At 35.3% G+C, this 142,633-nt stretch overlaps 4 protein-coding genes, 2 long non-coding RNA genes and 2 pseudogenes across 7 annotated transcripts; 5 read left to right on the forward strand and 3 right to left on the reverse strand.

The window, feature by feature from the left end:
- The first annotated feature begins 13,382 nt into the window (after positions 1-13,382).
- Positions 13,383-19,427, forward strand: LOC123561455 (succinate dehydrogenase assembly factor 3, mitochondrial-like). Its single transcript, XM_045353829.2, has 3 exons — positions 13,383-13,452; positions 15,465-15,702; positions 18,952-19,427. The coding sequence occupies exons 2-3, from the start codon at positions 15,523-15,525 to the stop codon at positions 19,129-19,131; spliced, it is 360 nt and encodes a 119-aa protein (XP_045209764.2). The 5' UTR covers positions 13,383-13,452; positions 15,465-15,522; the 3' UTR covers positions 19,132-19,427.
- Positions 19,428-28,212: 8,785 nt separating this feature from the next.
- Positions 28,213-30,496, forward strand: LOC123560700 (glutathione peroxidase-like; annotated as a pseudogene).
- A 3,203-nt stretch (positions 30,497-33,699) lies between these two features.
- Positions 33,700-35,796, forward strand: LOC123561451 (glutathione peroxidase-like; annotated as a pseudogene).
- Positions 35,797-35,932: 136 nt separating this feature from the next.
- On the reverse strand, positions 35,933-65,376 carry LOC123561452 (uncharacterized). Of its 2 annotated transcripts, XR_006688424.2 has the most exons (7): positions 65,242-65,376; positions 46,735-46,873; positions 46,265-46,397; positions 45,850-45,996; positions 43,447-43,532; positions 42,601-43,039; positions 35,933-37,146 (listed from the first exon to the last, which is right to left on the reverse strand). XR_006688424.2 is itself a non-coding variant. In XM_053553172.1 (6 exons), the coding sequence occupies exons 2-6, from the start codon at positions 46,867-46,869 to the stop codon at positions 42,917-42,919; spliced, it is 624 nt and encodes a 207-aa protein (XP_053409147.1). In that variant the 5' UTR covers positions 46,870-46,873; positions 65,242-65,376; the 3' UTR covers positions 41,282-42,916. The 2 variants fall into 2 exon arrangements, 1 of the variants encoding a protein (XP_053409147.1); XM_053553172.1 differs by lacking the exon at positions 35,933-37,146 and having other exon boundaries at positions 41,282-43,039.
- A 2,090-nt stretch (positions 65,377-67,466) lies between these two features.
- LOC123561450 (uncharacterized) lies at positions 67,467-88,121 on the reverse strand. The gene is made up of 7 exons (XM_045353823.2): positions 86,815-88,121; positions 86,085-86,211; positions 85,539-85,671; positions 74,344-74,490; positions 70,994-71,079; positions 70,182-70,608; positions 67,467-68,338 (listed from the first exon to the last, which is right to left on the reverse strand). Exons 2-7 carry the CDS (start codon positions 86,205-86,207, stop codon positions 67,638-67,640), a joined length of 1,617 nt encoding a protein of 538 aa, XP_045209758.2. The 5' UTR covers positions 86,208-86,211; positions 86,815-88,121; the 3' UTR covers positions 67,467-67,637.
- On the forward strand, positions 75,344-76,582 carry LOC128559948 (uncharacterized). Its single transcript, XR_008372805.1, has 2 exons — positions 75,344-75,431; positions 75,971-76,582. It is a non-coding gene; the product is annotated as an uncharacterized LOC128559948 (long non-coding RNA).
- Positions 88,122-92,275: 4,154 nt separating the features above from the next.
- LOC123561449 (uncharacterized) lies at positions 92,276-105,530 on the reverse strand. The gene is made up of 3 exons (XM_053516931.1): positions 105,402-105,530; positions 103,496-103,916; positions 92,276-93,316 (listed from the first exon to the last, which is right to left on the reverse strand). Exons 1-3 carry the CDS (start codon positions 105,528-105,530, stop codon positions 92,625-92,627), a joined length of 1,242 nt encoding a protein of 413 aa, XP_053372906.1. The 3' UTR covers positions 92,276-92,624.
- Positions 105,531-118,491: 12,961 nt separating this feature from the next.
- LOC123561444 (uncharacterized) lies at positions 118,492-121,196 on the forward strand. The gene is made up of 4 exons (XR_008365952.1): positions 118,492-118,881; positions 119,609-119,683; positions 120,180-120,257; positions 120,515-121,196. It is a non-coding gene; the product is annotated as an uncharacterized LOC123561444 (long non-coding RNA).
- Positions 121,197-142,633: the final 21,437 nt, after the last annotated feature.

Consider the following 142,633-nt stretch of genomic DNA (forward strand, 5'->3'; position numbering starts at 1 on the left):
TGTCGTCAAACACAGCACCAATCTCTGATGCTGTTACATCTAGCATATCCAGTACAAAATACAGTGACATGATTGGCTGTTTAATAATGCCCTCAACAGTCTTTGTCCATATGGCTATATGCTCTAAAGGAACGTTTTGGAGTAAATTTTGTGACAAAATAAAGTAGTGAGGTATGAATTTCATTCGAAGTCCTGCAAGGAGTTTTCCAACCATTACAATCAAGCATCTTCCAGGGGGATTTCTCCATCCATCTTCCGGGGTATTTTCACATGCTTTGGGGAAAAAAATTTACGCTCTTCGGAAAGGGCCCTGAAAACCCAGTATTTGGGTTTGTACACGTGAAATCTAACAATGATTTTTTAAAAAGGAGAAAAAACACCCCTTTGATACTATTAAGGCAATTACATAGCTTCATCTCCGCAATTTGAAAAAGGGAGTAGCTCCACAGTTCCTGATTATTTACCATACCCGGCGGGGTTGGATTTTGCTGCCCCATGACTTTGCTTTGATTTTTTATTGGGTGAAAATTTGGGAAAAACATGACACCCCGCAGAAGAAACAAATTTTTTGAAAAAAAATTGCTTTTCCCTTGGCTTCGCTTCTTTTTTTCTTTTGAAATCCATTCCTTTGCTATTTCCCGGGGCCACCCAGACTTAAATGAAAATTTTGTGTTTAGTTAGTTCTTCGTTCGCGTAAAAAATTTGGGTAAGCCCTCCATTGGAGGAAACAATATCGGTTTTAAGGGCCCAAATTTGTCCCACTGCTTGTTTATCATCTTTTGGGCCCTTTTCCCCAAAGGGGGCAGGCTTTTTAACGGAAGTAGGCCGTAAAAAGGGGCCCAAATCTGAAGAAGATCTTTCAGTCGAAAGATTCAGCGGCCTTTGTTCAGTAATTCTGCCCCGTAAAATTAAAATAAAGGGGTTTTTGGGAAAAAACAGAGAGTACACACGACCCTGTTTGGTGTCCTATATTCTGCACTCGGAAAGAATATGCTAATATCAGGAGCTATGCTTTCAATTTGACTGTTGTAATCGGGAGCCATTTTGCACATGATGGGCCCAGTAAAAGTCAGTGTAAATTCCGGTCCTTCTGTGTCAGTAGGAAGAGCTGCGATGCAGGACATGTAGTTTGAAATGTGTTCCAACAGGAATGTGTGTCTCAGGATAAAATCTATATGTGAAACTGGTATATAGAGACTCTGCGAGGGGGTTGTAAAAAGTGCCCACTTTTTCCCTTTCCCGGGCAACGTTTGGGTTTTTTCCTTTTAAATTACCCCAAAAAAATTTTTTAAAAAAAAAGTCAAAAACAAAATATTTTTTGGCCCTTTAGTTGGAAAGGGGACAATGCTGCTCGGGGGGGGGAAATAAATTTTTCCTCCCTACCTAGTGGGGAAAGAAAATTAAACACTAAAAAATCTGGGTAGGTATTAAAAAAAGATCTTACGTGACTGCCTTTTGTAAGAGGGTTTTTTCCAAAAAACGGGGCAGCGTGGGAAAGGGAAAAAAAGGGGAAAGCATTTACGAGGTTTTTATCCCCTTGCCCGAGGGTTTGGAAAAAATCCTGCTTTATTTCAGGCATTTTAGCCCCGAATTTTTTTCCCTATCGTTGATATTACTGCAATATTTTCAAAGATAGTTTAAACTAAAAATCGCTCATACACTATGGCGTCATAATACGACGTAAAAATTAAATGAGGTAAAAATTAAGCAAGTTAGCTTATTTTTTCCCCTAAGAATGAAGGCGTAAAATCGGCGAGGGGGCCAATCCAGTACCTCAAAATCTAGACCAAAAATGCACCAGAGGCCACCATTTCTTACCTGTATTTCAAAATTTGCCAGTGGGAGAGCCTCCTGAGCCCCCTAAAATGAGTATGGTACACTCTTCTATACCTCAAAGTTTAGAACAAAAAATACACCAGAGCCCATCATTTCATACCTGTATATCAAGATATCAAAAACTTCCAGGGGTAGACCCTACTCTTCCCCCAACGCGAATAGAGGCCCCTTCCCCGTACCTCTCCTCTCTCGGAACTATGCAATTTGCCGGTGATGCCTCTGTTTTTTAACTGGGCCCCCTACCCCCCCCCCCAATTTCAATTATTCTGGTTCGGGGCCGGGGGGGGTGAAGGGGGGGCCCCCGGGGCCCCTCAGCGGGCCCCTGGCCCGGGGTATGAGGAAACTCCCGAAAAAACCTTTGGAGTAAAAGGGATTCTGGTTCCTAAATGGATGTATTAACGGGTTAGAAAACTATTTGGGCAAGAAAATTTTGACCTAATATTTTTGGGCCTGTTTTTTTCCTACCAGCTGTGAGCCTGGGGTTGGGGAAAAATTCGGGTTTAATAGCCTTTTTCTAGGGGGAAAAGGGGGAAAAAAAAAGCTACACGAGTGATTATTCGTATGTCATATTTTGCCCCGTGAATAACCCCTTTTCATGGATTTTGGGATTCTTTTTTTGAAAACTTTGCAATAATGTTAAGGGTTGGCAAAAAAAATTAAATCAAATATGTTCCCCCGGGGGAAGGGCAAAGCACTCGGTTTTCCATTCCATGTTTCCCCCTTTGGGATTTTGGGAAATTTAAAACCTGCATAGAAAGGGTTTTCAAGATAGGGGAAAAGCGGTTTTTATACAACAATTTTAAAAGAAGGGAAAATTGTCAAAAAAAACCTGCTAAAAGAAAGGGCAGGTGCCCCAAAACCTCAAACACCCGGGGTTTAAATGAAAAACCCCCTACAGCGCTCGTTTTTCCCCTTCCAATCTGCCCCATTATAAAAAAAGGGCATTCATTTAGACCTAGATTAAGACCCTTTTTAAACCCTTTAAAAAATATTTCGGGTTGCAACTTACGTCATGTCATTAGTTCATAGTGTATGGTGTTTTTAAAAATTATTTTTTATTAACCGGGGAGTTTTTAAGGGTTAAAGTTACCCAACAGGGTGCGCGTAATACTTAAAATTTGGGGCTTTTTTCGCGTCAAAATACCTGGATTCTGTGAGAAATCTTTTTTTTTTAATTGAGACACATGCAGTTACTTAAGACCATATGTCAGTTTGAACCTATCTGTTTTCGAAAAGTTTACTCAAAGGGGGGCCATGTGGCCTTATATCGTCCCCGGGTTTTGCTCCCCTACTGACCTTTTTTTGGCCCATATGACCAGTTTCAAACCGGCCCAGGGATAATCAAGAAAAACTTTTCGGGAAAAGTTTCATAAAAGATGGGGGCCATAATTAGGGCCCCTTCTAGAACGTTAAAAACAAATTTTCCCTTTGATTTAAGCGGGGTTACCTGTTTTGACCCCACATGCCCCAGTTTCCACCCGGGCATAGGAATCTCAAGATAAACATTTGACCAATTTTTCATGAAGATAGGGTCACCCAATGTGGCCTTTTGATTTTGTTAACAAGTTTTTCCCTTTAAATTTGACCCGGTGCTTGTTTTTGACCACCAGCCCGTTCAAGCTTTACCTAAAGGCCCTCAAGCCCAAAAGCTAAAAAAGTCTCAAAAAAGATACTTAAAAAAAGTGCCTTCTAGGTGTTAACAAGCCTTTTTTGATTTGATTGAAAGTGTTTTGACCCCCATTGCCCAATATTCAAACCTAAACCTTTAGAGGCATAAAGGGCCCAAAACATTTGACCAATTTTTCTTTAAATTTTCAAACTTAAAACTTTTGGATCTCAATGTTAACAAGATTTTTCTTTGATCGGGCCCCTATTTGCCCTATTTTTTTGACCCCCCCATGATCCAGTTTAAAATTTTAAATAAAAGTTTATCAGCAAACATTCGACCAATTTTTAAATGAAGATAGTGTCAAAAATTTGGGGCCCTTATAGTGTTAAAAAGGGTTTTCCCTTTGTTTTGGGCCCGGGTGCCCTAGTTTTTCCCCCACATGCCCAAAATTCAAATTTGGACCTAGAGGTCACCCCAGAAAAACCCATCTGACCAATTTAAAGATTTTCCCAAAATTTTTAAAAATGTGGACTCTAGGGTTTTAAACAAGTTTTTCCCTTTGATCGGCCCCTGTACTAGCCCCACATAACCCATTTTCCCCCCCCCAAATTTATGAAGTTAGGGTCAAAAATTGGGGCCCCTCAAAGGTTTGTTAAAAAATTTTTCCTTTTTGTTTTGGGACTGGGGACCTAGTTTTTGAACCCAAAAACCCCAGTTTGAACTTGACCAAAGGATTCAAGAAAAACATTCTGATTTAATTCTCATGATTTTCAAACAAAAACTGTGGCCTCTAGGGGGAAAAAAATTTTTCCCTTTTTTTGATTCCCCTGGGTCTGTTTTTACCCCACATCCCCCAATTCCAAAATTTGGGACCTAGGGATCCCCAAGAAAAACCTTCTGCCCCAAGTTTCATAAAAAATTGGGTCACAAATGTGGGCCTCTAGAGAATAAAAAAGAAAATGTTGCGGACGACGCACCCCCGCACGACCCCGGACAATGGGACGGTCACAAAAACCCCCCTTGAGCATTTCCCTGCCTGGTGAGCTAAAACCCCCGTACGGGAAATGTTAAGACAGCTGTTGAGCCCGTACACAAACCCCAGTTAACGATAGGTAAAAAAAAACTTTCCAAACCAAGTCTATGTCACGTTTTGGTAATCTCCAGAATCATAACTTGTCAAACCCCATGTGGGGAAAAAAGCCCCCTTTTGGGGGCTTCCATTATAAAGGGAAAAAAGCATAAAATCATTTACACGGGTAAAAAAATATTTTTGTTTTTTTTCTTAATATTATCCCAAAAAAAAATCAGTAAATTTCTATTCGATGCAGGATTGAACAACGATTACAGACATAAAGATTTACTGCAGCGACCAAAAATATGTGCTTCCTGTTAAATTTAGAAATTTTTTACAGTGATGGCATTTCAGCGTTCTGTGCCCCCCCTCCCTCACGTTTTCCTAGTGTTTTTTTCCTGGCGGGAAAAATCGGCGTCAACGATTTAAAAATTTCACGCCCTCTCAATTTTCCCCCAAAAAAGTTATGGAAGCGTGGTTTTAAAGACGGGGGAAAGCTGCAGTGTATTTGGTGTTTTTTGATTTTTGGGTTTGGGGATGTTTTTGATTTTTCTGAGGGGGTTATGATTCTTTGGGACAAAAAAATTTTTCCTAGGAAGTTAAAACTATTTTTTCGGGAAAAAAGAAAATCTAGACAAAACGGGGTATTCAAATTCCCCCTTATACCATGTCTAAAAACATTTCACAGCGTTTCGCACACAAAATTTGATTCGTTTTTTGTAGATCTCATTGATGTTCCCGTCACAGTGTACTGAATCGGATTTCCTCGTATGTATTATTTCAAAATTTTGTGGGGTTTTGGGGCACGTATGTTTTACCTATTTGGGGGCAAAGCAAAAAGTTTTATGGACCATTACTAAAAGGTACTGTACATCTTTTTAAGCTGAAATTTTTGATCTGCAAAGCCCTGGCTTTATTTTTATTTTTTTTTTGAATTCCTTAAGCAAAATGTAGTTACGAAAAATCATAACCCACTCCAAAAAATCAGAACTTTACCAACTCCCCCCCCCCCCCCCCAAAATGAATAAACTTCAGCATTTCTGTTGTAAAAAATATGCTCAAAAACATTTTGTAGGTTTGTGTATAATTAATCGATTGGCTTCGACTATTCGTCAAGAAATGTATCTGTTATCGCAAACACTAGCAGAACGCGATGAGGGTGACACATAACCGCTAAAATATAATCATGTGTAAAACTTTTAAAGTTGACAGGAAGCAAATAGGGTTTGGGCGCTTGTGTATATCTTGTTTTGCTTTTAATCGCCCGTTTAATCCTGCATAGAATGCGTTTGTTGGGGTTTTTTAATTTTTTTAGTATTATTAGAAAAACGTAAGAATTTTCTTACCCGGTCAATATTTTTATACTAGATCCCTCATAAAAAGGGAAAACCCCAACGAAGCATTTTTTATACATAAACCCATCGGCTTTGATTCTGGAGATTACCGGGCGTGCCTAAGTGAAACTAGTGTTTCCCCTCTCGTGGGGGCCCGCGTGACAAAAGATCGTTAATACTCGGTTTTCTTTTTTTATTTCCCTTTTGGGGAAAACCTCGACTTCAGGGCGTCATGTTTATCCCTTTTAAAAAAAGCAGTTGAAGTATGTGCCATGATTTTAAACCCTGGCGGACTGTATTTTATAATTTTTTTTTAATTAAAATTTGGATAAATACCAAAAAAAACTTGTACAAAAAAAAAATTTTAAGTTTCATAAAAAAAAGTGGGAAAAAATTTCGCATATATGATAAATGTGCCTGATTTATTTGATTTTTAAAAAGCCCTTCTAAAAAAAAAATGTCTAAAATTTAAAAAGGGCGATTTCCCTATTGTTATTTGTAAAAATTTTTAAAGAGATGAAAATTTTTGCAAAAAAAAACGGAAAAAAATTATGAAACTTACAAATACATTGATGCCCTTTCTTTAAAAAAACACATTGGGTGAAAAAGTAGAAATTACTCTGAATTACTTTTCGTTCTTGTATCTTCTGCCACCCGTTCTCAGGCCGGAAAACTTACATAATTTTGGGTTTTCCAAAATGACCCATATATAGAGACCCACCCCTAGTGCTTTTTTGAATCTTTTTTTTTCTTCTTGTGACGGTTTTTTCGCCTTAAAAAAAGTGGAAAAAAAATTTGGTTTTAAAACCCCCGATGGTCGCCAAAAATAAGTTACGAAAAAAAAAAAAGTTAAAAAGTATTTTTCATGCAAATAATTTTTTCTAATTGTATAAAACAACTGGTTAGCAAATGTCCTTGCTTTCTATTACATAAAAAACTGAAACTGTTATACATGTATCTTTTATGCACATACTGTCAACATTCAGTGTAAGATGAGCTTTTTCCTACTGCCTAAAATTTCAAAGCAAAATTTTGCATATTTCATTTACAATACACAATTACTGGCAACTTTTTGGCTGTCAATACCTTTCAAAAACAAGGCCTAAAAATACCCAAACGGACACAAAAATGTTATGATCCCCCAAAACCCAAAATCAAAAGCGGGCCCCTCCCCAAGGGGCCCTTGTTTCTTTTCAAGTTTTTTTTGGGCATAGGTCAACACGTTTAAGTTTTGAGCCGAACCCCAAAAATTTAACGACAGGGATTTTTTTACCCGTGCCACCAAATTATACTTTCCCCAGTGTGTTTTAGTATTTCCCCAGATTTTAGGTGTGAGGAAGGGGCTCTGTTTCCCCCCTCCTTCCCCCCATAGATCAAAAATTCGAGTTGCAAAACATTGGGTTTTAGGGCGCTGAAAAAAAACAGCGAAAATTAGTAAAATCAAGTAAAGGGGAAACCCTTCAGAAAAAACACCACCCAAAGTAATTGTAATACAAAAACAAGAGCTGGGCCCGGGGAAAAAATGCTCGGGCCCATTTAAAAAGCCTTGTCAATTGAATGAAAATTAAAGTCGAAAAAAAGGGGATAAATTTTTTTAAAATTTAAAAAAAAGGGTTTTTTGAACCCGAAAAAGCATTTTGCATAACAGTCATGGGCAATAGGGGCAATTTTGGGAAGTTTCAAAACCCTTCCCATTAGTGGTTTTCTGAGGGTCCCCGCTTACTTCAAAAAAAAAGGGCGCCAACGAAAGGGGAGTCCAAAAGCTTTACCTTTCTTTGAATAGAATTTATGGGTTTAGCTAAAAAATCAATAGTTAAAAGGTATGATTAAATTACAATAACGTCTTCAAATTATCAAAGGACCCAAAGGGTCTTTTTTTTACTTTCCCAAACACTGGTTTTGGGTTTTAGCTATTTCTGAAAATTTTAAAAACATACTTTTCCCAAAAGCTAAAATTTTTTTTTCGCCCTTTTTTTTAGTAAGTTAGGGGCATATGTTTTGAAAAATTTGCAAGAATATTTAAACTGCAGCTAAAAAGCTCTGTCAATTTTTGTTTTTGGAAAAATTTTCTCAAAAAAAGTTTTCAAACTGAAAATTATTTCCCTTTTTAAGCCCAGTTTATTTTCGGGCATGATTAATAAAGGGGCCTGGAAGTGTAAATTTCCCGTACTGGTCGGTGGGTAATCACCCAAAAATGACAAAAAATTAAACTTTAAATTTTGTTTTTTCTTTAGAACCATGTGGTCTCCCCACTGGCCTCTTCCTCATGCGACAAAAATAGTCTTCCATGTTCTCTTCGTTTTGGGGAACCCTTTTTTGGTGTTCCATCCCCCTTAAAAAAAAAGAAAGGACACCCAAAAAATTTGAAAAGGGTTTATCACTTTGGGAAAAATTCCAAACCTTTCAAAACACGTTGTTTTATTTCCCTTTCATTTTTTTTTTCCGTTGTCTTATTCCCGAGCTAGTAAAATTGCCCCAAATCCTATCCAAATGGGGGCCCGTTTTTTAAAAATTTTGGTAAAAGGGAAAAACAGTTTTAAAACTCCCTTTTAATTAAAATAATTATTTTTTTTCGAACTATACACTTAGTCCAAAAAAACCCTTTAAAGGGGGTTTCCCAAATCTTTGAAACACTGTGTATAGCCCCCCCCCCCCCCCCCTTTCTGCACCTAAAAGGGTTTCGGCTCGGAGACTTGGGTTTAAACCCCTTTAGAAAAGGGAGTATTAGGTTATGCTGCACTCATATATGAGGGTCCCAGTGCCTTTTAAAAGTGAGTTTTTTTGTAAATTTAAATTTTTAAAAATGAATCAAAAGAATTTAAGAAAACAATGAGGGGAAAAAACACAAAAAAATTTTTAAAAACGGGCACTGTCGTAATTTATTTGCATAAAATGACTTAAATCTTATTCTAAAAAACTTACAAACCCTTTTGGGGGTTTTTTCGTAGATAATCAACAACTGTGCCCTCAAGGGATTTCCGGTGGGAAACCCGGGAAATTTACCACGCACGCGGAAAAAAAGGTTATCACTGTTTCCCAAAAATGCAGTTTCCCCTCGGGAAAACCCTCGCGGATGGGCAAAATTGGGTTTTTGCAAAACCCTTTTTCCCCATTTGGCTATATTTTGCCCCCAGGGTGCCAAAAATTAAAACTGCCTCCCCAAACCTGAAAAGAGAATTTAAAATTCATGTCCCCTTAAACTAGCTGTTTACATAAAAAAAATTTTGGGGTTGCAAATTTTGTTGACTACCAGTAACAGTTACCGGACACCCCTTTCCAACCGTTTAAGCAGGGAAGGTCCGAGCGGAAACAATAAGGGACGCTTACTGCAGGTTTTTGGGTTTTAAAAAAAGTTTAAATTAAAAATTTAAAAAAAATTTTTGGGAAAATGTTTTTATTGATTGGTGAAAGAAATTGGCGGTTTTTAAAACAGGTGATCGCTTTGGCAGGGTTTAATTGTTTCTAATTTGGTTTCTGCTAAAAAAAAAAAAAAAATTTTTAAAATTTTCTTTTGTCCTTTTTTAAGGGTTTGCTATTGGTTTTTTTTCTCAAAAGCCATTTAAAAAATTAATAATCTAGCATGAAAAATTTAAAAGTACTTAAAGTGCGTTTTTTGATGAGGACTTCAAAAATGACTGAAATTTTCCTTTTTGTAGGTAGAGAATGTTTCTGTAAGTGTGAAACATTCTTCCCCTTTTGTCGGGGCGGGTTGCAAATTTACCGGGAAATTGCTGGTCAGAAAAAGACATTTCAGTTTAGGAACCTTTTTATAAAAAGCAGGGGATTTTAGAGACAATAATAATTTTTAATTTCCTTGCAAACACCTAAACCCAAAATCTCCATTTAAAAAACCCAATTATCTTTCCCCAAATAACAGTTTTTAAAAGGGCACTTTCTATGGCACGCTTTTCCGATGAGGGGTCCCGTCGCCCAAAAAATTTTCTCCAACTTTTTCCCTAGACCCTTTACGCCTCAAAGCACGCATAAATTTGGTTTGAGCAAGGGGGAAGGCCAAGCTGATCAGCGTTCGTAAAGAGTTGTCCGTTTTATTCCATGTTTTTACCCTTTTAAAAATTTCTGTGAGAGGAAAGTTCATTTATAGGGGCCAGTTCAGAGAAGCGTTGCTCTCGTAACTTATCTTTTTCTCCATCTTAAAAGGGGGAAAAGGGATTTTGGGCGTCATATAGCAAAAAAAGGGGCTATCAAATTTTTTTTATCTTTCTGGTTTAAAAAAAATTAGGGTTTACAAAATTTTTTATTTTCTTCCTAAAAATAGATCTTCATACTTTTTTTTATACTTAGATTTTTATTTTTAAAATGAAAATGATATTCATAAATGACACTACGTTGACGAACTTCACAAGATTTTTTTCTAAAAGCTTTTCAATTTTAAGGGACTCTTTAATCTAATTTGTTTCCCCTTTTAAAGAAAAAGGTACCCTGAGGCCCTATTTAAAAAAAAGGGAAAGGGACTTGGAAACCCTTTTTTCATTAAAGGGGGGGATATTAAGAATAAAATTTTTTGTGTTTGAAGTATTTGGGAAAATTCCCCAAAAATTTAAATAAGTAGGTATTTTTAACCCCCAAAAAAAATTAAAAAAGGGAATTTTTTCAGTAAAAATTAAATTACATTTCTTAACTCGTCTGTGGGAAAAATGGAGGGACCCCGGCCGTTCCCTTTCATGGGGTTTTGCCAGTCTGTCAGCCCCATGTCCAAGTCAGTCACGCCCGTTTGTTTTTTGCCCCTAAATGCCTCTTTCCGGGGGGTAATCCGGTTAAAAATTTTTGGAAAACACAAGGTAATCATCTTTTTGTCCAGGTTTTTGTTCCCAAAAATGATTTAAATTCTACCAAACCCCTCCTGAAATGGGGATTTAGACTGGGACTTTGAACTATGTTTTAAACAGGAGTGGTATATGAACCGTCTCTTTTTTTTCAATGGGGATTCCCCTTTTTTCATGAAAAAATTCTTCTGTCGTTGCTTACGAGCCGGGGAAAAGCTTGTGTTGGTGTTTCTGCGGCATGTTAAAGCCCGTTTCCCACGAATAAGATTTACCTATTAAAGGATCCTGCTTATCGTTTTTCTGTTTCAAGCGTTGGGCATGATTTGGAAAAATGAACTGTTTGGGCCGCTTACAGAAACAGAACCCGACGCTGAAAAGTAGCGGATGAGGAAAAGTAGCCTTTAATAGAATTTGGGAAAAGTGGTTTTTTGGGTAATGAATGTGTTCTTCTGGAGGAAAGGTGGTTGACTTTGCATCCCTGCCCCTTTGACTGTTTTTTTTTTTGTTCTGCGTTTCCCCGAAGCTTTAAAAAAATCTTTTTGGGGTATTATATTTAAGTTTATTCATTAGCGAATTGTCGACTTTTCGGGGGGGGTTTTGTTCGTCGAAAATCTTTGAAAAGTTTTTGTGAGCAGTGTCTTTAAAAACCCTTTTTAAAAAGTGGCCCCATTTTCCCCTGTTTTACTTTTTAAATTTAGGGGCGAAGTTTTTCCCCACGGGAATAAAAATTTTTTTTTTTTATGTTTGCAGGGCGTTTGGGGAAAAAATATTTCCCCCGTCCATCGTCAAACAGAAAAAATTTCGTAAATTTATCCTCACTACAAGTGCAAGATGAATCAGTACAGCATGAACACGATGACGAAATACTATTGTCGGCATCCTCGCGGTCGTCTGCACCCTGCTGTTTTTAAAACCCCGAATTTTTTTCCTAAAGTTTTGTGTTGGGAAAATTTGAAGAAATTCTTTTTTCTTTTTGGCTTGCCCTTGTCGTTTGACCTTTTTCCCGGGCCCGGGGGATGTTTTGGGTTTTGGGGGTGTTCGTTTCTTCTAACGGGCATAATTACCCGTTCTTGATCAATATCGTCATCTTGTGTCCGAAAAATGGTCCCGGAAAAAAATTTGGCCGAAATCGGAAAATCGAAATTTCCCTTTTCCGTAGAAAATGTTTTTTTTTCGACATAGTTTCTTCAGTGCTCTCCATTTTTAAAACATCAGCCCCCAGACATGAATTAAGGGTAAGTAGTCGTATTTTGTAAAGGGAATGAAACAAGTTTTTGGATTTTATTAAAAAATTTTTTCCTTTTCCCTGATCCTCAAAGTTCCCAATGTGTTTAAACTGCAAACCAGCATTTTCTCATCCCGAGGTTTAACCCTGGGTTTTCTGGTTTGTCCGTTTTTGAAGAATGAGAATGCAAAAAAGGTGGAAAAAAAATGGAAAAATTGTTAAATTATTTAGATTAAAAATTTTAAGCAGCTGAATTTACGTACGATGTGATCTTACCCCTTTTTTTTTTACATCCGAATTGTACCAGTATTTTAGTATGAAAATTTCACTTTAACTTACTTACAGTGTGACCCCCCATGTTTTAAAGAATTTGCCTTATTCATGATTTAATCTCATTTTACTTATTGTCTTCTTTTTAGAATTATATATAATCCCAAAGAGCTATAAAAATAAAATGTATTTTTTACGTCTTTGATAATACCATAAACCTAGATGATCTATTTTATGTGTACTTATCAAATTACTCAATACAGAACGTATTTCTTTAACATGCTTATTAGTATTTGAGTAACAAAGTAACTTTAACCTTCAAGCTCTGAAAAAAATCTAACTTTCATAGAAACTGCAAAAAGGAAAAAAATCTTGTCTCCAGTAAACGCCCCGCCTCCTCCCCACCCTAGTCCAAATAATAGGATGTTTGTTTCGGGACAGCGTGATAACTTTTGACTGTCGCTGTCTCCGTCACTATAGAGGGATGACAGCTATAAAAATAAAATATCAGATCACAAAATAAGTCATCCCGATCATGAGCCAAATCATTTGGCAAATGAGTAAGGCTACCCCTATCCACCCATAGGCACGGGTATCGGACCTGGGACAAAAAATATGACCAGATTGATAAAAACCCTTGTTTTCATCCTATACGAGTCCAAAATGAAAAAATATGCAGTGAAATATGATCCCCCTTCAAAAGATACATATGTCTACTATAAAGTTGGGCATTGTGCTCACTGCTACAAGTAGACACCGTCGTTTATATGACTGAAAAATTGTTGAAAAAGACGTTAAACCCGAACACACACACACACACACACACACACACACACACACACACACAGTAGACATGAAAAAACAAGGGTTTTTATCAGTCTGGTCATATTTTGTCCCAATGTACCCACCCACTCAGAAGTTCAAATGGTCGGTCCCCTATCAATCAATTAAATTAATTTCAGATGTTTTTCAGTGTGAACATATTTAAGCAGTGCATTAGACTTATTCTAATCTAAAACTTTTCCAATGACTTTAAGGAAGAAAAAAAGATACGATGTTAAGAGAATGCGAAACCGAAACTAGATTACCTTGTGAATAAGACAGGTAGACCTAGGTAGACAGATAAGGTAGTTATCAATAAACTTATCAATAAATTCCGGAAAAGCAACATGTGAGAAATGAATTACATACACTTTGTTTTAAAAATGTGCAGGAATAACCTACCTATCTTCTAGTTTAATGAAACCGAAAACTGGTATATAAATTTATAATTTTCACACTACTGTTTTCTCACGGTTAACACCGGACAAAATGTCAACAAAGTAAGTACGATGCTTTTCTCAATTACATAAAACATTTTGCCACTTTCTGATTGATATGACTTTATCAAAGGAGTTTTAATATCCAGCTTTAATTAAAGAACACCGTCCGAAGAAGTTTATATGAGTAATCTGTCTATTTGATTCGGAAAAGCTGAGATAATGGTTTATTCTCGATATTTGTACACAAATTAATTCGTACACAGTAACTTACAGATATAAGAAGCTTTATTTTACGTTGGATTGACAATATATGACAAGTTAACATTAGCTCATGAGCTATTTTCCGCCACACAAATATAAAACAGAGTTTAACAATGATAAAGCAGCTTAAAAGGAAGAAATACAGTAATTAGTCAAAATAACTTAAGTCGATGTTCAGAATCAGATTGTTTTGTATTTGTGAAGGGGCAGTCTAAATGTCAGAACTTTGTAGGACCAAATTATTGGAGGGTAAATCACAGTACACAGTCATGTAAAGTTATTGGTTTTATCAATTGAGCATAAATACATAGGTTTAAATCACCAGAAAATTCGTAATTTTGGATAGGCAGTGGCTAGTGAACCGTCACCGGTGCAGCAGACCCAAGGTCTAGTGCACCATCATTTTTGTTATATATAAAATATAGCCTTTATGTAAAGTTGAATCAAAAGATATTTTCACCAGTAAAATGCAAGAACATAACTAAAAGAATGATGTAAGATAAACCTCGACTTACCTGTTAATTTACCGTTTTACCTTAAAGCGCTGATCTCCGTTCTTCGGCAACAGTGGTATCCATCATTTACTAAGCTATTTCCGAATGACATAATGAATTTCATTGATCCTTTTTTATCTTTTTTTTTTTTTTTTTTTTGATTTTCATGAATACCGTATATCGTTATTTTTGTCAATTAATTGTATTCAAGTTGAATTTATAAGATTAATTATTGTCTGCATTTGGATATATATGTATGTATATCAAAACTGAAATTCGATCTAAATTTCAGATTTATTATTCAGTGACAATTGACAATTAACTTCATGAAACCTGAAATTCGGAAATGTTGACATCTGGCAAGCAAATATTTTATAATGTACATTTACGGCGAAAACTGTTATGATTTCAATATTTGTTATATTATTTATTAAAAAAAAAAGCTACATCTTACGAAATCTATGATAAAAACTGTGAAAAACAATAAAGATTAAATTAAAACAATATATGGAGGTCTACAAATGTAGGCTTTGTTGGTAGCTTGTTAAAGTTATTTAATAATTAGCTTGGGCGTGTTTGTCTTTTGAATTGATCATGAGATAGTGAATCTAAAATTAAGTTCGGATTTCAATTTTGATGTATCCAGATACAGACAATAACTAATCTTAAATGGACATAAATATGCTAGTATGCTATTTATGAAAATTAAAAATTAATTATTTCTTTCAATGAAACTCATTCTGTCATAACTGAACGTTCTTCTTAAGAATCATTTCGCCATAGTAAACTTTCTGTTAATAGACCATATCTGATAGCGGCACAATGTTTTTAATCGGTGTATCGGTAAATTAAAAGGTAAGTCAAGGTTTATTTAAATTAGAATCATCTTACTTCATTCTTCTAATAATGATCATACATATAACTGGTGACAATAAGTTATAATTATAATTCAAAGAAAAGCTATATTTTATATATAACAAAAATGACGGTGCACTAGACCTCAGGTCTGCTGCACCGGTGACGGTGCACTAGACCTCGGGTCTGCTGCACTGGTGACGGTTCACTAGCCACTGCTATTGATTTGATAATTTTCACATAAATCAATGAGGAATTGAATCCGCTTTTGATAAAGAGACATAGATTTAACAGTTTAACTACTAGTATGTATGTCAAGGTTTAGATATACATAAGAAAGTTTAGAAAATCATGAAATATAAAAATTATAGTAAGTATTAATACTTGACTGAATTAAATAATTGGAATAGCACCTTGTACTAATTATATAAAACAGAAACACTCATGACTGACCTATTACAGGTGGAAGGTGGTTGAACTTCAAACAGAAACAGTCAAGGATCATTGAGTCAGAAGTGAAATGGCCAAAGTGTTGAACCATACCAGCCACGTACGGGCTTTATACAAAGCTTTGTTGAAATTACATAGGGGTTTGCCTTTTAATATGCAAGCAATGGGCGACCAGTATGTGAAAGATGAATTTCGGAGGCACAAGAAATGTACAGCAAAAGAGGCAGAAACATTTATGGATGAATGGACAGTATGTTGTTTATGAATTTTCATTCAATTGTTGATACAACAAATGAATAATAGAATTATTAAGAAATTATCTTGGTGTTTGCAATGACTAGTTAACATTAAAAATTAATTTATTTAGGATCATTGTTCCTGTAACTGTCACAGGGCTTTTTGGTGAATTTTGCAAAGTCTAGGTATAAATTATAATCGTTTTAAAGGTCTTTGAAGGTGGTAGTAGCCCAGTTTGATATTTTTGAATGTTCAATATAAAAAATATCAGCTGACTCAGTTTTATGGTTAAAGTATTTTTAGGGATGTAACGATACGCTAGTCTCATGATACAATACATATCGTGATACAGATGCAATGATATGGTACGTATCGCGATACACAGTGAGCATTCCTGTGACAAATTGAAAAAGAAAAAACAAAGTTCCTACATTGTACACTTGGAAAGTAGTTGAAAGTTTGTTTTAAAATTAAAGAAACTATTATAAATGATACATTTGTTTAGTTACCATCTTTAACACTGATTCTATGAAAGTTTTCATTCAATGCTTTTACTTTTTACTGTATCGTTTCTGTATCATGAAACAGGCTTATGATACGATATGCATATCGCCAGACTAAGGTATCGCGATACAGTAATTTGCAATATATTGTTACACCCTTAAGTATTTTCCTGTTGTGCCAATAGGACAAAAACAGCCTTGATTTTTTTTAACGAAATTTTTCAAAATATTATGCTAGCTAAGATAACATGAAAAGTTTATAACATTCCATTATTTAAGGATTGATTCTTTAACCTTTGGTGGCAAAATAGCTGAAATTACAGTTACTTTATCAAACTTGTGCTAAAGCACAATTTTCCCTTAAAGATGTACTAGTATTTTTCAGGATAGCCGCCATTCAGAAAAAATTTCCATTAATTTGTGCAAAAATTACATGCTATATCATCAAGATATGGCTAATACTGTACCATAAACATTACTACTTATTGCGAAAAAGAAAATCTGTGACGCTTTCTTCTTGTCTGCATCTTCCTTAATCTGATGTAAAATGCACAATGTTGGCAGGGGTCGATAATTTCAAATACATTGCATCTGTTTAAATAGATCATGTCTGGTTCTGATATTTTTCTGACATATAATAGGGTTATTATAACAGTAGCTTGATCTGGGATGCAGTAAGCGCCAAGTGTGATCCGACCTTGCAAAATCTACGAGAGCCGAAAACAAAGTCCAAGATCTAGCTACTGTTATAATGACCCTTTTATTATATACCTTTACCATTTTGATTCTTGTTTTGTTCTTGAACGAAATCTTTAATTTTTATCGATATTAAATGGAACTAAGTGAAGTTTTTATGTGCGCTATTTATAGAAATGCGTCGGGTCATGCATATTAATGAAAATAGTCCGGCAGCATACAATACGGAAGGTACAATACGGAATTTAAAAGGTACAATACGGATTTTTTGTCTGTTTGTTCATATTTAATTGTGAAATACAAGCCGATTGTTTCACGGAATTTATATAGGTATATAATAAATATGATTATCATGATTATGAGAAAAAGGTTTTTATCATAGCACTTTACAATTATCTAGTAAGTATAAATGGAAGCAAAAAGAGCTAAAATATCAAAATTCTCCAGTTTTTGTTTATATTCATTTACTATTATGTACTGTAAATTTACCACTATAACTACCACTATACCAGACTCCAGTGTTTGTGATATTTGCTGGGAAAAAGGTATTGTTAGTTGTCATAAAATTGCCATTATCATAGTGACATGGTGAGCTTTTGTGATCACCCGTCGTCAGTCCGTGCGTGCGTCAATTTCTTGTCTGCACGTTAGTGGTTTCATTTATGATTTTATTTTAACCAAACTTGCACACAACTTGTATCACCATAAGATCTCGGTTCCTTTCTTGAACTGGCCAGATCCATTTATGGCTTCAAGAGTAATGGCCCCTGAAAGGGTCAAAATCAGCTGTTTTGACCTTGTCTGCACAATAGCAGCTTTATTTATAATTTGATTTTTACCAAACTGGCACACAACTTGTATCACCATAAGATCTTGGTTCCTGCTTTGAACAGGCCAGATTCCAGTATGGGTTCCAGAGTTATGGCCCCTGAATGGGCCAGAATTAGCTATTTTGACCTTGTCTGCACAATAGCAGCTTCATTTATGATTTTATTTTAACCAAACTTGCACACAACTTGTATCACCATAAGATCTTGGTTCCTTTCTTCAACTGGCGAAATTCCATTATGGGTTCCAGAGTTATGGCCCCTGAAAGGGCCAGAAATAGCTATTTTGACCTTGTCTGCACAATAGCAGCTTCATTTATGATTTGAATTTAATCAAACTTGCACAAAACTTGTGTCACCATAAGATCTCGGTTCCTTTTTTAAATCGGCCAGATCCCTTAATGGGTTCCAGAGTTATGGCCCCTGAAAGGGCCAAAATTAGCTATTTTGACCTTGTCTGCACAATAGCAGCTTTATTTATGATTTGATTTTAACCAAACTTGCACACAACTTGTATCACTACAAGATCTTTGTTCATTTCTTGAACTGGCCAGATTCATTCATGGGTTCCAGAGTTATGGCCCCTTAAAGGTCCAAAATTGGATATTTTGGTTTTTGGAGCCATATAGATACTTCATTTATGGTTTTATTTGATACAAACTACCAAAATATCTTCAACAACAATAAAATCTTGGATTCCATGACAAACCTGTCAGATCCAGTCGTAGGTTCCAGAGTTATTTTATATCTGATTACCTCCCCTGATTATTATCAAAATGGATTTATATCAGTAAGTACTTATAGGACTTATTTGAAGTTTCATTATTGTCATTAGTTGGACTGAGATAATCAGGGTAGATAACTATGGACTGATTTTATGTCAAATTACCTCCCTTTATTTCAAATTAAAACGGGTATATCTCCGTAACTAATGAAGATACTGATCTGAAATTTCATTTATGTCAACAGATGGACTTGGACAATCAGTGAAGATACATATTGACTGAATTTATGACAAATTACCTCCTTTATTATTTATCTAAATGGATACACCTAAGCAGCTTCTAATGAGATTCGTTTGAAACGATCATATCATTTTGAGCAATGGTACTCAGGTGAGCGATACAGGGCCATCATGGCCCTCTTGTTTTTCTCTTGGCGCAGCTCAAATATGTTTTACATGTAAGGATATTGATTGTTTTCTTATTAAATGATAATGTTTATTTGTATTTTCAGAAGTATTACCTGACACTGGCGAAGCAGCTTGCAGCCAGGAAAAAGACACAGGTGATCGGAAGTAACCTATCTCCAGAATTTTTAGACAATTTTAATGATGAACAAGTTGCACAGTTAGTTGAACTACATAAAACAGCAACTGATAGAGAAGGAATTACCTCTGAAACCGAATCTTCATGACCAGTGTTTATTGTAGGATAATAGTTTGTAGATCTAGTTTTTAATGTAAGATAGTTTTTTATTGTTATATGTTTGTGATAACTGATATGTTTTCACCAGCTAAATCAGTGTCAAGGTTTTATTCTAGGAAAAGGAAACAAAAAGTTTCAGGTCTTACAAGACTTACATATGAAACATGTTTTATTATGTGCTTTAAAGAACTGAATGTTAGGGTAATGTCATTGTGTATTTTCCATACATACATGTATTATACATGTTTGGGTCATGCTTTATAAAAATAAAATGTTCACAGTATAGCTAGCTATGTTTTTAGTAAAAAATGGTCACATCTAATCTCACACTTTTGAATGATGAAGTATTCAAAGACACATGGCTAACAGATATGTCTGTGGGCATTTTGGTCCCATAGTATCCCATGTCAAATTAAAAAAGAGAGAGCAGTAAAACATGAAATCAGCACTACAATATAAAATAGGTCGAGGACAATTTGTAAACTTTACCAAGATAGCTCAAACTAAACTTTACCAAGATAGTACAACATATAGTATGAAAATATTTAATATTTACAGGGTCAAATTAAGCCAGTGTACCTCATCATGTTTTGTTAGCTCACCTGAGCACGAAGTGCCGGCGTGAGCTATTGTGATCACTCAATGTCTGGCATCCAACTGTCCGCCCACACTTTCCTTTAAGCAACATCTCTAAAACAATTTGATGGAAGTTGATGAAACTTGGCCTGGGTGTTTCTTGGGTGGTCCTCTTCCAAAGTTGTTGAAATGGTTATGCTTGGTTGTACATAGGGGCCACCAGGGCTAAAAATAGAAAAAACATTTATAACGACATTGCCTCCTAAATGGCTGATCCGATTGTGAAATGATTTCATAGAAATGGTCCATATTTAACCCTCTACCAAGATTGTTCAAATTATTTCGATTTGTCAAAAACCATGGCTGTCGGGGACGTGGTCATTTTTACCTAATATAAATGTATATTGGAAACTTTAAAAATCTTCTTATTTACGTATGAAGCAGCTTGCCAGATTTTTAGATAATTTCACAGAAATGGTCCTTGTGTGACTCTCTTCCAAGATTATTCAAATAATTTTGATTTGTCAAAAAAAGAAAACATGGCCACCAGAGGGTGTGGTCACTTTTCCCGATATATGTATTTAGTGGAAACTTTGAAAATCTTGTATGAAACTGCTGACACAGTTTTAAATTAACTTCACACAAATGGTTGTGTGACCCTCTACCAAGATTGTTCATTTTTTTTCTGATTTGTCAAAAAACATAGCCGCCAAGGTCAGTGGGCACTTTTCCCTATATGTATATAGTGGAATATTAAAAATCTTCTTGTATGAAACTGCTAGCCTGGTTTAAAAATAAGTTCACTTAAATCATCATCATTGAACAGTCTTGGTAGAAGGTCACACAAGAACCATTTTAAATAGTTCTTGTGTGACCCTCTACCAAGATTGTTCAAACCATTCCGATATGTCAAAAAACATGCCATGGTTGCCTTAGAGGGTGTGGTCACATCTTCCCTGTATGTGCATATTGCAAACTGTAAAAATGTAAATTTCAGAAACAGCAGGCCGAAATTTAAAATCACTGCTGGCCCTTTACAAAGATTACAAAGTGCAAATATACTGAATATTTTCCTTGCTCAATTTATATTTTCCAAAACTGTTGCAGAAAGCAGTGTATCTCAAGTGAGCAACCTAGGGCCATCATGACCCTCTTGTTTATATTGTATTGGAATGTTTTTATATCCTGTTGCCTAAGACCCGGGAAACTTATGTAGCGTTTTAACTGTCCTTACATCTGTTTGTCTGTCACATGTTAATTTTTTCTCAACTCCACATAGTCAGTTTACATCCTGTTAAAATGGAACTTGGTATACATCATTATCTTTTAGTTATGCAAATTATTTGGATTTTGCGATAGTGCAACTACATCTATACCATGTGTACTCAACTCCTTCAGTTTCTGTCCAACTCAAGCGGCAACCCAGTATCCATGAAGAATACATGCATTTATTGTTGGACTTTATTAAATGTCCGATTTTAAGCTCGACTTTTCGAAGAGAAAGTAGAACTATTGTACTCACCCTAGTGTCGGCATTGGTTCAAGTTTTTTAGCTCAACTATTCAAAGAATAGGGGAGCTATCCTACTCGCCCCGGCATCGGCGTGAGCGTTAGCGTGAGCGTCACACAAATGTTAAAGTTTGCATACCACCCCAAATATTTTCAAAGTCCATTGAGATATTGCTTTGATATTTTGCGTACTTGTTTACCATCATGACCCCAGTCTGTAAAAAGGAGGAGGCAACTCTATCAAGCAATTTGACTGAATTATGGCCCCTTTTCGACTTAGAATAAATGTTAAAGTTTGCGTACCACCCCAGATACAATGTAGTTTCAAAGTCCATTGAGATATTGCTTTGATATTTTGCATACTTGTTTACCATCATGACCCCAGTTTGTAGAAAGGAGGAGGCAACTATATCAAGCATTTTGACTGAATTATGGCCCCTTTTCGACTTAGAATATGCTTATTGTAATGTTATAGTTTTACTCATAGCTTATATTATACTATCAAGCACTGAGAATAGTCGAGCGCGCTGTCCACTGACAGCTCTTGTTAAGCTCACCTGAGCACGAAGTGCTCAAGGTGAGCTTTTGTGATCGCCCGTCAGCGTCCGGCGTCCGGCATCGTCAATAATTTGACTGTTAACACTCTAGAGGTCACAATTTAGGCGCAATCTTAAGGAGGTAGGTTACCTTGTTACAAGGGTAAATTCAGATTAGTTGAACCGCAGCATCTTTTTGTATTTCGTGTAATATGAAGTTTTAACTGCTAAAATCTCAGTTTCGTTTGTCTCTGTCCCTTCAAGTTTAATTTTTATCTAGGTTTGAAGAGCATGACCCTCCAAAGGTATTTCATATTGAAAGAAGAAGGAAAATACGGATATTTAACACTTTTCAGTGTATTTTAGTTTCATTGATATCCGTACACGTCAGCATAATCTATAATTTTACTAGCATGCACGTTAGCTTTCTAATATAAGCTTAAAATGTATATGTCGCGGGGCTCGTGTTTCCATGGTAACGCATTTTCTCTCATTTTTGAACAATTATGTATAAAAATAGGGGTTTTCGACGGCTTAAGTGCCATTCTGTTAATGACCAACATGGAATATTTGGGTAATATTATTAGCAAAATACCAAGCACTATACATGGTACCCTATTTTTCTTAAAGTTTAAAGTAACCATGGCAACATAGATGTTTAAAATGGCTTATATCTTGCTTTTTTTCGTAATTTCTTATAAAATAATATTGAATAAGATTATCTTTCTAGTTGAGGTAGCTTTAAAACATATTATTTCTAACGTAAGTTATATTTTCGTGTTATCTGCATTTATTCAAACAAATTTCAAAGCTTAGAATACTTACAGCAGTACCCCTCGTCTGGCATTTTTCATGGAAAATCGTTCAGCATGCTACTATTATTCTCATGGATATTGTTGAAATGAAAATAAAAAGCCGAAGCTGTGTTTCTTAAATAGACTAGTGTCAACGCTTTTGAATTTTACATTTAGATACATAGGTCACGGGCTTCGTTTCCATGGTAACATCAATTCAATTCAAGAAACCACAATTTTCTACTGAAATTTGAACACTTTTAGATCTTAATTTTAGTATATAAGTAACAAATTATCAACGGAACCTGAAAAATAGGTATCACAAATCAAACAGCTAGATTTTTTATTTGAAAATGGCCGTAACAAGTAACCTCTCACCCAACTATATTCCAAATAACATTGGTTACCATCATCCATTTTCTTACATTCCGCATAACATTTCAATATAACTACATAAAAGAAGCAAAATATTGATTATTTTTCAGAGCAAAAGACTCATAAAAAATATTTCAGCAAATAATGGTTATTTGAAAATAGTTGAATAAAGAAAATGCACAGAATTACGTACTTTCAAGATAAAAGCTATTAATTTTGCGCGGTAACTGACACGTAACGTCATGACGTCAATGACGTCATTTTAAGGCAACATTGTTTTGAAGCGTTTCTGCGGCAATTTATTCATTATTTCTGCATTATTAAACCATAAAGCGTCAGATCGAAGACAGGTCTATGATTTGTTTTCAGAAGAATGAATAAACAAACACATTTAGTTTGTCGTAAACGTCGTCGTAAATCGTCACGTTAGCTTCCGGTTGGACATGCGCACATACAAATATAAAGGTAACCTACCTCCTTAATGAAACTTGGTCAGAATGTTACCCTCAATAAAATCTGGGATGAGTTTGACATTGGGTCATTTGGGGTCAAAAACTAGGTCACCAGGTCAAATCAAAGGAAAAGCTTGTTAACACTCTAGAGGTCACAAATTTGGCCCAATCTTAATGAAACTTGGTCAGAATGTTACCCTTAATAAAATCTTGGACAAGTACGATATTGGGTCATCTGGGATCAAAAACTAGGTCACCAGGTCAAATCAAAGGAAAAGCTTGTTAACACTCTAGAGGTCACATTTTTGGCCCAGTCTTAATGAAACTTGGTCAGAATGTTACCCGCAATAAAATCTTGAACGAATTTGATATTGGGTCATCTGGGGTCAAAAACTACGTCACCAGGTCAAATCAAAGGAAAAGCTTGTTAACACTAGAGGTCACAATTTTGGCCCAATCTTAATGAAACTTGGTCAGAATGTTACCCTTAATAAAATCTTGGACAAGTTCGATATTGGGTCATCTGTGGTCAAAAACTAGGTCACCAGGTCAAGTCAAAGGAAAAGCTTGTTAACACTCTAGAGGTCACATTTTTGGCCCAATCTTAATGAAACCTGGTCAGAATGTTACACGCAATAAAATGTTGAACGAGTTTGATATTGGGTCATCTGGGGTCAAAAACTAGGTCACCACATCAAATCAAAGGAAAAGCTTGTTAACACTCTAGAGGTCAGAAATTTAGCCCAATCTTATTGAAACTTGGTCAGAATGTTACCCTTAATAAAATCTTGGACAAGTTCGATATTGGGTTCCATTGGGGTCAAAAACTAGGTCACCAGGTTAAATCAAAGGAAAAGCTTGTTAATACCGTAGAGGCCACATTTATGATTGTATCTTCATGAAAAATGGTCAGAATGTTAATCTTGGTGATTTTAAGGTCCAGTTTGAATCTAGATAATGTAGGATCAAAAACTAGGTCACCAGGTGAAATCAAAGGAAAAGCTAGTTTACACTGTAGAGGCCACATTTATGACCGTATCTTAATGAAACTTGGTCAGAATGTTAATCTTAATGAACTATAGGTCAAGGTCAAATTTGGGTCAGGTGGGGTCAAAAACTAGGTCAAATCAAAGGAAAAGCTTGTTGACACTCTAGAGGCCACATTTATGACTGTTTCTTCATGAAACTTAGTCAGAATGTTAATCTTGGTGATCTTTAAGTCAATAGGTCAGGCGAGCGATACAGGGCCTTCATGGCCCTCTTGTTTTAAGTCAGATATCTCTGTTATTATCAAAGCTATTGGCTTGAAACTTTAAATAGTTATCTACTATCAAAGTCTACACCAGGAGAAACAATCCCCATAACTCTTGATTTGAATTTTGATGGAATTATGCCCCTTTTTGACTTAGAATTTTTTTGTTTAAGTTTCTGATAAAGTCAAATATCTGTTACTATCAAAGCTATTGACTTGAAACTTAAAATAGTTATTAACTATCAAAGTGTACACTTAGAGAAACAAACCCCATAACTTTGGTTCGAATGTTGTCTGAGTTATGCCCCTTTTTAACTTAGACTGTTTGAAGTTTTATAAAGTTTTTACTGGCAAAGCTCTAATTTTGAGTCAAGCACTGAGAAAGGTAGAGTGCGCTGTCTTACGGACAGCTGTTGTTGTTTTGAGTTCGCCCCATTTTGACTTTATTTTATTCTGACATGAGTTTTCAGGGGCATGTGTAATGCAGTCTTTACATCTTTATTTATTTACCGTGACAATAGATATTTTGGGACAACACCAACACGACTGGCACGCCTGATCTCCTTCTCCCAGTGTCTGTACCAGTCTTAATTTTGACCTTTCGTGACTTACTGTTTCAAAAAGAATGTCTGTAAAAATAAAACATTGAACATACAATTGCATCAGTGCGAAACCATTGATTTATTTCTCTTTATTTGTATTTATGCTGAGATGACGATATCTAGCGATATTTTGCAATGGGCTAATTGATGTAAGAGAAAAATTACTATCCACGTTTTATTTCAAGGTGAAAATGACAGTAAGTGCGAACACTTTGGTCTGTAGATGATGACCTAAAACTGTGTAGATTAACATTCTGTTGGTTTGATAAGAAATTAAGTTTTACTTCATTCCCCGGTGTTGTTTCAGTTCTGTTCTGGCGACACGTTAATCAGTTGCCATGGATTCTATTCCGTCTACCTGCTTGTCATGGCATGCAATATCTGCTAATTGGCCTTTTGCTCAAAGCTTGTAACACACGCTCATAAAACGCTGGGAAATGTTAACAAAATTCATGATATTCCAATCTAAGCCCGTTTCTTTAAAAAAGTTAGATATCTGATACTTATTGCAGGACACTCTTCGTTTTTTAACTAAAAAAGGGCTTTATTTCATTTCTAAACAACAACAACAAAAAACAACAAAAATGATTAATACATATGTCCACAATCACTTTCAGTGCGTCATGTCTCTACTTCTTGTGGCTGTTCGTGATCTTTAAGACACAAGTTTTCCAATTTTAAATGTAAATAGGTCAGATAACGGAACTTTAGAATTGGGTTACAGTTTAAGCAGTTTCATGTTCTTACATCATTTCATTTCATATTTGATTTGGCTGTATGTATTTCGATATCAACCTAATTTCTAAATGACACCATATTTATGGGATTGTCAGTTAATGGCCAAATGCAAATTAATTCCACGGGATCGTCTGGGTTACCGACTGATCTAGATGGAAGGCATTAATTCCCTAACATTGAACGTACATACGTATTGGATATATACTATAAACCTAGGTTAAACGCACTTGTATATTATACACATAATGCGCGCATACATCATATAGATGCGAGTCTGCTTTCTTGAAAATGAGCCTATTTCAACCACAGGTGTTTGAAGCTCTATCAATGAAATATATACATGTGCAGGGTAGATCTCTTGAAGAGTATTAGACTCTTCCACGCGTTTATATTATATATTAATCTGTATTCGCTAAGACAGATCAGTGTAACAGACTAGAAGAGTATATCAGGTGATGGGATATGGTAATGCATATGAAGAGTATTAGACTCTTCCACGCGTTTATATTATATATTAATCTGTATTCGCTAAGACAGATCAGTGTAACAGACTAGAAGAGTATATCAGGTGATGGGATATGGTAATGCACATGTATATTTATTGATAGAGCTTCAAGCGCCTGTGTTTCAACGACGTTTACGACGTCGTGACTTCATTGCTTTCTTCAAAGTTTGCAGTGTTTTATATCTGTAAATTCCTTTTGCTAGTTTTGATAACAAGTTTTAGTCGTGATTTTAACGTTTTTTGTTTGTTTCTCCCTCGACCTTTGCAGACCTTTAGCAATTCTGGGCTTTCTGCGGATCGTTTATATCACGACACAGATGACCGAACATTGTTCCAACGTCTGTTTCATCAGTTGATGTTTTCTAACATCTCCAAATAACTTATCAACAGTGTGATTATCTATGCGAACCAATGACGAAATCAAAGGAGCCGTGCCACGAGAAAACCATCATAGTGGCTTTGCGACCAGCATGGATCCAGACGAGCCTGCGCATCCGCGCAGTCTGGTCAGGACCCATGCTGTTCACTTTCAAAGCCTATTGCAATTAGAGAAACGATTAGCGAACAGCGTGGATCCTGACCAGACTGCGCGGATGCGCAGGCTGGTCTGGATCCATGCTGGTCGCAAAGCCACTATGATGGTTTCTCATGGCGCGGCTCATTTACTTCCACCTCCAACATCCGAATGACGCCATACTTTCGATGCATGTTGCACTGACGTGTATCTGCACTTTGACATATTTTCAGGTAAATAGGTGGACTGTCTGTGTGAAGAAATCCAATGCAAATCAGGACTGATAAAAAGCGACTGCGCCGGTTTAAATGCGTAGCTATGGTAATTGAATTAATTTAATAAAACGTTCTACGCGCTTCACCTTCAGCCATAATGTTACAAAAATGTATGACCAAATTACACAAAGATTGCAACATACAAAAATACTTTTCTTATTGCACTTCATACAGCACGCGGATTTTTACAGCAAAAGTTTACGTTAATATTTACCAGCCTCCGTAACCACTAGTGGGAATCAATTGAACCTACTGACGATCTGTCAAGAACTGCACAAAAAGTTATGCTATTTCGACGTGGCAATTTTGGTTAAACTGGATCTCTATATTCGCTTACTGAAATGAACTGAAACTTAACACACTTGTTCATTTTGATGATCTAATTAGCAATGTATATGTCTCGTACTTCTAGTTTTAAATATTTACAAAGTTGTGCTCCTTCTCCGCCTTAGCAGGTTTTATAAATTTTGTTTGTTAAGATCGCAAGGAGGGAAACTTAACACACTTGTTCATTCCATGTTAGCCAGACATGTACTCTACCGTTCAGGTTTCATAACTCTGTTTTGCTCTTTCAAAATGTTAGGCCTGTTTTTCAACTTTATGGTTTTCAATGACAAAGCTGCATTTCAGTATAATTATAGTTTAACATATCGTTACCATACAAAGTAAAACTGAGGTGGATTCCCAAAAGACTGAAATTAATACGCATCGACTATCAATAAAATTTCAAAATGTAAATGTCATTCAAGACAGCCGTTCAAGGTGAACCTTCGTAGAACAATCACGCTGAACTTAATGAACATTTTGACTTATCGGTCGCCTACATTGACAAACATGTCATAAGACTATTATTGCACTCCAAATATGCCTAGGTCAATGTACATGGCATCAAATTATTTCAAAATGTAAGATAAGCGTATAAATACGTAGATGTTTCGGTTTTCCGTCCATTTGAACGAGGAATCATAATCATGAAGGGAGGGGGCGCAATCGGCGCTCTTCTCTCGCTTACAGCGGCGCTTTTTGGCGCCAGCGAGGTGGATGGAGACACCCTACCAAGGAGCACGTGCGATCCATCTCTTAGCAACAACACTATTTTTGACTTTTCTATAAATAATGCCTATGGGAATGATTCGATCGACTTAACGGCGCTTCGTGGGAAAGTAACGTTGATTGTCAACGTGGCTACCTACTGAGGTTTCGTTTTTCAGTACCATGGACTGAATGCACTACAGTCTAACCATGGTGCTGAAGGGTTCCAGGTTCTAGGTGTACCCTGTAACCAGTTCAATATGGTAAGTCACTCTAATATACATGTATAATTGATAAAACGCATATAGATTTAAAGGGACATCCTTCGTTAAGCGTTTAAGGTCGCCGACTTTACAACACATTGCCCAGCTCCGCTGTGGGTTCGAATCTTTGCTTGGAATGTAGAATTCTTCCACATGAAGACGCTATCCAAACGACTTTCACGTTTTCCCCAGGTGACCGCACGTACCAGAAATAATGCCCTGAAGGACACCTGGTGTCTGCCTCTACTTAAAAGCGCGAAAATCGCGATATACTGCAATATATTATAAAAATGTTATCCTCTTGGATGTCACTGCCGAACAAATTTTACATGAAACATCTGTCCGCTATGTTGTTTTTCGTCTGCAACAGTGTCTAAAAGTATTCATGACATTTGAAGTCAAAGCGTGCGATGACGTTTGCATCAAGTGCAAAACTTTCGCATAGTTTTGTTTTTTTTTTTAAAATTATCAAGGCATTCGCGCGTTTGATCGTCTGATTTACTACGGTTACGTCCGAGTGGTTAAATATGTAAGCCTCTGAACCATGGCAAATTCTACGATAAACCACGCGAAGGCCTTTGTTTAATAACATGTTCATTGAAATATGTTGAAATTGAGTTGAACTTCATTTATCCATGTTGTTATCAACTGATCATCATGCGACAACTTGATGTCATAACAGACTTCTTAAGAAAAATGTTCTAATCTGTCCACGCGATCTATGTTATCAGATCATGATAAAATATTGAATGAAGGTAATTAACTATTGCACTGTACAATATATATCGTAAAGTAAATTAACAACTGAACACTATATACCACGATTTTCCTCAAAGTGCAATTGGATTTAAACCTGATTTTTCAAAGCATTAGATATACGAAAACTTTGATATGCAATACAAGTTTGTAATAAGTAGTTCTATATTACATGTATATACTAGTATTTTTATCTATTATAAATTGTCTGAGCTAAGTATTGAAACATTTCAAGCTTGTTTGTTATCTGTCTACAGCAAGAACCATCATGGAATGGAGTGGAGCTGATGAACGGATTGAAATACGTCCGTCCCGGAAACGGATTCGTTCCAAACTTTCCACTTACAGAGAAAGTTGACGTTAATGGTTACAAGGAACACAAGATGTTTACATATCTTAAAGTAAGAATATGCATACATTTTCCTTTCAAATAATTATATAAATGCCGTAAAAAAAAGAGAGAGAAAATTGACCGAACTTTCATGTGAATTTAGTCAGATAAACTCCTTATCAGACGGCAAATACCGAAAACTCCTCATTCTAAATGTCTTACAAATTTCAAAACATACACCTGATGGTAAACTGCGCTTTATGCATACATCTATGCATACATAAACACACACGTACATTTATACGTACGTAAATAACAGATTTTTTTTGTAAATCCATGAGCCATAAATATTTTTTGCAGTCTCTTTGTCCAACGGTGTACCGTAAGATCTATACGCCAATCTTGTACAGCCCAGTCTACACTGAAGATGTCCGATGGAACTACGAAAAGTTTCTGATTGGTCCAGATGGAAGACCTATTCATAGATATGCGTCGCCAGTCGATCCGGCCTCAGATACGCAACTCCTAGCAGACATTAAACTCGAACTAGCGAAACTGAAGTCTTCTGGACCACCGAGCGGTTCAGCTGCTAGCCCAAGTGTGGTGGGATAAGTGTTCCGCGAGAAGACAGTCGAAAACAACACATATTTATCATTTGAATTTATCTTTTTGCAATGTTATAAGTCTTTGTGTTTATTTTGTATTTGTTGATTTTAGTTTCAATGATTTGTCTTTCATAAACAGGGCTAACCTGTAGATGGACAATGATCTGTTCGACAGATACAGGTACTTGTGCATTCAACTTGTATCTTAATAGCAGAACTAAAATAAACAATGAAAACTTTATACTGTTTTACCTGACTCCCAGAATTATGATCATGTTTTGCCTCAAAATTATAACAACTAAACATATATCCAACGTTTACCCAAATCTACAGAAGAACAGTTATAGTGGCAGAGCAAGATGGCGTAAGCATTTGCAGTGGTCATTCGGTGATAATCATTTTACCGATGAATAATTGCTTTCGCATACAAAATGGCGCGTGGAGAAAGCGCCACTTCCGGTAAACGAGATCTCGTTTTTTTGTCACGGGAGGTTGGCGAGATTTGCTCTATATGCCTTTCAAGTTGCCAATCTATTTATTTTTATAGCTCTTTGTCTTATTCTACTTTTTGAAATAATTTCAGAACTACTGAAATGACTTAAAAGATACTTTTCTAAGATTTCAGGATAAGTATTATTACCCTTTAAAGGTGTTGTTAATGTAGACAATTTGAATTACTTCCCTTTCATCTCAATGTTTTCCTTTTATTAAAATTCTACAACTTGATTCAAATCAAAATTTTAAATCACACGACTTCAAATGCCAATAAGAGTATCAACTGACTTCAAGAAACTTCAAATGCCAGGAAGAATATCCAATGACTTCAAGAAACTTAAGACACAAAACTGCAATGAATGCCTATGAGGCCTACTTCCGGCAGACCGTTTCAATGCCTGTCATCTAACCTTTAATACTATTGTTCTGGCAGACACATTTTCAAAGAGCAAATGCTTCAATGAAACATCTGATAGCCTGAAAGACAAGATCCTTTTTTTCTAGTAGTGACTGTAGGTACAAGACAGAATAAATAATAAACTTGACACAAAATCACAATGAATTTCACAAAGACTTACATGCTTATACAGCGTCTTCAACACTCTGATAAATCTGTAAAACACGCACATTTTCAAACAGAAAGAACAACATCTGAAAGCCTGACATCCAAGGTACTTTTTGCATGTTTTGCTACGACTTCAAATTCCAGCACCAATACATTTCACTGAGAACTTTAAATATATATAGCGTACGACAGACCGCCCTGCTGCCTTCCAATTAATGTTGAATACAGACTCTTTGAAAAAACAAATTGTTGAATGAAACCTCTGAAAACCTGATTGAAAAACTTGATATTATATTACTGAAAATGACTTAAAATGCCAGAGAGAATATACAATAAAATTCACGCAAAATCTCATAGAATTCCTCAAAGACTTACATACATACGTATGTGTATGTGCATATTTATTTACATATAGTTCATGAATCCCATATAGATATCCGCCATCTTGTAAATTACAAGCATTATAATAAATTTCAAAGTTTTGCTACAATCAGCTATTGTACATAAGTCATGCTAACTTCCAGTTTGATAGAATGGCTATAGTGTCGGAATTATGTCCCTCTAAGATAGGTCGCCCGTACATGAAAAAAAACGTGTGAAATGCATAGAATTTGCCAGCTTTTCATTTTACAATATCGCACGGCCTAACTTTTCTTAATTCCATTATTCTTTAGCAAAGAAATCAGCTATCAATTTCTGTCATTCCTGTATAAAATGAGGTCCCTGATGTGTAAACAAGCTGTGGGGAATTACCTTAAAAATCTGCACCTTAAAAAAATCAGGATTTAGCTTTTCCCGGAAAAAAATCTTAATTTTGCCCCAAATATGCAAATGATATACCAAGTTTGTCTTAAAATAGTGTTTATTATTCAATTCTGATTAAAATAAAATATTAATTTTGAAAATGGCTTTTACTAGGCTGGAAAATGGCACTAGATACTAGCTGATATAGGCATATTCGGCGAACTGCTACCTTCATATCTTTAAGGAAGGCCATGTGGAATAATGAGATTATCACCGGACCATTTCCAAGGAACAACTTGTTGCACATGCATGACACTTTCCTGGAATGTTACATGTTACACTAATTACATCCTTATTGAACTAAAATTTAGCCTTCTACAAGGCCACAAATTCACTAGCAATTTTGCTAAATATGGAATTACAGCATTGTGGAAATAAGGCGAAGAAATGTATTTTCTTATCAAATAATGGTAAATCTCCTTAATTAAATCGGTTCAAAAGCTCACATTAGCTAATGTTGGACTTGTTTGCCTTCTTTCTATTATATTTGACTTCATTAAAGGAGACTCGCCCTTGAAAACGTAGACTTACAAAGTCTGTTGAGATCAAATAATATGTAATAATATTAATTTCTTTCTTCATACTGACATATTTTCTCAGAAATCCATTTTTTTTCTCTCTAGGCTCAGAGGCAAGAAATATTGTAATTTTTTTCAAAAAGTGCTATCAGAGAGGATTGATTTTATGGCCAGGTGCTTTACATATAATGCCTCTAACGACTGATGCCAGTCTATTGAGAACGATACATAGAGGATATTTGATTGTTTCAGTGAAATATCAATTTTATTTCACAAGTGAGCATCAAAAACTGATATTTTCACGAGTGGCGTAGCTACGAGTGAAAATGACTTTTTTTGGTGCTCACGAGTGAAATAAAATTGATATTTCACTGAAACAAACAAATTTTCTTTTTATTTCATGTGTAAAACTCTTCTTTTTTTTTCGTAATTTATAAAAATGTCGAAAATCGCGGGAAAGATCAACAGAAAGCATAACACAAATGACGTCATTTTATCGACGTCATCGTCATTATGGTCCCCGGTATTCATAACGCCAGGTATACAATTTGACTTCAGTTGCGACGGAGGACCGGAACAAGTTCGGCAAAAACAGTGAAAATAAAAATGATAATCTGCTGTTTCAAAACTGTGGATTATCACTTTTATTTCACTGAGAAAACTCTATAATTCACTGGAGAACATAAAATAAATAGGACTTTTTGCAAAACAATAAACTTGTCTGCAGTGCAGGAAATGTCAAGGTTACAGAAGCATGGAATCAACAAGGAGAGCGGTGGTCTAGTGGTTAAGGTGTCGGCTGCTTATCCCTGGGTTCGTGGGTTCGAGCCCCATTGGGGTCACGACCGCGCCTTCTCATATAATACCAGTACTGGTTTTTCCAGGAAGCGGATTCGAGAGTGGTTCAAATAAGCTTGAAGCTTTCATCACAATCGAGCTAAAATAAATTAGTATAAACTAACTAACACAATTTTGAAATATCGAACATTTATGTCATTATGATATGAAAATTGATAAGATAAGCTCGGAAGGACGTGTGTATATAACTCGCTATTGTCCGAGTTCTTCGTCATTTGTTAGTCGATTTCGAGTCATGAAGGGAGGGAGCGCTATAGGCGCTCTTCTCTCGCTTACAGCGGCGCTTGTTGGCGCCAGCGAGGTGGATGGAGACACTCCGCCAAGAAGCACGTGCGATCCATCTATTAGCAACAGCACTATATTTGATTTTTCTATAAAAAACGTTTATGGGAATGATTCGATCGACTTAGCGGCGCTTCGTGGGAAAGTAACGTTGATTGTCAACGTGGCTACCTACTGAGGCTACGTTGTTCAGTACCATGGACTGAATGCACTACAGTCTAACCATGGTGCTGAAGGGTTCCAGGCCCTGGGAGTGCCCTGTAATCAGTTTTACCTGGTAAGTCATTTTAATATATGATTTATAAATAGGTGAATCGCCATGTTAATAAATACACGTAGTTAAGTTTCCAAGACACAGACATATATCACTCTTTTAAATTCTTAGACTATTATTTTTTTTTGTTTAAAAACGTATACATTTTGTCTGGCTTAAATTAAGCGGATAACCAAGATCACGTACCACAACGTAGGACATCTGAGCTCGTGAAAAAGTAACATTTAACCCTTACCCTGCTAAATTTCTATAATGAACTCGTCCATCTTTCAATTTGGACAGTACCATTTTAACGATATAAAGGCCCCCCCCCCCCCCCACCCCCCAAAAAATTACTGACTGAATGGCCAACTGTGCAGATCATGATCAGACTGCACGGATGTACAGGCTGATCATGATCTACACTGGTCGTAAAGGCAGAATCAGTCGTGTCTAGCATGGTAAGGGTTAATTAATACAGGAACAGCTTGCCATTATTGCCTTCAATAATCAAATTCAACTTTATCTTACGATTGTAACACCTTCCTGGACTGAGAACAAGAAATTATTCGGCGTATGTTGTTTTCTATCTACAGCAAGAACCATCATGGAATGGCGTTGAGCTGATGAACGGACTGAAATACGTCCGCCCTGGGAACGGGTTCGTTCCAAACTTTCCACTTACAGAGAAAGTTGATGTTAATGGGTACAAGGAACACAAGATGTTTACATATCTTAAGGTAAGAGTGTTTATATATAGTTATCTTTTTGTGAATTTAATTGATTGGCGTTTTCTATTCCACGTGTTCTAAGTTTTAGTGGAAGTTTTATCTATAAATGTAATGAAAAAGAATAGAGAGAAAAAGGAATAACAGACAAATAATATATAACTAATAGTCAATAATCATTTACTTAATGAATGACAAAAAAGTCGCCAAAAATTAACCAATGTTTTAAGTGCATAAAAATGTTCTTACAGTCAGAATATGTATGTGTAAAATGCAAAGGAATGCGGCAATCTATACACAATGACAGCATGTTTCGCCGGAACATGAATTTCTACTATATACAGTACAATCTTTTGAAACTTCATACCGAAAGTTCAGACTGTACAAACGTTTATCACTTGCATTTTGTATACCATTTTTTTTATTCTTTTAGTTTTTTTTTAAATTTCATATTATATCATACTAAGCAAGAGAGTGAGGGTAAAGAGCTTCCTTGTATAAACCGATTAAATATTTTATTGATATTGGTTTTGCAGTCTCTTTGTCCAACGGTGTACCGTAAGATCTACACGCCAATCTTGTACAGTCCGGTCTACACCGAAGACATCCGATGGAACTACGAAAAGTTTCTGATTGGTCCAGATGGAAGACCTATTTATAGATATGCGCAGACAGTCGATCCGTCCTCAGACACGCAACTTCTAGCAGACATTAAACTCGAACTAGCGAAACTGAAGTCTTCTGGCTCATCGGGCAGTTCAGCTGCTAGACCAAGTATTGTTGGATAAGTGTTCCATGAGAAATTTAAAACAATCGAAAAACAACAAATATGTCTGATATATTCCATATATTTTTTACAATGTATAAGTCTTCTTTGTTTATTTTGTAATTGTTTGATTTTAGTTTCAATGAATTGTCTATCCTAATCAGGGCTAACCTGTAGATGGACAATGAAGTGTTTGACAGATACAGGTCTTGTGCATTCAACTTGTATCTCGATAACATAACTAAAATAAACAACATACACTAAATACTATTTCGTCTTTATTTGTCACAGTATTATAAATATTTGTCTCCAAAATATGACACGAAACAAAATTACAAACAGTATTTTATTCTAAGTCTATTTGTATTGTAACAACTATCCCCGGTCTCCCCTAAATGAAGTAGATAAAGTTTACCCACAAAGACGACTCCTGCGAAGAAACATTTATTAAAGACTAATGCATGAAACAGTAGACGCTTAAGTCCCTGAATATTTCCTGTTGGTTTCAGTTTTGATGCCCCAGATAAAGCCCCCAAAACTCGGGAATCTTATCCCGAGGACCGTTCTTAATTTTTACTGGAGAACCAAAGATTCTTGACATGATGTATAATGTTACTACATTTGTATATATACAACAAACAAAAGAGTTGACGTTGTCATCGTAACAGTATAAGATGGTAGAATTGACATAGAATTTGATGAAAAATAAAAACAATGAACGTTCTGACTTCATCAACTCTTCTTTGCAAGTCTTTGTGCTCTTGTAAAATAGAGGCTCGGGTTACGGTGCTACTACAGCTAGTATAACTTTTATTGTCTACGTTCACTTAAAATGGATGCAACCTTTCTGCCTTTACTTCCCGGCAAATGAACCATTAAAAAGTGCAGCACCAATGCCAATTATTACAAAGTTACAAGGTCTATACAATTTTATGAGGCCTGCAGGGGCCAGTGTAATATTTTCCAGCTTGTATGTACTTTCTAAATATTTCTGCATATTCAGGGAAAGTGAACACGTCTTCGCATAATGTCTGCTTTAGTCTGAGCCTTTTAAAAGACAGTTCTGCTTGTTCCAACGAACCCTTCGCCTTGCCAGTAAATAAGTCATACCTCAGACTATTGCAGCTCATTTCATATGTAGGGAACATGTATACTACAAATTCGTTAGCATGGAAAAAGTGAGGAAGTCGTTTTTCTTCCAAAACAACTTCAAGAAAGTCTAGAAAATATGCAAGCGCCTGACGGACGCCCAGTAAGCCGACCTTATTTATTATTGAAGATACAATATGCAGTAAAATGCAATGTGTTTTAGATAGTATGAACGTAGAACTGTAACAAGTTGAGGTGGCTCCCAAACATCCTGTAAGCTCTGAAATTCCGATTTCATGATGCGCAAAGCAGTTACGATATAACTTTGTTCTTCCGAACCGCGTGTGACATCTACCACGTGTTTTTCGTAACCGGTAGTACATATTCGCCAACGGATTTCCGGTGGGCATTCATAATGAGCGGCAGCTTGCTGGTTTTGCTCGGCCCACCTGAAAACAGCATACCTTGGGCATTCCATTTTCCCGTCCCAATCTGTCGGGTCCGGTACCTGTTCCGTTCGTAACTGAATCCCTGCAAGGAAAATTAAGATTGTTAAAGCGCAGACAGAAGAATGGACAGTTAAGGGGAAGCAGACTTTAAAATTAGAAAAAAGGTGGGTGGGGTATGATAAAATTTACCTGTAAAAGTACAAAGTTTTGGCACATGAAATGGATACTGTTTCAACTATTATAAGTACACAAATGATTGCTCACTAAAATAGAAATGGAAAAAAATCTCAAACAAGAAAGTTATTGTTGAATTACATACGACTTGTTGTGTACATTCAAAGTCAACAATTAATTTTTTTATGCGAAAATAATAGCGCTTTACCTTGTCCAAACATTTATCAATATCCTACAGATTCTAATTTAAAGAAAAAAGTGAAATACGTTCTCTGTCTTTATTTTCATTTTGCATATGTAAGCTAAAACACAGTATTTAGTTTGTTTACAAAGTAGTGCATATGAAAACTTTTATTGTTACAGAAGTCGAGTGGCTTGCAATAATGGCCAAGAAATGGTTCCATTATTAATTTTCAACTATAGTGCATTTAAATATCAAAACACATTCAATGTATTGTCTTAAAAATCCCTAAAATAATGTATGAAATTGGGTTGTGAGGTCCAGTCAATGTGTATATGTGCAAAGTAACTTCTAAAAGTTACTTTGCACATATACACATTGACTGGACCTCACAACCCAATTTCATACATTATTTTAGGGATTTTTAAGACAATACATTGAATGTGTTTTGATATTTAAATGCACTATAGTTGAAAATTAATAATGGAACCATTTCTTGGCCATTATTGCAAGCCACTCGACTTCTGTAACAATAAAAGTTTTCATATGCCATTCACAAAACTTAGTAGTACACAGCAGGAATGTCAATGATCAAAACTGGACGAATATACAATTATCCTCACTTTAATGCTATTTATAATGTGTCCTTGAATTCTCTACCATACTTTTCATAAATCTGTTTGCACGAGTTGCACGAGACTGCTGTCATTCACGTAAAAATCTGGGTCAGACCAGTTGTAAATGCAATATAATCTAAACGTAATTAGACCACGATAATCCGTAAATAGTCAATCGCAAAGCAGACTTGTATCCGTCTTTATTATATACCTATATAAATTCTGTAAAAAATCGGCTTGTATTTCACAATTAAATATGAAGAGACAGACAAAAATTCCGCATTGTACCTTTTAAATTCCGTATTGTACCTTCCGTATTGCATGCTGCCGGACTATTTTCATTAATATGCATGATCCGACACATTACTATAAATAGCGCACATAAAAACTTCACTAAGCTCCATTTTATATCGATAAACATTGAAGATTTCGTTCAAGAACAAAACAAGAATCAAAATGGTAAAGGTATATAATAAAAGGGTCATTATAACAGTAGCCAGATCTGGGACTTTGTATTCGGCTCTCGTGGATTTTGCAAGGTCGGATCACACTCGGCGCTTGCGCGCCTCGTGAGATCCGATCTGGCAAAATCCACTCGAGCCGAATACTGCATCCCAGATCAAGCTACTGTTATAATAACCCTATTATATTCCATATACAACAGTAGCGTTGTATATATATCGGGGGGAAACTTGGGCAAAAAACGCGTGAATTTCGTGTCAATTTACCATCTAAAAATACAGGCTAACGCCGGAGTTAAATGACCTTGCAATATTCTCAACAGTTAACAATGGGATAGGAAATAAGACTGACTTGGAGGTAAAATCAGTTGACAACGTCTAAATATCAATATCGTAAAAATGACCACATGTTATTGGATTTCAATAAAAGGATTCACATGACTGAAATACAAGACTTGAATAACTATAAATATAAAACTCAAATTGAATTACAAGAAACTACATATTTGTAGCGTAGAACCAACTTGGTAAATACGTAATTTACACATTCACTGAAACTTTTCCAACAGTTGTAACTTTTATGTTAACTTGTTATAAAATAGACATGTCAGCACGATCCTTACATTTGCAAACAACGGGATCCAGTTGTTCGAAACTTTAACAGGCGATTGAGCTAACGGTCGATTAACTTTATCAGTATATTTCGACAGTTTAGAAAACTTACAAAAACAAATGTACCTGTTAAGGATTATACACACTAAATCATCTTTACAGTAAAATTAAAACATCATATTAGTTTTTTTCACCCACCAAGACTAGTATCTTGAATAGAAATTTAGCAGGCGGTTAGTTTAACAGCTTAATGCAGGGGTCGTGGGTTCGAGCATCATTGGGGTCACGACCATGACTTCTCATATGACCCCAGAACTGGTTTTCCTAGGAAACGGACTCGAGAGTGGTTACAGTAAGCTTAAAATACTTTCGTCATAAATTTAAACAAGTATAAACTGAACTAAACTAACACCCCGTTAAAGTTTCGAACAACTGGGCCCTGTTAGAAAGTAGAACGACTGCATCATTCTTACAATGAAGGCACGATATAGTAAAAAGTGTTCGTAGTCGTACGAGCATCTACGCACTAACTATATCCTGACAAAATAAATAAATAAATAAATAAACACCGGCACTGGTTCCTGTTTAAATAAGAACAAAAAATGAATATAACCATAATTATTTTGTCACTTTATACCGATTGTTGAAAAGTGATTTCTAATAGAGTCTGATAATTTGTATGTGATTATGTATATACCAGTAAGCTCTAGTCCATACTTAAAATACCAGATTACTTCAAACAACAGTAATTTTTTTATCCAACATGTTTACCTCCGATTTGCTGTCAGCCTTTTTTGTAGTTTCGGAACATGGCTATCTTCTTGAATCAACGTATCTGTCATCGTGTTTCGCCAACATACTAACTCCTCACAAAAGCTAATTGTTCAGCAGTTCAATTTTGAGTTATTTTTGAGAAATCCATATTTAACTGTTCAGCATTTGCGATTGCAAATGACTCAAAGTGTTAATGAACGTCAAATTTTAGTAAATCCGGTATTTGAGTAAAACTTAATTTATACAAAATAACCTGCATTCTTTCATATGCCCTACTGTCAAGCGCTAACGGCAATCTGACTAAAGTACTTGATCTTCTAAACGAAGATCTGAGAACGACCTATTCACATTCGTCTTCTGTATATTTTGGATTTCCATTATTGCTATTTTTATGTTATCCAATCAGACGACTTGTTCGATTGTCAAAGGATAAGAAAAATATGCGGTTATTCCAGGACTCGAACCCGGGACCCCTCTCTTACAAAGCAAGTGGCCTACCGACTGAGCTAACCGGCTATCTAATACATTACGACATAAGAATTGTAAATATCAAAAGTCAATGCTACATGTAGATTTGCAAGATGTTGTAAGCTAGGCTCTGATTGGCTAGCGAAAGAGCCGTCAGAACGAGGCAATGAATAGGTCGTTTTCAGATCCTATGCGTAGCGTAAAATAGGAGATGTACTTTAGTCAGATTGGCGCTAACGGTACAAAGATAATATCACTCTTATAAAAACACGTTAATCCTAATTTCTATAGAACGCGTGGGACAGTTTTTATGTCACGTGGTCTAAGTCGGATAGACAACTCGTGCCGTTGTCTACGGGATATATACAACTCGCTTTGCTCGTTGTATATATCCCGTAGACAACGGCACTCGTTGTCTATCCTATACATAATTGATAATGCAGTTCAAAGAAAAACTTTATCTCATAACGTAATTAACAAATATGATGTTGTAATTACAACTACACTGAGCTGAGTAGCAGCCGGTTTATATGTGACTTTATTAATTCATTTTGTATTTTGTTATTGTTGTCAAAAAGTATAATGGAATTGCCTCACAACTAAAATGGGAAATGAGTTCGATTCGCGAAATAGTCCACTGTAAGTCATAATTTTTGATAAATGTCCATAGAAATTAATAATTTTCTGATATTAAAGACGAATTTCTGAATGGGTTTCGTTATTTGATAAGAAATTATAAGCATCGACAGGTTTTATAAATAATACACGTGCTGACACCTAAGTTGTCTCCCGCTGATTATTAGAGTTACCGTTCGTCCGGCGCAGTAATATACATTTTGCAGTGAATCGCCGAGAAGTCGTGGGAAAATTAAAAACCATGTAAATAAACTAAAATCAACTACTTTTTCAAGATCAATTTCAAGTGATCAACATTATGCGTTTAACCCACTAGACCTGTGTAGCATCTTAGATGTCTGTTCTAAGGTATCCATTGTGTAGAATGTCATGTTACGCCCTTGCAATGCCAATCCCACTCTGCTTTTTTGTTTACATTTTTAATCGATAAGAAAAATGGCGTCCATCCCGAGTTGAAATGATGTGGTGTTAAATGTTTACATGTTTAAGCAAACCTGGTGCGTTAGAAAGAAAATCTCATCTCTAGATCTACAACATTATTTGTTACACTGGTATTGTAAAAAACCTGTTTTTCCTTATACAAAAAAGTTAATATTTTGTGTTGAATGTACTTTCACAAAGACCTCTGTTTTCCTATTACATTCGTAGTACCACATCCTTATTCACAAAGTACTGAATATTACAGGTGTCCATCAGTATTAATTCAGGAATATGTTTTTCATCTTCCCACCATCAATAATTACTTGAATATGCACCCCTTCCTCATTTCTATATGAACTGTGAATGTAGCAATATGCGTCCCCTTAACGATATTGTGACTGTTGTGGAAAAATCAGTATTAAGAAAGAGTTTTAATATTTACAGCTCAGCTTTCGTCAATTAATCTGAATATAACGCATTTAACTCTTGAAAATGTTACAGAAACATATTTTCAATAAAACTGTTTCGCCCTGGGTCAAGCACCAACAGCAACAATGGGGAAGAACTTCTAAAAGGTACAAATACCTTCAAACCTGTGCTTAAGACAACCTTTGAACTGAGACCAGCTTACTTTTTAAAACTAGTTTTATTTATCATGTTTATGACCTAACGACCTGATGTGTATTATAACATTAGCCGAAAGTATACTTTTCACGAAAAAAAAACTTAAGTAATTACTTAGTTAAGTCTGTTATTTCAAAACTGTGCTATTGCTAATTATGTGATTCGTGTTCTGTAACCATGTTTTATAGCTAAATTATACTATGGTAGTAGTATTTGTCTGTAGTACTTATTTTAGTCAGGCAAATATGATATTTCTATTTAAGCACCATATAACGAAATTAAGTATTTGCTTTAAACGTATATTTCTTCTTTCTATACTTCGTTTTCTGTAAACTTCAGAATTCTTGTGTTTTGATCTATAAAATAGTCATACTAGTATACGGTTTTGATAAAGATGAAAAAGTCAACTTTGGAGATACTTACAGGAAAGAAAACAAGCATTTGAAATAACAGACTTAGCTAAGCAATTTCTTAAGGTTTTTTTCGTGAAATTAGGAACAGTGTCTGGCTCTTCCAGCCATGGTCTTTATATACAGGCTTTACTTTACTTGGTAGGAAGTGAAACCAACCTGGTACTATATCAACGTTGATTAACGTCTCTATAGGTATCCGTGCTGACTGTAGTTCAGAAAAGACTTGTATTGGTTCACCATAGTGTTTGAACTTAATACAAGTCAGGTGTTTATCGTAAAGAAAACATTCATCCTCATGCACAAGCTTGATTTGAATATTCACAGGTGGATTTTTTCGAAATTTTTCAATGGTAAGACAAAACTCGTCATCTTTGCTTTCTTTAGCCACTGTTTGCTGCACTTCACGTGCGGCCCTTTGAATGATGGAAATAAACAATTTCTCGTGAAGGTTTCTTGAATTCAAACAATATCTTCATAAAACTTCATCTTTAACGATGTAACCATTATAAAGCCATGGGTTTCTAATGTCGTCTGCAACCACAAGTCGGCCAAACTCTGGTAAGATGAAGTCGTTTGCATCAGTGAGGTGATTTATCTACAATAAAGCGTAATAAACTCGATAATCTTATGTGTTAATGACTTGTAATTATTTTGCAACTTTGCTTCTTTTTTTAAAAAAAATTACAGCAATATAAGAATTTTCAGTTTCAGGTATAGGGCTATAAGTCGAAAAAGATTCCAGGTACACGGATTGGCACCTGGTAGAACAAACAACCAGCAGGATAAGGTCTTTATATGAAAGATTGTTTTGATTGTTTTATAAATGTTTTTGATTTCAAAGTTATTTACAAACCTTGGTAAATTTACTCCTTACTTGCAATAAACGGGGTTATCATATTTAGGCTTCAAAAATCGCCTCAGAGGAGTTCACAAGACGCTAAGGTATCCAGCTTTGCATGATAAAATATGCATGTATGCATAGTTATAGTCAACCGAACTTACCTCTAAATGCATTCCCATTATGTGAAACAACAACAAAACGTCAAACTCATCTGCCTTGTTTACTTTTAGGCCTTCTCGACTGCTACCTAATTTGAAAGTAAAAACAAGCACAATCAGTGAATTTATATCCCCCCGACGAAAAGTTTTTTTCTGGTTTTGAACGATAATTAATTTCCAGATATACACAAGTTATGTAAAAGATAGGATTTTTTTTTATAATTCTTCTTTTTTACCAAATTAAGGGAGAAAACTGCACTATAGTGATCTAAATTAATGTGATATATATTAATGGAATACTTTGTTTTGTGAATTTTAAAGCAATTAAAGGGCATAACTCTGCAGTAACTGAAGAGATCCTGATGAAAGATGTGTATAAACCACCGCCTCAAACTGATCTATAATTATGTTAAATTTCTTCAAGATCCATCAATGGATTACTTTGTTGTGTGGAAATCTATGGATTGTAAAACAATCTAAAGGGCAATAACTATGGTCACAGAAGTGATCCTGACGGAAGTTGACCGTGCACCACCGCCACATTTGTGTAAAGTCTCATGAAGATCCATAAATAGGTTACTGAGATACAGTAAAACATCTCGTATATATTTCAAAATCAAGAGGAGAAACTCTGCTTTTACTGGATGAAGGGGAATAATGTCTATTGAGAGTAAATGCTAGTTATAATTATTATGCGAGGTCTAGTGATCCTAGCTAAAATACTTTTTGTGTTATAAGCATTCATTAAAAGATTGTTTTTTTACAACATCAAGTGGAGAAACTCTGCTTTAACTGGGTCAAGGGCGATAATATGTGAATAAAGTTCATGTGTTAATTAATAATTGTGTAATATTTGGTGATTCTTGCTAAATACGTTTTGAACTGTAAGCATTTTCAGTCTCGGACGAACGGACGGACGCCTGAGCAGCCGGGCGGACAAAACCAAAACAAAATACATTTCCCTTTCACCTGAGGATGATAAAGTAATTAAAACATGTATTTGGGAAAAAATCTCCTAATTCTCCGTCGTATTTGCATAGGTATACATCTCATTTTTAACCCTTATTTTTTATATTTTTTTACAACTCCACGCAAATCCAAAATTCACACCGGCAATTTATTAACTTAAGGTTTAGCCTGCTGGTTGGCAGCAAGTGATTCTGCCTTTGCGACCAGTGCAGACCAAGATCATCCTGCACATCCGTGAAAGCTGATCATGGTCTGCACTGTTCGCTATTCAGTCAGCAAATTTTCAGTGAACACCCCTTTGAATGATAAGTGGCACTGCAAAAATTGAATGGTGGATCAGTCCACTTGAGAAATTTAGCAGGGAAAAGGTTAATATTAAAATTTCAGAGGGACCTTTGAGCCCGAGTGGTCAAGGTGGCTGATTTCAAATCACTTACCCCTGCCGATGTGGGTTTGAGCCTCACTTGGGGCGTTGAATTCTTCATGTGAGGAAGCCATCCAGCTAGCTTACGGAAGGTCGCTGGTTCTACCCAGGCGCCCGCTGGTAATGAAATAATGCAAGGAGGGGCACCTGGGGTCTTCCTCCTCCACCAAAGCTATGAGCTATAATTATGTCAGTGCGACGTTAAACACAACAAATGCAAATACAAATAATAAAATTTCAGATGACAATTTGTTCATGTTTTTTTCATGGCCACAATACGCCCATTCACAAACAGCATGGGCTTGGGCAGTACCAATGGGCATCAGCAGTTAGAGAGGGGATGACTGATGAACAGGATACTTAGAAACAAGTAACTGAACGAAAAACAGAATAAAATATTAAAGGGACGGAGAGGTGTATGTGAGCGGGCGTGCGAGGCGTTGGAAAGGTACAATAAAATACATTACCAAGAAACAATTTAGGGATTGGTCGCGTATACCTGTGACCTTGATCTGAGAGCCACTGACCCTAAAGTCAATAGGAATATTCCTGAAGTGGAACTTAGTCATTGTGTAAAGTTTGAAAGTTATAGCTGTAATACTTTCTACCTTATGACCCGTAGCAGTTATAATTTATGACTAAGAGTTCGGAAACAATTTTAAATCTTTGAGCCACTGTGACCTTAACCTTAAACCAACTGACACTAAAAACAACACGGATTCTGAAAGCGGAAAATGTTGACGGACGAGCGGACAACGGCACTCCTTTAATATGCTCGTTCGTTCAAAAAGAAGGTAAAAAAGTATCTTTTTCTTTATATTTACAATGCGTTACGTATTTTAATCATTTATCAGTTATCATGCTGTTATGGTTCTGTGAAGTAACTGAATTTGGAGAACGCAATCCTGTTATTGGTCACTTTCAAATTTTTGTCAGATATTGAAGTTCTAGGACTGATCTTCACACTCAGTTTTTTTAACCTTGGCCAATATAAGGGTTCGAAGTTAAGATACCTTGTCTTACATATTTTTCAATGACCAAATCTTTGTACTCTTTGCGCGCTATTTCCTGCATCTCGCACAGCAACATATCCAGCACAGCATCCACAGTTGTTGTTGCACGGTCCCAATCGTTTGGTCTTATATCAATGGATCTAAATTCTGCGAAAGAAAACAATTTCACTATACATGTTCATGTCTCGTTCTCCAGGGTAAAGACAAAAATTATTTGCAACTTTTGGCAAAAAAAAGATACAACTGGGGGTCACCATTTATGCGCAAGTTAAGTAAAAAAAGTCACTTGCATTTTATAATTAAATACTAATATAGCTGTTAACCTTTCTGGTGAAAATATAAGTGGATACACAGGTTTTGATTTGGGATTCTGTGTGTGTTCTAATTTTAAGATAAATGATCAGTGGTCGCTGACCGTGACGTAGTTTCAGATCTCCATTATCTTGACCCCAAGTGCTTTCTGGTCGTCTCCGTTCGTTGAAGTTCACTCCTATCTCAGAAAATTGTAGGTTTTTCGACATTTCCCATCCGGATTTTATGGACGTGACCTTGAATACCAAAAAAGGAACTGTTTTTATTTAAGACAAGTTAGTGTGCAATGCTGGCTGTGGAAACCTATATGCGATTCTTTTTATTAACTTTTATTTGTATATAATAGATACATCCCAACATATAACCTCCTCTTGTAATTCATTTATGATGTAAGCTTCCGCCTGATAGATGTTCAAAATAAGGAAACAGACGCCACCCGTTCACGCCAATTTGCCACAAAAAACAACCTTAAGAAAATACTCAATCCGACATAGGTATACATTCTTCCAATACCATGATTTCTAAGGATCGTTTTGGAATCTATATAATTCACAAGACAATAGATCTACTCACACTATTTGGAGCAGAATTCCTTCTCAGCTTCCTGTGCAGAAACCATAGGCCTATTGATGTTGCAATGATGATGATGACCGCATAAGGAATTCCCAAATTACAAAACTGAAACTGTAACTGATTCGTCTCATCCATGTCTCTGAAAATAGAAAAACACAAGTTCGAGAATCAAAAATGTAAAATATCTTTCAATATAAAAACAAGAGCTCGTAGAACACGAAATGCTTCCCGCACCCGCCCCCCCCCCCCTCCCAAGCCCCCACCCCCACACACACCCGCCTTCTGTTTTTGCACAAGAAACAGAACTTATGTGACTGTACACAAAATTTCTACTGTTCTTGGTCAAAGTGACCTTGACCTTTGACCTATTGACCTCAAAATCGATATGGGTCATCTGCTGGTCATGATAAATCTCCCTATAAAGTTTTGTTATCATAGACCCAAGTATTTTCAAGTTGTCGTCTGGACACATTTTAACTGTTCCATGTCACTGTGACCTTGACCTCAAAATCAATAGGGGCCATCTGAAACCGTAAAACGAAACTGAATAATTTGATAAAACGCCTATTTTTACACAATGATACATTCAATTGCGTTTTACATAATAATAATTATTGTTATCATAACAATATTAACAATGACAATAATAATAATAACAGCCTTATTGTAAAAAACAGTTATAACCGCATTCCTTCCCATGAGGTCATTTTACCCCTATTGCGAATACCATTGCTTACAGTATTACATGGTGCGCTCAGACGAGCTGCATATAGAGGTTCAAACCTCCTAGTTAATGGTGCCATCATATATTATTAAAGAAAAAAATACTACACTCTACCCTACCCATAGAGCCTTACCAACAATAATTAAAGAAACCTTGGAAATATAAATGTTGAAATGTAAAACCTTACACAAAAATTTAAGAACTATCAACTGCTGTTTTCGCATAATAAACAGTGATAAAAAAAAGAGCTGTCGTGGGACAGCAACGCTCGACAAATCAACAGCCTTGTCAACTGAATGAAAACAAAGGTCGAAGAAGGGGCATAATTTTGTAAAAATGGGAATCAGGCTTATGGAACCTACACAGTGCTTATCAGCTCATGACAGTGGACAAGTGTGAGAATTTTCAATCCATTCCCATTAGTGGGTACTAAGATACCAGCTTACATATAAGAATTTAACAAAAAATCTGCGAAGTTGTTAAAGGGGAATAATTTTGAAAAAAATGCAAAGTAGAGTTACTGAACATTTTCACTACATGTCATATCATGACAGTGAACAAGTGTGTGACGTTTCAATCCTTTCCCATTAGTAAATACTGAGATACCCGCTTACATACAAAAACTTAACCAAAAACTGCCAAGTCGAAAAAGGGGCATACTTCTGGAAAAAGCAAAGTAGCGTTACGGGACCTGCATCAAGCATGGGATATCATGACAGTGAACAAGTGTGTGAAGTTTCAATCCATTCCCAATAGTGGATACTGAGATACCAGCTTACATACAAAAACTGAACCAAAAATTTCTAAGTCAAAAAAGGGGCATAATTTTGAAAAAATGCTAGGTAGAGTTATGGGACCTGCACAGTGCATGTCAGATCATGACTGTGAACGAGTGTGTAAAGTTTCAATCCATTCCCATCAGTGGGTACTGAGATACCAGCTTACATACAAAAACTTAACCAAATCGGGACGCGGACGCGGATGCACGGATGAGTCCAATAGCTCTGCTATTCTTTGAATAGTCGAGCTAAAAAGTTAAAACAATACCGCAAAATCTCTGAAATACAGTGTCTTAAGATTTTTTAATGTGTCACGTGATTTACTTTTGCATAGTTCTAACGACAGTTTACTCCAAAGTTTTGGACCAATAGTACAGAAACTTCAATCATTGAATGTTTTGCACTTGTTGTATGGAACAACATAACGACATTCAGAATTTTCAGACGATCTCTAATCTTGTCTACTGGGAATATACTCTGTGAGCAAGTCTGTTAGATACAGAGGTGCTCTGCCAGTGTGACAGTATCTTGAAATCAATTCAACCAATATAAGTGATACAATGCTTGTTTAGAACTGATAATTTCATCCTGTTACGGAAAAGTTTATCTGCTGGTCATGGTCAACCTCCCTATTAAGTTTTAGGCCCAAGCGTTCTCAAGTTATCATCTGGAAACGGATTAAAACTGTTCTGCGTCACTGTGACCTAGACCTTTGACCTACTGATCTCAAAATCACTAGAGGTCATTTGCTGGTCATGACCAATCACCCTATCAACTTTCATGATCCTAGGCCCAACTGTTCTTTAAGTGAGTTATTGTCCGGAAACGGATTGGTTTATATACCGACCGACCGACAGACCGGCCGACATATCTGCAAAACAATATACCCCCAACCCCACCCTTCTTCGGAAGGGGAGTTACTTGCTGCGTGTATGCTCATGATTGTTAGACCCTTGTTTTATCCGCCAAATATCAGCATCGATGATGGTTCTAGAATCGCACAAGTTGACCCAGTAGTTGACAAATATGTCCCTTCCTGTTTTCATAAACTATCATAAATCTCCCAAACCATACTGGAGTTAAATTTCATACTTTGTGCCACCAAACCTCAATACTGTTGGCTTTAAACTTTCCCCTGCCCTCGACCGCTTCTCCCCCAATCCTATACGCCCCTGTATATTACAAAAATATTCCAATATTCCATCAATTACAAAATTACAAATTAAGGGCTTTGGTAAGTGTTATGAGACCAACTTCTATTTGAGTCATACCCACACCCTATAAACGACTGTAGTCCCCCTCTTCCTCTTGCGAGTAATCAAAACAATAAACAGACACGCGAAAGGTAAGAATCGTCTTCAAATTCATTATTTTGCTTTACACTGTATGTGTATTAAAGTTTAACGATAAGTCTAACATAAATATATGTATATGGTGATAAAACAGATGAAACTGACAGATAATATTTACAAAATTAAAAAATGTGATCACACACATTGCATAAAAATTCACTCGACCAAGTCACGAAACTGATGAATATCACGCCAAATTGATTTGTAATCCAATTATCCATGATGTTTTCTGTAATAAGTATGCATACTCCATAAATATATAATAAATAAAATATTTCGTATCTGTTGCGTTTTTGAATGAAATTAATTTTTATCTAGTCGATGGAAAAACATTCACTATATGCCGACATGCCAATGGTGATATTTGATCTGAACGCGTACTTGCGAGTGACACTGTATTCCATCTTGCGAGTACAGCAGGCGATTAATGTCCTTTAAAGGCGTAAATGAAATTAAAAAAATGCATACAAAATTGTCTCTTTTGATCAGTCGTCATATTTATAATGTCATTTAATGTCGAACCCCTCGTGCGATGCTTGTACTAATCCATTGGGGGTGGGGGTGGGGTGTCTGTGACTCGCTATCCTACTTAATTAAATAATTAATTGAATGCTTCAGCATCGTTTACATGCAAATATTCAGTGTTGGTTTTACACACATATACTATCATAAAATATGAATTAGAAACTGAATGTATAAACAGGGTCCCTACTATGTCATGCAAGAAATTAACCGTCGATTCCCTATGGAAATCACGCGAAGAAATGTTACCTGACGATTTTAAAATATCGATAAGATGAGACAGGAGGGGACTAAATGTTGACCCCCGTCTGTCTGTCCGTCTGCAACAAAATGATCCTCTGATTGTTTTAAAAAACTATTTCACCCGCAAGTATCCTGCGAATAAACGTATAGATAACAAAGGATAACGAAAACATTATCGGAAAAGACGATTAAGTCCTTATTAGTAATTCAGAGTTTACTTAATAGTAAATCAGTAAACACGATTCAAAAGTAGTACAACTATTTTGTCACGAATGGCCTAATGGTTTAACTACCCGATTCCCCCTTCCCTAATAATAACATAAAAACACGCACACGCCGGGAATCTGTCCTTGGGATTTGGTCGTTTTCATTGCTAAGTCTTACTCAATCCACTTCTGTTGTTTTAAAACTGGCGTGAGTTGTACCTGTATGTACAGTATGATCGGCAAATTTCGACATTTATATCGAAAGCTGTGTGTTATTTGGTAAGTATAAATGTATGAGAAATAATTATCAAATCACGGCGGGTAGTCGTGGGTAGGCAATAGAGATATTGCCATATTTATGGACGATAGAGAGTTAACAGGCTTTTCCTTTGATTTTATCTGGTGACCTAGTTTTTGACACCACTTGTCTAAGATTTAAACGTCACCTATAGAATATCAAGATTAATAATCTGACAAAATTTAATTACGATATGGTCATAGATGTGTTAACTTGCTTTTCCTTTGATTTGACCTGGTGACCAAGTTTTTGACCCATCTTACTCAGATTTGAATTCGACCTAAATATCATCAAAAACACATTCTGAAAATAAAAAGGTTTCATTCATAAATGGTCACAAATGTGGCCTCTAGAGTGTTAACTAGGTTTTCCTTTGATTTGACCTGGTGACCTAGTTTTTGAACCCAGATGACCCAATATCGAAGTGGTCCAAGATTTTATTGAGGGTAATATTTAGACCAAGTTTCATTAAGATTGGACCAAATTGTGATCTCTAGACTCTTAACAACCTTTTCCTTTGATTTGACGTGGTGACCTAGTGTTTGATCCCAGATGACCCAATATCGAACTCGTCCAAGATTCTATTGATGGTAACATTCTGACCAAGTTTGGACAAAAAGTGTGACCTCTCAGTGTTAACAGTCAAATTGTCGACGACGGACGACGACGACGGACGATGGGTGATCACAAAAGCTCACCTTGAGCACGTCTTGCTCAGGTGAGGTAATAAACCCTCATTTTTTTCCTCAAAGGCACTTCTGCTTGTAAAATGGGGACTTATTTCATTCACAGAATGTATTTTCAGTGAAATAAGACAAGTTTCATATTAAAGTTCGTGTGTTTATTGAAAATACAAAGACAAAACTAAAATAGCGCTGTTTACTGTGTGACGCTGTCAAGAAAGCGATCCACAAAGGATTGGTGGATTCAATCTGGCGCTGTTTCACTTCAAATCACCCCATTCACTGTTCATATTTTCACACCTTATTTATTGTAGTTGCGATTATATATTGGTTTCAATGGTTTGAAATTCTAGAAAATATAGTCTTGTATGCGACAAATTGCCTCATTATGGTCTCATGATGGTGAACATTTGTGCTAAGTTATTTCAAAAGCCCTTAATACATAAAGAAGTTATGGCACTGACACGAAAAACAGACCATGTTTCACCTTTAATGTCACTATAAAAAGGAAAATGATAAGATGGACATTAACTACATATTGCCGATGTTTGTATGTAAACTTTGAGAGAGGTAGGTGTAATAGCATTGAAATAATTGCACGACCAAATATATGAGAACACATATACAAACAGACCGAACAGACAAACCGCATGGTGACTGCTATATACCACCCTCCTTCAAACTTTGTTTGCGGGTTATAATTATGAAGAAATACTACAGGAGCATAGGAAACGCCTATATTTTATAAAGAAGTCACTCACAAACAGGCATACAGTCTTTTTACGAAACTCGCAAGCACTTGTACAGTACTTAAGTAAGCATGCATGCAGTCAGGAAATAACACCGAATCTCCTTTCATTGACGGTTATAAACAAATTGGAAAATTTATCAATGATTTTATTATTATTTTACCAAACTAGTATTGTTTCTTTATCCATGAAACAGTGGAATTTACATGTAGGTCATTCTTCAAGCAAGAAAATAAGTACTTTTGACGCCGACAATGTACAATTTCTGGACAAAATTAGTGATCAATCGAGTGTTTTGTTATAATTCTACCTGTCATCAGACTAAAACATTATATACAGAAACAAATCATGTTCAGCTTCCAATAAAATGTAAATATACATACCTTCAAAGCAAATCACTCACTTTAAAATGTTGTTTTTCAACTTTTAGCTGTCAGTTTATTGTTTTGATCACTCGCAAGAGGAAGATGGGGAGTACAGTCGTTTATAGGGTGTGATACCTAGATGACACTTAAAATACATTATATACACCACGGGTACTAAGCAGTGCCTGCGGTACCGCCTGTGCCGACGAGAAATGAAGGCACTTAGCTTCCGGTACCGCAGGTATTTTGACAATGTTTACAAATCAAGCGAGATCGGTAAGTGATTTTTTTTCATTTTTGTCATTTTGTTACTGCATGGAGTAATTTTTCGAAAATCGGGGAATGTAGCGGGGTGTAGATGTATCTTATGTATATATCCATGCTAAATTTTGTGGCAAATGATCAATTTCCTAGAAACGCAAGGACAAATAAGTTGGGAATAAAACGTGAAATCTTTCACATCACTGGCTGTTTAGACTCATTTCTTTTCGCTGACCCAAACCATATCATCTCTTCCGTCGTAAATTATATTTATAAATGACATGTGATCTGTCAAAACATAAAATGTTTCCAGAAAATTCCGAATTTGAACGTTATGCCAATTTTGGAAAAGTACCGCAGGCGTTTCGACGATGCTGCAGCCCCTTTGAGGTGCCGCATACAGTTCTTAAAGTATCGAGGCATAACTTTGGCCCAAAACTAACCAAAAATCCAATTCGTACGATAATATATTATATTCACAAAGATCAAATAGTTAAGCAATCGGTTTATCTTTGCTGGTGATCTCAAACTCTAATACACGATTGTTTTGGTCAATCGAAGCAAACTATATTTCCCAAACATTATGTTTTTTGAAAATTGCCTTCTCTGTCTGCTATATGATGCTCGATATGATTTTTTCAAAGTTTTGTTTGCAGAAAAAATAGGTTAAGAACTATTAAAATTCTCCTAGTTGATCGTTTATGATCTGTACTTGCTCTGTCACAGAACTTCACGATTTTTAGCTCACCTGAGCACGAAGTGCTCAAGGTGAGCTTTTGTGATCGCCCTGTGTCCGTCGTCCGTCCGTCCGTCGTCAACAATTTGACTGTTAACACTAGAGGTCACAATTTTGGCATAATCCTAATGAAAATTGGTCAGAATGTTACTCTCAATAAAATCTCGGATAAGTTCGACATTGAGTCATCTGGGGTCAAAAACTAGGTCACCAGGTCAAATCAAAGGAAAAGCTTGTAAACACTCTAGAGGTCACAATTTTGGCCCAATCTTAATGAACATTTGTCAGAATGTTACCCTCAATAAAATCTTGGACGAGTTCGATATTGGGTCATTTGGGATCAAAAACTAGGTCACCAGATCAAATCAAAGGAAAAGCTTGTTAACACTGTAGAGACCACATTTATGACTATATCTTCATGAAACTTGGTCAGAATGTTAATTTAGATGATCTCAAGGACCAGTTTGAAATTTAGTCATGTAGGATTAAAAACTAGGTCACCAGGTCAAATCAAAGGAAAAGCTAGTTAACATTGTAGAGGTCACATTTATGACCATATCTTATTAAAACGTTATCAGAATGTTAATTTTGATAATCTATAGGTCAAGTTCAAATCTGGGTCAGGTGGGGTCAAAAACTAGGTCACTAGGTCAAATCAAAGGAAAAGCTTGTTAACACTCTAGAGGCCACATTTATGACTGTATCTTCAAGAAACTTGGTCAGAATGTTAATCTTGATGATTTTTAGGTCAAGTCGAAACTGGGTCATGTGGGGTCAAAAACTAGGTCACCGGGTCAAATCAGAGGAAAAGCGTGTTAACACTCTAGAAGTCACAATTTTGGCCCAATCTTAATGAAACTTTGTCAGAATGTTGCCCTCAATAAAATCTTGGATGAGTTCGATATTGAGTCATCTGGGGTTAAAAACTAGGTCACCAGTTCAAATAAAACAAGAGCCATGTTAGACATGGCTAATCCCCCCGCCGGGCATATTATAATTGAAGGCTAAAGTTCCTGGCAAGTTAGTGTCTGAAAGTATTAATTTTGGGGAAAGCTTTGAAGAACCGTTTAGTTGTGGTCCGCATCAGGGGTTTTAAAGATGTGGAAGAAAGAATTAGTCAGTGGTGAGGTGGTTTACTGCTAAATTTTATTAATTTTCATGAACAGTATAGCTATGATGTTTTTCTATATGGCTACTGTAAAAAGAAGGAATGGAAAGCTAGCAGGGACAAGAACTAAACAAAATTTGGAAGAAAAAAAACACATTTGGAAAAACAGTATGTCCCCATGTGGGACAATAATTCAAATAAATATTTTCACATGGTAAAATGAATAAGAAATACAAAGTTTGTTTAGGAGTTGTTGCTCGTGTAATTGGCACCATCTGTTAGAAGACAGTAAAATACAAACAGTGAAATCAAACATGCAAAGAAAGCCTAGGTATACCAAAAATGAAAGCAAACTAATGCAAGCACTACACACATAAGGAAGTGCAAACTGGAATACTTACACTGGAAAGAAGAATGCTCATTAGAAAATCCGTTGCTGTAGAAATTCTTGAAAAAAAACTGTGATTTAATATTTTTAAAAGGAAATATGAAAAAGGGGAATAACTCAAAAAATAGGCGGGGTAGAGTTATTGTTTTTGCACACTGCGCTTCCTCCCAATGTGTTCTATCAGTGTATTAAGTTTGAAGAAAATCCCTCCAGTACTTTTGGAGTTATGCTCAGGACAAAATTTTTTAAGAAATTATCATAAAGGGAAATAAATAAAATAAAGTAGGCAATGTAGAGTTATTGTTCTTGCACACCGCACTTCCTCCCAATGTGTTCTATCAGTGTATGAAGTTTGAAGAAAATCCCTCCAGTACTTTTGGAGTTATGCTCTGGACAAAGATCGTTGCGGACACACGGACGCACGGACGGAGAGCATTTCTTATATCCCCCTTAGCCTTTGGCGGGGGGATAAAAAAGCTTGTAAACTCTAAAGAGGTCACAATTTTGGCCCAAATTTAGTGAAACTTGGTCAGAATGTTACCCTCAATAAAATCTTAGACATGTTTGATATTGGGTCATCTGGAATCAAAAACTATGTCACCAGGTCAAATCAAAGGAAAAGCTTGTTAACACTCTAGAGGCCACATTTATGACTATATCTTCATGAAACTTAGTCAGAATGTTATTCTTGATAATCTATAGGTCAAGTTCAAATCTTGGTCAGGTGTTAATTTAGATGATCTCAAAGTCCAGATTGAATCTGGGTCATGTAGGATCAAAAACTAGGTCATCAGGTCAAATCAAAGGAAAAGCTAGTTAGCACTGTAGAGGCCACATTTATGACCATATCTTAATGAAACTTGATCAGAATGTTATTCTTGATAATCTATAGGTCAAGTTCAAATCTTGATCAGGTGGGGTCAAAAACTAGGTCACTAGGTCAAATCAAAGGAAAAGCTTGTTAACACTCTAGAGGCCACATTTATGACTTATTTTCATGAAACTTAGTCAGAATGTTAATCTTGATGATCTTTAGGTCATGTTCGAATCTGGGTCATGTGAGGTCAAAAACTAGGTCACCGGGTCAAATTAAAGGAAAAGCTAGTTAACACTTTAGAGCCACATTTATGACCATATCTTTATGAAACTTGGTCAGAATGTTAATCTTGATGATCTTTAGGTCAATAGGTCAGGTGAGCGATACAGGGCCTTCATGGCCCTCTTGTTAAAGTTTATTTATTAGTGGTTTTCTATTTCCTGACAAATTTTATGCTGATATTTGTGTCGCATCTGCATGGTGCTGGCCACTAGATCCCTTTTATGCAATGTATACTCGAATGCAAAAGAAAGTGTGCACTCAAGTTTTCGTCAACTGAAGTAGATTATGTTGCCAGAAGTAGATTATTTTGTCCAAAAGTATATTATGTTTGGTGCCAAAATTTAGTGCAGTTGATGGCCATTTTGATGTGTTTCAAATTTTTGACATTAATGGGGATTCTTGGCTTCTTCCAGCAGGGGACAAAAATCTCTTTCTTGTCAGATGATAAAAAAGCTGCCTGTGCCTCAAACATTATTTTGTTTAGATATTGTGTGTGACCGCCTCTACTATTTATTCAAGCATTGATATGGCAACACTTAGGCCACTTTATTCCATTCTTGAGTAGCGGTTGTCACCCGAGGTCTGCTGGATCTATGGCGTTCAGCAACTCGACCAGTTTGCTGAAACTGCTGGTGCAAAATAATTATGACATTACTTTGGCAACCGAACGTTCTGCTGACGTAAATAACGTTGTCACCCCGTTGAAGCATTGTTAATGCTTCAATTCGTTGAGTTTCACTAAGTCGTGGCATTTTACTACAGCACAGATTTGAAACCTAATGTGTTTTTCTTTTCACCAACGGAATAAAAAACTGACAAAACACGTTTTTAAGACATATACATTTCCTATGGGCAGCACGTGCAAATCGTGCAAAAGTCCACTATCTATAGTTAACTTGACTTCACCCGGTTTTTATCATAAAATTTAAGGAAGATCATTAGTACATGCTTTGAGCAAAGAATGTTGGAAATGGTTGACGGATACACCTTTTAGAACTGAGAATATCCAAATTTAAAAAGTGCACACTTTCTTTTACGTTTGAGTATATATGTATAAATTCTATGATTTTCAACCTAAATGATTTATGATGACATATTATCTGCCAAAAGATGGTATGCGATAGCTAGGCAGCTATCCCGATAATTTGTTAACTTTCTAGTATTTTTTTTTTCAGAAAACATTTTTGCAAAAAACTAATGGTTGTTTTAGCGTAAAATTTTGCGTTAATGCCTGTAACTGCCATGAGATATTTGGTAGATATATTACAGTAATATTTTAGAATTTCCAGCAAAGTTCTCCATTTTTCTGAAAAAAGTTTACAATAAATTATTTTTGTAGATATGCTTCATATTTCCAGGAAACGTTAGGCTATTAAAATAACTACAGAAATTTCGAAATTTCAAGATAGTTTCTGACTTTTTAGCTAGTAAATGGCAGCAGTCCACAACGGGCACTTACACAAATGGTATCGAGATTATAATGTAAATCATCGCAATAATATTTACAGGAAATATTTGACAATTGAAACTCGTTTTAGAAAACTTCGCTTTATCAAGATAATTTCTTGAAGTATCGCGACAGCTACCTAGAAATATGCCACCATAATGAATGGATATTTAAAGCGTAAGAAAAGTTTGGTCCCTTTTATTTTACAACTACATGTACTATAAAGTCAATTAATTACAATATCATGGGGGCATTTAGTTTTTGCCCTTCTGTTTCTCTGTTCTTCCATTTGTCTGTTTGTCTAATTTTGGGCCAAAGTTATTACCCGATACTTTTAGAACTGCCTGCGGCACCTCGAAGGGGCTGCGGCATCGTCGAAATGCCTGCGGCACCTTTCCAAAATTGGCATAACGTTCAAATTCGGAATTTTCTGGAAACATTTTATGTTTTGGCATATCACATGTGATTTATTAATATAATTTACATCGGCAGAGATGGTATGGTTCGGGTCAGCGAAAAGAAATGAGTCTAAACAATCACTGCTGTGAAAAAAAACACGTTTCATTCCAAATTTATTTGTCCTTGCGTTTGTAGGAAATTGATCAATTGCCACAAAATTTAGCATGGATATGTACATAAGATACAGCTACACCCCGCTACATTCCCCGATTTTTAAAAAAAAAATACTCCATACAGTAACAAAATGTCAAAAATGACAAACATCACTCACCGATCTCGCTTAATTTGTAAACAATGTCGAAGTACCTGCGGTACCGGAAGTTAAGTGCCTTCATTCCTCGTCGGCACAGGCGGTATTTAGTACCCGTGTATACGGAATAGTCCTCATTTTTATACATTCTATAAAGGTAAATTTGTTTGCAAATATTCATTTTGCAGGCCCAATTCCAGTGCTGGGTTGCAGGCCCGGTTCCAAGGCTGGGCCGAGCGGGACTGTGCTCCCCACATCCCCAAAGTTGGCTAGAAATGACCTATACTCATCAAAGTTGCCCCCAACTATATTGGAAAAGGAATAATATTTTCTAAATATTCAGACCCTAAAACGCACCAGAGGCCACCATTTCATACCTTTATTTTAAAACTTTCCAGGGGAAGAACCCCTGACCCAACAAAAATGAGATAGCACCCCTCCCGTACCTCAAATTTCGATAAATAATGTACCAGAGACCACCATTTCATACTGGTATTTAAAAAGTTTCCAAGGGGAGAGCACCCTAACCCCCTAAAATGAGGGGGTATCCCATCTATTACCACATAATTTAGACAAAAAAAAGCAGAGACCACCATTTCATACCTGTATTTCAAAATTGCCAGGGGAGACCCTTCTGGCCGTCTTGACAGGAGTCCCCCCCCCCATTCTCACCCCCACCCTCTCGTACCTACCACCTCTCGGCGCGACACTAGATTCGGGCCCGATTTTGTCTTATACATCACATGTAGATATACACTTCGATTACCAATGCTGTGTTGTAGAAAATATCAAGCTTCGCTTTCTAAAATATTTCTAGGCACTCCGATTTTTTTTTTTAGTATCATTTAAGTGTCTGTGGGTAGGGGCACAGACTGAAGATAAAGATCATCTGTGTTAACATATGTCTTGTGATTTGTCTATTTGTGTTGTTCTGTAAAAATGCACTTACATCTACTTTCTTTCTTATTATACCTGGTTTACATTAAATCAGAAAATTAAAATACTTACCCAAAGCAAACAAACACACCACATTTTGGAATACAATCTGAGTCCAGGATTGGAACCATTTCTGCCTCTCTTTTCAAAGTAATGAAAAACAGAAACATACAAGAAAAAAATCATAGAAATAAAACTATATTGATATATATATTCTCCATTCTAATTACCCAAGCCACAGACGTAGAGACAAACCCTGGGCCCAAGACCACGCAGTACCATGCGGTTACTGCTCAGAGGAACGGTCACATGGAGCCAGAAGGGGATCCTATGTGAGGACTGCGACCAATGGTATCATGCTGCATGCCAAGGTATTGGCGACACAACATATGAGCGTCTCTCGGACTCTAAACATGTATGGGTTTGTCTGCGCTGTGGACTCCCAAATTACTCTTCCTCCCTTTTAGAATCCCTAAGTACTCTTTCCGACTCAAACTGTTTTTCAGTTCTAGAACCAGTGTACGATGAAACTGATGACTGTACATCTAAAGGGAAAAATGAGACTATACAACATCTAACACCAATAAAATCCTCTCATCAGATGAAACCTAAATACACATCTACTTCCAAAAATTACAAGATAAAAACACCAAAAAGAACAAATACAAAAATAAATACAAAGATAAATAAAAAAGAAGAAAGAATAACTATCATAAACATAAATTGCAGGTCAATAAAGAATAACATCCCTGAATTTCACTAACTTCTTGACCAAGTGAAACCAGATATTGCATGTACAGAGACATGGTTAAAACCAGATGTAAGTACTTCTGAAATATTTCCTAGTAATAACCAGTATGAAGTGTTTAGAGATGATAGAATAAACTCCAAAGGGGGAGGGTTTCTATTAGCCATATCCAAACGATTTATATGTGAGGAACAACCGGATCTAAAATTTGACTGCAATATAGTTTGGTCAAAAATTTCAATTCCGGGAGTAAAGAACATTTATGTTTCTTCCTTTTATAAACCGCATGAAAATAATGATAATAGCCTAATTTCTCTCTGGAATTCACTTCAGAAAATACCTCAAAATAGCATTTCTTGGATTTGGGGCGATTTTAATATACCAGAAATTGATTGGGATACTGAAACAATCAAAGATTCATACAAACATAAGACTCTCTAAGAAAAGTTCTTTGATAACATGACCAACTTTAATCTTGATCAAATAGTGAAAACTCCTACTAGAGGAAACAATGTACTTGATATATTTCTTACAAATCTTCCATCCCAAGTTCACAGTACTAAAATATACCAAGTTTAGGAACATCTGATCATAGTATAGTATTCCATGAAATAAACAAACACATTGGGAGAACACGTCAAGTACAGAGTGTAATAAAAGTATATAAAAAGGCAAACTGGGAATCATTTAAAGCAGATCTTTTGAAATACTATGAATCTTCTTTTGACAAATCATCAATGCTTGACCCAAATAAACTCTGGGAAGATTTCAAAAGCAAAGTAAATGAGCTTTCAAAAAAGTACATACCAACAAAAATGACAAAGCCTAAATGTGACTTACCATGGGTTTCAAGAAAAATCTTAAAAATGATACGTAAAAGGGACTAATTATATTACAAATGTAAACTATCAAAGGGAGGTAACAACTATAGCAAATTGAGACAGAAATTCACCATTCTAAGAGGAAACATACAAAAAGAAATTAGGAAGGCTTATTGGGAATATTTGAATTCAGTTATCTTTTCTGATGATTCTGAAGGTGGTAAAAACAAGAAATTCTATTCTTTTATTAAAACCAAAAAGCCAGATAATAATGGTGTAGCACCTTTAAAGTCAAATGGTAAAACATATATTAAACCCATTGATAAAGCAACAGTCCTCAATAATCAATTTCAGTCTGTTTTCTCAAAACCAAAACCAATGAATCTAAAACAAGCCTGTGAATTGAAATTATTTGAAAACGAAAACCACCAGAAAAGTAATAGTATGTGTGATATAAATATATCCTTAGATGGTGTTCTCAAACTACTTAAAGAACGTAATCCCAAAAAAGCATCTGGCCCCGATCAACTATCTCCCAGATTGCTTAAAGAGTTATGTTATGAAGTAGCTCCATTCCTCACTAAAGTTTTTCAGGCTTCTTTACATACTGGCATTGTTCCTGATGACTGGAGAACAGCAGTTGTTGTACCAGCATACAAAAAAAGTGCTAGTAATTATCAATCTATCTCTTTAACATGCATTACCTCAAAATTAATGGAGCACATCCTGGTTTCAAATATCATGACTCATCTTGACTCCAATAACCTACTTTCTCCACTCCAACATGGATTTCGTTCAAAACATAGTTGTGAGACTCAACTTCTTTCATTCACTCAAGAAATTTTTGACAATTTGGAAGCTGGAAAACAAACTGATTTAATTGTAATGGATTTTTCCAAGGAATTCGATAAAGTTGACCATGGACTTCTTTTATACAAACTTATGAAACTATGAATAAACAAAAAAGCAATATTATGGATAAGATCATTTCTTAGAAACAGAACTCAGACAGTAGCAGTAGAGGGTAGTAATTCAGATTCAGTGCCAGTAATGTAGGAGTCCCCTAAGGTTCTGTGTTGGGCCCTTCTCTTTTTCTATGCTATATAAACGACCTGCCCAACTCAGTTAAGAGTAGAGTCAGACTTCATCTGACTCAGAAAAACTACAAAAAGATCTTGACACTATTGTTTACTTAACTATTGATTCTTCATCTGACTCAGAAAAACTACAAAAAGATCTTAACATATTAGAAGACTGGGAAAACCAATTGTCTATGGAATTCAACTCTGACAAATGTGAGATTATTAGAATATCAAAAAAGAAAAACACCATCAAATTTCCTTATAAACTTCATAACACAACTAAAACAAACAAAAAATGCTAAATATCTTGGGGTTACCATCAGTGAAGACTTTAACTGGGAAAAAACATAAAGAAAATACATCATCTAAATCAAGAAACACCCTTAAATTTATAAAACGAAATGTTCGGAGAAATGATATTAATCTTAAAGAAACAGCCTACAAAACTTATGTCAGACCTCAATTAGAGTACAGTGCTTTAGGGTATAGCGGATAGCTAACTAATTTTTCCTGCATTCCAATTCAAAGAAATGAAAATTAGTAGGTTTTTTCAGTATATCAGACAGAAAACCTCCACACTTCTCAAAACATTCTGCTTTTAATAGAAATTCATGTGTTTTTTCTCTCCATGCCATTGTTTATATATGCGCCGATTCAGAGTGTACAGGATAGCTTTGGTCATTTTTTCCATTATCAGTTTAAAATCCAGATCTTAACAAACTTTCCAAGATTTTTTTTACTATAAATCAGAATAATAATGTATTCTCTTTTCAAAAACATTCAGCTTTTTTAATTTCTATCAAATACTTTTCATTCACTTACGTTTTTTACATATACACTGATTTAGTCTATAGGGGATAGCTGTATTTTACATTTGATGACATGAAAAATAATGCAACGAGCAAATATTTAAAATGTATGTCAGAATGTCTGTTTGCATGCCAGTAAACGAATGAAATGAAAATTTATACAAAAATTTAAGTCTTAATATAAAATTTATCAGTCTATCCTCTATACCCTAAAATCTGCTATACCATAAAGCACTGTATTGTTGTACAATTTGGCATCCATAGCAGAAAAACCTTAACATATGAAATTGAACGGGTGCAAAGGGCTGCAGCTAGATATGTTTAAATGATTACTCTCAATTTAGCAGTGTCACATCTATGCTAGAAACTCTCAAATGCCAAACACTAGAACAAAGAAGAAAACAAGCTTCCTTAATCATGTTGTATAAAATCAGTAATAACCTCGTATTTATAAACCATAACCATCTTACTCAGGCAAGATATCACAACTACCTTATTCCTTTTTCACGAACACAATACCATATGAACTCTTTCTATCCTAGGACTATTCGTTACTGGAACAACTTGCCTTACAACATCAAGACCAGCGAAAGCCTAGCAAGCTTCACTGTCAGTCTAAATACTTTCATGCATTAATCCATCATGTCGTTTTTATTTTTAACATTGTATGTAGTCTTACATTTTATGTTTTCATCCTGTGACACAGATTGTCCCCGACCTCCCAGTTATAATCAGGAAATGATTGTTGGGAGTAACCCCGTAGAAGTAGAAATCATGAAGAAAATAACTTACCTTTTATATTTTTTTCTGTAAAGCATTGCATTATTTTGTCTGCTTCCACTTTCACTTTGCTATTGTGGAATGTACATACACAGGTAACATTTTCAACACTCGAGAGTACCTGCAGCACACAGTAATCATAAAAGTACAGTCGCTCACCAATTGCGGAGCACTGCCAATAGTCTGGTTCCCGTCGTACTGTGTAATTTAGTACGTCCCAATCGGCAGTGAAGGGGCAGGTAATCCAGACTACACTGCCAATAGCGGATCACTTGAAAATAAAATGTGAACCTCTCTTAAACGTAGTAGATTATACAATATTTCAGTATCCAGTTATATAGACTTATCACGTAGCAATTCTTCGACAAAAAAAAGATGGATCTAATGTTATTAATGAGCTTGAGTTCCATGAGTAGATTACTCTTGTAACCATGTTTCCTGACTGATTTTAAATAGCACTCTTGAATTCTTCGAAGCAGAATATTTTTAGCATACCTCACATTTTCTTAGATAAAACCACACAAATGGTACTGTTTTGAAGAAACACACACTTTCATAGAAATAAAAATTTTGAATTTTTGATTGACTTCGACGAAAAAAGTGCCACCTGAGGCAACCAGATCACATATTTCATGGCTAATCAAAAGGTTGTTTATTCTGCTTAAAATACGAATCAATGCCTGTTTTGATGTTGTAATGGTTTGAACTGGCACATTTAGATAAATAAATAAGGTTTTCTGCATCGATATTTTGATTTTAGTTTTAGATCTAGTTGGTGCTAATTATGCATAGAAATATAACTGTGAAAACTAGTGCTATATTCTTTTATCTAGTATCTCCTGTTTGAAATGTAAACGTACTGATTCTCATTATATTCTGCCTTGAAATGTTTAATTCTAATACCACAGTCATGTTTTTATCAGAAAAAAGTTTAAGTAACTTTTTTTTAAATGGATAGAAAATATGATTAACTAGGTGTACATTTAGTTCAAAGTGTTTTAGTAAGTTTAGTTTGATTCTTCACTACATGTGCTAAAATTGTACATAGTGACCCACTATTGGCGAGTTATCTTTACTGACAAAGAAGCTGGATAGTTTCTACACAGGGCCGTAGGAACACTGGCACCAGAACAGAAAGAAAATTTTTCCGGGGGAGCATGCCCGCGGACACACCCTCTCCTGAGCTAGTCCCCTACTTTTCTATTTCAGCCTGTTCAACAAAAAATTATTGACAACCCTGAATACTGTATTCATTGGATCTTGGTCTGTTATAGGTCGGCTGATTTTTATGTGTCCCCCCACCCCCACCCCACAATCTGAAAATGCTTCCTACGGGACTGCTACAAAAATCGAAATAGAACGTGGACAGTCTATACGGCTGAATGTATTGTTCCAAGAAACACCTTGTAGTTGTACTTAAAATCCTTGCGAGCGCTACTGATAAATGCAGTATCGAAGTTGTCTATAGGCAGTATGCCAGTGTACGATATACTGCTAGGTATATGGTACTTTATTGCCACCAATAACATCAGTACTGCCTTTTCAGCTTAACCTTAATAAACTTTAAAAAAAACTTTGTTACTCCATTATACAGTTATAATAATTATATATATTAATTTTATGCATGATAAAACATGGACAGATTGAAAAATACAAACTTACCTTCTTCTTCAACGGAAATAATATTTTGCTGGCAAAAAATATAAGTACAGTATGTCCTACATCTGCCGACACATGTGCAGTATAATATCCCTCAGAAACTCTGTACGTAAATTTATACGTACTGTTGCATCGTGGCATTATTCATGCAGGCCGCGATAAATGCAAGAATTTTCTATATATGAAGCGCCACAACTGTCTGAATTTAGATCTGAAATTTATGGTATCCTCGAGATTATCTGTTTGGATCAGACTTTAAATCTTGTTCAGTGGTCTTTTGAAATGTTGCCTGATGTTCAATGACTAGCGCTATGGTATTGTAGTAAACTCTCCAAAAAACTACATTCGTAACACAAAGAAAATGTTTATTCAAAACTGTTATCGGCAATGTTAGAACTTCATTTATCTTTATCATTTATTTTTACTTTCCACAAGTCATGCATGTAAACGTATAAAATGGCTTATTAAACTTATTTACCTTGAAGTTGGTACTCCCATTATAAGAAATGACCCTGTCACATACCCTAAAATTGAGAAATGACCATTAAAATGGGAATCTTTCGGCAAGACAGCATTTGAGACACATAAAAATAGCTATTTTATATAGGCTTATCCAAATTTTTCTTCAGACAAATCTAGCCCCTTAGTTGAATGGCATCTAGAGGCAAAATACCCACTGACACCTGCTATTCTAAAGAGAGAATCCGGAAAAGTCAAGTATTCAGCCGGACACTTGTAAAATATTCCAAATTTCACAGAATGCATTATTTATACTGATTTTGACACGAATTTTATGATTGTAAAAATCACCTTTTTATCCAATCAGCTTACGTCTCATTCACCATCACGGGTTCCCGTACACTTTTATTTTCAACCAATCCAAAGCCGCGTTTCAATAACAACATCTCACCATATGCAGGCATATAGTATATTAAGTGGGTAGGATCACGGCACGAGTATCGGACCTTGGGCAAATAAAATATGTAGTGAGTTATGAGCCCCCTTCAAAAGATACATATGTCTGCTGAAGGCCAGAATCTCGCGATTCGAGCCTGCGAGCAACGGGTTCACTTCCCAGGTCGTTATGAAATAAATTCTTTAGAAAATTACACAAACTATCTATCATTTTTTCACGTTTGTATTTAGTTACCAAATGTGACCGACTCCAAGTCCCTGGCCCTTCGAGTTCATGAAATAATATGCCGCAAGTCACAGGTAGATAGAAATGCGGCACAACAAAACGGTACGAAAACATTGACTAAGTACATGGTTGTCAGCCGAGCACGGGTCAATTTCACTATGTATTACCAACAAGTATAACCAAATAACTTGAGATTCGAGCTTGCGAGCAATGGGGCTCATATTTAACTACATAATTTTCATTTTGGACTCATTTAGTTTTTATCAGTCTGGTCATATTTCTCCTTGACCCAGGTCCGTGCCCAATCATATTCCAAAGACTAATCCCCGCCAGTTAGAGCCTAAAAACAGCGGTGAAATACATTATTTTGCAAAACACGGGGTTTTCTTGCGGTTTTGTTTATTAATTGTCTTGCCGTAATACCCGAAAATGACGTCACATAGTCGATAACACTGATATGTACACACAATGAGTGTCTGGCCCATGTCGTACACACGTTACATAGCAAACTCCTACGCATTAATCTCCCTTGCCGCTACGCAATGTCAACCGATGTAGCACCGTGTCCAATCGTTACTTGGAAAACCCGGATCAGTAACGCATGATCTCGGTTGTGGTAAGAAAATTGTTTTTTCCAGTTATTTAGAAATTATCGTCATTGACGGCATATAGGATATAATATTAGCGCAAGATGTGCTCTGAACATTACAGAATACTCGTTGCTATTTGTTTTCCAGCAAATCTAAGCACTTTTGTCAAATACTTCGGAAAATTATTTACAAAAAGCAGGTAAACAATGCCTTGACTCAGAAAATGCGTTATTTCCAGTACGTTCTCTGATAAACATACACTATTACCAACTCCGTGTTGTCACTGATACATTCATGATGAAATTACAGCAGCATGATTTCTGGTAAAGTTTGAATACGGGGTTCATTTCAGCTCAGAGATCCGTAAACGCATATAAACATATCTGAAGCTGAAATCTTTCAGAGATAAATATCTCTGAAGTGAACCTTTTTAGCTAGGTAACTCGCAAAAGATGGTAGAACTGACATAATTTGATGAAAAATAAAAACAATGAACATTCTGATTTCATTAACTTTACTTTTTTCCAATAGAAACAAGGTTATGATGCTAGTATGATTTTCATTTCACAGTTCACTTAAAATGGATCCAACCTTTTTTACATCACTTCCCAGCAACTGAACATTTTAAGGTGCAGCACCAATGTCATTCATGCAGTAACGTACAAGGTCTATACAATTTTATGAGGCCTGCAGGGTCCAGTGTAATATTTTCCAGCTTGTATGTATCTTCTAAATATTTTTGCATATTCAGGGAAAGTGGACGCGTCTTCGCATAATTTCTGTTTTAGTCTGAGCCTTTTAAAAGACAGTTCTGCTTGTTCCAAAAATTCCTTCGGCTTGCCAGTAAATAAATCATACCTCAGAGTATTCCTACTCATTTCGTATGTAGGGAACATGTATACTATGAATTCGTTATCATGGAAAAAGTGAGGAAGTCGTTTTTCTTCCAAAACAACTTGAAGAAAGTCCAGATAATATGCAAGCGCCTGCTTGACACCCAATAAGCCGACCTTATTTATTACAGTCAGATACAATATGCAGTAAAAGGCAATGTGTTTTAGATAGTAGGATCGCAGAACTGTAACAAGTTGAGGCGGCTCCAAAAGACCTCTTAAGCCCTGAAATTCCGATTTCATGATTCGCAAAGCAGTAACGATATAACTTTGTTCTTTTGAACCGCGTGTTACATCTACCACGTGTTTTTCATAACCAGAAGTACATACTCGCCAACGGATTTCCGGTGCATATTTATAATATGCGGCAGCTGGCTGGTTTTGCTCAACCCACCTGAAAACAGCGTATCTTGGGCATTCCATTGTCCCGTCCCAATCTGTTGGGTTCGGTACCTGTTCAGTTCGTAACTGTATCCCTGTAATGAACAATTAAAATTGTTAACACGCAGACAGAAGAACGGACAGTCAGCGATATTGTGACTGTTGCAGAAAACAAGAGCTGTCGGATGACAGCGCGCTCGACTATTCGAAGAACTGATTTAAGAATGGGGTCAAAATATTACCACAGATTTTCAGACAAAAGAAAAAAAAATAGATTAGACAAACCACGTTCCGGTTTTGGGGATTTCGATAAGTCTTGCACTAAATGGCAATGTGTGACCATGATGGTAATGAAGTATTCAAAGTTTCAAAATCAAACAGTTTAAACAAAATATGGAATGGTATGAAAACTTTTACTGATTTCCAAGTCCAAAAAGGGCCATAATTCAGCCAAAATAGTTGTCAGAATTATGTACTCTGGCCTACAGATGGAAATCAAGATGATAAACAAGTGTTCAAAGTTTAAGGTTAAGAATTATAGGCCTTGAGAAACAAATTTAACTAAAACAACACCAAACCATAGTGGGGCCCCTATAGACAGTCATTTTCTGGAATTCAATGTTTATATCAGTATACTGACACTTGTTTCGTAAAGTAATATACATGTTTTACATGCTGTTCAATTTTCATGTCAAACAAATCTTTCTTTCTATGATTTGGTGTTGTTTGATTTTTGTTTCTCAGGGCCTACTTCGTAACCTTAAAAGCCATTATGTCAAATAATTTTGTCAAAACGTTGACATGTACGAAAACAGAACCAATTTCCAAGTCCAAAAAGGGCCATAAAAATTCAGCCAAAATAGATGATAGAGTTATGTACTCTTGCCTACAGATAGAGACTATAATACTGAACAAGTGATAAAAGTTTCAAAGCCATATGTCAAACATTTTACACAAAATATGAACTGGTACGAAAAACTTAACCAAGGTGTGACGCCGACGCCGAGGTGAGTAGGATAGCTCTACTTATTCTTCGAATAGTCGAGCTAAAAAGTAAACAAGTCAAAAGGGGCCAGAATTCAGCCAAAATCCTTGATGGAGTTATGTACTCTTGCCTATCACTGGACATGGTGATGGATAACAAGTGTTGAAAGTTTCAAAACTTTATCTTAAAAGACTTTGTCAAAATATGAACTGGTACGAAAAACAACCAAGATTTCTAAGTCAAAAGGGGCCATAATTCAGCCAAAATCCTTGATGGAGTTATGTTCTTGCCTATAACTGGACATGGTGATGGATAACAAGTGTTGAAAGTTTCAAAGCTTTATCTCAAAAGACTTTGTCAAAATATGAACTGGTACGAAAAACTTAACCATGATTTCCAAGTCAAAAGGGGCCATAATTCAGCCAAAATCCTTGATGGAGTTATGTGCTATTGCCTATAACTGGACATGGTGATGGTAAACAAGTGTTGAAAGTTTCAAAGCTTTATCTCAAAAGACTTTGTCAAAATGTGGACTGGTACGAAAAACTTTACCAAGGTGTGATGCCGACGCCGCAGTGAGTAGGATAGCTCTACTTATTCTTCGAATAGTCGAGCTAAAAAGTAAACAAATAGTTTTTTTTTATATTTACTGCTTTTGTTAAGTTATTTGAACAGAACGCATTTAACTTTTGAAAATATTACGAAAACATATTTTACATCAAACTGTTTCGCCCTGGGTCAAGCACCAACATCGATTGTATGCTTCAAACCTGTGAACCTTTGAATTGAGACTACCTTAGATTTTAAAACTAGTTTCATTTATGATTTAACGATCTGATCTGTATTCTAACATAAACCGAAAATACACCTGGAAATAAAGACCAGTTTCTGGCTCCTCCAGCCATGGTATTTATATACAGGCTTTACAGCATGCGGTAGGAAGTGAAACTAACCTGGTACTATATCAACGTCGATTAACGTCCTAAAAAATATAGGTATCCGTGCTGATTCGGGTGTGAAACCATAGTTACTGGCCTTAATCTCTGTCAGATGTTCATCGTAAGGACAATTCTCATCCTTATGCGAAAGCTCGATTTGAATATTCACAGAAGGTGGATTTTTTCGAAATTTTTCGATGGTAAAACGAAACGAATCATCTTTGCTTTCTTTGACCACTGTTTGCTGCAATTCATGTGCAGCCCTTTGAATGATGGAAATAAACAATTTCTCGTGCAGTTTTCTAGAATTTAAACAATATTTTCCCAAAACTTCATCTATAACGATGTAATTATTCAGCCATGGGTTTCTAATGTCGTCTGCAACTACGAGGCGGCCAAACTCTGGTAAGATGAAGTCGTTTGCATCAGTAAGGTGTTTTATCTACAATAGAGCGTAATAAACTCGATAATGTTTTGTTGTTGTTTTTTTTTTGTTTTTTGTCTGGAAAATTACAGCAATCTAAGAATGTTTCCTTTTCAGGTATACGGCTATTAGAGCAAAAAAAAAACATTCGAGGTACACGGGTGGGCACCTGGTAGAACCAACAACCAGCTGTATAACGTCCTAACATGAAATATTGTTTTATAAATGCTTTTGATTTCGAAGTTATTTACAAAACATTGATATATGTACTTATTTGCAATGAACGGGGCTATCATATTTAGGCTTCAAAAATCGCCCCAGGAGAATACTTAACGCCGCTATGTGATCCAGCTTTGCGTGATAAAATATACATCTATGCATAGTTATAGTCAACTGAACTTACCTCTAAATGCATTCCCGTTATGTAAAACAACAACAAAACGTCAAACTCATCTGCCTTGTTTACTTTTAGGCCTTCTCGACTACTACCTAATTTGAAAGTAAAAACAAGCACAATCAGTAAATCTATATCCCCCTTCGAATGGTTGCTTTTTGTGAATGAGGGGACTATATTTTGAAAGATAATTAGGGTATTACCCATATAATATTCCTACAATAAACTACTCTGACTTACATTTTTCAGGGGGTGGAGTGGGGGAGAGGTTCAAGCGCCACTGGGACCAAATGTTTTAACTTATATTCCTTTTTTCTAGTTAGTTTTCACTTTATTTCAAGACTTATTATTGATTTATTGTACAAAAGTAAACATTTTTCATTTGATAAGTGATTTCTTGCTGTTCAAAGTGAATTTACCTCTGAAAAAGAAATTGGCAGAGTTAGACATCTTTAAAAAATACTAAGTTACATGCGGTAAAAGTTCTCTATTTTGCCTTTATTCTTTAGATTACATATTGTGGAAGAAATGTAGGTTGGTTTTACTTCTACCCCGAGGTTATTTTTGGATGAAGTAAGCAAAATTTAAAACAGTCCCAAAGGACACGACCTTAATTTTTCAATGTAGGAGTTAGAATTCTGTCTCATTAAATCCTGCAAGCCTTAAAACAAAACTTTTAGATGAGTGAATAACACATTTTTTTTAAAATATCAAATTAGAATTTGTGCACTTCTCCAGACAGAACTTGAATAAAACATGCTTTTTTTCCCTCTCAAAACATAATGAAATTTGTAACTTATTCCTAAGTACGTTTTTTTTTTTATTATTTTATTATGTTTGATCAACAAATATTTTCCATTTCATAAAAATGCCAAAATAGGTATAACTTTTAAAGTTATCACATATTAATTTCATTAACTAAAATACATTGTTTCCCCTTCTCGATAATTGATACACTTGTAAGGTAGACTGACTTTCCAAAAAACAATGACCCTTGTCTGACCAATATCGATTTTCACCAGGTATTGTCTAAGGGAAACAATCCAGATATGCACGAATTGCCAGATAATCAAGGGAGGCTACAATGTAAAATCGGCTATGAAAGCTGGCAATGTTTACTTGAGGCACCCTAGAAAAAAATGATATTCACAGTTTTATTTTGATTTTGTGTTTTATAATTGTTTACCAATAGTTTGACGTTTCTTTTATCAAAATTAATGGTAAAATGAATTCTCTGCAAACGTTTAGGACAGTGGCCATCACTTTGAAATTTGTCTCTACTTCAGCTTGAGGAAATATCATGAATTATACAAAAATTTTAAAAACGGCACGGTAAAAGTTGTTTAAATTTTGCCTACAAGTCTCTCACTAGATACAGTATATAGCTGTAACATTGTTTTGAACATATGAAATATTCACCAACAGGTGGGTCATACATGCATAAGTTATGTAAAAATAGGACTGTGTCATTGTTGTGTCCTATTTTTTTCCAAATGAAAGGGAAAAAACTCTGCCCTATAGTGATCTTTACCATGGAGACCCATCAATGGAATACTTTGTTTTGTGGGAATTTGTGAATTTTAAAACAATTAAAAGGCAATAACTCTGCAGTAGCTGAATTCCTGATGAAAATGTGCATGCTCCACCGCCTCATACTGATCTAAAATTATGTTAAATTTCTTGAAGATCCATCAATAGATTACTTTGTTGTGTGAGAATTTATGGATTGTAAAACAATTAAAGGACAATAATTCAGGTCACAGAAGTGATCCTGACGAAAGTTACCCGAGCACCACTGCCTTATAGCGAACAACATTTGTATAAAGTCTCATAAAATCCATAGATAGGATACAGTGAAAAATCCCTATATTTCAAAATCAAGTGGAAATGAGTGAATAATGTGAGTAAAGGTCATGTGCTATTTAAATTTTTTGTGAGGTTTGGTAATTGTAGCTAAAATACTATTTGAGTAATAAGCATTCATTAAAAGTTGTTTTTTTTCTTTACAAAATCAATGTTATACTTTATGTGAACAAAGTTCATGTGTTAATTAATAATTGTGTAATATTTGGTGATTCTAGGTAAAATGCTTCTCGGACGGACGGACGAACAGCCGGACGGACAACACCATAACAATATCCATTCGCCTTTGCCTGGGGATAATTCATAAAATAATTAAAACATGAATTTGGAAAAAAAGTACGGACAACACTGTCTCCGTCACATTTGCATAGGAATACATCGGTACTTTAACCCCTTTTTTGATAGTTATTTTTACAACTTCGCTCAATTCCAAAATTCCACAGCGGAGATTATAACTTAATATCAGCATTTTAGAATTTTAGAGGGGTCTACGTGGTTAAATCACTTGCTCCTCACCCACGTGGGTTCGAACCTCACTCCGGGTGTTGAATTCTTCATGTTATGAAGCCAACCAGCTAGCTTACGGAAGGTCGGTGGCTCTACCCAGGGGCCAGCTCGTAATGAAATAAAGCATTGAGGGGCATCTGAGGTCTTCCTCCACTGCTGTTTTGGTCACTGTGACTTTGCCCTTTGACCAACTAATACGGTCATCCTGCAAAGTTTGAAAGCAGTGGCTATTACAGTTTCTAACAGAAAGTCAGGGGAAAATATTTACGGACGGACAACGGCACTCCATAATATGACCGTTCGTTCAAAAAGAGTGTATAAAATGTCTCTTTTTCTTTATTCACAATGTACAGTGAATGAAATTGCTAAATACTCCGACTGTTGTGAATTTCGTTCTATATTTTAATAAAATAGTAATTTACCATTTAGATATTTGAATCAAGCAAATTATCATAAAGTTCTTATTTCAATTTTATCAGAACACAAGAGCAGCCTTTTTCTTAAATCGATTCCGTTGCGTATTTTAATTAGTTATCTACGATATCTTACAGTTATCATGCCGTCATGGTCCTGTAAAGTAACTGAATTTTGGGAAGGCAATCCTGTTATTGGTCAGGTTCAATTTTATGTCTGATACTGGAGTACTGAGACTGATATCAGACCGCCCGTTGCATGAGTTTAGCTCAGTAGGGAGAGTGTTTGTCTACGGATCGGGGGGTCGTGAGTTCGATCCCCGGACGGGGCGCATGCTCTTCGTGACGATTTGATCAAAGACATTGTGTCTGAAATCACTCGCCATCCACCCCTGATTCATGTTGGGTTTGCACTGGTACAGAATCCAGGATCACTGGCTAGGTTAACTGCCCACCGATACATGACTGAAATATTGTTAAACAACGGCGCTAAACCTTATAAACAAACAAACAAAAGCCTGATCTCCGCACTCACTTGTTAACGTTGGCGCTTATAAGAGTACAAAGTTAACATACCTTGTTTTACATATTTTTCAATGACCAAATCTTTGTACTCTCTGCGCGCTATTTTCTGCATCTCGCACAACAACATGGACAGCACAGCATCCACAGTTCTTGTTGCACGATCCCATTCTTTCTTTCCTATATCAATGGATCTAAACTCTGCGAAAGTAAACAATTTCACTAGGTATCTTCATGTCTCATCCTTCAGGACAAAGAGCAAACAATGTATTTATTTGGCAAAAAAGATATAGGCCTACAGACCGATCCAGATCGTATCAGCTGGAGGTCATCATAGATGCGAAAGTTAAGTAAATAAAGTTTATTTTATATTTTCCAGTGAATTATAGAGTTTTCTCAGTGAAATAAAAGTGATAATCCACAGTTTTGAAAGAGTAGATTATCATTTTTATTTTTCACTGTTTTTGCCGATCTAGTTCCGGTCCTCCCCTGTACAAAAAAAAGAACCTGTTTTACAGCTGTAAAACGTCTGTAAAAGACCTGTATTTTGAAATTACAACTGTAAAAGACCTGTAAGTGGAAAAATGATCAGAAATACAGTTGCAATTTTCAGGAGTAAAATATGAAGGTCTCAATTTACAGCTGTACAAATTTTACTGTTGAAAGTTACAGCTGTAAAATGGTCATGTCTCAAAATTACAGCTGTAACATTTTTGGCGGGAAACATGAGTACTGTCAGCCATCTTTAATGCATTTTGGCGGGATATAACTGAAATTCACACAGACATCACATCTTGTAAAATTTTGGAATTTAAAGCGGTATAGAGTAAGTACTGATGTTTAATTATCTATTATAGTTGTAAAAGGACATGTATAAGTACATACATTAACTATTTACTCTATACTGGAAGCCGATAAGTTTAAAAAAAATAATTACAAGATTGTCATATGTTTTCATGACTGACAAAGAAAGTTTTATAAACAAGATCTGCATATGTAACCTACTTTGTATCCTACTCTTGAATTTTGCTGTTGCTAAACTGTAATCATACCACATATACCAGGGGTGGTATAGTACGTCATCAACAGGTGCGCGCAACACTTCCCGATGCGGCTTTTTTATGTCAAAACACCTCGATTCGGTGAGTAAACTTACGATTATTTCATTGGTAACGAATAGATTTGGAAATGACTTATAGTCTAAAGTACCCGCATGTGTCTCTAGTTTATCACTGACGTTTGCATTTTTCAAGAAAGTCTTACGTTTAAGAGAACATTCGAGCACAATGCACTTCATGGACACACCCATTCACCACACCATATTACATAGCATAAAAAGAGTTTTCTTACATTTCTAATGACTAAATGCCTTGACGGGTGTTCTTTTATGGCAAACAGAGGTCAGTGATACCTTAATTAATTATTGCAATCTATAGTTTCAAAGAAATCAGTAATATAAAATTTCGCCTTCCCGGTTCACCAGGTAAAACGATGCACTTCCCGGCTCACCGCCCGTGTGGCATCGTGTTATATGTAGCCCTTCAATTTATTTTGACGCATGATACTTCGGTTGCCATACTAGCAAAACTAGTATTAAGCAATGAACGTTTATGTCAGTAAAAACAGTGTTTAATTCACCTTCAAGGGCTATATTATGACAGATTTACTCTTTCTTTTTCAGATCACAACAGAAACACCGGAGATATTCTGTTTATCAGAATTAAATTATGAAGCTAAACATTTGGGGTTTAGCAGTATGATATCCGTAGACAGATGAACATAAACTGCATATAGTAATTCATGCATTTTTTGGGAATAAAATGACACGTAAAAAAAACAGAATTGTAGAAAGAACAAAACCCGCTTGTTGTGGATGTTTGTGAAAAAGTCAGAAATGAAGACCACAAAAGTAATCGTTGTTTGAGGCTCACTCACTGGCAATATGTGCAGACACCGTTTAAAACAGCTCACTGTTACGTGTGACCACTACCGTACAATAATTAGCCATGGACAGCTTTTGTCGACGGAATTTAATGTGATTTTGCGTGACCAAACAATTGTGAATTTTTATTGAAACATGTTTTGTTTTGTCTGTCTGTGTTGAAGTCACAGAGTCTTGTCAGTGCCTCTCCTTTCTTCTAAATAACATTTGACAGATTTTGATGAAAGGCAACAGCAGTATTAAACTTTGTATGAAATGTAGTTGACACTAATGCTCATAACGGGTAAAACACAACAATGTAAATATTCTTGTTATCTCTATGTTTCGGTCAATAAACGTTCACAGATTATACTACATTGCCACTTTATCAATTTTTGTGTGTTTTTAATGAAATTTCTGAGTTATAATTAGCGTAGTTGCGCAAAACCTCAACATTTACCAGTTTAATGGTTTCAAGACCTATTATATTCTGATTTTGTTGATCTCCACTTCATGTCTTTCTGTGGTGTCTGACTATTTCCAATTGTTGAGAATATGTGACATAGAGATGTACACTTCTTCTTGATCGAAGAAAATTGAAGCATACATTGTGGAAAGAATGTGTCTGATATTCGATCTTATGAAACTTAAGGTGAATTTCATTTTTTTAAATGTTGAGTTATAAAGAATTACGTCCAAAGTTAATGAAACGTTATCATTATACTCGTATTTATAAGTGTGTATAAAATTTAGAATTGCTACAATCAAGTAATAAATCTACTTTCGTTGATTTGTGTAAATATATAACATTAGCTGATAAAAAGGAAGATGTTGCTATGTCTTGAGAGTGTATGTGCGTATTGTTTATGTCACAACGGCTTCCACTGTGTAAGCGTTTAAATAAACAATCAGTACAATTTCTTGTTTTAAATAATCTTTTATACAACAACATTTTCAACAACTAAACAGTTTAAGAAAAGCAAAATAATTTACATTGCAAGTAAAATTGTTCTACCACTGTTCAAGCTCACTTCGAGTTTTAACATGTAATTGGGTGCACTAAGATTTGCAAGCAAAATCTGAACATTGGTCAAATGTTAAATCCTGAACCGTTTTCTAGTGTAGATTCAATCGATGTCCCATTCTACTACGTGGTAATTATAATTCGGTTGCAGTCACTCTTGGTCTTTCCGTACGCACATCTAAAACTCTTTAATAAGAACATTTCGTTGGCGCGATACAGTAATTTCTCATTTTTTTCCCGAGCAATTGTGATGATCACGTGGCCCTGAAACGTTAAACAAAATTAAATAGTAGCATATCATTAAAAACTAAACTGCATTGGTGCGACTTTATACCTTTAAAAATATATTAAAAGGTTGCTCCTTTAAAAAACAGCACATGATAATAATTTAACTGTATAATTTTGCTTCACTTAGCATAATTATCAATGCAAATTCTTATTTGTCTCATCGAGTCTTGCCTTGTACTCAAGTTCGGAATCAAAGCCATCATACTAGACTATTTTCGATGACACGCCATATATAGTTATCATGAAAAACAAATTAGAGTAACAAGTTAACTAATGGTTTCCAAAATACTTTCTATTTATATTATCATGTGTCGAAGTGCCTATCTAACTATACCCCTTATTAATGTTTAACTACTGTAACATTATTGAAATTAAATCAGTTATTTATATCCATACCTTCAAGCAGCAACCGACATAGTCGTGACAAAGTTTGGTACGGAGACCTAGTTGAGCGTTGGAATCCTTGTCTGGGGTAATTCCGTTAGAGGATGTTCTCCACTTCTCAAATATTATGTCGCACAGCTTTTGGAAAATAATACGTCAATTATGTCTTGCATGCCGATCACTCAGCAATCCTTTTTAACATATAATGACAATTCCATTGATGCAGACTAGAAGTTTTGTTTCCTTTTTCATCTTTCATGTACCTAAAATAACAAATATAAGGACATGATAGAACACAATTATATCATACATATGCACGTTTATAGTACACAACATATGTTCAAGATATGCCTCGTTCTTTTAATATTATCTTCAAATGCTTAAATGAAGTTTACGGACCATCTAGTGCAAGCACTCTAACAATCAGTTATTCGAATTAATAGAACTTCCAGGCAAGCGTGATCACATTTACATGAGCACCGGCCCGATGTTAGTCATGCTGGAAATTAGTGAGCCGGGAAGGACATCAATTCAGTTGGTGAACCGGGAAGGCGAAATTTTAGTTTACTGATTTTTCGGAAAGTTTAGATTCTAATGACTAATCAAGGTAACACTGACATCTGTTTACCATAAAAGAACACCCGTCAATGCTTGGATTTATCAGAAATGCATGTAAACTCTTGTTATGCGACATAATATGATGTGGTGAATAGGGAAGTGTTTCCATGAAGTGCATTGTGCACGAATGTTCTCTTAAACGGAAGGCTTTCTTGAAAAATGCAAACGTAAATGATAAACTAGACGCATGTGCGGGTACTTTCGACTATATGTCATTTCCGAATCTATTAGTTATCAATGTAATAATCGCAACTTTACTCACCGAATCGAGATGTTTTGACACAAAAAAGCCGCATCGGGAAGTGTTGCGCGCACCTGTTGATGACGTACTATACAACCCCTGTATACTTTACGTACTAGATCATTTATTTTACGATTTTCATAGTAATTACTACCTTATATAGAGAATTGCAATTCATCCTAAAACTTTTTGCACCTCTACTTACGTCCCTTAAAATAATGCCCTCTTTTTCAACACCTATAATATTTCTACAGCTGTAACTTTTGGGCATTTTTACAGCTGTAACTTTTTTCATTTTTACAGCTGTAACTTTTTTTTACAGGTGTAGCTCATTTGCATATTTCGAACTGTTTTACAGTCGTTTGACAGCTGTAAATTGAAATCTATAGCTGTAAAATCAATGTTGTTATATAAAATCTACAGGTGTAAATCTGGAATAAGCATGACTGTTATTTTGAACAAAAATACAGCTGTAAAATTTCGTACAGGCCGTTCCGACTGAAGTCAAATTGTATACCGAGCGTTATGAATACCGGGGACCATAATGACGATGACGTCGTTAAAATGACGTCATTTGTGTTATGCTTTCTGTTGATCTTTCCCGCGATTTTCGACATTTATAAATTACGCAACAAAAGTAGAGTTTTACACATGAAATAAAAAGAAAATTTGTTTGTGTCAGTGAAATATCAATTTTATTTCACTCGTGAACACCAAACAAGTCATTTTCACTCGTGGCTACGCCATTCGTGAAAATATCAGTTTCTGATGCTCACTTGTGAAATAAAATTGATAGATTCTCTATTTCACTGAAACAAACAAATATTATCCTCTATATTACTTATATTTTATGATTAAAAATTAATGTAGATGTTAACCTTTCTGGTAAAAAATGTAAGTGGATACGCAGGTTCTGGTTTGAGAATTCAGTGTATGTTTAATTTTATAATTCAAGTTTCAAGTTTATTTTCCACATGCATGTGATAAAAAGTTTGATACACATACTGAACCAGTATTTGTAAAGACAATACTTTTAAAGTGTACAAAACAACAATGCAGCATACTGTAGATCTAAAAAATAGAGCTATTATAACATATTACTGTTTCAAGAACATGTGCATCCAACTATGAGATCAGAGGGCATTATGGAGAAAGAAATTGTTTAAACTTAAACAAAATGTGTTGGTATTTTACTCTTTATTTCGAATTTTCGGACACTTGTCCTTTTTCAAGAATATGGAAATATTTTTCTGACTAAGTAATATCCATGTAACATTTATATCACAGGAAATGAATAATGTTGACGTCCTGACACTAAGACAACGTCACGTCATATCCTGTGTAAGACGTGACGTCGTTTCCCGCAAAAAGGGCAAGGTGTCAACATCATACATAACCAGAGAGCAAAACACAATACTAAGTGCAGCAAGATATACAAAATAATAATAATAATAAATAAATAAATAAATAAATAAATAATAATAATAATAAAATATATATATATATATATATATATAATAAATAAAATCAGCAAGATAACTGTCCAATTCATTTTAAACCCCTAAAATTTAAAATATACACGATGTCTATACGCAGTCAGTATGGAAACACTAGAAATGCATGCATTGTCATTTAAGTGAAAGGACCCTCCATAGTTTTTAGAATTACACAAGTTAAGTTAAAGAATCCAAGGGTCACTATTGATGACTATAAACGACTTTACTGAATGCATTTTAAATATTAAGTTTTACGTTACATCCCTGGGGTGTCTTCGTGCCTAGCCTCTTTATCCATTCTTCTTCTACCATCTGTCTGTAAATGCGTCCTTCGTTAAACACCTTTTGAAGTACTGCAACCTTTACATCTTCTGCTGTATGACCCTCGAAATGCCTCATAATTGGTTTATCTGCTTGTTGACGGACATCTCTAAGATGTTCTTCTGTGCGTTCTTTCAGGGATCTTTCTGTCTCTCCTACATAAACTGTCATGTCACACCGTGAGCAGACCAGAGCATATATTAAGTTTCTGTCAGTACATTTTGGAACTGATGCTGTATTGTAGCTGCTGTTTTTGTCAGTGGACCAGACTTCTCCCATGTGGAGAGACAAACATATTCTACATTTACATAGGTTAACTGACTGCTTTAAAGCCTTGTTTGTTTTCCCGTGCACTAGGATGTCACATATATTTTTGTCTCTTCTGTAGGCAATAATGGGTGGAGATTGGAACACTTCCATCATCTTCTCAGATCTATATAAAATGCTCATATATTTCCTAACAATTGAGTGGATATTAGGGAGCTGCTTGGTATATGTTAATACTAGTGGTACACGTTTGTCTTTTCCTTTTTTAGTCTGCTTTTGTAATAGGTCTTCTCTGTCTAAAGTATCTACTTTTGTCAGTTGCCGTTCTACTTCTTTACCACTATATCCTCTTCTGCGAAGTTGTTGTTTAAGTTCAGTTCTGTGTTTCTGGTAATCTTGCTCTTTTTCACAGATTCTCTTAAGCCTAAGACCTAAGCCATACGCCAACCCTGATTTTGTATTTGGTGGGTGATTGGAGCTTTTGTGAAAATATAATTGTTTATCAGTGGGCTTCTTATACAGGCTGGTGTAAATTTTTCCATTCTCAAGTATTACCCATGTATCTAGAAATTCTATTTTAGCTGGGCTATATCTCAGTTCAACTTGAATATCTTTGTGAATACTATTTGCATGCCTCGCAAAATTTCTCAGACTTTCCTCTCCGCCAGTCCATAAACCAAATCCATCGTCTATAAATCTCTTGTAGAAAAGGGGTTGCTGGTGAAAGTTCATAAGTTTCTCATCCCAGATTCTCATGTATGAACATGCAAAATTTTTTCCTAACTTGGATCCAATAGCAATACCTTTTTTCCGTATATAGTGTTTACCACCAAGGTTGAAATTATTGTTGTTGAGGACGACTTCTATCATTTTTACCACATCTTCAGTTGGGACAAGCATGTTTGATCTTTTGTTGAGACCTATCCTACATGCATCAATACCTTCTTTCTTGGGGACAGATGGATATAATTTACAGACATCAAAGCAGAATAGCAATGTACCTTCAGGAAGTGGTGTCTGAATGTCTTTCAGTTTGTTTATAAAGTCAGTAGTGTCCCGGATGTAACTTGGTGATGAGGTTACAAATTCATTCAGTTCATGTTCTGCAAGCTCTGCCAATCTTTCAGTTGGTGTGTTCATTCCATTTACAATTGACCTCATTGGCACACTCTTTTTATGAAGTTTCGGATTACCTTTTAGAGAACCAGCCTTTGGATATTTTGGCAATAAGTACTGTTTCATGTCTTTTGGGATTGATCCATTTCTACTCATACTATTTACTAATTTCTTTACTTCTTTCATAGATGTCTGCGTTAGATCATTCTCGGACTCTGCGTATGAATCACTCTCCTCCATTTCTTTCTGTAGACTATTTAAATAACTTGTTTTGTCTAGAACAACAATACCAGATCCTATATTTTTTTATAGATGTTTTTATAGATGTTTGAGTGTATATTTATTTGGGTCTGAAGAAAACCATAACGTAGTTAGGAATGAAATTGTTGATCACATGTTAGATAATAAAGATAAGTTTCAGTGTTATGTAGATGGTGACTATGAAACACACATTATACATCAAACATTCACGGATGGTAGATGCGAGTCTTGGGCTACAGAAGCTGAATTGTATGCAGCATCGTCATTGTACAAAGTTAATTTAAAAGTGACCCAGAGAATTAAGACAAAGATGCACTGGATAACTCATACTTCTAGAAATGAAGCTAAATGTAACAATAGTGCGGTAGCGCCTTATGACGAGTCAATTCACTTGGTTTTAAAGAACAGTCATTTCAACATACTGCAGGAAGTACAGAAAGATAAGCAGATTGGTGTATTTGAACAGACGTCTGAAAGATCAGAAAAACAAACAGAACATTATGATTGGTTTGATCTAGAGGATACGTGCTCAAACAAGTCGAAAGGAGATCCGAATCATCATGACAACCTCACAGATACAAGTGGTTATACTACAGCCATACAGGGAACTACAATTACACGTGATAAGAAGCTGAGGTCTTTAAATAGAAAACAAATTGATAAGGAAACAACAATGAAAATACGGCAATCAAAAAAAGAAGCTGTTGTAACCAATCTTTCTGCACATCCTCTGACAGATGCACAGATTTCACTTTTGTCAAAGGGACTTAAGTTTATACCTGACAATACTAATGTAGACAAGATTAAGTTATTAGCTGACCTTGCTGAGTGGGAACGAAGGATGCGGCTCAAAGAGTTTTTTTATGATAAAGAAAATGAAGCAACAGAACTTTCAAAAGAATCTCCCCTAAAAAAATTCAAGGAACATAAAAAGAGCAATTTCACGCCTGGAAAGGGCCGAGACATGTGGCTTGACCTGTATATTGAAATGGTGAAAAATGACATAGTTAACTGTTTGAAAAAGGTGGGGAAGATGAATGTTACTGCTGAAGAACAGAAAGCTTTTCAATCCCTGTTACACAATAATGATATTGTTATAAGGCCTGCTGACAAAGGATCTGGTATTGTTGTTCTAGACAAAACAAGTTATTTAAATAGTCTACAGAAAGAAATGGAGGAGAGTGATTCATACGCAGAGTCCGAGAATGATCTAACGCAGACATCTATGAAAGAAGTAAAGAAATTAGTAAATAGTATGAGTAGAAATGGATCAATCCCAAAAGACATGAAACAGTACTTATTGCCAAAATATCCAAAGGCTGGTTCTCTAAAAGGTAATCCGAAACTTCATAAAAAGAGTGTGCCAATGAGGTCAATTGTAAATGGAATGAACACACCAACTGAAAGATTGGCAGAGCTTGCAGAACATGAACTGAATGAATTTGTAACCTCATCACCAAGTTACATCCGGGACACTACTGACTTTATAAACAAACTGAAAGACATTCAGACACCACTTCCTGAAGGTACATTGCTATTCTGCTTTGATGTCTGTAAATTATATCCATCTGTCCCCAAGAAAGAAGGTATTGATGCATGTAGGATAGGTCTCAACAAAAGATCAAACATGCTTGTCCCAACTGAAGATGTGGTAAAAATGATAGAAGTCGTCCTCAACAACAATAATTTCAACCTTGGTGGTAAACACTATAAACAGAAAAAAGGTATTGCTATTGGATCCAAGTTAGGAAAAAAATTTGCATGTTCATACATGAGAATCTGGGATGAGAAACTTATGAACTTTCACCAGCAACCCCTTTTCTACAAGAGATTTATAGACGATGGATTTGGTTTATGGACTGGCGGAGAGGAAAGTCTGAGAAATTTTGCGAGGCATGCAAATAGTATTCACAAAGATATTCAAGTTGAACTGAGATATAGCCCAGCTAAAATAGAATTTCTAGATACATGGGTAATACTTGAGAATGGAAAAGTTTACACCAGCCTGTGTAAGAAGCCCACTGATAAACAATTATATTTTCACAAAAGCTCCAATCACCCACCAAATACAAAATCAGGGTTGGCGTATGGCTTAGGTCTTAGGCTTAAGAGAATCTGTGAAAAAGAGCAAGATTACCAGAAACACAGAACTGAACTTAAACAAAAACTTCGCAGAAGAGGATATAGTGGTAAAGAAGTAGAACGGCAACTGACAAAAGTAGATACTTTAGACAGAGAAGACCTATTACAAAAGCAGACTAAAAAAGGAAAAGACAAACGTGTACCACTAGTATTAACATATACCAAGCAGCTCCCTAATATCCACTCAATTGTTAGGAAACATATGAACATTTTATATAGATCTGAGAAGATGATGGAAGTGTTCCAATCTCCACCCATTATTGCCTACAGAAGAGACAAAAATATATGTGACATCCTAGTGCACGGGAAAACAAACAAGGCTTTAAAGCAGTCAGTTAACCTATGTAAATGTAGAATATGTTTGTCTCTCCACATGGGAGAAGTCTGGTCCACTGACAAAAACAGCAGCTACAATACAGCATCAGTTCCAAAATGTACTGACAGAAACTTAATATATGCTCTGGTCTGCTCACGGTGTGACATGACAGTTTATGTAGGAGAGACAGAAAGATCCCTGAAAGAACGCACAGAAGAACATCTTAGAGATGTCCGTCAACAAGCAGATAAACCAATTATGAGGCATTTCGAGGGTCATACAGCAGAAGATGTAAAGGTTGCAGTACTTCAAAAGGTGTTTAACGAAGGACGCATTTACAGACAGATGGTAGAAGAAGAATGGATAAAGAGGCTAGGCACGAAGACACCCCAGGGATGTAACGTAAAACTTAATATTTGAAATGTCTCAAGTTTGCAAAATTTTGGTTAATAAAATATTCAGACAAACCAAGCTCATCAAGATTAGTCTTAACAAAAGATATCACAGGAGAAGTAAGTATATTGCTATTATGCAAATACAGAATAGTTTTATACAATATTTTACAAATTTTACATCTTTAGCATTTAATAAGTTGTTCCAATAACATTATACCCGAGATTTGGCCTGCAGAGTTATAGGCATAATACCTAGCTCACCGCACACCTTACAATTTGGTGTGGATGGTATCAAGTTGAAGATAAATTTACAAACTTTTAAATGAAACTGTTCTAAAACCTTAACATTTTCAACACCCCAGGCCTCACTTCCGTACAACAACAAATGAAAAAAGAAATTTATGGGGAAATAAAATTTTACAATTGAAATATATGGGAAAACCATTGTTGGCCGCTGACCTTGACATAGCTTCAGATCTTCATCATCTCGACCCCAAATGCTTACTGGTCGTCTCCATTTGTTGAAGTTCACTCCTATCTCAGAAAATTGTAGGTTTTTCGATATTTCCCATCCGGATTTTCTGGACCTGACCTTGAATACAAAAAAATGAAATGTTTTTATTTAGGTAAGTTAGTGTGCAATGTTGGCTGTGGAAATCTATGTGCGATTCTTTATTGACTTTTGTTTAGATCTATACTGTCCTAATAAATACATCCCATCATATAATATCCTCTTGAAATTCATTTATGATGTAAGCTTCCGTCTGATAGAAGTTCAAAATAAGGAAACATACGCCGTCTGGCGATATGTTATCGCTCAAGCCAATTTGCCGCAAAAACCCGTAAGTTAGAAAACACTCAATCCGTGCTTAGCTGTTTGTTTCTGATAAAATTCAATTCGTTCAGTATTTCATACTGTAATGTCCATTCCGACATAAATATGCATTCTTCCAATATTATGATTATTAAGGGCTGGATAATTCACAAGACATTAGATCTACTCACACTATTTGGAGCGGAATTCCTTCTCAACTTCCTGTGCAGATACCATACTAATGTTGCAATGATAATGATGACCGCATGGAGAATTCCCAAATGACAAAACTGTGGCTGATTTTTCTCTTCCATCTCTCTGAAAATAAAAAGGAAAAATATTAGTTCGATAATCAAAAATGTAAAATACCTTTTAATATAACAATTCGACCCCCTCCCCACTCCGTAATCTAACCCTCTAACGGAATTCTAATACTATACGCCCATGTACTTCCATATTTGCAAATTAAAGAGCTTTAGCAAGTGTTTTGAGACCAATTCTCGTTCGAATTATATCTCACTGACCCTTAAAATTGATTATACATTGTGTAATTTCTCCAATGACGTGAATTTTCCTATGTTGGTCAAACAATTTTATCTATATAAAATCAAAATTCAAAACTTCTTAATGTCATTCAAACAGCAATAATCATAAAAGTACTGATAAGGACGCTCTACATGCTACGATAGTTTCTATAAAAATCGAAGGAGAACGCGGACAGTCTATATACGACCGAATGTATCGTTCCAAAAAACACCTCTCTTGAAATCTCATCTACACGTTGTGAAATTTATGATAAACAAAACACTTCACAACAACCTTAAATAACCTTTGTTACTCCATTATAACTGTATAATAATTATATATAATGTTTTCTGCGTGAATTGAAACATGGACAGACTGAAAGAATGAAAAACTTACCTTCTTCTTCAATGGAATATTAGCTGACAACAAATTACAATATGTCCTGCATCTGCCGAAACATGTGCGGTATATTTCCCCTGAGAAACTCTGCATGTAAATGTACATTAGTCATACATTTTATATGTATACGGAGCGCCACAACTGTCTGAATATAGACCTGAAAGTGTTGGTATCCCTGTCTTCTGAAGTGTTGCCTAATGACTGTATTGTGATGTTCAACGACAACTATGGTATATTTATAGGTTATGAGCTTTGTATCGGGAAATATGCACGAGTTCTTCAGCGGAAATATTGCGCGACTTTAGGAGCGCAATATTCTTCCACTGAAGAACGACCTTTTTATTACATACGCACATACATGTATAAATATTATGTAAATATCATAAATATGTTCAATAGCCTGAATAGGATTGACAATTGTGAACTAAATAGAAAAAAATAGTGCAACAACACACACTGAATTAGGCCTACGTCATGCACCCGAGTATGAAATTCAGGCGTGTATGGAAAAATATTGACGTTCCCGGTACCAGTGTAACTTAACGGGGATTCTAACACGATCCGGTTCATTTTCATATTAAACAAAGAAGGAAGAAAACAGTGAATTATTGTAGGGATAATACATGTTTTTTGTGTATTAACGTCTGCAGAAGCCCGCGGGGTTGTTTGTGACCGAGACCGAAGGTCGAGGTCACAAACATATCCCAAGGGCTTCTGCAGACGTTAATACACAAAACAAACGTGTATTGTCGCTATTCTTGCATAAAAATATATTTCACGACGATTTATGTATTGTTTTCATACGTGATGACTTGACGATTCCGGTACATTTTTTATTTACCATTCCAGTTGTTCTTGGAAACGGTAAACATGTTTTAAATATCCGTATCCAGGGCCCGGAAATAAACAACACTTTTAAAAGCACATCCTGAAGGTTTTTAGGCGATTTTTATCTCTCATTATTAAAAACATAAAATTACCAATAACTGTTCATATCATTTCACAATTTGGTGGACTCAATCACAATTTCAAGAATAATAACTTTGCATTCGAGTTATATTGAGTACGGACACGCAGTTGGAGTACGGATAAGTACGAACGTAGTGTCAAGTTTCCAAGCTGTTTATATAAATTCTTCGAGAAATTAGATAAAAACATACCGACTGATACTTACCAAAATCAAAAATATAATACTTAAAAACGAACAACAGCACAAGTTACACGCGATACTTATTTATTCACAGTTATTTACAATAACTGAACAGACGCTTTGTAAAGGGAGTGCACTCTAAGAGAAGCTAGAGCGTACATTGATGGGGGTAGTACGTTTGGGGTTGGAAACAGATACAGCTAAACATACTATGGATTACATTGTATTTATAATGCTACAAGATGAGGTTGTTAAGGAAGAAACAAGACCCAGATACCAAATATCAATGTGCGTAAATACATACATATATCCCTGGCAAAGCATTTCAAAAATAAAAATCGGGTATTAACAGCACGTGAATTGCCTTGTTTGCAGGCTGTGACTAAATACAGAGTTAGTGCGCCCGTGATATAATATGAAAAAGGCAAAGCCTCTGAGCGAGCGTAGCTTACTCAGCAAAGAAACTATTCACTGCTTAAAACAATTCCGAGAACCTATTCACTTGAAAAGGAACAAAAATTTAGTGTCATTATACCAATAACAGCGAATATCATACGTTGCAAAATTTATGGAAAGCCGGTGTCACGGTGACGTCATTACCTGTTTGTGGCGTTCTTATGGCTTTATGCTTATTTATGACATTTTATCCCATTTTCTGGCCAATGCTTGATCTTTTAAAAGAAAATCATATTTTTTTCTACCAACTGGAAATCTTTCTTGCATTATTTTTGAGTGATGGATAATATTCAGCAATCAAATGAAGTTCTGTATTCACTGCCAACAAAGCATTTCCTGTGAGCACCTGTCCTCTAGGGACACGCTCTTTGTAAAATAAAAGCAAAATTGAAATTACTATCATAACATAACTTTTTAAAAAATAAAGACACCTAATGAACATAGAGATTGTAACTCAAATATAAAATAAAAAAAAAACCAAAAACAATTTTCCCGACTTTGACGGAAGTAGAACAAAATGGCGGCACCCAAAATGGCGGCGCCCAGACGAGACGAAGATTTTTCAGCTACATCACTTTGCCCCATTCGGCACACCTTTGTTATATTCACCTACACATTGCCGTAAGGCGAGCTACGCTCGCTATTACAGACTCCGGTATATACCGGATTAACTAAATTTGAACAAAAATACCTTAAATGTATATATTTTGTAACCATGGTGATTCTAACCCTAACCTTTAGTCAGTATATTATGCACATTATACACTAAATGCGTGCGGACATGCAAAAAAATGAGTATTTTTGCTGTGCGTTCCATTTGATAATAATTCCGCGAAGGCGCAGAACGGCTGCACCAACTCTGCAATGAGAAACATTCTTGTTTGCACACGATTTTTCTCCCGTTAATACATGGGCGGATCCAGTGAAAAAAGTTGTTTTTATGCAAGAATATACATTCTAACATGGCTCGAATTGGTTTCCAGTTAAACAAAGAAGAAAATCAAACGCAATATATCCTGCGATAAACAATGGTTGACGCACGGACCGGTAAGAGAGCATTATGACGTCAATTTTGACGTCATGTAGCCGCCTGACGTCCGACACATTACTCCTCGCGTAAATGAATTCCAGCATAATATTTATTGCAATATATCAACGTGCATGTCAGAATGAAAACAATCAAGGCCTTCTTGTGATTTATCGTCTAATTTACCACGGTTCATCGTTCAGATGCTTCAGTATTTAACCACTCGGGCTTACACCCTCGTGGTTCAATTCCTCGCATCTGAACTCTGAACCGTGGTAAATTAGACGATAAACAACGCGAAGGCCTTGATTATTTGTTAATTCTAACATGGCTCGATTTGATTTCCAGTTAAACAAAGAAGAAAATCAAGCTCTGTATATTCTGCGATAAACAACGGTTGACGCGCGGACCGGTAAAAGAGCATTATGACGTCAATTATGACGTCAAATTGCCGCATGACATTCGATACATTATTCCTCGCGTAAATGAAATCCAGTATAATATTTATTAATATAGATCAATGAGCATGTCAGAATGAAAACAATCAAGGCCTTCTTCTGATAGCTAACGCCCTCGTGGTTCAATTCCTACGCATCTGAACTCTGAACCGTGGCAAATCAGGCGATAAACAACTCGAAGGCCTTGATTATTTGCTAAACAAATCACTGTTCTGACGTCACAATTATTACGTCATGGCGTCAAACGGCATATCGGCGCGCTGGAAAAGAAACCGATTGAAAACGGGCAAATATTTAATGAATGTCGTCAATGATGTACTTAAAAATCCTTGGAAACGTGTTAGAATCCAAACAATATATCTCATTTAGTGATTTGCTCTTGAATAAATCATTGTTTGTCGTTCAGATGCGTATTATTATATCACTCGGGCTGGGCCCTCGTGATATAATTCCTTCGCATCTGAACTCCAAACAATGATTTATTCAACGACAAATCACTGGATGAGATATGTTATTTCTTAAAAAGAAACGAGTATGTAATAATGTAGTAAACTCATCAAAAAAACTACATTCGTAGGCCTACACAAAGAAAATTTGTCAACACAGTTATCGGCAATGTTAGAACTCCATTTTTATTTTATTTTTTCCCAGTGAATTATAGAGTTTTCTCAGTGAAATAAATGTGATGATCCACAGCTTTGAAAGAGTAGATTATCATTTTTTTCACTGTTTTTGCCGAACTAGTTCCGGTCCTCCGTCGCGATTGAAGTCAAATTGTATAACGAGCGTTATGAATACCGGGGACCATAATGACGATGACGTCATTTTATTTGTGTTGTGCTTTCTGCTGACCTTTCCCGCGATTTTCGACATTTTAAAAATACGCAACAAAAGTAGTCTTACACATGAAATAAAAAGAAAATTTGTTTGTGTCAGTGAAATATCAATTTTATTTCACCCGTGAGCACCAAAAAAAAGTCATTTTATCTCGTGACTACGCCACTCGTGGAAATATCAGTTTTTGATGCTCACTTGTGAAATAAAATTTATATTTCACTGAAACAAACAAATATCTTCTATATCATTTAGTTTTACTTTCCACAATTTATGAATCTAAACGTACAAAATGACTTATTAAACTAATTTGTCTTGAAGTTGACAGGCACTCTACACGCCCCTCCCAACAGCCCCTTACACCTGAGAGCTTAGTTTACATAAATGTTTCTAGAAATTCAATTTAGCCTACGTTTGGACCGCAAAAAAAATGTACATTGTATATCCGTGACTCTGACGATTCGTAACATCACATGTGTTTGAAGCGCAATAAAATGTATATACAGGCATATATATAGTATATTAAGTGGGTGAGATATGGCCTTAAAATGTATTATTTTATTAAGAGCTGTATCATTCTGTGAACTTGATTTTTTTTTGTTATTTTCAGTACTACTTACAACACCATTTTAAACGATACATGTACGAGCATGTAGATTTTCACCTCTTTTCAAAATGATGCATTTCATTATTACTAACTACATAAAAGTAGATATTTCACCAAAATGCAGTCTGGAAGTCTTCTGCGGATTCAATGAAATATTGAACTTCTGTCGGATTTTTTTTCCAGACTGACACTTTGATAAATAAGCAAGGGTGTATATTAGGCTAGGCGATCTTATGACTTGAATGATATAGGTCACAGGCCCGTGTCCCCCAACCCACCCCACTGTTATAATCATCAAAGTTGCATTTGACTATCTTAGCAAAGGTATATTTTCTCAAAATTTAGGCCCCAAAACGCATCAGAGGCCACCGTTTCATACCTGTTGTTATAGACAGGATTTTGTTTAAGAGAGGGTCGCTCTGGAGAGGTTGTACTGTAGTTCATATATATACCGTCTAATGAAATTAAGTTTCGTAGTAACGAAGTGCAACGACTTAATGCATTCACTTGGCACGTACTGTTCGTAATACAAAAGATAAATGAGGCAAGCAACTTAAAATATGATTCACGTGCAGAGTCACGTGTTCCGCTAAACTTTGGTATGTACATGTATATAGCTTTACTTAAGCGTTTCAAAATGTCCGTAAAAGAGGCAACAATTGATTACAACTAAATACTGAAATGGTCCAGTTTCCATTTATACTCAATCTGATCACCTCGGCCTTTATGCTAGAATTATGGAGAATACGGAAATGCCCGATGTTGCACGATTGCATTTATACTGTACGTACATTTCATTTGCAATCTCTTTAGGTCAGAAACCACCAAATCAAAATAGTACAGTGAACCGGGAATAAGTTGATCGTACAGCTGGGATTAAGGCAACGTTAGTCCGTTCTGATTGGTCAGTAATTGAAATCAAACAGTAAGTGATATTTTTTACTACAATTACAGTATATTATTATATTCTAACAATATTTGCTACATTTTGGGTATTGAAAAACAATTTTATCAAACGAATTTCTCCCGCCATGCAAACTATGTAAACAGGGGCATCTCATTCACACGAAAATTACTCAGATAAAGTATCACTATTCGTATGTTTTTCGTCCGATATTTTGGAGGAAGTAAGACAGTTCTTGAGAAAAAAAATGTGATTATATATACATATAAATGTTTCGATTTATGGAAGACCGTACATGCCATAATGTTATAATGGAAGTCTAAGTGAAAATAATTGGTGGCCTCTTATCATTAGTGCACATATGTTCCATGTCAACAGTAATATTTTCCGTTTTTCACGAACTCTCTAAATGCATCTGAAAATTCTTTGTACATGTATGTACAAAATCCTTTACAATACTGCCTCTCCAGATCACATTTCAGGTCAATGAATGACAAGCCAGCCTGTCGCAAAGCATCCCATGACTTTCCAGACAACAAATCGTACCGTAGACTCTGGTCGTCGAATGTGTAATTCGGAAACATGTACACAAGTAATGCGTTAGCTTGAAAGAAATGCGGTAGTCTTCGCTCTTCCAGGCAAACTCCTAGAAACTCTAGAAAATAGGCAAGAGCTTCTCTTACTCCTGACAGTTTCACCTTGTTCATGATAGTAAGATACAGTATACAGTAGAAGGCAATGTGTTTCAGGTGGTAAGAACGTAGAACCGTAACAACTTGTGGTGGTTGACGATACCAATCTGTTTTACGCTGCCTGAATTCAAGTTTCATGATTCGCAAAGCCGTGACAATATAACTTTGTTCTTTTGAACCACGTGACACATCAAGCACGTGTTTTTCGTAACCAGAAGTACACATACGCCAGAGAATGTTTGGTGGACTGTCGTACAACGCTGCTGACGGCTGGTTGTCGGTGAACCATTTGAAAACAGCGTATCTGGGACATTCCGTTGTTTTGTTCCAATCTTTTGGATCGGGCACCACATCTCTGCCCAATTCCAAACCTGTAAATAACATAACATGAAACAAGTCGATTAATTTTACAATGTGTACGACTTAAACACATCAAAAAACTGTAACTAGCGAGTATTTCTTACTGTAGAATAAATCACCAGCGGTCATATGTTCAATTAAGTTTAACTACAACTTATGTTCATCTTGGAGCGAATGGACTAAAACCAGTATGATATAGTCCGCAATGTCTATGCACCAAGTGAATTATTCGGTCAGAACTTGTATGTAAGTTGTAAAACTAACTATCGGGTCTAACAACGTACTTGAGTTATTTGTTACACGAGTAGGCTCTGTTATAATATTATTCATGCTATTCAAAAGAAGAATATCACGGAGTTTATGATTTGATACATTAAGGGGACGCATATTGCTACATTCATAGTTCATACAGAAATGCTGAAGGGGTGCATATTCAAGAAATCGATGGTGGGAAAATAAAAAACATATTCCTAAACTGATATAATACTGATGGACACCTGTAATATTCAGTATTTTGTGGGTAAGGATGTGGTACTATGAATGTAATAGGAAAACAGAGGTCTTTGTGAAAGTACATTCAACACAAAATATTCAGCTTTTGTATAAGGAAAAAACAGGTTTTTTACAATAACAGTTTTCCAAATAATGTTGAAGGGATGAGATTTTCTTTCTAACACACCAAGTTTGCTTAAACATGTAAAAATTTAACGCCATGTCATTTCAGCTCGGGATGGACGCCATATTTCTCGTTGATAAAAATGTAAACAAAAAAAATCAGAGTGGGATTAGCATTGCAAGGGCATAACATGACATTCTACACAATGAATACCTTAGAACAGATATCTAAGATGCTACACAGGTCAGGCGGGTTAAATGCATAATGGCGATCACTTGAAATTCATCTTGAAAAGGTGGTTAATTTTAGTTCATTTACATGGTTTTTAATTTTCCCACGACTTCTCGGCGATTCACTGCAAATGTATTACTGCGCCGGACGAAAGGTAACTCTAATAAACAACGGGAGACAACTTAGGTGTCAGCACGTGTACGATTTTTAAAAAAACATGTCGATGATTATAATTTCTTATCAAATAATGAATCCTATTCAGATATTCGTCTTTAATATTAGAAAATTATTAATTTCTGTGGAGATTTGTCAAAAAATATTACTTACATTGGACTACTTTGCGCATCAAACTGGTTTCCGCTTCAGTTGTGAGGCACTTCCGTTATACTTTTTGACAACAATAACAAAACATAAAATGAATCAATAGTCACTTATAAACCGACTGCTACTTAAATCAGTGTAAGTAAAGTTGTTGTTACAACATTATACATGTTCGTTACGTTATGAGATAAAGTTTATCTTGAACTGCATAATCCATTAATTACGTTTAGATGATATTGCATTTACAACTTATTTGACCCCATTTTTTTACGTGAATGACAGCATTCTCGTGCAACTCGTGCAAACAGAATTATGAAAAGTATGGTGGAGAATTCAAGGACAAATTATAAATGACATTAAAGTGAGGATAACTGTAATTCGTCCAGTTTTGATCATTGACATGCCTGCTGTGTATTAGTAACTTTTGTGAACAAGATTAGAATGTTACTTTTGCACATATACACATTGATTGGACCTCTCAACCAAATTTCATACCTTATTTTAGGGATTTTTAAGACAATACATTTTCAAAAGTTTGTTGAATATGTTTTGATATTTAAATGCATTGTAGTTCATGAATACCAAGTTAAAAATTAATAATGGCAACATTTCTAGGCCCTTATTGTAAGCCACTAGACTTCTGTAACGATAAATGTTTAATGTATTAAGGGGAATATACTCTTTTAGTTTTGGAATGTGGCATTCCTTGACCACCGTATCTTTTCTTATGCACTACTTTGTAAACAAACTAAATAATGTGTTTTAGCTTACATATGCGAAATGAAAAGCAAGACAGTGACCATATTTCACATTCTTTCTTTAAATTAGAATCTGTAGGACATTGATAAATGTTTGGACAAGGTGAAGCACTATTATTTTCGCACCAAAAAGTCTTAAGGTAGTTCTGCACGTTTGAAAAACCGGAAGTGATGGCGTAACGTCACTTATCCGGAAAACGTAGAATAATGCCTGAATTCGGCGTACGGAAACGAAAATCAGTTTATGAATTAAGGGCAACCTGCGAATAAATGTATTAAAATGGCACTGTTACTTTCTTTCTTAAATTAAAATATGATATTAAAACATATTACACGTTAAATAATTCAAAATAATGTCTTAAAATTAGCTTGAAATAGGCGGTTCACTTTAATCGTGGCCAAATATCTCAAAAATAAGCACACGGACCTATACATTTTATTTCACCATATTATAGGCCATATATTTAATTATGACTGTGAGAAGTTTCATTAAAATCTACATTGTAGAAATATTTCTATTCGCGAAAATGTTTTGAAAATTGCGTTTTTCCCATAGACTCCCATTATGAAAACTTGCGTGAGGTCGAAATTTTTCAAATCAGTCTAGCAAAAAATCAAGCACACGACCCTATCTTTTTTATTTCCTCAATTTTCTTAGTATATTCCGAAGTTTTGAAAAATCAGAGCTTAATCAAATTCTACATTGTAGAAAAAATTTCGATCCTAACGTGCAGAACTACCTTAATTGTTGACTTTGAATGTACACAAGAAGTCTTATGTAATTCAACAATAACTTTCTTGTTTCAGTTTTCTCATTTTTATTTTAGTGAGCAATCCTTTGTGTACTTATAACAATTGAAACAGTATCCATTTCATGTACCAAAACCTTGTACTTTTTTGCAGGTAAATTTTATCATACCCCACCCACTTTTTTCTAATTTCAAAGTATGCGTCCCCTTAAGTTGGTCTTCATTGATGTCCCCCACCAGAATAATGTTACTTGTGATTTCAGATGCAATAGTTGGTCATTTCAACTATAGCGTTAAAAATAAAGTACTGAAGAAAATCGCAGTATGAAATACTAATAAAGCTTTACAAGACTGAACAGTTGAGGGTCTCTCGTAAAGGTTATTTCAGAAAAACAGGCACTTTTTCATTAAATTCAGATGTCAATTTAGACAAAGACACATGATCAATTCCCATATATTTGCGCTAATATTTTCATTGAAGCATGGAGTTTTCACTCCAGTAAATTTAACAGTTATATGACCTGTAGCAAAGGTTATCCGCATATTTATTAAAGGTTGATATATTTAGTTATCTATAGGTAGACAGCATGTGATTTCAGGGCTTGCCGTTTTATTGATACCCATAAAGAAGCATCATACACCCCTAGAATTTGTTAATAGAGAATCCTTACTAACAGATAAATGACCTTTGTGAGGAAAGTCAGTTTTGAAGTAAACATCTGATATTTACTTTAGTATACTTCTCATTTATAATATAACTTACTTAATTACACTTACGTGCAATTATAATTAAACCAGGGATATATGTATTTGACAACAGCTTACTCTGGACCTTTATAGTGGCTTCAGATATTACAATAAAATAAGGATATTATTTGAAAAGTAAAATCGTCTGCTCATGGATGATATTCGTTTGTCGATGGACTATACCATACAGCCAAATATATAGCTGGACAGGGTAAGTTACTATAATTAACAGTACGTAATTATTATAAGCGTAAGTAGGGTCATGTGGACATAACAACGATACAAGGGTTAAATTCTAGTTCACTGAAAAATAAGCGTAAACAGAACAGAGGTTAAATTCTAGTTCACTGTAAAAATGGGTGAACGCAAAACACTATAATTTCTGAAGGATAGTACTTGTTGCGTAACAACAGTACAAGGGTTAAATTCTGGTTCACTGAAAAATAATTGTAAACAGAACAAAGGTTAAATTCTAGTTCATTGTAAAAATGAGTGTAAACAAAACACTATAATTTCTAAAGGATAGTACTGTTGCAATTAACACTTTCATCAGTATGCTGTGAGCGGCTTCCCATCTTGGATGCATTGAATATCAGTCATATCCCGAATTACTATTGCTGTTAATTTACCGGGAAGTAGTGCCTTGACTTTACAGCCAGCTATCCATGTTTTGTTCAGTGTCTTATTTCTAACAATAGTCCGAGAAATTCGTAAAATAATTGTGCACATCGTGTGAAAAGCATGAAACTTGGCATGGTAGCTGATGAATATATTTCATTTTATTTAAGAGTGGGAAGCGGGCTGTGAAAATCAAAATGGCTGCCAAAATCCAAGATGGCCGCCAAAATTTACAGTTCTATAGGAAAATACTAAGACGACTGTTAAGATAGCATTAAAATTACATATTTTGGCATATTGTTATATAATTATATCAAATATCAAATAAGCATGATGTAAAAGCAAAAATAAAATCCAATATGGCTGCCAAAATCCAAAATGGCGGCCAAAATATTTTGTTTACGAAACAAAAACGCACTACAATTGAGCATTTTTTGTAATTATCTTGAAACTTGGCAAATAATTGTATACAATCATACTCAGCTTCCAATAAGAATGACAAATTAATAAAAAAGTCCAATATGGCTGACAAAATCCAAGATGGCTGCCATAAAATCATGTTTTCATAAGTGAATCACGCAACCATTGGGGTTTACTTTTTATGTGAATATTTATGAAATTTACATAATTCATGCATAAGTGTTCACTCCTGAAATAACATATAAGTGTACACTCCTGAAATAACATTAACATTTGTTAATAAAATCAATTAGTATGGCAAACAAAATCCAAAATGGCCTCCTTAAAAGTTAGATGTAGTTTTACATATTACAGAAAAGTTATCATTTCCAAAAAATGCCATATATCAAAGTTCATTGGACCAGTTCTGACCATCGAATGTTTTATATGCATTCATATTTATGTATGTTAAAACAAAACTACACAACAACATCATTTAGTGGATACATACTGATGTTTTACATATTTCAAGTGTCAATTCAATTCTACCAAACAGACCTCGATATTTATTGTTCGCAGTCACCACTACATTTACACAGCGCGGTGCATTTTAAGTTTGCCTTCAAGCAACTAGGTACTGATATATCAAAAAATCGAGGAATATATTGATTATGACAATGATGCAGTCATATCATGTAAAGCAGCAAACATTGTTCGCCGGGATATGTTCAGTGGTAAAAACTGTGCTTTTAATGGAACATTGCAAGAAACTTGCCAACAGAAGGCTATACCAAAATTCCTACAGACTATTGTAGAGATGATCTTAGGGGGTTCAAATATTAAGACTAGGACATCGAAAGTTGATGAGTTTCAATCTGCCATGTCCAGAGCACAACTTATGATATTTAACAGCACATCTACTCGTCGCAGAGACACAACAAAGAGTGTGTATAATTGCAAGCAACGCGAACCATCTCTACCAATATATGTAGGACTCATTGTACATGCAGAGACCAGAAAGCGTGGTTTTGTGGATAAGCTTCATGATCTCGGTCTGTCAGTCTCGGTGATTCACGTTGATTGCAATTATACACACTCTTTGAACAATGTTTGCTGCTTTACATAATATGACTGCATCATTGTCATAATCAATATATTCCTTGATTTCTTTCAAGGCAAATCCTACATCATCATTAAATGCCAAAAAACTTCTCGGCCTTCATTATATGCATGCCTGTCTTTAAAATGTGCCACGAGTCTAGTTTTCAATCTTGTTGAGTGAACTGCGAAATGTAGATACTTTATGCAAGGTTGACCAATCTCATTTATTTCAAATAAAACACGTATTATTATCAAGAAGAGTTGTTGCATTTGCAGTGCTCTTCCGTGTAACTTTCATAGGTGTTGCATCACTGTATACTGATGCAGTCGCTTAGTTGCCGTATCAAGCTCTCGGTCTCTGAACTTTACTCTGCATGTCTTATGCCATTTATCTTTGTTCTTTGTCAAAGTATCAGCTATGGGTGTTTCCCTTTTCAAACTTTCCAGTTTTAAAAGTACTGGAAGACAAACCCCTGGTTCTATAAATTTGTAGATATTATCACAAAATGAGGTATACTCCTTTCCAAAGCCTGGATGGGTAGGGTTAAGGTTAGCAGGGCATTGTAGGGGTTCTCTTGTAGTTTCTTGGCATATGATACAGAGATGCCAGTTGATTTCAATACCCTCCTTATCTGTGTTTGAGGTATCATTTGACAAGTTAGTAGTTTATAAGCAAAGTATGTTATTTGTCCAACAATGCAATAATCTATAGCAAGAACATGCAGTAATGACCTCCACCAACAAGAGCTGTCGGAGGACAGCAACGCTCGACTATTCAACAGCCTTGTCAATTGAATGAATACAGAAGTTGAAAAAGGGGCATAATTTTGTAAAATGCAAGATAGAGGTATTGAACCTCTGTACTGCATGTCATATCATGACAGTGAACAAGTGTGTGAAGTTTCAATCCTTTCCAATTTGTAGATACTGAGATACCAGCTTACATACAAAAACTTAACCAAAAACTGCTAAGTCGAAAAAGGGGCACAATTTTGTAAAAATGCAAAGTAGAGTTATGGGACCTTCACAGTGCATGTCGGGTAATGACAGTGAACAAGAGTGTGAAGCAATCCATCCGAATTAGTGGATACTGAGATATCAGATTACATACAAAAATTTAACCAAAAACTGCTGTCGAAAAAGGGGCATAATTTTGAAAAAAAGAGTTGAGTTATGGGACTTGCTTAGTGCATGTCAGATCATGACAGTGAACAAGTATGTGAAGTTTCAATCCATTCCCATTAGTAAGTACTGAGATACCAGCTTACATACAAAACCTTAACCAAAAATTTCTAAGTTGAAAAAGGGGCATAATTTTGTAAAAAAGCAAAATAGAGTTATAAAACCTGTGCAATGTAGGTCAGTTTATCACAGTGAATAAGTGTGTGAAGTTTCAATCCATTCCCACAAGTGGTTACTGAGATACCAGTTTACATACAAAACCTTAACCAAAAATTCCTAAGTCGAAAAAGGGGTATAATTTTGTAAAAAAGCAAAATAGAGTTATGGAACCTGTGCAGTACAAGTCAGTTTATCACAGTGAATAAGTGTGTGAAGTTTCAATCCATTCCCACAAGTGGTTACTGAGATACCAGCTTACATACAAAACCTTAACCAAATCGGGACGCGGACGCGGACGCCGACGCATGGGCGAGTCCAATAGCTCTACTATTCTATGAATAGTCGAACTAAAAACTAGGTCTACTACTACTACTATTGTTTCATGCTGAAAGTAAAAAATTGAACACTAGTTAAGGCTCCAGTTTGTAGTTATCCAAACAACAAATGGGTAGAGTGCTATATGTTAGTAGCATACATGAAGGATTGAATATATACAGATAAATACATGAGCTATAGTTGGTAAATATATACTGAAATGCATGAAACTATGTGCACTGCATGTTAGACTGATGTGAAAATTATACAGTCAGGGTATTAAAACGTATAGATAAACAGTTGATATATCTTTGATAGATTTACTTGGAACAGAAATTATATTTGTTATTTTGAATTTCGGGAACATGTGTCAGTATTAATGTTGTTGACATATATTATAAATGGCTAAATTTAAACAAAGGGGAACAATTTTTGTTAATAATTGATGCATTTAAACAAAAGGAAGGAACTTTTTAAAAATCTGTTTAAAATATCAAATCAAATAGTTGATATATAACAATTTAACTTTTAATTGAATCGATACAGCATAAACAGTATTTCTTGTATACTTCAGTAACAAATTTCTGTTAGTAGTATACTTCAATAAAAAGTTCTATTAGTATTTATTCAATAAAATGGCATTTTCATTTACTTTGTTCTTGAAATATGGTAGAAAACATGTTTTGTTTATTTGTCTGTGTACTAGAGAGCATTTGAATTAAGTATTATTGTTAACAATGCATTACTTCCACCTAAAGTAAACAATGCTTTGTATTTTTTGGCAGCCATCTTTTATTTTGGCAGCCATTTTGGGTTTTGTCAATACAAATGATAGACTTATTCCAGGTATTATATTAGGATATTCTACTAATTCCCATGTGCATGCTTATTGCATGTTTTACATACCTGTTTAATGATTTCCTTAATTTTTTCATGAAATTTTGAATTATGGCGGCCATTTGGATTTTGGCGGCCATTTTGGATTTAAGACGCTGCTTCCCACTCTTAAATGAAGAGTAATATATTTATCTACTACCATGCCAAGTTTCATGCTTTTCACAAAAAGTGCACAATTCGACCCTTTTTAGGAACGGATTTCTTGGACTACAAGCTGGCGTGCTTCAAACGCTAGTTTCTCTCGCAGGGGAGATAAATTCTCCTGTACGAAGATACCATCTCCGAAGGATTTCCTGGCACGGTAGACGCGATCTCTCGCCGCCGAATTTGTAAATTTGATAATGACCTTTCGATTATAATTGTCTCTTGGCTTACCCTTTCTGTGACATTTATCAATGTCTTGGCTGGATAGGGTAACATTACATTCAGCGGCATGATGAATGATTTTAGTCGTCACGTCCTCAGAAGGCCTTCCTGTATCACCGGGGATACCACACACGTCCAAATTCATCCTTCTTCCTTACTGTTCGAGCTCATCAAGCTCGCGTCTAGTTGCATTGAGCTCATTCTGAGACTCGTGTTCACTGAATGTAGCGCTTTGATCTCTTCACAAATTTTTGATGTCTCTACTTTGATCAGTGTATGCACCTCTTTCATAAGTTCACTTTTGAGCTTTTGCACAATGGTAGGTGCAAGCCTGTCTGCTAAGGTTTCTAAGTCTGTTTTGGAAAGGGAGCTCATGATATCTGAAGGGGGTGGGGTGGCCAAATGCTCGGATAAGGTGTTATCAAGTGCTTCGGTGTCAGTAGAATCGTATGGCTCGAAATACTCAGAGTCCTCACTCTCACTTGTAGTTTCAGGTTTTTGTTTTTTAAGAATACGGATAAAGCCTGGCGAGGATTTATTGCGCCTTCGTTTATTGTTGCGCTTGTTCGGCATCAACAGTTTTTATTGAATGGCGGAGTTTCAAAATCAAAACACAATGGATTTTTATTCAGACAATCACTGCTTCATAAATACCGATGATTGTAGGGATAACGCATGTTTTTTCGTGTTATAACATCTGCAGAATCCTGAGGGATTGGTTGGTGCCCGAGCCCGTTAGGGCGAGGGTACCAACGTATCCCGAGGGATTCTGAAGATGTTATAACACGAAAAGAACATGCACTAACGCTATTCTAGCATAAAACGCGTAAAAACCAAGTAAATGAATATACTGTCCCTCAACGTCATTAAATTTCCATGAAATGCGCGGTAAAGTCTACGTTGTTTTTTCACGTTGACGTCATTTCCTTTTGAATTATCCGTTTAAGGGCCGTAATACGTTTACGCTTTGCCACGGAACGCGCATATATAAAAAGGTGTTATAACAGCACGCGGGCGCGAGAATCTCTCTGTTAACACACGTTTTCTCTCCTGTTAAAACACCCCCAAAAAGTGACAATAACAGCAGTTTTATGCTAGAATTACCGTTTTTGAAATGCTACGTAGTTAAGTCTGTAGATTGACAGCATTTTTGAACTTCTTGATGATATTGTCCTTCATTATCTCCGGGTTATACGATGAAAAAACTACATTTTCTTTGTTAGCTCAGAAAGAAACCGCCATGTTTTTTTCACCGGAAGTCACTTTTCCGTGTCGTCATGTTCGTGAAGAAAGGGTCCACTCAAAGTTAATATTGATTTAAACGTATAGTTGTAGCTGTCAAACTGATTTATTTCGATTTTAGAAATTCTATGAAGACTGAAGTTTGAAGATAGTGAAAATAAAGACTGAGATACAAATTAATTCAGAAATACCCCCTCCCCACCACAAAAGAAAAAAATCAAAAGAAGATGTTTTTATAAGAATTTGATTTAAAAGATACTAAATCCTACAAACAGCAACTGTATATTTATTAATAAGGAGACGGGAAACCATTTAGTTTAAATAAACTGAATTTTTAAAAGAAAATGATCATAGATCTAATTGCAAAGTACACCCATTCGCATTACTTTTCGATCATCCTTTGTATACCTATAACCATGCAGGACGTTTCAGCCTATCTGTAAATGAAAGAGCAGTATATAAAATATTTGATGAAATGAAAATACAAACCTGGAACAATGTCAACATCTATGACAGTTTCTACTGCAGCTGACTCTAACACAACACAGCGTCGCAGGTGCCCGCCGTAGTCATAGTAACCGTCTTTCTCCACCAGTTTAATTTGGATATTTACTGACGGGGGATTGATACTAAACTTCTGAATAGCAAAACCAAACTGTTGGTAAGTTTCTCTCCTGTTCACTCTTGTTTCAACGGCATTAGCGGCCTTCGCGATGATAGATTTGAAAACCTTTTCGTGAAGGTTTCTGGAGTTAAGACAAACTTTGTTGATTTTTCTGTTGAAGAAGAACACATCGTTCTTATCGAGGGTTTGGTATTTAAACTGGTATCCAAACTCTGTTAACCCTTCAGCAATGAGCTGTCCAAATTCTGGTAAAACCTTGTCGTCTTCGTCTTTAAGATGGTTCACCTACGTTAGATTTAAAACAAACTCTATCACTAAACCAAACATTTGTCCGAATTCACTACCGAAATTCTGTACCTATAGTAGATTAACTAGTTCTAGCTAATCATTGTCAGTTATAGTAGGTGCGAAATTATAAATATACAATATAATATAATATATAAAATAATATATAACTTGTAACATTTTATAATAACAGCACGTATACATGTGTTTACAGTTATGTAAATATAATACATGTACGCTTCTCAATTCAATCGTATATCTAAAGTTAAGGGAATACTTTCTTTTAATTAAGTGTGTTGCGAACTTCTATTTACTAAAGCTAGAATCACACTGCCCCGGATGGGCTTGCGGATGAGTTCCGGATTCCCATCCCCGGATTGCTCCGGATGTGTAAGAAAAAAGTGGGTTTGGCGAATTTGTTACGTTATAAATCTCTAAATCAATCGTAACAGAACCTTAATTAATCTTATTAGAACCGGAATAAAACCGTAATAGCTCGTATATTTTTCACCACAGTGACTGTTACGATCTTTTAAGATCTGTTACGATCTTTTCAGAACTATTACGGATTTATTACGGATTCCTTACGGATATATTATCCGTGGCAAAATTTTGAGCATGTTCAAAACTTTGCACCCTTGCCCTCGGATGCCCCCGATTTCTGAACGGATATATCGGATGACTTATGAATGAGTTAGGACTCCTACGGATGGGTTACGGGTGCTATCAGGAACACATGTATACGCAAGCCCATCCGGGGCAGTGTGATTGTAGCTTAAGTAATGATTGGGACCCGCATCACATTCCTACATGCAAGCGAAGATTTTATAAGTTCAAGCCAATAAACCTTAATGGAATTAGCATTGGACAGTAGGGGCACCACATCGCCAGCGATCCGAGACCGATTCCTGGTCACAGCTGATATCCCACATTATTACATACTCGTTTCTATTCCCCGTTAAGTTACACTGGTACCGGAAACGCCAATATTTTTCCATACACTGACGCCTGAATTTCATATCGGGTGCGTGACGTAATTCAGTGTGTGTTGTTGCACTATTTTTTCTATTTAGCTCAGTATTGTCAGTCCTAGTCAGGCTGTTGAACATATTTATGATATTTACATAATATTTATACGTGTAGATGCGTATGTAATAAAAGGTTATTATCTTTGCATCGGGAAATATGCACGAGTTCTTCAGCGGAAGAATATTGCGCTCCTGAAGTCGCGCAATATTTCCGCTGAAGAACTCGTGCATATTTCCCGATGCAAAGGTAATAACCTATAAGTATATCACAGCTCAGTGCTGTGTGATTTACTTAAGCTGGTATAGTCAGTAGTGTTTTGAGCAGTTTCGGGTTAAAATGGGTGTTGGGCGGTAAATATGACATCTGCCGTGCGCTCTACTGGAATTAAGTTGTTCCATCCATTCTGGTTTGTGACGACTTCCGTCGACAAGAAACTTTTACATAAGAAATACCAACCTTAAAGTTCATGCCTTCAATATTAAACAACAGCAGGGCGTCGAATTCGTCTGCCTGGGATACCTTCAATCCTTCTCTGGAGCTTCCTGGAAGGTATATAGAACCAAATAACCGTGTTTCTTTATTCATTATTATTCAACTTTACAATATTACACACTGTATTAGATCAATTGCAAACATCATATGAAACAGACAGAGCTAATACAAAACATAACTGAGCCAGTATGAGAAAAACAGGGCCAATACGAAAAAACAGGGCCAATACGGAATTCAAGCATTTTGATTGGTTCAAAAGAGAGGGCCAATACGGAGAAGCGACTTCCGTTTGATTTTTAAATGACGCCATTTTGTTTTACATCAGAGTTATAGATTACATTTTTTTTTCACATTTTGATAAAAAAAAGTCATCCAACATGTTTGAATTTAATAACCAAGTATGACTGAGCGGGATGTACGTCTTCGGAGATTACAACGGTACTTTCGCTTATTCGGTATTGTGTAAAATGCAAGTGTTTCCTGTCAGAAATTCTAGCAGTTGTCAAGGAAAATAATAAGAAAATATGGAAACTCAGATTAATTAAAAGGATGAGACTTATCTTTAACAGACATTTTGATAGTGTGGACTATTTGTGCAATGATAAATAGCGATTCAAGTGCTGGAAAGTGGATGAATAAATTGGCGAACAAGAGTGTCAGTTGTGAACTGCAAACAATTTCGGATAAGAATTAAACGAGGCATGGGACTATATAATATGTGCTTGATTGGTTGTATTATCTTGATCAACACATATGTGTATAATTTTGTGTCTCGTTGCTTGCAGCCTAAAAGGAAACGACTTTTAAAGCAGTTTTTATCACAGTTCAAATGGTATGGTACTCGCTAAAGAAAATAAATAGGAATTCCAAAAAATAAGGTATGTTCTAGTTACTCTTGATTTTGTCGCATTAAAAGTATCTTTCAAAATTATTCTCAAGTACCTACATACAACTCATTCTGTTTTACTGGCGAAAATGATCATGATTTCTAAAATACGTCTAAACTGTAAACAACTTGTCAAAGAATGACACGATTTTTCACCTGAACGTGCATAGCTGTCATAAGGTAACTCACAGAGTTCTTATACTGTTACCGCCAACAGTTGAAAGTTGAATAATAATATTATCATTAATCAAGCAATTTCATATTGGCCTTGTTATTTGTCCAAGGGTAGTCGTATTGGCCCGAGGCCTACGGCCGAGGGCCACCATAAATATTACCCAAAATACTGCCTTTATTTACTACTTTCTTTGGGTGTAGTAGGTGACAACAAACAACATAGAACTTACTTGATTGAAAGGAATAGACAGGCAGCAATTACTGCCAATGTATATATGGTAAAAGGATACGTGTATAGTTTCATATATCTAACTTTATCCATACTCTGCCTTCTATAGACAGTGTTAATTCCAGCTTTCAGATCATCCCAAATTTGGTCCAGCCCAATCTGCTTCAACCCATGTGGGTTCTGAGACCTACTCGCCATTTTATTTGAAGTTAACCAGTTCTGTCTTGAAACTGTTTACAATTTTTTACCAAACCGTACTGTTGATGCTGTTTACAAATACAACACGTTTCTGTCTCTAAAAAAGCTCCATTTATAACCTGAAAGATAAACATAGTTGGTATGTGTATAATGTATATACATTTTTTATGAAATTAATAAGTAAATCATACAAATATATAAAAGAAAAATAGTAGCTAGCGGTCTGGTAACCAGACCACCAGACCTGCAGACAACATATCATTATATGTAGTTAGGAACAATATTACTAGTGGTAATTGTGGGGAAAAGTTACGATTATTAAATATTTGCAATAAGATTTAAAATTGCTATTACTATGTCATGTGTCTTTTGTAAATATTTTTAATAAATATAGCTCTTACTCAAGTTGAAAGCATTTATAAATACTAAATATGAAATTTTAACATCAATTTCCTTAGTCAATGTTATTTACTCAAGCAGTAAAATGAATTTACCTTAAAATAAAACTTTTCAAAATGATTTCTTTATTAAGTTTTGTTAATTTTTCCCAATTTTGAAGTTTATCGCGCTAAAAATTGCCAATTTAAAAGGCATGGGCTGTTGCCAAAAAAAGTTTAAAAAATCACTGATCACACCTAAATACAAAAAGCCCCTCTCCCAGAAAATGTTGTGATTCAACACTTCTGGTTAAGCTTAAGAAGCCCGGTTAGCTCAGTTGGTTACAATATAATACAATACAATAAATTTTATTTAAAGTCGGCAAGACATCAATACAGGAACCATAAGCTCAAGAAGAGCTTTTATAATCAACTGGTTGACTAAGAGCACCTAATCTGAAAGCAGGGGTGGTTGATTTGAGTCCTACATTGGTTAAATATTTATCACCAAAATACAACAGGCGAAATACAAACAAAGTATTGAATTATCAGGGCTTCCATTAGGATTCTATTTCATGGAGTCAGGACTGCCTAACATTCAGATTTTGGAGTCCCTCTTAAATTTTCTTGGAGTCCTACATAGTATCACTTTGTACACCTTCAATATCATCATCATAATCATTACTATCATCATCATATCTATTTGGTTCAGAATGCTTGTTCAATGTTTAAAGTAACAGAATTTAGAGAAACAAGAGCACCGCCTTGCGGCTGCTGACGCTCATCTGATTTTTTTTGTGTAATAGAAATATTGTCCTACCCATGATTTTCTAAGTCTAAAAAGGGCCATCATTCTTGCAAAAAGCAGGATAGAGTTATGTTTCTTGATGTTCAGTGTCCACTTATGATGGTGAAAAACTGTTGCAAGTTTTAAAGCAATAGCTTTGATAGTTTATGAGAAAAGTTGACTTAAACATACATGTAATACTCAACCAAGAAAATGATTTTCTAAGTCCAAAAGGGGCAATAAATCTTGCAAAAAGCAAGATGGAGTTATGTTTCTTGATGTACAGGGTCTGCTTATGATGGTGAACAAGTATTTTAAGTTTCAAAGCAATAGCTTTGATAGTTTAGGAGAAAAGTTGACCTAAACATAAAACTTAACCAAGAAATCTGATATTTTCTAAGTACAAAAGGGGCCATAAATCTTGCAAAAAGCAGGATGGAGTTATGTTTCTTGCTGTACAGGGTCAACTTATGATGGTGAACAAGTGTTGCAAGTTTTAAAGCAATAGCTTTGATAGTTTAGGATAAAAGCTGACCTAAACATAAAACTTAACCAAGAAAACTGATTTTCTAAGTCCAAAAGGGGCAATAAATCTTGCAAAAAGCAAGATGGAGTTATGTTTCTTGATGTACAGGGTCTGCTTATGATGGTGAACAAGTATTTTAAGTTTCAAAGCAATAGCTTTGATAGTTTAGGAGAAAAGTTGACCTAAACATAAAACTTAACCAAGAAATCTGATATTTTCTAAGTACAAAAGGGGCCATAAATCTTGCAAAAAGCAAGATGGAGTTACGTTTCTTGCTGTACAGGGTCAGCTTATGATGGTGAACAAGTATTCCAAGTTTCAAAGCAATAGCTTTGATAGTTTAGGAGAAAAGCTGACCTAAACATAAAACTTAACCAGGCAACGCCGACGACGACGCCGACGCCGACAACCGCTCAAGTGATGACAATAACTCATAATTTTTTTTCAAAAAAATTTTTTTTTGTGTTGAAATCTTCTTCTTCCATTTATGTACAGGTCCCACTCTGGGGCAACGTTGTACAGTGGTGAATGTACAAGAATACCAGTCGTTTCACCCCCTGGATGTTTCACCCCTAGTTGTTTCACCTCCCAAAACCCTAGTTGTTTCACCCCCCATTTGAATATGAAAAGTATGATTGATGTAAGCTGAAGTTTCAGTTTAAATTATCTAAAAAGAGGTTTAATCCTAAAAAGTATGGCTATAAACATGCAATTTAAATTATGATATAATGTTAGTTGATCAGTTGATGTATGGTGAATAAGCCTTTGTAGATAATACAGCAACTTTTTTGTTGTTGTTTTTAATGTGTCAATAAATTATAAATTTAGATATTTAGTGTTTTCAAAACACTAATAATTAAAATCAGCAACACAAATATAATTAATGACATAGTTTAATCATAAAAGATATATTTGATTGATGTAAACAAATATTTATGTGACATTAAGTATAAAAGTTTTTTTTTCAAATGTGCTTACATAATTTTATGTCATTGATGATTACATAAGGACTAAGTTCACTTTGATTATGTGTGTATAAATGAAAGTGGTGATACTTGTTAAGATATTTATGTGATTTTTTCCAAAATTAAATGCTTATTTTTGAAGGAAAATAGTTTAATAATGTATAATATAATAAAATATATGAAAGTACAAGTGTTTCCTTGTTTAATTCAATAATGAATGAAGAATGACTCTTTCTGACTTTAGTTATACTTTGCCTGGAATGTAGAATGTGTATCAAGTGTCAGTTGCCAATCAGTGACACATTAATTTCACTGGAATTTCAAAAATGAATTGACATAGAATTTCACAGGAATTTCATAGGAATTCACACCTCCCTGAGTAGCCTCTCCCCAACCCAACCAGCAAAACCTTGCCATTTTATCTTTAACATCCATTAAAATTAGGTTTTTTTGGCTGTTTCTTTTAAATTCTATATTCTGAAATAAATATCAAGGAGTAAATGCGAGAGTTCTAAGTGCAATTAAATAAAGAAACACTTAGAACTTTTTCACATTTACCTCTCGATAATTATTATGCAGTTTTTACATTCATTGAAATAAGTCTTGTTGTGTAATGATGTTTTTTTGTTTTTTTTTTAGAAATTAGTATGTAGTCATTTTGTACTGATAATACTAATTATTTTTTCACTGATTTTTTTTTCCATTTGACTCAAAGTTATCTACACATTTTGCCTAAAATAAACATTCAAACAAATTAATTTATTGAATAATTTACAAATTTAACTATAATCTGCAACAATTTTTTTTTAAATACTACAGAATTATTATTATAAACTTAATAAAGATTATTCTTAAATTCAAGAGGTATGATAAGTTTTCTAAGTTTCTAAATTATGTAGTCTTTTTATTGAAATAAATAACAATTTTTTACTGATTCTTTTTTCAGTTTGACTCAAAGTTATCTACACATTTTGCCTAAAATAAACTTTCAAGCAATTTTATTGAATAAACAATTTTACAAGAAGGATTATCATAATTTTACCTTTTTTATATATCTTTTTTTAGAGTTTTTCTAAAAAAATACTTAAATTATTTTGATTTATTCAGAAATACAAAATGTATGTACAAAAATTAACATATTTAATTCAATAGACCTGTTAACTGCAATTTTTTTTATAAGACTGCAGAATTATTCTTAAAAACTTAATCAACATCATTTTTTATTTCCAAATAAAGTTGCTGAATATGTTGATTAAGTATGTGCTAAAGTTCTGCTGTTATGCTTCTTTGATCTGAGACTGCTCAACACCTACCATTAATCAAAGATCAGTCAAGTTTAACAAAAGATCATTTAACACCTATTTAATCACTATAAATAATCAGGGGGTGAAACATCTAGGGGTGAAACAACCAGGAGGTGAAAAGTCTAGGGGAGAAACGTCTAGGAGGTGAAACTTCTTGATACCATGTACAAGGTGGTGTGTGTGGCGCTCAAATATTTACAGTGCAGAATTAAAAGCAGATAAAAAGGACGTGCTGAACTAGTGGGACCCTGTCTCCAGGCTCCTCTTGAAGGCCTCGATGCTGTCAGACATGATGGCTTCTTCTGGGAGCTGGTTCCATAGTCTGGAGGCGGAGGGGAAGAAGGAGTAGTACAGGGCATCGGATCCACGACACTTCGCCGAAAGACACCTTGTCGAATACGACACTTTGCCGAACTTGACACTTTGTTGAATCCGACACTTTGCCGAATACGACACATAGTCGAAGTTACACTCGTCGAATTTGGTCGAAAGTTGGTCTAAAAAAATCGGAAAAGGAGTACTTACAACTTTGAAAAAAAAAAAATCGGAAAAGGAGTACTTACAAACTGAACAAGAAAAGAAAGCGGAAACACTTTTATTAAACTGTGCTTGATTTATAACAAAATCGATCAGGTAGATTAATCAAGTTACAGTCTCTTTACAGTCTCTTTATTCAGTATCTTATGTTATATGCTATTCCTCTCAGAAATTCTAAGGACGATCGTTTCCCAAAGTCCTGTACCACTCTTCTCCGGTCCAATTCATAAGAACTTTGTTCACCAAATAACACGTTTCTAATCAATTATGGTTATTTACCCACTGAGTAAACGGTAAACGTAAGCCGATAATACAATCAATTTTCATCATAAAGGCCTTTGTCAAAGGTAACAATTTCGACCAAGTGTCGTACTTTATATGAAAATTAGACCAAGTGTCGTATTCGGCTAAGTGTCGTATTCGGCTAAGTGTCGGATTCGGCCATGTTTCATCTTCGACGAAGTGTCATATTCGACGAAGTGTCTTTCGACCAAGTGTCGTGCACCGCAGGGCATCTTTGCCACAAAACGGAAGATAGAATTTCAAAGGGAAGCATCAAAAGCCACTTTTCTATGCAAGGACTCAAATGAAATTAGTGTTAAGATTTTAAGAATCATAAATGAAGTACATATCAGCATATAAGCAGTATGAATAAAGAAATGCGCCCAAGTATCCTAGTGAGATTTGACAGAAAATCACGAGAAATCTGAAGATGGCGGACATCGACACTGCATCACAAAAGTACAGGTTTATTCGACATTCTAAGATAAAAACTTACTAAGGTAACAGGGCCAAATATATCTCCTTTTAATAAAGTAATGTTTTTCATCAAACTTAAAAGCAATAACCTAAGAATTGCTCATTGTTTTGTACTTTTGTTGCGTTTATTCTTTCTTCTGACTCAAATCTCGTAAGTTAGAAAATCTCGTGTAAACCGAGATCTAAAATAAATACGAATGAGAATTTACAACAGAAATTGTTAAGATCAGAGACTACCAATAAGTGGGGTGAGAGGGCTAAGACGCTTTCACACCGAATATGAGTCATATTCGCGAATATGAGATCAAATACCGAATATGAGATATACCTTATTTCAAATAAATACATTATTAGTGCTTCAAATCTTCAAATCAACCCAAATTTCGCCTGAAATATTATGATAATATATATTATAGTTTGGTATAAAAAAATAATTCATTTAAATCATAAATAAAAAATTTACATCTCATATTTGGTCTTTACCCCGCAAACACGAATATGAGATTCTATATATAGTTAAAATTTTGCTGTTTAAAGTGGGTTGGTTTCTTTTCTGCCAAAAAATAAAAGGTGTTAATCTGATAATCAGTGATAAGTGGGTGTTAATGATATAACACAATTAATCAGAGCATTTAATAATAACAGAACTATTAACCGGATTAAAACCCCGCTGTGCGAATGTTTTGAGCTAATTGTTTCAAACCGTGTCAACCGCGTACGGGTGTCCAATTATGTTTCTGGTCCTAACAAAGAAGTATAAAATACATTTTTTTATAGCTCTTTGGTCCTGATAAATACGATGTATATGGTAACCGCGCAAATAAAACAACTTTAATGTCCTCGTTTTTGTAGTTCTTATTCGCTTATTCGCGTAAGGGATATTTTTTTATAATTAATCTTAAACTTGGATACTTCTTCTGAATACGAGTTGAAATAAGATTATGAAGAAAAATTTCGTCAGTTCAGTTTCCCGCCAAAATGTGTCCTATAAAAAATTGTAACATAGCATGAATGTCCAAAATTGCTCACATGTTTGCTTGAAAGGATCTTCACCACTTTATGCTGTAAATACATGCACGATTTATCAATGCAATATAAAAAATAATCCTGTCCTGGGTCCATCTAATGACATCCTCCACACGGAGGTGAAGGCCTCGGGTTCGGTTTCTGGCTACCAACATTGCGACGTGTCCTTGGGCAAGCCACTTTATCACGATTGCATCAGTCGACCTAGCAGTAAATGGGCACTGGCAAATTGCTGGCGGTTAGGCATAATTGGTTTTAACTGTTTTTTTCCCCTGAAAATAGGGTCGCTCAAAAGCTCTACAATTCATTGTTTCACAAAGCGACGGTTAAAAAAACCTCTACCTTTACCTTTATTAAGTACAGGGAACTAATTGGGAATCTGGGAATAAGGTTATGTTTGTCCGTTCTGATTGGTCAGTCATGTAAACAAACCTTAAAATGTGATAGGATATATTCTGCTGTCATGTCTGTTTGCCCTAAATATCGTGTGCATGTGCAAAATTCTACTACCGTTACTAAGTAACGGGTCGAGTGTCAATTCATGTTGCTAAATGTGGGCTTTGCACCACAGCACTGACGCAATTTAGATATTTCGTAATTCAATATAAAGCAAAAATCCATTACCAGTCAAGAAACCCTCCAACCCTCCCCTATTTTTGCTACGAAGAAAATTTCTCCAACTTAATCTTGATATCTCACCACGGTACGTCCTCCTCTCCCCTGTATCATAGTGCGTCATATTATTTGAAACCAAAATGTGAAAAAAAATATGTCTGTACAATTACCGCCTACAGGGCATTGTCTACGTGATATTATAGGATATAAGACCTATAGAAGGCGCTTCCTTGTCGGTGCCTTGTTCAGTTCTGTATGCATAATGTTATGTATAAAGAAATAAGCAGCTTAATTGTTTGTATCTATGATAGATTATTTGTCTGTAGAATTATACCTACATATCACAAGTTATATCTATATGCTCCATGTAGTATTGCAAGTTCAAATTATCATATGTTTAGTTTACCCTATTGACACTATAGTATATACTTTGTATTTCAATGCAGATTTACTACATCCTTTTGCCCGTATCTGCAGGCTACGATTATTTATCATCCTAAAGAATATTATACGTGCGTGTTAAATACTGTAATGTAACTCTTAATTGTATTTCATTAAACTCAGTTCGTGCCGTTTCAAATCATAGGAGATTATATGATTAATGACAATGTTTGCTTCATTTATAGTACAGTAATGCCAGTTTAGAGCCAGTGCAAATGTTAGATTACAATGCAGTTCTTTACTTCATCCTCTCTATCTAAGATATTAACGAACATACTTAGTTTCTCTATGCAATAATCAATAACATTTATATGTATTTCTATGTTTTTGTGTGCGAGTGTAACTATGTGTACGCTTGTGTATATATATGTGTGTGTGTGTGTGTGTGTGCGCGCGCGCGCGCGTGCGTGCGTACGTGTGCGTGTTATTTGAATGTGTCACGTTGTATTTGTTAATACATCTGTTTGTAACAAGATACTTTATGTATACGTTACAAGAAATAAACTTTGAATCTTGAAAAATCTTGAATCTTATAAGTTGGAATACGTGCTCGTGAAATATATATTGGTATGTGTAATGATTATGAATGTGATGAAAAAGCCATACATTAGACAGTCTTCAATTCAAAACTTGACTGCCGTCTTTAGAAAATGACACAACACCAGTAAGAGCGTCTTCAGGCGTTATTACGCAATCTTTTAAAAGAACAGACAAAGTTTTGAGATGCACTAAACACAGTAGGGGAAACATCCCGTTCTGGAAACAATCTATGGATTTTTTCCTACTTCCCGAACGGGAAACTCGATACTAAACATAATAATTTGCTTCCCAATATAAACTAAACTGAGTAAAGTCCCTAGAAAGAGGTAGGCAAGCAACCTAGCAGCGAAAAAAAAAAAAAAAAAAAAAAAAAAAAAAAAAAAAAAGCAATGTATGTGTGACTAGGGTGTGAAGGAACATTGCTGCGAAATTATTTTGAAATTGGACTCAGATCTTAGTACAAATATATATCTTTTTAATAATAGAAATTGTTATATTTAGTGTCAGATGTTTCAAAGTTTCGTTTCTTGTTGGGTTTAACGTCGCACCGACACAAGTATAGGTCATATGGCGACTTTCCAGCTTTGATGGTGGAGGAAGACCCCAGGTGCCCCATCGTGCATTATTTTATCACGAGCGGGCACCTGCCTAGAACCACCGACCTTCCGTAAGTCAACTGGATGGCTTCCTCACATGAAGAGTTCAACGCCCCGACTGAGGTTCGAACCCACATCGATAAGGCACAAGTGATTCTAAGTCAGCGACCTTAACCACTCGGCCACGGGGGCCCCATATAAAAGATACAAAAAATAATACAAAATGAAGAGTGAAATAGAAACAAATGTGCACCGGTTTGGATAACTTAGCCTCTTTGGATGTTTGCAGTTTGGACTAACCTTTTTTAATGCTGATGTTAAGAAAATACTGTTTGTTTCTAAGAAATGTTTTCTTATTTTATATAGGAAACATAAGCTTTTAGTAGTACATTAGACTAGCCACGCGACTGATAATAATATTTTTCTACATTTTTCCTTTTTTTGACGAATTTAATTTCATAGAGACAAAAGCCAGTCTATTATAGAGATTTTCACAGAGGAATGATGTTGAAATATGATATTGGACATAGAATATAGACTGGCTCAGTACACTACATTTAATCATAAAAATGTAAAAAAGATATATCATAGTCTAGGCTAGACTAGTAGTACATGTACATGTTCTATTTTTTTCTACTGACAGCTCAAGGAGGGTCGTTTAGCATTTACTGATACTTTCAAAGAAATAATCTTATGTTGTTCAATATGACTGTTATTTGTTCTAGTGTATTTAATCAGAACGACCTTACTTCTGACGACTTGGAAGCCAGTCTTTTCACAAATGTTTTGAAATGGGTGTAACCATATGACACCAAAAAATCGTGTTAAATTTGAAAAGCTTTTGATGGCAGCTTTAGTTTTAAATACATTGGCGCAAGCTTAATATTTGCCTTGGAACATCCTCGTGGAAATGTATCTGTAAAGGAGATAGATCCATAGTCTGCCAGAATATTTTGTGGTTGGTATTCTGGTCTAACAGGCTGCTAGTTTGCCTTATCATTTTTCCATATAAACATAAATGTTTATATTCCTCTATGGTGTTTTGCCAATGCGATGCCCAAATGTTTGTTTGGTTCACCTATGTTATCTATACGTTAAAGTTTATCTTTGATTTTTGTGTAGTTCTCATCTATGTTTATACTACTTGGGGGCTTTGTATTGATTTGAAAGGACTGCGTTATTACATAGTTCTTATTCTACTTGGAATTTCATAAGAATAAGCGTAGTAATGAAATTTCCCTGATCAAAAACAATAACTGGAGACAAACAACCAGGAAAAGCAATGTTGAACAACATTCGTCATAACTGGAAATTCAAACACACAAGCCTTAATTGTTTCTTAACATATGATAGGGTGCAAGGGCAGGAATACATATATTATCCCTACTTATGCATGGCGACTAGTTTACCAAATGATAGGTCCCCTTTAAAAATCTTTGCTGTCCCCCGATCCAACATTTTAAATTTTAGTGTGATTTCTGTTAAAAATACACGACTTGTCACTAAAGAAAGCTAAATAACTGAATCAATGAGATAAACAATTTTGTTTTAACGTATGTTATAGCCATAGAATTTTCTACCCATATAATGTTAATTGAGATATATGCTTCTTTACAAAAGTTTAACGAAAATATGTTAAGTCGAATAAACGGCAGAACTTAGTGACAAAGGAAAAGCCGTACAGAGTTCTACATTTAGCCTATAATTTACTTCTTTCGCTAGATTTTATGCTACCCATGTACGCCATATCATGCATGTAAGAATTATGAATAGTATCACTACTGAAATAAATAGCAACAGAATTGTTCAGTGTCATGTTCTCGATTTTTAGCCGAGTCTTTTTTGGAAGTTTATAGATCCTTTTGTAAATATCACAAAGGTCACAACTTCCTTTGTAAATAAACTATATTCATGGCATGAATTGAATTGTCACTATCGACTTAAATCCTAGTAGCCAAAAAAAAAAAGAAACAACAACAACACACACACAGGTACGCACACCAACACACACACAACAAACAAGCAAACAAAAAATAAAAATAAACAATACATTTGTAACAAATAAAGTATTTGTTCTGCGTCAGCTTCATCCAGATTTTAGTTGTATTTTTGTCATTACAGCTTCTATGGAAGCTTTTAAATCAGCATTCATCTTTAATTTGTAGTATATATCTAAATCAGAATTTATATTGAATGCAGAATACATGCTGAATTCAGAATACATATTGAATGTACTATTCATACTTATTTCACAATGCATATCTTATTCACGAGTCATTGCTATATCTGAATAGCTAGGCAGATTAAGTCATTTATTTGGGAAAATACTGCATTTGGTGATGCAAGCATGAAATTTAGCAAGTGTACTCGTCTAAGCCTACTTTTTCCAAAAAGCCCGTTAGCCACTTGAAAATTCAAAATTGCGGCCATTTTTCAAGATGGCTGCCACAGGAAGTTGAATTTTGACTTTAACAGACCTATACCGAGTGGGTTTTTTTTTGTCAAATTTGAGGAAATGATATCTTTTAAGTGTGTAAAACCCATTTTTGATACACAACATTCTCGCATACCAGAGGGGTACCATGGTTCCCTGGATTCGTATCGGGATTTTGACGAACCTCAGATGGATGAGAATGATGCACAAAAGACTGATTTCAAAATTCATTATGGCGTTTTTTTTCAAGATGGCCGCCATTTCATATAAAGTACTAATTTGCCATTTACACTGACGATTAAGTTTAATGTTATAGTCAAATAACACATTTAGAGTGTTGAAGGACAGTTTTTGTCTCGCCTGCGACGTTAGGAACTGACGGCGGACTGAGGCGTAGCTTTTCCGACAGCGACACTCAAGACATATTACAGGATATATTTTCCTCGAAAATTGACAAAAAAAAAGACTCGGTATACGTATGTTAATGTAAAAGCTCAACATCCTGTGGCGGCCATCTTGAAAAATGGCCGCCATTTTGAATTGGGCTTTTTAGAAAAAGTAGGCCTAGACGACATGCCATATTTTATGCTTGCATCACCAAATGCAGTATTGTTTCAGTAATCTATGGAAGCGTTAATTGACACCCGAGTTGACGTGAAAATGACGGACCTGTCAGGATAGATTATCTCGACATATCGTGTAATATCGTGGCATCTCGGATAATATTAAGACGTCACGCCAGAACTGATTCTGGTTTTGTTGACAAAGTTTCTACCACAGGTCATAATTTATGCTACCTAAATTAATGTGTTACCTAAATTTACTATGTGGTACGTCTTTATGTAGTCACAGTAAGGCGACATGCCATTATATAACGTATCATGTTACTTAAATATAAGTCGACTTGCCATTTGATTAACATGGTTTTGCTTCCTAAATTTAAACGAGAAAATCACAAGATGAAAATGTCAACTTGCACGAACACAAAAGGCAACACAAAGTATTTCTTGAATCTGTGTGTGTTCCGGACAGACGGACGTGTCTATTTCGGTACGTTTATACAATATTATATATTAAATTAAAATAATAATTCACGATTTTTTAATTAAATTAATTTGTAACCACGAATAGAGTAAAATATAAACATTAGTTTGTGCTAAGAGTGTAGTAACAAAGGTAGGCTATTTGTAAGAAAAGACAGAGGCTTTTCCTTTTGGTCACGTAACCAGACCTTTAGACCCGGGGTTGAAGGATGCAGTTACCGGACCACTGGGCACCCTACACGTATTTTTTCAAGATAGGCTTCTGTATTCTTGTTTATCTGATAGAATTGCACACTCCTTTTTTTGTTGTTGTTGTTGTTGTTTCTCAGTAGAATTTTTGAATTGGATTGTGCTCATAACTGTCTGAATTTATCATGAATTTCTGAATTCGCTTCACTGTTAAAATAAATAACAGTTTCTAACTGAAATCAGCGATAAAATATCATAATATGACTTCAGTCCGAGTGAGAAGTCATAAAAAGAAATATTTACCCTAAAAGCTAAGATATGACAGCAAAGGCCTTTATTATAACTGTATATAGTTATAACAATTAGGGATATTTAGAATATCCAGTGGATAAGGTGTCGGCTGCTAAGTTCAGGGTCGTGGGTTCGAGCCCCACTGGGGTAGCGGCCATGGCTTTTCAAGTGGCACGTACGGTACCAGCTGGTAGGAACTATATTTTAGACTACTTTACTACGCTTGCTGTAATCAGTTTTTCCTCCCTTTGTAGACGTTTTCCATTTGCATTCGTGACGGGAGAATGGAGGAGATGGAAAGTTCTTGAGCTGAATTTAGTAAAACAGAGGTATATTTTCAGATTGTTTTGTGTTTTTATTATTGGTATCATAATAACGTGTCCTACATATATCTCTACAGAAGTTATTGTAGTTGAAGTTAATGCCTGAAAATGCGGTGTTTGCATCCTCGAGATATTGAATGAATTATGAATTCTAGACTTTAAATGAATGGAGTGAAATAAAAACAGTCAGTCAGCCAGTAACAGATGAAAGATTATTTAACGTCGCAAACAACACCAGTCACAAAGCTCTTTTGCGACAAACAAAATATTCAGTAATAGATACTTGACTGTGCTTATTTGACCGCCTGTTAAAGTCCTTTAAATGCTGATCAGTGCCATTCTAGGAAGCTGTAAGTACAATTTGTCTTTGGTACGACGCGACCGGAGATAGAGCCCTTCTTCTCACTTATAGCCGACACTTCGATCGAGCTATTGAAACATTTGTATACATATTTTAATAGAATAACCTCGTTTTGCAAACAATTGTCATTTATATATTCAGACCACCAAAGGAAGTTGTGAGAGACTGACAATGATGTACTGAACGATCATGATGGAAAGACAACATAGTCAAATGGGGGTATATTTCAAATTTTTATACATTTTCATTAGTATAATAATCAGATTGCTAAAATAGCGTTGTAATAATTTGTGATGAAACTTGTAGTTATTATTTTGATTAACTTCTTTGATCAACTAAAGGCATGCAAATGATATATTTTTATAACCAAATTTATTTTGTATGATAATATTTGTTGAAGCTATGTGTTGATATCATTTAGCTATACAGGAATTATTTTAATTACTATTAAGTTTGTTTCTTGTTTCTGTTTTCAGGTTTGCCATAAGCTAAACTTGTGCATAGCCTGCTTTGATAGAGAGCCTTCAGGATATTTTCATCTATGTGACTTACCGCCTGTATACCTTGTACACTACATATTTTTAAAAACAATCTAGGAAGAAATACCCTAAATGTGGGAGTAAAATTGAAGCTATCAGAAACATTTATATTACTAGAAAGTATTTGATAATATAATAGCAATTCTTACATGATTACAATCAGGTAGATACTTAAGAGCGGAAAGCATTTTAAGTTGAACTGTTTACTTCTTTCGATGTAGGACACAATGGAGAATTGTTAACATGCTTCTTGAATTTAGAATATTAGACACCGATGCGTCTTTGAAATTTACTTATACTGTGAACAGTATTGGATATAAAGGCAACATCAATGTTAAGTTATTGACATCTTATTTTATATAACGTTGAACCAGCTATAAAGATTCAACCATGGCTACATCTTGTATCTACTAATTTACAGGACATTTTTATTTGTTTATATTGTACATAGTGCCACGTATGAAAAAACAGTAAAGATACATATGAAGATTTGTATTTTGTTTCCTAATATTTGCTGTATTAGGTAAAGGCAATATCTGTAATGTTAAGTTTGTTTTTGAATCATAATATATATCAGGTGAACAAGAGTAAAAGTTGAGTAAGTCTCCCCGTACATGGACGTAGTGTTTGTTGTATTTTTGGTCCTTTTCGATCATTAAGAAAATTCCTTTTCACTGTAAAAGAATTCCGCTTAAGCCGGTCTAGGAGACTGAAGGAGAACTGCACATTTCATTACATCTCCATAAACAGAAAAAAAATGAAACAGACTGTGCTATTGTGCCTTTTCTTATTACGTTAACAAGATTTTAACCTAATCTCATGAAAAAGTTACTTTGTTCTTATATAAAAGTAATTACTGTGTCCATCTTTCTGACTGTCTATATACCTGTAGAATTTTGCCATTTCACACATTTTCACGTTACATTTTGTCATGTAAAGCACTGTGTTACATTGTAAGAAATATGCACTACAATCAAAATCGAAACGGTTGTATTTTTAAATCACCTTTATTACTTTGACACGAATTTGTGAATTTCTGAAAAAGGTTTTATGTGTACGTTTTAGATATTAAACAGATAACAAAGAATAAGTAGTACTGTACGCTCCCCTCTCCAACCTTTTGTATGCCGGATCCAGATTCTTTTAGAGTGGTATTCTTGTTGCAAAGTATTAGTACACCACATATTACCCTACGTGAAATTTTTATGTGGTTTTAGACATTAATATACAACAACAGAGATTATTCACGGAAAGTCATTAAAGTAAACTGCGATTTTACTGCTTTTTGTTTTGCTGGATGCTGGTTCAAAACTTAACACATCCTGGGCCAAAGAATGCACTAAAAATGTGACAATTCCCTCGTGAACCACTCGTTGGATTTTTATCAAACATGATCTGTAGTACTTTTGTAAGGTCATCTCCCAGAATTATTACAATTGGTATGACAAGACCTTTCTAGAGGACACAATATCTAAAAATAGAAAATTCTTAAAACGAAGTCTCCTTAAGGTCCTCTCCCACGTTTTAAATGAGTGAGCTTGGTCCTTTTTATTGGTAACTGGTGCTTAAAATAACAATACCTTCAACGATTTCTCCTCATGAACGGCTTGATGGATATTTATCAACTTTGGCTGTAGCATCACTGTACGGTCTTCTCCAACATATGTTCAACTGGTGTCTATGCTCCTATTAAGGGGCCAGTTGAGCAAAAATATGAAAATATCTTTGAACAACTTCTTATGAATTGCAGGATGCAAATGACTAGTTTAAAGAACCTTTGGAAACAACCCAGGCCTAGTCCAATTACTTGTGTGTAAATTCTACCCAGTTTATAGACCTAGGAAGAATATAGTGTTTGTACTGTTTGTAATCTGTCACATAATAATGCCCCTTGAACTTTCCAGTCTGTTTAAGCTCTGAATTTCAGGTGAGCACTCTTGGACCAAGATGGCATTACGCTTCTTTCTTGAGCATAATTCAAAATTACCTAAACTACTGTAAGGATATTGTAAAGGCGAAGAAGTTTAAATTTCATACAGAGAAAGTGCAGTCTAATCTACCTTAATGACCTATTTAAATTTCTCCCTTTATCTTATTTACGTATAAAACATTTGTGCAGAGCATATCTCCAAAACATTTAAAAGAGCTTGATAGAAATTTAACATTGATAGATAGTACGGGGAGGACTTGTACTGCAAAAGATCCGTAACTCAGCTTTATTTACTTTTTGAAATAACTCCATTACATACACCTGTTCTCCACAAGTAATTGTAAACTTCTCCAAATGAATCACATGTGGAGGACGAATGATTTTAGACACAATGTCTGTTACCAAATTCGTCACACAGGATAAACCCCACGCCCGGGGATCGTATTCACGACCCCGCGTTCTGTAGTACCATTATGTTGAATACTATGAGTTCCATAGCTTTGAAACTACACACAGTGATATATTGTCATTATATGAGTATGTTATGACCCTTTTAATACTTAAGAACATCGAAATTACTTTTTGTATGTTTTACTCTACTCTACTGTAATAATGAGAACAAAAACTTTTAAACTATGCACACTCATCATTATTAAGTTTGCCAGGAACCATAACTCCTGCACACATTTTTTTCAGAATTATGGCCTTTTCAGTACTATGTTTATACATAATTTATAATTATCAGGTCGATTGTGAAGGAAGTTCTACAACTAAATCACTCTCGACACCTCATTCCTGATGGAATGAGAGAAGAAGCCATTTTCCCTTTTCATGCTTAGCGCCAAGCAAGGGAGCTACAGGAACCATTTTTCATATCTTTGGTATGACGCGGCCGGAGGTCGAGTCCACGACCTGCCGCCCTGGAAGCGGACGCTCTACCACCAGGTTATTGAATTTCCTAATTAAAACTTTTGTTACGGTCTACTTTAATTGAATATTGTATGGGTCATTGCTGTATTATAAGATGTATCATTATTAGTCATGAATGCAGGCCAAGAACATAAATTTTGTCGGAATTGTGACCTTATTTGTACTAAAAAAATGGAAATGTTTTGTAGGCTCATTTTTCTTGAATACTGTAATAGTTGTGCTTTATTAATGTCTTTGCCTAAAGCATAAGTGAGAGAGGAATTTTATTTTCATTGCATACAGAACAGGACATTGTTGGAAAGTGGACATTTTAAGAACGACACCTCCACCATGTATAGATTTTGAATCAACTGCGTTTATCTTACTCATACACGGGCTGCCATATTTACTTGAAACTTTTGAAAGGAATTATTTATTTTATATCGTAATATCCGCTTTAATGATGTCAATTATTATTCACAATATGATTTAATCTGTCGTAAAGTTTCATTAGGTCTATAATACTCAGAAGCGCGTAGCAGTTCTTTGCGTATTTGGTGTAACTTTTTTTCGCAGTCATTTGTTCGACTTATTATCAGATACATCTTCTATATAATATAATCTGTAAAAAGATAAGCATTAATTTAAAAGTATTTGGGCAGACCTCTTCTAGCCTTTAATATTTACAATGACAACTCTAAAATTTATAATTTATAATTGATAATTGATCGTATTGTAATAATTTCTGCAATTTAAGATACATACAACAAATACGGAAGCAGATGATGCCTAAGACAGGCCAAGGAAGCTCAAAAGGCAAAGGGTCGTTTAAAGCATATTTTCTCGATCTTTTTGTACACTTGGGACAATAAGGCATTGTATAAAGCATCTCTTCTATAACAATTTGAACGAATCCACTTCCTCTGGTATTCTTCCACTGAAACATGCTATTCAGTGAATTAAGAAAGCAAATTTCTATTGTTTATTTACTGAATAACATTTCAGTCATAAGCGGTGGTTTCTTTTTATCTGCCTTATACAGTTTTGTGCAACATGTAACAATATAAAATTCAAACATCACATTTAAAAGAAAAATCAAAGCACATTTAAAGGGAATTCCGGTAGTTTTTTATGCGCATGTTTCGGCGCAGCCGACACCATCTATGGAAAATTGAAGTGGTCAACTTTTCTTGAAACATGTTACAGACAATCTTAAATATGAGGAATCTTGAATAAAATAACTTTTTTATTAAGTTTTATCAGTAATCAAGTGTTGATACTTGTTTATGTTGTATTGACATGAATCATGCCTGACATGAATCTGTATTTTGACAGCGCACGTTAGTACAAAGACAGTGCCGTTTATATAATGTTAGACATTTAAGTTAACTTTGTATTGATAAGACAAAATCCCCTTTCAGATTATTCAGTATTCAATTATAGAAAGAAATAAGAATTTTTAAACTTTTTAGCTTCTGGCAGATATACATGTAATCAACTTAGTCAGGTTCGCGCCATTTTTCGTCCGCAAAGGTGTTGCATTCAAGCGGCCTTAACATAAAATTTAGCCCGGTGACCCATACTTTTTTTCCATTTTTATTTTCACAGTTCAATTGTTTATTCACAATGAAAACAGGAAAAAAAATCTAGAAACAGCTTTTTCAAAATTGAAAAAAAAAAATGTTCTTTACTAAGGGTATTTTCCATTTAAATAAAGTTCACAAAAGTGAATATGAAACCAGATTGTTTTTCTATTTGTACGCTGATTAAAATGATATTGTATTACAAATATGACTATGATATGAAATAAGTATATAATAGAATCTGTAAAAAGAATTAACCTTATTGTGCTGTCTTTATGCATACTTTGGTTGGTATTTATAGAAAAGCAAACAATCATGAAAATGTTGAAAAGTCGCTATCAGTTTCAGCAACAGTGGGTGTTTTCAAAACAATTTTTTCACAAAAACAAGCCTAGTGACCCATTGTTTTTATTTGTTCATTGTTTTCAGCACAAGTTTTCCTAACATATATGTGAATTTGAAAAAAAATTCTGTGAAAGAAAAAAACTATACAACATACTGGCACTACAAAATAGCCAGTTATTAGTCCCCTACTGGTTGAAAACCAGTTTCGGGGACTATAGGAATGCGCTTTTCCGTCATTCCGTCTGTCCGTCCGTCCGTCCGTCCGCAATTTCGTGTCCGTTCCATAACTCTGTCATCCATGAAGGGATTTTAATATTACTTGACACAAATGTTCCCCATGATGAGACGACGTGTCATGCGCAAAACCCGGACCCCTAGCTTAAAGGTCAAGGTCACAATTGGAGGTCAAAGGTCAACAAGGCTTTTTTCCTGTCCGGTCCATAACTCTCCCATCCATGAAGGGATTTTAATATTACTTGGCATAAATGTTCCCCATGATGAGACGACGTGTCATGCGCAAAACCCGGACCCCTAGCTCAAAGGTCAAGGTCACAGTTGGAGGTCAAAGGTCAACAAGCTTTTTTCCTGTCGGTCCATAACTCTCCCATCCATGAAGAGATTTAATATTACTTGGCACAAATGTTCCCCATGAGAAGACGACGTGTCATGTGCAAAACCTAGACACCTAGCTTAAAGGTCAAGGTCACAATTTGAGGTCAAAGGTCAACAAGGCTTTTTTCCTGTCCGGTCCATAACTCTCCGATCTATGAAGGGATTTTAATATTACTTGGCACAAATGTACCTCATAATAAGACGATGTGTCATGCACAACTTTCAAACCCCTAGCTCAAAGGTCAAGGTCACACTTAGCAGTCAGATGTTAACATAGCATGAACAGGGTCTGTTTCGTGTCCGGTCCATAACTCTGACATTCATTAAGGAATTTTAATATCACTAGCACAAGTGTTCCCCATTTGAGACGACGTGTCGTGCGAAAATCCCAGACCCCTAGCTCAAAGGTCAAGGTCACAATTGGGGGTCAAAGGTCAATAAGGTTTTTTCCCTGTCCGATCCAGAACTCTGTCATCCATCAAGGGATTACAATATTACTTGGCATAAATGTTTCCCATGATGAGACGACGTGTCATGCACAACACCCAGTACCCTAGCTTAAAGGTCAAGGTCACACTTTGAGATCAAAGGTCAAGAGGATTTTTTTCCTGTCCGGTCTATAAACTTTGTCATGCAAAGCAGGATTTAGATATCAGTTGGCACAAATATTCCCCTGGATGAGACAACATGTCATGCGCAAGAACAGGTCCCTAGGTCTAAGGTCAAGGTCATATTTAGAGGTCAAAGGTCAAATTCAAGAATGACTTTGTACGGAACATTTCTTCTTCATGCATGGAGGGATTTTGATGTAACTTGGACCAAATGTTCACCACCATGAGGCACCCTTGTTTTTAGAATTACGTCCCTTTGTTTTACTATCAATAGATTTTATTGTAACTTTTTTATTACTGGCGATAGAGGAAAAATCGAGACCACTTTTCTGTGGTACAGCATGCATGTTACATCCAATTTTTAGGTGTATTTTGACCTATCTCTACCTGGTAAAGAGTTTCTTGTGGACTTATATTATATAGATTTTTTTTTTTTTTTTTTTTTTTGAAAGATTAATTTCCCTTTGTTGTTACTATAAATAACTTACATGATAACATTTTATAATCAGCCAAAAAAAATCAATATAAAAAACAACTATAGGTTTTTATATATATAAATTTTAATTCAAGTGTTTTGTTATAACATATTGTATATATAGTACAATATTGTTTATACATCATTGACAGATATCAGGTCATTATGTTATACTGCAGTAGAGAAAATTAGGTGCCTTCCAGTAGGGGACTTTGTATTGCATGGCAATACTTCATTCACTTGTTATAATTAGATTGTTCACCATATTTTTAACATTTCATATTAGTTAGCATCTCTTGCAATGTTAGTGTTAGTGTTCAGGAAGACAACTAATTCTGACACTAAACGGTAGTCTTGATATTTCTAAAAGAAGCATTACATACATAGATCTACAACCAGTTAAGGTACATTGTTTTGCACTGTTACTTGACTATTCAAACTTTTCTTTGTCCAAATGAATCAGTTGTTTTCGAGCACTTGCAAAAAAGTATCCTTCTGTTGCCTTTACGTATGTTAGGGTTTCACCTGACGGGGATAACTGTCTTGAGACTCTGGAACATGGTTGGGGTAAGAATGAGGTAAATCGGTTTAAACTCCCCAGTGGTGGTTTTGCCGCTGACCATCCAAAGGCGCGATGCCCCATTGTTTTCTTGTATTTGTTTGTTTTGTCCTTGTGTGTTTATTTTGTGTCTGACTGTGTGTGGTGTGCGAGTGTTTTTCCTTGTTTTTTGGATCTCCTGTCTATTTAAAATGCTCGTTCTATCTGAAATACTATCACCGTAATAGTATCTTAATGCCATTTGAAAATCTGGTGCAATAACTGCACAAACAACCGTCTGAACTTGAAAGTATAGACTTTATATAGTCAGCCAATCTTTGGCGGATCTTTTTAAGATACTCGTAACCTAAGCACTTTTCCTGAGTTTCCATCTACATTGTATAGCCATATGCATTGAAATTCCAAAAGTTGTAACATTTAGGTGATCGTCTAAATGCATGCCCACTTTTGATATATGTAGGTCTGTGTAACAGACGTTTTGAAATCACATCAATGTATCCATGGTCCTTAATATATGCCTGGCTATTTCTTGCGATTCTTTCACTCTGTCTGATGACTTAAACATGCTCCATATTATGCCATCTGTTGCAAAGCTTTCTAACTTCATTTATTACATAAGGTGACGTAGAACCAGCCGTATATCTCCTCACCCCAAGGCACCCGACAGTTTGTCATGCATGTCGAAGAGTTACCGCAATGTTATGTGTAAAATATAAACTAAACTGTAACTTTCCATGTAAATATCCAAGCCGGAAATATTAACTAACACATCTTTGAACTTGTTGACACCAAACCAGGCAAAACAGCTTTCACAAAAGAACAGGCAAACATAACTGAAATGACAAAACAGATTTTATTACAATGTATATCCATAATTATACATTATCTACAGTTTATATAATGTGCTACTTCATTGTATATTAGCGAGGTAGAAAAGGGGAAGGAACACCTAGACACACGTTGATAAATATGGAATCAATAATCTAACCACTCTTATTTTTGCTTAATCAGAAAAAAATATCAAAACGACATGGCAGTTTGACATTTAAGAAAATGACTTAAAAAAGGAGGCATTCAATTTAGTTGTTTGTTTTGGGTTTAACGCCGTTTTTTAACAGTATGTAACGGCGGGCAGGTAACCTAACCAGTGTTCCTGGATTCCGTACCAGTACTAACCTGTTCTCTGTAAGTAACTGTAAACTTCCCCAGATGAATCAGAGGTGGAGGACTAATGATTTAAGACACAATGTCGTTTATCAAATAGTCACGGAGAACATACGCCCTTCCCGAGGATCGAACTCGCGACCCCGCTATTCGTAGACCAACGCTCTACCTACTGAGCTAAGCGGGCGGGATGCAGCTAGTTAAGTGATTATTACTTTTCGATGCACATGCAATGAAAATAAATCAGTCCCAATCTCAAAAAAACCTTCGTGAACTAGCACTTTTAACATAAATTTGGTTATTTTGCATAAGATTTTGCAAGAACTTGACAGAAATATCAAAACATTTTATTTTCATTTCTTTTTTGAATAAAAGTAAGTTGTAATTCTCATTGGAGAGGAGCACTTTTTCATGGAAAGCAGTTGATTTCCTTATCACTTTGGGCTTGAAAAGTATCTCAAGATATTCAATATATCACATATTCGAAACGTCTAGAATTTTCTAAATCCGGTTATTCATAAAATTAATAAATATCAGGATTACACAATTTCAAATAAATCTTTACAGAATCCGGAGTCAATGATATGACCAGCCTGAAATTTCTTAGGGATATTGCCAAACGAATACTGAAAGAGTGATGGCATTCCTGTTGGAGTCAGAAGACTTACTGATGAAATCAAAACATTGAATTAAAGAAAGATCATTGCCTTACTAGTCGCATCCTGCGAATGATATAGCCTTCCGCCAAAACCATAAGCAATAATGTTAATGGAGAGTTGTGGTCTTTACAACAGCAACAACAACAACAACAATAGTACAAGCATGAAATAATTACCGTAGTTTTATGCAGCCATTGCTTCCAACGAAAACGGCAGAATTCCAAAGCTAATACAAAACTACCGACATTTTGCTTAATTTTCTTTAAATAATACAAAGGTATCGGCTCACGACGTAAAAATATTTTACAAGAAAACAAGGTGTATCACAGTATATTGACATAAATTAGAACGTTATTCACATATTTACATAATTTTTCGATGATGTCTATTTGATTATGTAGCATGCCGTCCTATTTTCCTGTGTGAAACAATTTTGTATGACACCAGTTATGTCAACAATCGAGTAAATTTAGGTAATCGTAGCATAAATTATGACCAGTGGTAGAAACTTTGTCAACAAGACAAGAATCAGTTCTGGCGTGTCGTCTTAATAATTTTCGAGATACCACGATATAACACGATATGTCGAGATAATCTATCCTGACATGTCCGTCATTTTCACGTCAACTCGGGGGTCAATTAACGCTTCCATAGTAATCTGCCCAGCTAGAAAGGATAATATACATGTAGCTACGGGTACTATCCTCAGGTCAAAACAAAGAGGTATACAGCAAATAATTCTGCGGTCAAGATGTCTAACTTCACGCGGAAATACACGAATTCAGTCCTCGAGGAGATCTGGTGGCGGTGGTGCTGGACGGCGTATGAAGGTTTCGGGGAGAGCAGTTGGTACATCCATTGATTTGCAACTAAAGAAGGGCATCTCATTATGACGTGCCGTCCATTGAGAACAAATACAACTTAGAACAACGATTGCAGAGATACCTATAGATATATACATACCTGAAACAAAAACACAGAAAAACAAAACAAAACAATAAAAAGAAAAAGAATAGAAAAATAGAATATGAAAATGATTAAACGATGAATAATATTCAAGAAATAATAAGTTTCCAAGTGTGGTTTATCGTAGAATAACCCGCGTTTTTCGTTCTTAATGGTAAAAATATATCACGAAGGCCGTGGGCCTGAGTGATACATTGTTTCGCATAAGAACGAAAAACTAGGGTTATTCTACGATAAATCACACTTGGGAACTTGTTTTTCTCGTTATCTACTGAGAAACAACAACAACAACAACAAAAAAAGGAGTGTGCAATTCTATCAGATAAACAAGAATACAGAAGCCTATCTTGAAAAAATACGTGTAGGGTGCCCAGTGGTCCGGTAACTGCATCCTTCAACCCCGGGTCTAAAGGTCTGGTTACGTGACCAAAAGGAAAAGCCTCTGTCTTTTCTTACAAATAGCCTACCTTTGTTACTACACTCTTAGCACAAACTAATGTTTATATTTTACTCTATTCGTGGTTACAAATTAATTTAATTAAAAAATCGTGAATTATTATTTTAATTTAATATATAATATTGTATAAACGTACCGAAATAGACACGTCCGTCTGTCCGGAACACACACAGATTCAAGAAATACTTTGTGTTGCCTTTTGTGTTCGTGCAAGTTGACATTTTCATCTTGTGATTTTCTCGTTTAAATTTAGGAAGCAAAACCATGTTAATCAAATGGCAAGTCGACTTATATTTAAGTAACATGATACGTTATATAATGGCATGTCGCCTTACTGTGACTACATAAAGACGTACCACATAGTAAATTTAGGTAACACATTAATTTAGGTAGCATAAATTATGACCTGTGGTAGAAACTTTGTCAACAAAACCAGAATCAGTTCTGGCGTGACGTCTTAATATTATCCGAGATGCCACGATATTACACGATATGTCGAGATAATCTATCCTGACAGGTCCGTCATTTTCACGTCAACTCGGGGGTCAATTAACGCTTCCATAATACTTTCAGGATGAGCTGACAGATGAATACTGCTATATATTAAAATGCATTAGCCAAGCGTTCTTTTTTTTGACTGATTACCACGATAACAAGTTTGCAAATGACCTTTATTACTAAGTGTCAAAAGACATGCTGAGACAGTTCGACACCAACTTTGAGCAGCATAGCAAGGCTGACTTTCAAGATGAACGGGCAAGTTAAATATACTGCTATATATCAAAACTGCATCAGTCCAACGTACAACTGAATTTTTTACGTATTCCCATGATTACAAGTTTGCAAATGACCGTTATTACTGACAAAAGACATCCATCCTCATGCTGATACAATACGACACCATCTTTAATTAACATAGCAAGATTGACACATTGGTGGTTCTTTATTTTTGTTCTCACAAAATCAGGTATATGCAGGGATAAATGCCCCCACTACACCTCACCATTTGGATTTGTCTTTCTAACTAAATAGTTAGCGCTTATATTATTTATTTTTGAATCTGTTACATATGTTCTCAAAATCAATGAAAATATCCTTACGATTACTGATAGATGACGGGCTCTCGTCTAACAATTGCAACCACTCTGTTCCTTGCTCTTCTGATGTATCGCGGCTTATATTCGGTGGTGACATTCCCCGATCAGTCCTACTTGAACGTTTCCTCTCTCCACTAAGTTCTTAATCCTCACAAATAGTAATTTTACACTTCCTTAACCCCTTTCCTCGTCTAGGTATCTTAGCTTTTAACATGTACAACGGAAAACGACTTAAAATTTGTTTGTCTAGGTATCTTAGCTTTTAACATGTACAACGGAAAACGATTTAAAATTTGTTAGTGAATTTCTGATGTGTTACTCGTCCGAGAGCCGGAAACGAAAAGACAGAGGATAATGTTAAATTTGCTTACTACAAATGTATATTCGTACATAAACGTTTCGACCTCAAGGATTTTGTCCGAATTCGCACATCTCCGAACTGGACTAAGAGAACTCAAATATTTACAAAAATAATAATGCAGTATTTCTATAGCAATAAGTATACATATTTGTTCGTTTCGTCCTCATTGTCTTGTTTTATTTTTGTAAACATGTTAGCATGTATACATCCATACAAACACTGCTACAGGGTTATAGTATGTGTGGGTTTTGTTCTTGACGTGTGGCTTTCACTACGACCTATTTATCCTTGTTTTTATATCAGCGGAAAAAGACACTTTACGCAAGTCTTTTTTATTGTAGAGAATATGCGGTTACTGTCTTTCTGAACTTAAGTTTATCGGCTTGCAGAACCGATTATGTTTTCGTTTCAGTGTCAAGTCGGATAAATTAAATTCATGTTAACTAATACAATGTATTCTATTTATTCTGCAGGCAATGAAACCTGTTTAACAATACAAAATTAAGATTTTTTTCGACTGAGGCAAACAATACGGTGTGCGCAAGAGTAAATAAGCAAAGGAAACATGTTAAAAAGGGAAAAGAGTTATAGAAAATCGAATCTAAAGATGAAATTTTCCGCGGTATAGATTTCCATTCTAATGCAGTGAGGAATGAGGAATTTGTTTAAATCATTAGTTATGATCCACATCACAAAACTCCATGTATAATGTTTTAATTGTTTAGTATACATGTATGTCAATTAATTCAACTGTAAATTAGTTGTATTTTACAGACAACTACTTGTAAATGATGCAATAATCGAACGGTTATACATAAATAGTATTACTTCCTGTTCAAATATGAAGCCTGTCAGGACAAATGATGCATAGAACAAAAAGCAGTAAGTGTTGTTTGTTTTTTTATAGTAGAAAAAAAAGACTTTGTGTAATAAGCACCCGTCTCGTGGTACCGTTTTCAGGGGAAACAACTCGGAACCTTGGGCCTGGTAAAAATATCTTCCGCAGTTTTCGTTTCTATGCCCTTACTTATTCCCCTTGCATGTTTTTCGCTGGTTTTCGAAAATAAAGTTGAGATAAAACTATTTAATAAGTAAATAAGGCATGGGAACGACGATGAGGATGCGTTGAAAACCGAAAACAAATAAAAATTCGGAGTTAGGAAAATTAATTCCCATCCATATTAAAACAAAATTTTGTTATTTTCTAATATAGCTAAAATAGTCGACGTTAGCTATTCCCATTTTGCTGTTCGACTATCTTTATAATGTGCGTGACGTTATAGGTTATAACACGTAAATAGCCACCACTATATATTCTATATAAAATGACAAGTTTTCACAATGCTGCAATACACACCTAGACCCATTTTAAATTTCTTTATGCAAGCTCCGTAGCATTAGCTCCATATAACCAAGGTATATATCTTACACTCACTTTATGAGCTCTGTTTGATGATGTAGTAAATCAAATCAAAACCCAACACGTATCTTTGATTGAAATCTGTCATTTAATCTAAATGACGAATTTGAAAACACAATTAACAATAAATGGTTCTGTTACAGCATATACATAATATGTGATAGGTGACTAATTTTATCAAGAAAAGACAAATATTAACAGTTGATATGCATCATCAAAGGTGGGGATCTAACCTTTATGCCACATATTGCAAAAACATAATAAATGGATTTCATTTATTAAGTTATTAGCAATAACCCCATCCGAAGAAAGTGAGTGTATCATTTATTTATCAACAGCTTACTCATGTGTTGTGTTACACCTCTAACATGCAGAAATTGTAGAAAATGGTATATTTAACATGACAAAATAGAGGTGAGCAACCCTTGGCACCAATACTCAAGCAAAGTATCAGTAACTCATAAAAACATGCAAAATTGCCTACAATCAAACTTCATGTAACATGATAAAATAAGTGCGAGAGACCCATGACCCCATCGCACCATTAGCAATAAGAATTATAAACATAATAAAACTAAATATTTACTTGATAACAATCATCCACCCCAATGATTTCTAAAATCCAATACTGATATTTGTATTAAGAGGATAACAGAAGAATACTTGTTAACGTGTTACACTCTCTAACATGCAGAATTGTAGAAAATGGTACATGTATATTTGACATAACAAAATAGAAATAAGAATCCCTTGGCACCATCACACAAGCAAAATATTAGAAAATTGCCTACTAATAAACTTTATGTACATGTAAAATGATAACTTAAGTGCGAGAGACCCATGACCCTATCGCACCATTAGCAATAAGAATTACAATATAAGAAAACTAGATATTAACTTGATAAAAATAATCCACCCCAAACAAAGGTGTATGATTTCTAAAATCCAATACTGATATTTGTATTAAGAGGATAACTGAAGAATACTTGTTGAAGTGTTACATCCTCTAACATGCAGAAAATGTAGACAATGGTACAAGTATATTTAACATGACAAAATAGAGGCGAGCATCCCTTGGCACCATCATACAAGCAAAATATCAGTAACTCATGAAAACATGCAAAATTGCCTACTAATAAACTCTGTGTACATGTAACATGATAACATAAGTGCGAGAGACCCATGACCCCATTGCACCATTAGCAATAAGAGTTACAAACATATAAGAAAACTAAATATTAACTAGATAAAAATAATCCACCCCAAACAAAGGTGTATAACTTCTAAAATCCAATACTGATATTTGTCGTAAGAGCATAACTGAAGAATACTTGTTAACATGATAATCACAAGGTGAAAGACCCTTGATCCCATCACATTTGTGACCATGATGTACCTATGATTGGAGCTTGGACCCCATCTAATTTTACTCCCATAGGAATGCGAATATACTTTTTATAAGCGTTTGAAAACCACCTGCCAAAAGGTCGATTTTTTTTCTGAAACTCCCCATAAACCTCTTTGCAATGCCGCACCAATGCGGAAACTATGACCTTTGTAAAAGTCATTACTATAACCTAACCGAGTGAGTGACATTTGAAGCTTAGTACAAAAAAAAATATCTTGTCACTGGATGATTATCAAAAACGAAAATAGTGGGCCAGGTGGAGCGTTCCTTAATGTATAATACGAGTACAATGCATGCAATGGGCACATACCTAATTCATAGTGACAACATGATATATGCAGTTTATGGGTCTTGCCTCGACTATAATTATAGCTTTTCAGAACCAAGTCAAAGCTATTTAGTTCGATTGAATGTTATATATACATGTTCTACTACTATAATATACGAATCGGGAGAGGAAGAAGTAAATTCTCCAACTCGAAGGAAAACATGAATGGTCAATAAATAAATGGCTGTTAGCAGTATACTTAGAAATTACGAATTGCAAACTACGTCCATTGACTGTATTAAGTTATGCAACTGGCAAACGTGTGTCTGTTTTAGGAACTTAATTATGATAACCTTGCAATGCTTTTAAAATGCGTGTCTTAAAACAAAAAGTTATATTTCAAACATTGTAGAACTAATCTTTTGACCAGGCATATAATACTTAGGCCCTGAGATGTTTGTTTATTTACCAAGCCTACAACTGAATTGGAATGCTTTTAAATGCATTTTGGACATAAAGTTTTGATAGAAGCACACCAGGTCCAATAGTTGTCACAAGTTCTACTGCATCATCAATATTTTGATATTGAACAAAACACAATTCTGATGGGATTCCAGCCTTAACAGATTGACCTTCTGAAAATGATAAATAATGTATTCCACGAAATTCACTGGGTTCCTGATTTGGTACTAAACCCAGTCTTGAGGTCATAAAGTTGCTAAAAGGTGGTTCATTCAAAGGACCCGGAACACGACCCGCATTAATTTCAACAGTGTTTTATGCCCTCTAAATTTTCAGTCGCAGATTTGAAATTCCCAGGAAATTTATTAGAATGAGTACCTGTAAAAGGTATTTTAAAGCTCTTTGTGAAGCCATTCATCAAATATTCGGTTAATTTCAAGCCGTACCTTGGAGCCAGTATCGTAAGTTATCAGAATTAATTGGTGTAACAATATGAAAAGCAGCCTTATTTAAGACTGCAGGCACTATGCATAGGGTTAGGTTATCAGTTCTTTGACTTGGAATTTGATTGCACCTTTTTAAAAACACACAATTCGTCCATGAGGATCGGGGCACTTTTGACATCTGTGCTGAAAGATGCACGATTTTCATTTTCTGGCACTAGACCCGTAGTTAAAATCAAAGCACGGGTTGTTTTGGTGGGATCTTGCGCCAAGAAAAGACTGTTTTTGTTTTGGCTTAATTAACTCCATGACCAGTGCCTGCGTGTATATCTGGGTATCGATTTCCCCATATGTAATCGAAGCCAATCTTGCTTCTTTTAAGAGACTAAATTTTCTGTCGTAAAAATGGCAGCGGAATCACCCGATTGCTTTGCAAGTTTACTGTGTCGTAATGTTTCATTAAAGTAGCAGCAGATGTTGGGTGTCTGTCTAAGTAAACACTTGTAAAAATATGAAATGTATTAAACCCTTGATCCAGCGTTTTTATACTGGTCGACGATTTAAAACTTTTTTGAACGAGAGTTCCCTACTGCCATTTTCGACTAAATGATATTGACAATCAGCTTTATTTTATATGGAATCTAACTCCACAAACTGATCTGATACAATCTTAGCTTTGATTTTTTCATCAATACCAAGAAAAAGTGGATGCAAAATGTGGCAGAATTTTGATTCATAACTGAAGCTAGCAAAGTTGGTGTTGAAGCAGATGAGTGCTTTGTGTGGATTCCAAAGGTATCTGTTCTTTTCCGAAGTTTTGGTTCTGAATAGTCAGGCGGTAGTACCTTCAAGTCTTTTAAAACCTACAACATACCTTGTGTGACAACAGGAACAACAATTGATATAATTGTGTTCAAGTCTTAGTCTGATAAATTCTGAAACCCACTCAATTTGGTTTGTTTTTCGTTCGGTTTAGCAGCTTCCCCTGCTGCAGCAGCCTTCGCTGTCTTGGTGGCATATGAAATAGAAAACCACAAACAAGAGCATGTAAAGATCAACTTCCACGAGAAATACTGTATTTACAACAATCTCTTCTTGTAACATGTTACAAGTGTATGACAGTCATCCTGTGTTTAACCATACAGTAAAAATGGTCTATCGACTAAATAAAGTAGTCCATATGACTACATATAGTCCATTTGACTATACGAAGAAGTCCATCTGACATTACAAAGTAGTCCATCTGACTACACTATAGTCCATTTGACTACATCAATACGGACATAATATCCGAGTAACATAGACTCAGTAGCCCATATGACTCCATGCAGCCAATTTGACTACATAAATCTACACAGCTGTCAAGTACAATCATTTTTTGTTATCCATTTGACAACTTGCGGTGTATTTGACTACAGATTATTTGTCTGTAACCATTATTTATATAAAGGAACAGAATATAAGAAAATAAAGACAATGTGTCTAGATTTTATCATTTTAGTAGACCATTTAACTACATTTAAACTAATCGGCCACAAACGTATAAACAAATACAGAAATCTGTTTAGACTTTATAATTTTATTAGTCCAGTTACTTACATTTAGTCTTTTACTACAAACGGGCAGAAAATTTGTGATATTCTATCAATTTCATCAGAAAATTGCCGCCATGTTCATAAGCCTGCAGAAAGTCTTGTTTATCTAACTGAAATGGTTCTATCACATATGACAGGCTAATATACTTACTATATCTATACTTACTAAAAGAGCATGTAAAGATCAACTTCCACGAGATAATACTGTATTTACAACAATCTCTCCTTGTAACATTTTACAAGTGTATGGCAGTCATCCTGTGTTTAGCCATACAGTAAAAATAATCCATCGACTAAATAAAGTGGTCCATATGACTATATATAGTCCATTTGACTATACAAGGAAGTCCATCTGACTATACAAAATAGTCCATCTGACTACACTGTAGTCCATTTGACTACATCAATACAGACAAAATATCTGAGTAACTTAGTAACCTATCTGACTCCATGCAGCCCATTTGATTACATAAATGTACACAGCTGTCAAAAATGATCATATTTTGTTGCACATTTGACAACTTGCGGTGTATTTGACTGCGGATTACTTGTCTGTAACCATTATTTATATTGTGGAACAGAATATAAACAAATACAGTGTGATTTTATAATTCTAGTAGACCATTTAACTACATTTAAACTATATAAACAAATACAGACAATGTGTTTAGACTTTATAATTCTATTAGTCCATTTAACTACATTTAGTCTTTTACCACAAATTGACAGAAAATTTGTGATATACAAGATCTGCCATGTTCATAAACCTGCAGGAAGTCTTGTTTATCTAATTGAAATGGACCCCATATGGGTTTGGTTCTATCATATATGACGGCTAATATACTTACTATGTCTATACTTACTGTTATATGATAATATAGATACAAATGTTCCACCAATTACAATACAGTATCTTCCAGTACATGTGTGAATTTTCTCTCACATTGCGGAAAAATTTCAAATCCCAGATTGTTGAAATGAACACCATCTATCTGTAAAATGTTAGCATTAGAATGTTTCATTCCTTTCAAATTCCAGTACGTTAAGTATTCCAAGTTCTTGCTTAAACACCCTGTTTGCTTTTCTCAGTAATAAAATCATCGTATATGTACGCTGGGATGTGGCGGGTGTGTTGCCTTAGAATAAATTGGCAAATAAAGATATGTTTTGGATTGTAGCAACGTAAAAAAAGTTTAGCAATTGAAGCATTTCGTAATGCTATGGTCTCTGCATTTAATGCAGTAGAGCCTGGTTAATCAATATCGTTGCCACCAATGAACATGACACCATAGTCAATGCTTCACTAATCAATCTTGAAAGAACAGGACATGGTTCGAGTTTGTTAAACAACCGCCACTATAGTATAATTCCACAGAACTTCACGTCAATTGCCGAATCAATATTAAGTAAATCATATCTTTGCAGTTTATAAATATACGCCAGAAATTGAGCTCTATGAGAATCTCCCATGAACAGCAAAGACATCTCTAGCACCAAGTAAACTATATTACTGGGTCGAAAATGGCCGAGTACGAATAAAGAAAATTAAAACCATACAAATACGATTGTCCAGTGTTGTACACTACGGCGATGTCTGCAGCATAACATTACATTGTGTTGGACATCAAACTGTAGTAAAACACCAGAACTGTACGTGCTAGAACCTCTTCTATTGACAATTTTGAAGTTCTTGATAATTTGCGCGTAAGCTTTTCGTGCTCCGCAATTGAATAATATTAAAACCCGTACTGCCCCGTACTTGCATAAATATATTTATTTTTCAATAAATCTGTATTTAACTTACATTTTCTTGTAGAGCAACATTTATACTGTAAAAATATCCAAAGAAAAGTAGGGGTCATGTTTGATGCAAGAAAAATATTTCTGGTCAAACGGACACACCGTAATTTTTACACTGAAATGACAATCACAATTTAGGGTAGGGGTATATGAATAAATTTCACATGTTAAATCAGTTTGGAGTCTTTTTTCAACATGCAAATACTACCAGTATGTCAGGTATAGGCATGCAATATGATTTCAACCGATATATAGCAATGATTTCAAGGAAAAGTCCTTCTTACAGCAAAAAAAAAAAACTGAGAACATTTTGAATCCGCCATTATGGACGGATTACACCAAACCGGAAGTGACTACTCAGTGTTACATGTGAAGTAGTCCAAAATGTAGTTCCATGCTATGGATGAAATCTGGTATAATGAGTGACATGAGGAGGTGACAGTTAAATTTTTGGCTTATGTTTATTGCTTATAGTATTGAGAATAGATCTAGACCATTTTCATTGTAAATTTCTTGGAATAAGTTTTATTCTTTGCGAAAAATGTCTACCTACGCGTAACTGCTAAATGGCTGTTTTCATGGGGGCATTTTTAGAGGGTGATGTTTCTCAGAACAGATTATTTTTCTTATATTCAACATAACATGTCAATATTTTTCTATTTTTGATAAGAAGACGTGTTATACTAAATGATCATATATGGTTTCATATCATTGAAATGCTCTAAAGTGCTGAAAATGAGGTCTGAATGTTTTGTTATTAATATGAAATAAATAAGGAATTGAATTGGTAGAATGTAACCTGTAAGTTGTGCAGAGGTAAAAATTTAAACTTGTTTAGATGTGGCTGTAAACGGGCTAGTTTGGCCAGATTATGATAGAAGATGACAATTTCAGTGCAATTTAGCAGAGAAAAAGAAGAAAAAACTAAAAATATTTCAAAATCACTGTTTTGGGTGTATTTTTTTCAAAAAATGCATATTTATTGACTAAATATTGGTATGTTTTAGGTGTCAGGGGTGTGTTTGGGTAAAGTTTACAGTAACAGTGTGTGATTTAAGTGCAGTTTATGGTAAAACTTGATAAAATATGGCAAAAATAAGCTCAAGCAAGGAAAAGTGGTCAAAAATGATGTCGCGACAGTTTTTTTTCCAGGAAATTTGGTGCGCTAGCATACGTTACTGAAAAAGCCATAAAACCTTGAAAATTGATTGTATCAAACTGAAAACTGGTATTTTTTTCATGCATTTAGGTTACTGGTACAATGTAAGTGAAAATAACACATTTGAGTATGAAAATGTTTCTTTAAGGACGGATTACACCAAACCGGAAGTGACTACTCAGTGTTACATGTGAAGTAGTCCAAAATGTAGTTCCATGCTATGGATGAAATCTGGTATAATGAGTGACATGGGTGACAGTTAAATTTTTGGCTTATGTTTATTGCTTATAGTATTGAGAATAGATCTAGACCATTTTCATTGTAAATTTCTTGGAATAAGTTTTATTCTTTGCGAAAAATGTCTACCTACGCGTAACTGCTAAACGGCTGTTTTCATGGGGGCATTTTTAGAGGGTGATGTTTCTCAGAACAGATTATTTTTCTTATATTCAACATAACATGTCAATATTTTTCTATTTTTGATAAGAAGACATGTTATACTAAATGACCATATATGGTTTTCATATCACTGAAATGCTCTAAAGTGCTGAAAATGAGGTCTGACTGTTTCGTTATTAATATGAAATAAATAAGGAATTGAATTGGTAGAATGTAACCTTACGCGACTACCATTTTTTCATAGGTGCTCAGGCTATTTAGTGTCTGTATGCCTATAAGGAAATATAAAAAAAAAATTCCAGCTTTTTTGCTCTCTATGTGAAGTTTCATCTATATTCAGCTTATAAAACAAGTTTCAGCCCAAACAAACCAGTAGTTTTCTCAAAATCACTATTTTTTTACAGCCATCATTTTGTCCAAAAGACTGCGGTTTAAGCCGTTAAATTTGGCTGAATCACATATAGTCATTAAACGCTGTTTTTTTTCAAAAAAAACCGGTAAGATATTACATTAAATATACTACCAGCAAGTGCGGAATAGACAACCACACTGAAAAAAACTTATAATTATGCAACTGTGATAAAATATAGAACAAAATTAGTGTTTAGTGATTTTTTTTTTTTGTTAAAAAAACTTATTTTTCAGTAAAAAATGGGAAAATTGTCTTTTTTTTTTCATCTCAAATGCAACAATACTGCATATTTTTGCATTCTATAGCTAAAGTCATACTCATGCCATGTAGTCAAGTTCGCTCCAACTATTCATGTCAAAATGTAACTAAAAGGTGTTGATACTGCACACCTGGTCTCTGCTCAAATGGAATGAAATGGTATCTAAGATATTACTAAAGATCTTCAAATTCACACCACACAGGTGATGGAGATTCTAAAGGTCATTCTGGTGTAGACAAAGGTCAAGGAACTAAAACTGTGCACTTGAAAGATGTGAGGCACCTAGCAAATTCTCTAAAAAGGCAAATTACCGGGCACCATTTAGTGACAAAATGTTGCGTGGTAAACAGAAGTCTAATCTAAAAAACAGATTTGCGCTATCTATTAAATCTAGGTGTGTTTCAGAGCTATCAAGTGCACATAAGAAGTACAAAAGCAATTTGAAAGTAATAAAACACAAAATGCCTAATATAATTTCAGCAATAGTACTATTTTCAAAGGTTACTGTGGTACCTCATGTTCTAAATACAGCTTGGTTTGTTCTGGCAACTACAGAAAAGCAAAAAACTATATGCCAGACAATGTCAGGCTTAAAAATGACTGATGATGATGAGACTTTACTCAGGAAATGTATTGAAATTCTCCTTGGTCCAGAAGCATAGAAAAAACTAAATTTTTAACATCTACACAGAAATGTGAGCAG

This window comes from Mercenaria mercenaria, chromosome 10 (genome assembly GCF_021730395.1).
Source record: "Mercenaria mercenaria strain notata chromosome 10, MADL_Memer_1, whole genome shotgun sequence".
Lineage (NCBI taxonomy): Eukaryota > Metazoa > Mollusca > Bivalvia > Venerida > Veneridae > Mercenaria > Mercenaria mercenaria.

Excerpts from the sequence above, each read along its gene's own strand:
- LOC123561455 (XM_045353829.2), top strand. The coding sequence starts at position 15,523 with ATGGCCAAAGTGTTGAACCATACCAGCCACGTACGGGCTTTATACAAA. Across the intron at positions 15,703-18,951 it reads CATTTATGGATGAATGGACA|AAGTATTACCTGACACTGGC; the intron begins GTATGTTGTTTA and ends TTGTATTTTCAG.
- LOC123561450 (XM_045353823.2), bottom strand. The coding sequence starts at position 86,207 with ATGGAAGAGAAAAATCAGCCACAGTTTTGTCATTTGGGAATTCTCCAT. Across the intron at positions 85,672-86,084 it reads GGAATTCCGCTCCAAATAGT|GTCAGGTCCAGAAAATCCGG; the intron begins GTGAGTAGATCT and ends TTTGTATTCAAG. Across the intron at positions 68,339-70,181 it reads CGACGTTGATATAGTACCAG|GGATACAGTTACGAACTGAA; the intron begins GTTAGTTTCACT and ends TGTTCATTACAG.
- LOC123561452 (XM_053553172.1), bottom strand. The coding sequence starts at position 46,869 with ATGGATGAGACGAATCAGTTACAGTTTCAGTTTTGTAATTTGGGAATT. Across the intron at positions 46,398-46,734 it reads GGAATTCTGCTCCAAATAGT|GTCACGTCCATAAAATCCGG; the intron begins GTGAGTAGATCT and ends TTGGTATTCAAG. Across the intron at positions 43,533-45,849 it reads TGAAAAATATGTAAGACAAG|GTAGCAGTCGAGAAGGCCTA; the intron begins GTATCTTAACTT and ends CTTTCAAATTAG.
- LOC123561449 (XM_053516931.1), bottom strand. The coding sequence starts at position 105,530 with ATGAATAAAGAAACACGGTTATTTGGTTCTATATACCTTCCAGGAAGC. Across the intron at positions 103,917-105,401 it reads TTGAAGGCATGAACTTTAAG|GTGAACCATCTTAAAGACGA; the intron begins GTTGGTATTTCT and ends AATCTAACGTAG. Across the intron at positions 93,317-103,495 it reads AGATGTTGACATTGTTCCAG|GTTTGGAATTGGGCAGAGAT; the intron begins GTTTGTATTTTC and ends TGTTATTTACAG.